Here is a 144179-nt window from a genome sequence, read left to right as displayed (position 1 = left end):
AAGCGACTCTCATCGCTGAAGACGACACGTCTCCATTCGTCCCTCCATTCACGCCTGTCGCGACACCACTGGAGGCGGGCTGCACGATGTTGGGGCGTGAGCGGAAGACGGCCTAACGGTGTGCGGGACCGTAGCCCAGCTTCATGGAGACGGTTGCGAATGGTCCTCGCCGATACCCCAGGAGCAACAGTGTCCCTAATTTGCTGGGAAGTGGCGGTGCGGTCCCCTACGGCACTGCGTAGGATCCTACGGTCTTGGCGTGCATCCGTGCGTCGCTGCGGTCCGGTCCCAGGTCGACGGGCACGTGCACCTTCCGCCGACCACTGGCGACAACATCGATGTACTGTGGAGACCTCACGCCCCACGTGTTGAGCAATTCGGCGGTACGTCCACCGGGCCTCCCGCATGCCCACTATACGCCCTCGCTCAAAGTCCGTCAACTGCACATACGGTTCACGTCCACGCTGTCGCGGCATGCTACCAGTGTTAAAGACTGCGATGGAGCTCCGTATGCCACGGCAAACTGGCTGACACTGACGGCGGCGGTGCACAAATGCTGCGCAGCTAGCGCCATTCGACGGCCAACACCGCGGTTCCTGGTGTGTCCGCTGTGCCGTGCGTGTGATCATTGCTTGTACAGCCCTCTCGCAGTGTCCGGAGCAAGTATGGTGGGTCTGACACACCGGTGTCAATGTGTTCTTTTTTCCATTTCCAGGAGTGTATATTATACTAGAACTGACATGTGATTACATTTTCACGCAAATTGGGTGCATAGATCCTGAGAAATCAGTACCCAGAACAACCACCTAGGGCCGTAATAACGGCCTTGATACGCCTGGGCATCGAGTCAAACCGAGCTTGGATGGCGTGTACAGGTACAGCTGCTCATGCAGCTTCAACACGATACCACAGTTCATCAAGAGTAGTGACTGGCGTATTGTGACAAGCCAGTTGCTCGGCCACCATTGACCAGACGTTTTCAATTGGTGAGAGATCTGGAGAATGTGCTGGCCAGGGTAGCAGTCGAACATTTTCTGTATCCATAAAGGCCTGTACAGGACCTGCAACATGCGGTCGTGCATTATCCTTCTGAAATGTAGAGTTTCGCAAGGACCGAATGGAGGGTAGAGCCACGGGTCGTAACACATCTGAAATGTAACGTCCACTGTTCAAAGTGCCGTCAATGCGAACAAGAGGTGACCGAGACGTGTAACCAATGGCACCCCATACCTTCACGCCGGGTGATACGCCAGTATGGCGATGGCGAATACACGATCCAATGTGCGTTCATCGCGATGTCGTCTTACACGGATGCGACCATCATGTAGTTGTAAACAGAACCAGGATTCAACAGAAAAAATGACGTTTTGCCATTCGTGCACACAGGTTCGCCGTTGAGTACATCATCGCAGGCGCTCCTGTCTGTGATGCAGCGTCGAGGGTAACTGCAGCCGTGGTCTCCGAGGTGATAGTCCATACTGCTGCAAACATCGTCGAACTGTTCGTGCAGATGGTTGTTGTCTTCCAAACGTCCCCATCTGTTGACTCAGGGATTGAGACGTGGCTGCACGATCGTTACAGCCATGTTGATTTATGTTCAAATATTGCATTTAACATGCAGAAACTTTCAGAAGTTGTAAAAGTGATGAATGTAAAGCCAACCAGTTAATGTCAATAGATGAGCTCCCTCAGCGCCAAAGGAAGTGGGCCTGTTATCTCGACTGCTAGTGATACGAGGCCGTTGGATCCCGCACGGCGTTCCGTATTACCCTTCTGAACCCACCGATTCCATATTCTGCTAACAGTCATTGGATCTCGACCAACGCGAGAAGCAATGTCGCGATGCGATAAACCGCAATTGCGATAGGCTACAATCAGATCTTTATCAAAGTCGGAAACGTGGTGGTACGCATTTCTCTTCTTTACACGAGGCATCACAGCAACGTTCACCAGGCAACGCCGGTCAACTGCTGTTTGTGTATGAGAAATCGGTTGGAAGCTTTCCTCATGTCAGCACGTTGTAGGTGTCGCCACCGGCGCCAGCCTTGTGTGAATTCTCTGAAAAGCATCTTCTTCCTGTCGGTTAAATTTCGCGTCCGTAGCATTTCATCTTCGTGGTGTAGCAATTTTAATGGCCAGTAGGGTATTATCCACAAGTCCTACTAATAAATACTAAGTAAACTAAGAAGTTAAATTTTCTATCAAATTCATGAACGTCCACTATTAACTGCGTCTAGATTTCCCAGTATGACCCGCTCCCAAGAGTCTCTTGCATTAACAAAAATGGCGTGTTTTTTTTTTTTTTTTAACTATGCCAAGGAAAACTGCTGCAGCGATACTCTCCTCCTGCCTTCAGACGAGCCAGTACATCGAATTGCATTGTATGATAATTTTGCAAACACTTGGCACACGCCTTATGAGTTAATAGTTATGTAGTGTACGTTCAGTTTTTCCCTTACAATAGTTCACCTTAAACCACGAAGTTCATTGTCTATACTCTTAAACTAAACGTTACTTTCGATGATCAACCCAGTGAACTACCCTTGTTTTCACAGATCAGCATGACTCCATTGAATCATCAGTCACTAATTTGTAAAGTAATATTACCAAATTCTCTTTTCCTGACAAATTCCTTGGGAAATATTTAATAGCAAATGGTCCCACTCAATTAATACCTCAGCCTCAGTATTCCTTTTTCTTTATCGGGTGGCACTTTAACTAATGCTTACTCAACTAATCATAATTTGCTATGGGTAACTCGGTCCACTGGTAGTTGAGTACTGAGCGTTCACAAGCTTGACGGTTTTCCGCCTAAAATAGATGCACAAAGTTGAATCAGAGCCACCAATGTTGCCCATGTTGTGACACTCATCGTCACGACTGTGCGACGACACTTATCACGGTACTACTACACGTTCTGGAGCATGCTACAAATTTGTCCAGGGATTGGATAAGGTTGAGTTCCAGGATATTGTTGAGATAAGTCAAGTTCTCGGCTGGGAGTACTTGCAGTGGTTTATCTGGCCAGTACGACGAAGACTGTGCCACATTCACAATGGTGGTCCCAATAACAGTAGCTGGAAGATGAAAAATTGGTCCCTAATGTCGCAAATTGTACTGTTAATCAAGAAACCGCTGCTTTGTAGCTGTGATCTCATCAAACTCCTAGGTCTACCCTGCTCATTGCTATTTACAACAATGACTTCAGACTCATAAATGGAATAAATCCAGCGTAGGTGTGGGGAACAGGATGTCCCATGGGCATCTTCCTTGGCGTGCTCTATCTAAAATCAACCGAACCTCCGCTGCATACTCATCAGCCTGGACTGCCTGGATTGGGGAAATCATGGCCCACTTCCTTTGACGCTGAAGGAGCTCATCTGTTGACATTAACTGGTTGGCTTTACATTCATCACTTTTACAACTTCTGAAAGTTTCCGCATGTTAAATGCAATCTTTGAACATAAATCAAAATCGTTTTCTTCCTTACAGTTAAAATATGGATACACATTATTACATCATCAGTTATAAGAATCAAAATTAGGGCAAAAAATAATTCAACGTTTTACAATGTTAATTTTTTGTGGATTCGAGTAACTTCGGCAATGACCTTCCATCTTTCTTGGAAATCATTTTCTCACTCATTATTATCTGCACTTACTTCTTCACAGCTTCCCCACCAGGTGTTGATGGATGGTGAATCGCTAATACTATGTATCGGCACTTTCCATTGCGAGTTGGACATAGAGTCATGCTCAGTCGGTGCCAGTCCCCACTGTCGTAACGTGATAGTATAGCAACAGGGTGCATTCACCCGTTGTGGTGACGAGTCCCAAGTGAGCTGGTAGTTTGTCCTGAACCTGCTGCAGGCACACCACCGATCACACACCTCAGTAATTTCGGTGTTAGCCCCTACAGCTTACATGTATTGTTCAGTACTGTATGCCCCAGGTTTGCCACCTGTGTAGTGCGTTATTCTGTTAAAACTTTGCCACTGTTTCTCTTATCCGCCCCGAAGTATTTTTCTTCTCTCAGATATTGTCGCTATTTGAGGTCCCAAATACCGTCTTTAGCAGCCTATCCCCTTCATCAAACCATCATATCTTATGTGGCTGCAACATTCGTGGCACCAAACCTAATGCTTGGCATAATTGCTCACGCAGCCATTCATAGGAAAAACGTAACCCCTGGTAATCCCCTCGCATTTCTCCCAACACTCCCTTCCTTTCTGCTTGAAGGTGCAGGTCTGAAAACGCCAAACGCCTGCTCTTGCCTCTGTGCTTCATTCCTTATTCCCCATAGCTTAACGTCCATAGATGACTGATGACAATGACATCCTCCTGTCTGGAGAAAAATACCCCTCCTTCCAGTTGTTGGTTCTGCTGCGAGAATACTGTCACTTTCCTGAAGAGGTGCAGTACTGCCATGACTGAGCCCCCTCTCAGCCATCTTTGGTGTTGAGCCACACTGAGGAAAGGAAACTGCAACCACTGTCTCTTCCCCTTTCAAAAGATCTGACGCCCATAAGCTGCTCTCACAGAGAAACCCTCAAATACGCCACCAATCCTTTCGCACTCAATAAATCACCGCAAAACAAATTACAAATCAGTAACGCTTAAAAACTATGTGACGTACAATCATTAGCAATCCTCCCTATCCACAAAAAATTAAACTTCTAAAGCGTTTCATTATTTTTTGCCCCAATTTTGATTCCCGTAAGTGATGCATAAAAACGAAAAACAATATTTTAACTGTAAAGAAGAACACGAATTTGATGTATGTTCAAAGATTGCATTTAACATGCAAAAACTTTCATAAGTCGTAAAAGTGATGAATGTAAGGTTATTGAGAATAAATGAAGAGCGCTCTTCCATTGTCTTCTTCTTGTGTTATCACCTTTTGTCGTTTGGAGCTTGAGCTGAGCAGATGTAAGTATAGTAGTTTTACTTATATTTTTCGATAAAGGTTATTTAACTCCATCTGTAGCGTCGGCTTCGTTATTAACTCAAGCCATCACATTGTCTTTTAATCATTTTCCGGATGTTACATCAAGAAAAACAGGCGAGGTTGCCGGCGGGTTGTTCAGGCACGAACGATCGGGCGTAATCAGTGTCCTTCCGTTCGTTACTTTTCGATTCTCGGACCCTTCTGAGACATTATGCGTCGGTATGCAATATTTTGGAATTAAAGCTGCGCTAATCTGTAGCGTTGTATTATAATATCTGAAAGACGACCCATGTAATGAAACATGTATTAAGTAAAATATATAAAGAAGAAATTTTACTGTATGGGTTTAGGAAGCAGGAACACATCACGGAAGAAAGGGGAAAAATTAATGGTAAGGAATATCCTTGTCTATTGCTTGCGTTTCGTGCGTCACTATCTTTTCCTTTCTCAAAATTTCTCATTGAGCTATTCATAGCCCAAGTCCTATGTTGATAGACACTCAGTTCTGTCAGTTGTGTTGTTGTAAAGCGTCATGATCAATAGGGCAGCATTTCGGCAGCGCACGGTTAAGATGAACCGTAGAAGACTTTGTGCTGTCTAAAAAGGGCAATTAGAAATAATTTTTGGTGCACGTAATCGTAATAATTGTAATATGTATTTTACCATAAGTCAGTCCGATATATTTTCGTAGAATGACCAAAATAGTGAAATACGTGACAGTGAATCCTAAAATCCAAAAGAATACTGAATCTAATGCCGATGCCGGCAACAGTACCCATCTGGCAACAGAAAAATGGCATCAAACCCACAAGCAGTATCGTGTGAGGAAATCCCTAAAACGAGTGAAAAGCAGGTCCAGGAAATGTCCACACGAACGAACGTAACGAAGATGTGACTATGCGAATTACCGCGCAAATACAGAAGACGGAAGAAACAGTTTTCCATGTGAATTAATAGCACTCTTGCATAACGCAACGGGGAACTGTTAATGCGAATGGACGAGCGTGACAAACAGTTTCCTCGCAGATTAATAGCACTCTTGTCGAATGTGACGATGAGATGACCACGCGAATTTCCGTTCAGATAAATATTGTTCTTCATGAGCGAGATAAGGAGTTATCGGCTCGCATTGACACCGATTTATCAGTCTTTTATACCGATATTTCGGAACTTAAAACAACTTACGAAGGCATAGAGGAGGCAGTAAAGTAGTTAACAAGCAGTGTACAGTCAATGCAGACAGCGCAGTATTTGCTGATGAAATATTCTCGGGCTTCCATCCGCGTAGTTGCGGATTTTCAACGCAGCTGCCCGGATGGAAGCCCCAGAAGATTCCATCAGCAGTATACACTGGGAAATCCTACATTCACATATGAAGCACCTCTATGGGGAGGAAGAGCTCTGCAGATTCAAACAGCTGCAGAAAGAATGTATCAGGAAGGCTAAGCTACTCAACACACTGGGTTTTCTCCAACGGTGGCGAGACAAGGGCGTCGTACCACGTTTTGCGGAATTGCGGCATCCAGCTAAATCGACGAAGACAGACTGGATTTTGCTACGAGCGAGTGACGCAATCGTCAGAGAATGCATTCGCTTCACGCGAAGGGAATTGGACAAGAATGCACGGACCCTACTCGCCTGCCACTTGCCTGGGAGTGGACAGATTGCAACTCATTTGCCGACTGCGAGGTAAAAAGCCGGCAAGCTAACGCAAGACAACACGGAAAATTTGAGAGACTGTCGGGAGCTCTGAGCAGAACACAGGGTGTCAATGAATGCAGAACAATTATCAACCTGACGCAGAAGGAACTTGACGCCGCTACAACTTCGGCCCTGCCCAAAGGGATGAATTTCGCTCTTGTTGCGAAGACAATAACGAAACAGGACATTATCGTCGGCATGGAAGAAGCTATCCGTGGCCTGCCTGTATTTGCAGGTGTGAAACATGCAGAATAATTGATAAACCCCGGCTTCCGAAACCGAATATGACGTTAGCAGAACGGAAAGCACTAATAGCACTAATAGATGATGAAAACACCATAGTCCTTTCTGCTGATGAAGGAAATGCTACAGTTCTATTGTCTGCTGACGACTATCACCAGAAGCGGATTTTCAGCGGATTTTCGACGCGGATGGAAGCCCGAGAAGATTTCATCAACAGTATACACCGGGAAATCCTACATTCACAAGCGCAGTATTTTATTTCCTATTTCCTATCTTACGCTCTATGTTTCTTTACTAAAGGTAACATGAAAATAATATGCTGAAAGATAACTTCCACTCCTACTGTTGTTGAATGTTTGTAGGGTGTAATGTTGACACGATAACTACAAGCATTCAAGGGGGCGCTAAAACGTTTCATTATATTTTTGTCCTAATTTTTATTCTCATAATTGGTAATGTAGCGATGTGTAATTAGAAAACCCTTTATCATTTGTAAAGAAGAACACGATTTTGATTTACGTTCAATATTGCGTTTAATGTGCCGAAACATCCAGAAGTTTTAAAAGTGGTGAATGCAAAGCCACTGAAAATAAATGAAAAAGCTCTGTTCTTTTATCTTCTTGTGTTATAAACTTTTTGTCGTCGGAACCTAGAGCTGAGCAGATGTAAGTCTCGACTTTGTAATTATATTTGTTCGACAAAAGTTATTGAAATCTATCTGTTCTGTCGGCTCCTTTCTTCATTCAAGCCACAGCTTCCCTCTTTATCATTTATGTTACGATTTCTGAATGTTACAGCAAGAGAAATATGCGAGGTTGGCTCACAAGAGCGAACGGGCATAATTAATGCCCTGTCGTTAATTACTTTTCAGTTAAGTGCCCGAACGCCCTGAGACAAGTATTTCGATCATTTCTCATCAATAAGCAAAATTATGAATTAAAACAGTGTAGGTGTGATCGATTCCTGTCTCTGATCGATGACGTCTTACAGCCTTATCAGTGGTCTAATACAAAGCAGATTGGTAAATTAACTGCAAGATGAAGGATTTTAATAAGATAAATTGTGCTATGAAAGAAGGGAACTTTCGTGTGACATTGTGCACTTCTTAGCAAAGTTATCCGCCCTCAGTGAGGGTTGCCTCCACGTCTCGGCTGTTCTATTGTTCTAAATTCTCCCATTTGTATAGAGTTAACTTCTTGCCGCATCTTTTAGGAACGCTTCAACTGGCTCTCATCAGAAGATGTGGAGCACCGTCTCATCTCACACTACTGTTTCTTTATCTAGTGTACTGAGCACATAAATGGGATACAATAATTATGCAGAGTTGAAGAGACGTCTGCTGGATAGTGCTTCATCAAACCATTCTGTTCATTGAAGGACACAAAAACATAATGTTTACTCTCTAATATAAATATTACATTTAGAACCTAAAGCAAGTATTTGCGTAGTTTCGCTTTCTGCCAACATATTATACGTTCTATCGATATTAAAAGATAAATTCTTGCAATATTAAATCTCAGTGTGAACTTATTACTTATAACCGAACCCCCCATGAACCACAAATCTTGCCGTCGATCGGGTGATAGAAATGGCCGTACCGTAGGTGCAACCACAACGGAGAGGTATATGTTGACAGGCCAGACAAACGTGTGGTACCTGAAGAGGAGCAGCAGCCGTTTCAGTGGTTGCAGGGGCAACAGTCTGGATGATCGGCTGATCTGCCCTTGTAACATTAACCAGGGCGGCATCGCTGTGCTGGTACTGCAAATGGCGGGAATCAAGGGGAAACTAAAGTTGTAATTTCTCCCGAGGGCATGCAGCTCTAATGTATAGTCAAATGATGATGGCGTCCTCTTGCGTAAAATATTCCGGAGGTAAAATAGTCCCACATTCCGATCTCCGAGCAGGAGGATGTCGTCATCAGGAGAAACAAAACTGGCGTTTGCGGAACGGAGCATGGAATTTTAGATCCCTTAATCGGGTAGTTAGGTCAGACAATTAAAAAGGGAAATGGACATGTTGAAGTTAGATATAATGGCAATTAGTGAAGTTCCGTGGCAGGAAGAACAGGACTTCTGGTCAGGTGAATACAGGGCAATAAGAACAAAGGCAACTAGGGGTAATGCAGGAGTGGATTTAAAATGAATAAGAAAATGGGAATACGCGTAGGCTACTATGAACTGCACAGTGAACGTGCTATCGTAGCTAAGATAGACACAAAGCCCAAGCCTACTAGAGTAGTACAAGTTTATATGCCAAATAGTTCCGCAGACGAAGAAGAAATTTAATAAATGTGTGATGAGATAAACGAAATTATTCTGATAGTTAAAGAAGACGAAAATTTAATTGTGATATAGGAAATGGAAGAGGACAAAAAAGTAGGTGAATATGGACTGGAGGAAAGAAATTAAAGAGGAAGCCGATTGGTATAAGTTTTGCACAAGGCATAACTTAATCATCGCTAGGCGTTGCTTTAAGAGTCATAAAAGATGGTTTTATACATGGCAGAGACCTATGGACACCCGAAGGTTTCATATTGATTATATAATGACTAGACAGAAATTTAGGAACCGGATTTTGAATTTAGTGACATTCCTAGAAACAGATGTGGACTCTAACAACAATTTATTGATTATAAACTGTAGATTAAAACTGAAGAAATTGGAAAAAGGTATTAAATTCAGGAGGTGGGACCTTTATAATTTGAAGTAATGAGGCGTTGTAGAGATTTTTGCAGGGAGCATTAGGGAATGGTTGACTAGAACGGGGGAAAGGAATACAGTAGAAGACGAGTGAGTAGCTTTGAGAGATGAAGTACAGGAGAGCAGAAGAGGTTAAAATAGGTAAACCACCAAGGCCTACTATAAATCCTTGAATAATGCATGAGATATTGAATTTCATTGATAAAAAGGATAAAATTTCAAAATGCAGCAAATGAAGCAAGCGAAAGGGAATACAAACGTTAAAAAAATTAGATTGACAGACAGTGCAAGATGGATAATCAGGAATGTCTAGAGGATCAATGTAGGAATTTAAAAGCATTTTTCACTAGGGGAAAGATAGGTAGCGCCTATAAAGGAGTTAAAGAGGTCTTTGGGAAAAAGAGAAGCAGCTGTATGAATATCAAGAGCCCAGATGGAAAACCAATCCTAAGTAAACAATGAATAGCTGAAAGGTGCTAGGAGTATCCAGAGAGTCTGCACAAGGGAGCTGAACTTGAAGGCAGTATTACAGAAAGGGTTCAGTTTGCTCTAAACACATTGGGACTTAACATCTGAGGTCATCAGTCCCCTAGACTTAGAACTACGTAAACCTAACTAACCTAAGGACATCACACATATCCATGCGCGAGGCTGGATTTGAACCTGCGACCGTAGCAGTCGCACGGTTCCGGACTGAAGCGCCTAGAACCGCTCGGCCACCGCGGCCGCCCTCGATACAAGGCCCTGGGAGTGGACGACATTGTGTCAGAGCTACTGATAGTCTCGGGGGAGCCAGCCTTAAGAGAACTCTTCCATCTGGTGTGTAGGATGTATGAGACAGGCGAAATTCCCACAGCCTTCAAGAGGAATGTTAGTAATTCTATTTCCCAAGAAAGCAGTTGCTGAGAGGTGTCAATATTGCCGAACTACCAGTTTAGCAAGTTATGGTTGCAAAATATTAACACGAATTCTTTACAGAAGAAAGCAGAAACTGATAGAAATCGGCCTCAGGGAAGATGACTTTGGATTCCGGAGAAATTTAGGAAGATGCGAGGCAATACCGACCCTATTAGTTAACTTAGCAGATAGGTTAAGCAAAGGCAAATCTACGTTTATAGCATTAGGCCTCGAGAAAGCTTTTAACAATGTTGACTCGAATACTCTCTTTGAAATTTTAAGTTAGGAGTGGTGAAATACAGGGACCGAAAGTCTATTTACAACCTGTACAGAAACCAGACGGCAGTTAGAAAAGTCGAAGAGTATGAAAGGGAAGCAGTGGTTGAGAAGGGAGCGAGAAGCATTTTAGTCTACCCGCCGATGTTATTCAATCTGCACATCGAACAAGGAATAACAGACACCAAAGAAGAATTTAGGGCATGAATTAAAGTTCAGGGACAAGAAATAAAAACTGTGAGGTTTTCCAATGAAATTGTTATTCTGTCAGGGACAGTAGTACGGTAACGGGCTCTGAGAGCAATTTTGATATCAAATTGATAGGCAAATCAATTAAACTGATGAATTAATTACTCCCACTCCATTCTCACCCACCTCCAATCGATTTTAACACACAAAATAGGGGAAACGGGATGATCATGAGTGGTCATGGTGGGTCTTTAAGTATATAAAAGGTGGTGTGATAGACGCAGCAGGATGCGTTGGTTTGTTGTTATCAGTGGAGAACTAGACAATATTGTCACGAAATATCGGTAACATAACTTGCGTTCAAGATGGTGCGCTCTTTCGCAGGATCAATTTAAATGTGCTTACTTCTGCTTCAGAATCGTTCTGTGAAGAGTTTTTCGCTATTTGCGGGGCTGTAGCACTGTTGAAAATAACGTACAGGTGGTTGAAATCGAGAATTTGGAATTGGTATTACGCATTCCTAGTGTCTATATGTTTGTGTGTAGAGCTGTCAGTGGCGGACGGTTGCGGTTCGAATGCATAACTTGCTAAGTGGTCATCCATAAATTACGATGCCGGGGACGTGCACTCTGTAGGTGTGAATAAGGGAAACTGTCACGTTCCAGGATGCTATGTGCAGTCGACACACTATCAACTAAGGAATAACTTATTACTAGGATAAAAAAATACCTGAAATCTACAGTTTGTAAATGTCTTGACAGGATTGTGGGAACTTATCAGAGTTTGAAGGTAAAAACGAAAGTAGCTGAGCTAATCTGGTAAGCAATAAGAGCATACACTTACGGTAAAGCTATCAGAGCAGCAACAGAAATCGACTCTGTACACATATCAACTCCATGTTGCAGAATCCTGCACAGTACATTAGAAGACAAATGAACATGTAGAACTGTGCCAGACTTCGGGCTTCCATCAGGTGCATCGCAACATAAGTCTGCCGACAATCTCGGTGATGTGACGTAGCAGTACACGGATTGGTCACCAGATTTGGAGTTTCCAGTCTGCACCACTCGTTGCGCCTCAGCTAGGTACGAGGCAAGTGTGTTACTATAACTTTCGTGATGTTACTATCCAAAATGCATGGATGTAGATCATCGGAAAGAGCGGAATTCTTAGCAATTTTTAGTTGGCTAGTGTATAGGAAATGCCAATATCATGGCATAAAATCGAACAACGCGTGGGTATGGCAGCTGTTTGGCCACACACGTACCGAAAACTATTGGAAAAATGTGAAAAAATTACATAAAATAGGTAAAAATCGAGGAAAACCTGGTATAACTACGAAAAATTTACGTAAAGTAAGTGAAATTGATGGAAATACGACTGAACATGTAAAATCGCGAATATCTTGTAGAATTATGTAAATTATGTAAAGAGTACCACGAAAGGCGGGGAATTGAGGTAGCTTCGCTGTACCGAGACACTCAAGACCGAGAAATACTTAAAAATTATGCTTTATCTACATTTAGTTTTAACCATCTCCCTCCCGGTGTGAACTACAAACATTTTTGTAACACTTACTTAAACAAAGGTGATAGAAGTATTACACAGCGGCGCTATATTAAAACAGGCGAACCATATTTAACCCAATCCAGAACTGTGTTCTCACACATGCAGTCGAACATAGTTATTACCGAATCACGACAGGTTCTAACAAGCAATGTTAATCCTCAAGTATTAAGGAGAAGCATCAATGCTTTTGTGAGACTAAAGTCATCTTCTAGAGTGTTCTGCAGAAGAGTGGACTGATGCTACATATATCTGCTTTAATAATCTGAGGACGGTGTATTCTAGAGATGTGGTGTTAGGACGAAATGGCTACATTATCCTACACATGACCAAAACCACCTAACGTGAGAACAGGACTGCTGCGTGCGAGAGCAATACTACCAGAGCCGTGGTGATGGTATTGTACACAACAATAAGACTGCTACATCTCCTTTGCCTACTGATCTTGGTGCTTACCCCCTCGTTAGAAGTAGCTGCTTCTTCGTGTGGATTTTCGTGCAGTCGGGCGTGGATGGTATTTCAATGCGTCATTTATCGAAAATATTCGTGTCGTTTGTTTTTTTCCCCCCCGCTGTATTTTCTAGTGCGGCGTAGCAGCATCTGTAGAAACTGCTACTACTGGTAATAATTAGCACAACTGACGCGGGAATTTTGATCGATGGTACGTGTGTTTCCTACTTAAAAGACATATAAAAATCTATTAAGTCCCTAAGAGATAGAACAGCAGAATCCTGACTTCCTTCTACTTGGTTTATAAGCAGCTCGAGCGGCGGATATACATACCAGAATAGTGAAGAAGGAAGTAGTTTTATCATTTTAAAGTTTGCCACCATAATAACTATGGTAGGAAACTTACAGGATGGCTGTATGTCTGATGTTGGACAAATATATCTTGCATTACAGTACTAAGAGAGTTGTATTCCGACGACTAAGACTTCAGAAGCCGTATGGCTTTAACAATATAGCATATTTACGTACAGAACCGCATACCCATAGGAGTTTGTTTTTATCCTTTGCAATCATTTCTCTCATGCCGGTACCTTCCTGGTATTGACTCCAAACACTCAAGTCATACGAGGTGCATTCAAGTTCTAAGGCCTCCGATTTTTTTTCTCCGGACTGGAAAGAGATAGAAACATGCGCATTGTTTTAAAATGAGGCGGCGTTCATTGTCAATACGTCCCAGAGATGGCAGCACCGTACGGCAGATGGAATTTTACCGCCAGCGGCGAGAATGATTACTGTTTTAAATACTTAAAATGGTGACTTTTCCTTACTTGAACAGCGTGCAATCATTCGTTTTCTGAATTGGCGTGGTGTGAAACCAATTGAAATTCATCGACAGTTGAAGAAGACATGTGGTGATGGAGTTATGGATGTGTCGAAAGTGCATTCGTGGGTACGACAGTGTAATGAAGGCAGAACATCGTGTGACAACAAACCGAAACAACCTCGGGCTCGCACAAGCCGGTCTGACGACATGATCGAGAAAGTGGAGAGAATTGTTTTGGGGGATCGCCGAATGACTGTTGAACAGATCGCCTCCAGAGTTGGCATTTCTGTGGGTTCTGTGCACACAGTCCTGCATGACGACCTGAAAATGCGAAAAGTGTCATCCAGGTGGGTGCCACGAATGCTGACGGACGACCACATGGCTGCCTGTGTGGTATGTTGCCAAGCAATGTTGACGCGCAACGACAGCATGAATGGGACTTTCTTTTCGTCGGTTGTGAAAATCGATGAGACGTGGATGCCATTTTTCAATCCAGAAACAATGCGCCAGTCAGCTAAATGGAAGCACACAGATTCACCGCCACCCAAAAAATTTCGGGTAACCGCCAGTGTTGAAAAAATTATGTTGTCCATGTTCTGGGACAGCGAGGGCGTAATCCTTACCCATTGCGTTCCAAAGGGCACTACGGTAACAGGCGCATCCTACGAAAATGTTTTGAAGAACAAATTCCTTCCTGCACTGCAACAAAAACGTCCGGGAAGGGCTGCGCGTGTGCTGTTTCACCAAGACAACGCACCAGCACATCGAGCTAACGTTACGCAACAGTTTCTTCGTGATAACAACTTTGAAGTGATTCCTCATGCTCCCTACTCACCTGACCTGGCTCCTAGTGACTTTTGTTTTTTTCCAACAATGAAAGACACTCTCCGTGGCCGCACATTCACCAGCCGTGCTGCTATTGCCTCAGCGATTTTCCAGTGGTCAAAACAGACTCCTAAAGAAGCCTTCGCCGCTGCCATGGAATCATGGCGTCAGCGTTGTGAAAAATGTGTACGTCTGCAGGGCGATTACGTCGAGAAGTAACGCCAGTTTCATCTATTTCGGGTGAGTAGTTAATTAGAAAAAAAATCGGAGACCTTAGAACTTGAATGCACCTCGTACTTCAAAATTGATAGCACAGTTGATCTTGGTGAAGTGTTTAAAACTCCATCTATCTGGAGCTCCATCATGTATAAATCACGCATCTCTTCTTAACCACCTATAATATCACTGCAACACTCTCATATCTACTATACACCGTTAATGGGTGCATCTGGAGAGATCTTGTATACTTGGCTGGGTGCCGTGGATAAGGTTAGTGCGGAGCAGGCTTCGACTAACTGCAGTTACAGCCACAGCTCGCTCTGTTTCTTCACAAGACGTGGAATGTAGTTGATATAGGACCCTCATACTCCTGGTCAGTTGAAGATTTAATTGGCACCCGTGTTGCATGGAGGACTGGTCAAGGACAATGTGGGAGGATTTGTAAATCTCCAACTTTATCCTACGAATGCGAGAATACTCTGTGACGCCTATCCACACAGGGAAAGATGGCCAGTCGTAATCGTTAATTCTGCACTAGTATCTATGTGCTTGAAATATGTAGATAATCTGACTGTAACGGTATAAGACGCTGTATAGTACACTTTGGTGTAGATGACCGAATGGACATACTGCATACAGTAATCCGTTTGCATTTGAAATCTAGTATACTATATTTGCAAAGTAGTGGAGGGGTGATTTAGCGGTTATAGAAAAACTGGAAAACATTCTGCTCTGTCATTGCGTGGCGTTGCAATTACGGAACATCTGATAAAATTGCTAAAATTGATCACGCTATCAACTGCAGTGCGTATTACAGTACATCGTCCCATATCAATGGGGTCTTTCCTATCCAATCAGTCCACTGGTATGCTGTTGATTACCACATAATGATTGACTGACACCACTTGGTTGATATGGAGAGAATCTAGGCGGAACACTGGATATTTGTTACCTGTCACTGTGGAACATTGGATTAAATGTAGAGGTCATCTGCTTCAGACAGTTGTTTGGAAGTGTTCCTCAATGCTGCAAACTCTTATTTGGATATGCTGCGATGCCCTCCACATTTTTTCCCCTCATCAATAAGATAACAGGACCTATTTCTACTCCTCGCGTATGTTGCGAACAGCATGTTCTGCCGATGGTCAACACCAGAACAATAATCATGTACACGACTACAAAATGAGGAAGCAATGCTCTCCGAACCGGAAAACTGACGCATCTGCTACCCCGTCTCTTTGAAAGAAGAGATTAACTGTATAGGTTACCTCCTTCAGATAGCTGTTTGGAAACGTTCTACAGTACCGCAAACTCTTCCAGTTTCCATATACTGCGATGTCTTCCACATATTTTTCAATGAGAAACATTGCCTCTGTGTTTTATTTCTACCACACTGTGTGTTGTGGGGGCTGCATAGGTTACATCACGTGATGTCCAGTGTTCCTCGAGGGGCAATGGATCAAAACGTGTTAATTACAGTTTCGCACCTGCACAGACATCGAAGTCGTGGAAGAAAAACGAAGTGAATGACGGTGTTCAGTGCTGTAGTCATGTACTGCTTGAATGCGTTAAAGCTGAAAAAACAATGTATAAAACTGTATATGAAAGAACAACACAGAAATTCTCTCTTGTGGTTGATAGTCTGTTGGATATGTTCTTCCTCCAGTACAGGAGACAAAAATTTACGCTGATCTGTGCAAGTGAATTTGACCACTGCCCACCTGCTGCAATAGAGCATGTACATGTAATATGCTCGATGTCGACATGCTGACATTTGTTTTTCGATATATCAGAAGAGAGAGATGCAGTAAAATCTTATAGGAGGTTCTATCACAAGGAGTGGTATAACAGGTTAAAGTTTGGATGCAGACAGTTCGTAGCTTTTTACCTACTCTGGATGTTACAAAATAACAATGAGGAGTGCTCTCGAAGTAATACTGGAGTTACTTCAAGTCCTGTGTTATTTCATACTTCATAACCTCTAATTATGAAGTAGATACCATTTGAATTATAGCTCATTGTGAAACATAGAAATGATAGTGTTTTCCGCAACATGTGAGTAGATTGAATGAAATTTGCTGTTCTGTCATGCTCAAACGGCTTATGAATCTGGAACGCAAGAATCTGCTACTATTGCGAATGGTTATCTGGTGGATGGCACAAACTTTACATGAAGATCGTTAAAGGCGAGTTATGGAGCAAAAGCAAATGTCAGATGTTGCAAAGTAATGGATGTGGGGCGGGGGGAGGGAGTGCGGGGGCCGGGGATGGGGGAAAGAGAGATGGGAACAATATCCTACAGTCGAACGTAAAAACTACACTGATTTTGCTCATAAAACTAAAAAAAGTGGACTGCTCGTATTTTCGTTCCTGTTGTCTTATCATTTTTTTAAATAGATGCTCCCTTATAGGAGGTGAGTTGATGATAAATAAAATCATTACAGTGAAATGTTTCACACTCAGAACGACGAGCAGTTGCGGGGGAGTTGTGGGGGATGGTCCAGTGTGTGTGTGTGTGTGTGTGTGTGTGTGTGTGTGTGGCGTTGCCCGACGCAGCTGTGTTCCGACTAGGGGCAGTTACATTTTATATGAACAAGCAAGCTGTGCTCATCATTTATCCTATTTTTAGTTTGCGTTACAGCCTTTTGTGTTAGTGAAGAGTCACCGCCTCAACCGCAGGACCACGTGCTCTGCCGGGGATGCACTGTACTGATGACTTTGCCACCAGATCGGCAGAAGGCTTCTCCGACCATAGCTGTCCGAAGACTGCTCCCAGATACGGCAGGTTCCGTAGCTAGCAGAGGGGTGGCAGCTGTCCATTTAAAAAATCCTGTATCCCCACCATAGATGAAGAGAGGAAGGGAGAGGGAGAGATAAGAGGAGGTGAAAGTGCCTCTAATTTCGCTAGTACCTGACCGCGTGGAGGAGAACACACATTCAACTGCCGCCTTGTTGCCATCTTTTGGGATGACCATTTTCCCTAGTCCCCAAAACATCTGTTATATTATGACAAATTGATTGCTAGTACTATTTTTGCACGACAATTTCGATGTGTAATTGGAAAATTGAGGCATTTTCCATCACTTGTGGTAATGTGTACTGGCTCCTATTACGTAGGCTACAGGGTGACTGTCGAGCATTGCAGAGTGAGGCGTCTGTAGCGAACATTGACGTCAAACAGCGATATATACAGTCCTCAGCTGTACGCTTACAGGTAACACATTTATTAAACTCCTCTGTCCAAGACCAGAGTCTCAACAATTCAACACAATTCCTGCCAAAAAAATAAAGATAGTACATTCCACTCCGGTCTTTTCCCGCGGGCTCGTAGGTGAAGGGTTGAGATTGAGTACATTTTCGAGCGGTATTGTTATATTTTTTCCCAGCAGGTGTGTTAGTTCTGTTGGTCAGTTTTGGAATAACCGTGCTGGTAGGCAGCCCAACACCTAACGTAAGGAGTATGAATCGCCATGTAATCTACGCAACGAGACATAATTACTACTTGCAGTACTGGAATTAAAGCATGAAATCTTGTTGAAACTAGATTTGGTGATATGAACAGTCTTCCTCGCAACATAGATTGAACTTAACATAGACATGGATGGACATGAGAAATGAAAGGTTGCAATAAATTTTTCATCTGTGATTATTACTTTATGTATGAAATATTCTGTTGCAGATTAATAAAAATGAATTTCTTTGAATATTCCAAAATTAATGATTCAAGTTTTACTTTTATTCAAATAATAGAGCTGTTTGTGCAAGAATGAAAATATTATTGTCCATCGCAATTAGCAAACATTTTCACGTTCTAGTGGATTTTTGTTTAACTGGATATACCCCGACTAGCTTTGAAGCATAAGACTACCTTTACTATATGAAAGTGTTTTCTTTTTTTATATTGCTAAGCTCCCATGAAAATGATCCACTTTTAAATACACTTTACGATATGTTCAGAATTTATCACTTTTTTGAATGAAAATTTACAAAAGCTGCAGCTTGCATCCACCTGTGAATGCACAAGATAAAATCTACTATCTCTTTTTATTCTGCGTCTGGAATGCTGTGAAAAGAAAGACTTCATTATTTTCATTCACCTCTACCTGTACCCTTTTTAGAATGTGGTCGTTATTGCGATCGTATATTTAAATCTGCCGGTGCTGCAGACTGCGCAGCTCCGCACCGCCAGCGATATCCAATAAATTGCTAAAATTTCTTAAATAAGATGGGTAATGTCCAGTGCGATCTTTGCAGTACTTGTGACAAACAGATTTTACTACGTAAATATATTTTAACAGAAGCAATTAAAATCTTTACACACCTTTTACAATCCCAGCTACAAATGGCGTCGATTATCGACTTATGACAAATGAAGACTACCTAGGAGCCTAATGCAACGTCACGGGTTCCTCTCCCATTCAGTCCGTCCATAAGACAAGCGATTCTATTACAATATATTGCCTATTTATATCTCAACTCATTCTTGAACAGTCTTTGTCATTTTTAATTACATATCGTTTCTTCTGTGGCGGTTTTCACATCCTCCTCCACAGATAGTATTTCACATTTTTTGAATAATCATTTATAATAGCAAAATTCATAATTATCTTTTTCCTCACAAAATTGTGTCCTTTTGAAATTCAATTAACAGAAATACATATAAATTATTTGTTACAGTGAGCATTATACATCGAAATGTTCTTTTAACATTCACTTTGGATGCGTGCTGCCAGAGAACGTTCACAATGTACCAATACTGAAGTCATACAAATCGTTATTTTGCTGCAAATTTCGTTCGACTGTTACACATTTATGTATATTTAACAGAAGTCACTACTAACCTAGGCTGATATTGTTTTACCTCTAATTTTTCTATGGTTGCCGATCATGCAATCCATCCATTAAATCTTGATGATTAGCGCACATATATACCGGGATATCAAAAAGTCTGTATAAATTTGAAAACTTAATAAACCACGGAATAATGTAGATAGAGAGGTAAAAATTGACACACATGCTTGGAATGACATGGGGTTTTATTAGAACCAAAAAAAAGAAAGTTCACAAAATGTCCAACAGATGACGCTGGACAGCAGGTAACTGCTACCGTGACGGGTGAGAGGTACTCCGATATGTTACAGAATCACAATCAGCTTGGCTGATAAACACCTGCTGGAACGTACGATGATTATGCAGGATGGCGCTCCACCCCATATTGCTAGACGCGTGAAAGATCTCTTGCGCGCGTCATTTGGTGATGATCGTGTGCTCAGCCGTCACTTTCGTCATGCTTGGCCTCCCATGTAACCAGACCTCAGTCCATGTGATTATTGGCTTTGGGGTTACCTGAAGTCGCAAGTGTATCGTGATCGACCGACATCTCTAGGAATGCTGAAAGACAACATCCGACGCCAGTGCCTCACCGTAACTCCGGACATGCTTTACAACATTATTCCTCGACTACAGCTATTGTTGAGGAATGATGATGGTCTATTAATCATTTCCTGTAAAGAACATCATCTTTGCTTTGTCTTACTTTGTTATGCTAATTATTGCTATTCTGATCAGATGAAGCGCCATCTGTCGGACATTTTTTGAACTTTTGAATTTTTTTGGTTCTAATAAAACCCATGTCATTCCAAGCGTGTGTGTCAATTTGTACCTCTCTATCTACATTATTCCGTGATTTATTCAGTTTTCAAATTTATACTGACTTTTTGATCATGTGTGTGTTGTTATGTATATCGCCGGCCGGTGTGGCCGAGCGGTTCACCGCTACGGTCGCAGATTCGAATCCTGCCTCAGGCATGGATGTGTGTGATGTCCTTAGGTTAGTTAGGTTTAAGTAGTTTTAAGTTCTAGGGGACTGATGACCTCAGATGTTAAGTCCCATAGTGCTCAGAGCCATTTTGTTACGTATATCACTTACTATACATATTGCTGATGCTCCAGTAAAATTGCACGTCCTCTTTGTTCGAGGTCTAAACAAGTACATTCAAACAAGATTGGAACGGAATTTGTTCAGAAACTGAATATTCTCCTGATATTTCTCTTTTGTTACAAAGATAATTTAAAAGAATATCTCTGCCGTCTTCTGCGGTGATGTACCAACTTCTTATTACTAATGAGGAAAGTAAAACATTCATATAAACATATTGCAAGGAAAAAATAAAAGGATATTACACACAGGATAACACCACTTGTTTAGTATCGTCAATTTTTGAGCTGTGTTGCGATTTTAGGCGCTCCTTATGTAGCGCTATGCATATAGTTGTGTAATTGGGAACGATCTTTTCTTCAGCTACTCAACTAAAATAAACTACACTAACCGGCCCTTCCTCTACTGCATCTGGACATTTTCCATGTGTTGTGGGGTGAAGTTGGGCTTTCCATACAGAATGAGCAGGGTTTGAGTCCCAGAAAGAGTACAGTCATTGTGAGTTTCCCACCATTCCCGGGTGGTGGGTAGGATGGGACGTCATCACAGCTCTGGGACAAAGAAATTGCAAGAAAAATACTAAATTCCCACCAAAATTCGGAATTCCTACCAAAATTCGAAATTCGCACCAATAGGGTGGGTGGGGAATGGGAAGTGGTGGGGAGGGGGAGGTGCAGGGTTCCCCATGAGGGCTGAGGAAAACACGTGACGTCATCTGGGGGTGGGGTGGGTGGTAATTAAGTAATCAATTTAATTAATTTGCTGATCAATCTGATACCACAATTGGGATTGGAGTCCTTGTATCCCCTTCCTAACGACTTGGAAGAGGTGTTGAACGGAATATGCAGAGCCTTGAAAAGCGGATATAAGATGAACATCAACAGAAGCAAAATAAACATAATAGAATGTAGTGAAATTAAATCGAGTTATGCTGATGGAACTAGGTTAGGAAACGACGAAGAAGTTAAAGCAGTAGGTGAGTTTCTTACTTGGGCAGCAAAATAGTTGATTATGGGCAAAGTATGGAGGATATGAAATGTAGATTGGCAATGGCAAGAAAATCATTTCTGAAGGAGAGAAATTTGTTAACATGTATCATACATTTAGGTGTTAGAAAGTCTTTTCTGAAGGCATTTGTCTGGAGTGTAGCTGCGTATGGAAGTGAAACATGGACGATAAACAGTTTAGACTAAATGCGAATACAAGCTTTTGAAATGTGGTACTACAGAAGAATGCTGAAGCTTAGATGGGGTTGATCACGTACCTAATGAAGAGGTACAGAACAGAATTGTGGAAACAAGGAATTTGTGGCACTACCTGACCAAAGGACGTGATTGGTTATTGGAACACGTTCTGAGATATCAAGGGATCATCAGTTTATGAGGGAGGCCAAGAGATTAATACAGAAGCAGAGTGAGAAGATTGTAGGCTGCTGTAGTTATTCAGAGATGAGTCTTGCATAGGTGGAGTAGCATGGAGAACTGCATCTGAGTAGTCTTCGAACTGAAGACCACAACTGCAACAACAACACCAGGTTTCTTTCTTACTAATGTCTTCCCCCTGCTAATCTTTGCTTTAAATTAGAATTGTATTCACAACATAGATATAAAATTCATCCAAATAAACAACGTTGGTACTGAAAATTGTAAGGTTATGTGTAGCTCACAAATTGTTAATATAATTTTGCGTCCGACAATGCTTCTATAGAAATACAGTAGTTTCAGTTCACTAAAGAAGAGAAAGAAGTCTTGAAGCTGTATCTCTGTTGGTAATATAAATCATGCTGCTTTACTCAAAACACGAACATAACACGTTTTATTTTACTCACCTCTGTTTAGTGTCAGTGTTTCCAGTGACACAATCCAGCCATCCTGATTTAGGTTTTCCGTGATCGTTTCAAGCAAATGGCGGGATGGTTCGTTTGAAAGGGCACGGCCGATTTCCTTCCCCATCCTTCCCTAACCCGAGCTTGCTCTCCGTCTCTAATGACCTCGTTGTCGACGGGACGTTAAACACTAACCTCCTCCTCCTCCTCCTCCTCCTCCAGTGACACAAAGATGTATGCAAAGATGCGTGTCCTAACTGATGACGTACGTAAATCACAAGTGATGTGATGGTGTCTGGCCCAGTTGTTTCAGATTGTACATCGCTTCTACCTGTATGCCGAATTTTCGTTCCTAAATTCCCATAATTTTGCGTTTATGTAGTTAATGACGGGAAAATGAGTATCTAATACAGAAATATATATAGAATAGCTCATGGAACGACGTTGTCTGTCTGGAAGTAAAATTCGGACAAACTCTAATTTCACTGGTACAGAATGCACATCCAGATTTCATTGGAATAGAATCAGAGTAAATTTAACATAGGTTTTTGGGTGGGATCCGCCTTTAGCAAAACACAGTTTTGTTTTTTGTCCCAGATATGTTTGACTGCTGTTGCAGAACGTCAGTGGGTTTTTTATTATTATGGCTGCTAAACATAAGGAATGTTCTTTACTGTTTAAATACAAATAAATATTAGTTTCTAAATCGTAATCACAGATTTTTGAAGAGCACATAAAATTGTGTAGTCATACCTTCTTACCACATGGTGTGGTTTTCCTGCTGCATTACGTTTTTAAAGTGTCTGTTTGTCTTTACAGTATGTCACCAGCAACTACATACAACTTAATGTAGGCAAAATAGTTACGCAAAAATTACGATTTCAGTACTGTTATGGCTATCCATGAGATTAATAATTTATGTGAATGTGAGTGTGTGTGTGTGTGTGTGTGTGTGTGTGTGTGTGTGTGTATCTATTCAAATTATGTTTCACTTACGCTCTCTTTTTTCGTCATCTTGTTCATTGTCAAGTTCTGGGTATTCACTTGTCACTGTCACTGTTTACCAGCTGTAATAACAAGATGGCGGACAGTGTAACAGTTGAAGATGTCACGGCAGTTCTTTTGAATTTCTCAGAGAGGTGTGTGTGTGTGTGTGTGTGTGTGTGTGTGTGTGTGTGTGTCAAGGATGTTTTTCTGTTTTAAGGCGAATTTTATTTTTGAGTGGACTTTGTTCATATCACTATGGAGTTATTGGATGCGACTGGGTATTTCATCTACAACACATTTGATGTGATCTACATAATGATACCAATATACTATCCGGTACTTTTTGGGTCCTACTATTATTTCAAATTTTTATTTGCGAAGTGATTAAGAAAAATGTTGGCTACAAGTTCACTGACTGGTGTCCCAATGGAAGTTCGTCGTCTTGTGAGTAGAACAGATTGTCGAATGTATGTAGATGACATACCTTCCTCATAACATAGGACATTCCTGTTATTATTTCTTTAGCTTTCTGACGCAGTTGTATTGACAGTTTGAGTTGATGATGGTGACTAATTTCGAACATGACAGTTCATTACTGAACCATTACACAGGTTAAGATTACAACATTAGTGGAAACTTAAAACATATTATTATGCTGGATAAGAATTTTCCAGCACTCTCTATGTTCAAATTACAATAGATCACTAGTACCTAAGTGATTCTGAAATAATTAATAAAATAACATTTAAACATTCTCAGCTATTCACAGGCTCTTTAACTAAAGACATTCTGTGTGTTTAATGTGTGTACTATACACTGAGTCACCACGAATGTGATAGGAGCATTTGACCGGTACCACCTGCATTTATTATTTTTGCACGCTGCCGTCTTAGCCAGCATTAGTGCGCTCCCATTAATTTTCAGCAGAACCCTTCTTCAGTGTAACATTCGGCGGTTAACAGTAACCTTTGTTGAGATATTTTATGTAGCCTACACAACAACTTTAAGTACTATGAAACTTGACATAATATTTTTGGCGTAGTATGCATTAAGTCCTTTTACAACTACTAAAATCAGTCTGAAATTCACAAAAGTGGGTTTAAAATCTGTTATAAAAGTTGGTTTTAAAATCCTTCTAATATTAATACCAATGGGTTCGAAATCTTTCTAAATTAATTGTTTTGTCAATATAGTTCGTTTGGAACACTGAGAATTACATTCATCATCACTACTTTGTACTGAATACAGCCGTAGACACTGTCGTGTTTGTTAACAGGCTGTGGTGCACTGTGCCGTGCAACAGCCTTCAGCGGGAAAGAACACACAAAAAATGTTGTGCGGAAGGCGAACCAAAGACAGCGTTTTATTGGCGTTGTCCGTCTTCTTTTGGAGTACTGCTGCGTGATCTGGGAGCCTTAGCAGATAGAATTAACGGAATGCATCGAGAAAGTTCAAATAAGAGGAGCACGTTTTGTATTATCAGGAAATAGAGGAGTGTGTGTCACTGAAACGATACAATATTTCAGACGGACACCATTAAAACAAAGGCGTTTTTCGTTGCGGCGGAATCTTCTCACGAAATTTCAATCACCAATTTCCTCTTCAGAATGCGAAAAATATTTTGTTGACGCCGATCTACATAGGGAGACACGAACATCACGATAAAATAATGGAAATCAGAACTTGCACGGAAAAGTATAGGTGTTCGTTTCTTCGTGAGAAAGAATGGAGCAATAGAGGATTGCTATGAAGGTTGTTCGATGAACACTCTGCCAGGCACTTAAGTGTTTTTTTGCAGAGTATCCATGTAGATGTAGATGTGGCCATTATATTGGCTTATTAATCTTTTTAAACAAAAAAAAATATTTCATTAAAATTCAGACTGCTCATACGTTAACGTATCGGGCTCCTTTGTCTCCATTTTAGACATTCTTGTCTTCTAGTGTCCCTTTTAATATTTTCTACCATTTCTTCTATGTTACAAATTATACTGACTGCTATCTCCTGGAGGACTGTACCTGCTGCTATACGTAGTGAAATTGTTACCTGGAAAGTTACTGTCTTCAAAGAACTGTGAAAATACCCTTATTCAACTTATTATTAGCTGTTGATAGATGTAATAGAGTCGTTAAAAAATAGGAAACGATCCTTATTTTCTTCAGTGTTTTTAGGTATCTAAAATTTCGACCAGTTAAGAGTCTGTCTGATATTGACCATGTAAACATGAGTCCATGAATTGTCGTGGTGTTAAGGATCCTCGAGAGAAAGTACTTACGTGAGCACTTACCTTTCTACAAACACGTTCAGTTGAACGCAAGGAATTAATCATTAGGTGCTTATGTGAATGATACACAAAAATATCTGAGGAATTAATTCTTTGTGTACATTTCATGCAAGTCTTACTGTGAATATTGTTATCAGCCATAGATGTATGCAGTGGAAGAATAAGTGTATGTTATAACCATTATTCTCTATAGTTTAAAATGATTTAATATTAAGAAAATGGACCGTTCCACTAAGTGATGAAGAATCAAACGTATACAATGCAGCATATCATTTGTTAATTACCAAAGGGGACCAGACCCAGTAACGTGCCACAAAATTTATATTCTGGCTGTTGCATTTCCTATGGCAGTAAACTGTGCCAGAAGTTCATGTAGGACTCAAATAATCTCATTCTTGGCTTCAGAGGAGCTGTTAGCTCCAAGTAGAAGGGTGACGATTCGTTGTAGGTTCCCCATTTTTCCGTCAGCAGTGAGTTCAGTTCTGGAGTGGGATTACTGCAAAGAAAAAGCAACATCATCAACGAATCGTGAAGTAATGTGTTCTATTAGATGTACATGGTCTATCCGATATAAACCGCCCGACAAAAAAGTGAAGTAAGACAAGAAATAATCTGACCTCAATGTAACTTAGCACCCGTTTACACCATCGTTAGGTATCTAAATGATTAAATTTGCAAGTCTTTGTCACAAGTAGAACGGCCACCAGTGTGCATTAGCGTTGATTGTGTTTAATGTTGCTACCAAGGCTGGCGGGGATACTCCGAGGTCACAAATGTCATGGAATAGCGATACGCACTTATACAGTTGGCAGTAATTACATAAGGTATAAAAGGGCAGTGCAATGGCGGAGCGGGAATTAACAGAATTTGAGCGCGGAATGGTAGTTGGAGCTATACGCTTGGGACATTCCAATTCGGAAATCATTGAGGAATTCAATATTCCGAGATTTTCATTGTCAGGAATGAGCCTAGAATACCATATTTCTGGCATTACCTCTCGCCACTGACAACGCAATGACCGATGGCCTCCACTTAACGATCGAGAGCAGCGACGTTTGCGTAGAGTTGTTAGTACTAACAGACAAGGAACACTGCATGAAACAACCGCATAAATCAATGTTGGACGTACGGTGAACGTCACACCGAGCGAGGTGGCGCAGTGGTTAGCACACTGGACTCGCATTCGGGAGGACGACGGTTCAATCCCGTCTCCACCCATCCTGATTTAGGTTTTCCGTGATTTCCCTAAATCGTTTCAGGCAAATGCCGGGATGGTTCCTTTCAAAGGGCACGGCCGATTTCCTTCCCAATCCTTCCCTAACCCGAGCTTGCGCTCCGTCTCTAATGACCTCGTTGTCGACGGGACGTTAAACACTAACCACCACCACCACCACGGTGAACGTATCCTTTACGACAATACGGCGAAATTTGCCGTTAATGGACTATGGCAGCAGGCGATCGTCGCCAGTGCCTTTGCTAACAGCACAACACAGCCTACAGCGCCTCTCGTGTGTTTGCGACCATATTGGTTGTATCCTAGACGACTGGAAGACCGTCGGCTGATAAGATGAGTCCCGATTTCGGTTGGAAAGAGCTCATGTTAGGGAGCTGCGCCGACCCTTCGAAGCCATGGACCCACGTTGTCAACAAGGCAGTGTGCAAGATGGTGGTGACTCCATAATGATGTGGACTGTGTTAACATGGAATAGACTGGGCCCTGCAACTCAACCGATTATTGGCTGGAGGTAGTTATGTTCGTCTACTTGGAGACTGTTTGCATTGATGGATTTCATTTTGCCAAACAGCGATTTACCCTGGTCACGACTGTTCGCCGGCATGTGTGGCCGAGCGGTTCTAGGCCCTTCAGTCTGCAACCGCGCGACCGCTACGGTCGCAGGTTCGAATCCTGCCTCGGGCATGGATGTGTGTGATGTCCTTAGGTTAGTTAGGTTTAAGTAGTTCTAAGTTCTAGGGGACTGATGATGTTAAGTCCCATAGTGCTCAGAGCCACAACTGCTCGCCATTGGTTTCATGAATATTCGGGGCGATTCGAGTGAATGATTTGGCCACCCATATCACCCGACGTGAATCCCATCGAATATTTATGGAACATAATCGGGAGGTTAGTTCATGCAAAAAAAAAAAAAAAAAAAAAAAAAAAAAGCTGCATGTGCAACCCCTTCATAATTATGGATGTCTACAAATGTTCAAATGTGTGTGAATTCCTAAGGGACCAAACTGCTGAGGTCATCGGTTCCTAGACTTACACATTGCTTAAACTAACTTATGCCATCCGTGACACGCCCCCCTAGGCCGCGCGGCCTCTCCGTGTGGCATGGATGTCTATAGAGGCAACATGGACTACCAACGACTTGTTGAGTCCATGTCACGTCCAGTTGCTACTCAGTGCCAGTACAAACGTCCTATATGATACAAGGAGGCATCACATGTCTTTTGTCAACTCAGTGTATGATGGGCGTTGAGTGATCACTGTGAAAGAGTCGGAGATGCGGCGTGCGGCGTACTCGAGCGAGACAGCAAAATCAGCAGCTGACAGAATCTGATAGGAGCTTCACTGTGGGTCAGCGTCTGGCCGGCTCGGCGAATCATCCGGTATCCAGATTAGAGGGGCACGCGGATGTAACAGTTGCCCGATGTTGGACTGCATAGGAGCATGGGGATAAGCAGACTCGCACCAAGATTCCATTCGACCATGTCGATCACCACCAAGATTCCATTCGACCATGTCGATCACCACAAGGGATTGTGCACCTAGGAAATTTTTACTCCTTTAAATCTGCTTCTTCCATTTGAGAACAAGTAATGGACTCCATGCAACATTCTGTGTTAATCCGTAACATTGCTCAAAACCTAAGACCGGCTGGACTAAGGAATTGCTGCCCCCATGTGTAGGATGCCGTTAAAGCCACAACACAAACGGCTACTTGAAATTTTAAACATTTGATTCGCTGTGATCTAGCAACCGTACGCTATTTAATTACAGGACATATACACAGCCACTTTGACTGCACAAAATTTTGTCTGTTGACCACTGTTTCGATTGAACTAGGGCAATCTTCATCAGAATAAAAAGTTACATGGAATACCTAAAATATAATGACATGGACTGAAATACACTTAATAGGATTACTTCCATAAGCCGACCTCGGTGCCCAAGCGCTTCTAGGCGCTACAGTCTGGAACCGCGCTGCTGCTACGGTCGCAGGTTCGAATCCTGCCTCGGGCATGCATGTGTGTGATGCCCTTAGGTTAGTTAGGTTTACGTAGTTCTAAGTTCCAGGGGACTGATGACCTCAGCTGTTAAGTTGTAAGTAGGCTGTTTAGGTCTTTATGTTGGTAACGCCATGTAGCGATCTGTATGAAAATCACTGACGGTGCTGTGTGCAATCTGTGGCTGGTTGGCATTGTTGGAATATTTGCTATTGTAGTGTTGGGCAGTTGGATGTGAACAGCGCGTAGCGTTGTACAGTTGGAGGTGAGCCAGCAGCAGTGGTGGATGTGGGGAGAGAGATGGCAGAATTTATGAATTACTGTGCTGATAAACCTCTTACGTTATTTGATTTTCAAACAGTTGAGCAAAACTGAACGTACTCAGACATTTCTCTCTTTACTTATTCTGATCATCACTAAACTGACACACAATATTTTTAGCGCAATGCAGTCTGACTTTCAATAATCCCTACAAAAGAATGGCCGTGACTAACAATAACCTATACCATTCATGAATTACTTACCTCATAAAAATCTTCGTTACTCGAACTACTGCAATACAGCGAGCGCCAATACTGCCAGCTAAATAAAAGATTTTAACTACTGAAGGCACTAACTACTGGTAGGCATTGTTAGCAAATGAAAGATGTTGGTATATATATATATATATATATATATATATATATATATATATATATATATATATATATATATATATATCAGTTCATGACATCCAGTCTTACAAATTTCGTTTTTCTGACGGACACACGTCCAGATCGTCCGCTCTCAAAATTCTACCATCTCTCTCCCCATATCCACCACTGCTGGTGGCTCACCTCCAACTGTACAACGCTACGCGCTGTTCACATCCAACTGCCCAACACTACAATAGCAAATATTCCAACAGTGCCAACCAGCCACAGATTGCACACAGCACAGTCGGTGATTTTCATACAGAGCACTACATGACGTTACCAACATAAAAACCTAAACAGCCTACTTACAAAGTCCCATAGTGCTCAGAGCCATTTGAACCCATTTTTGAACTTCCATAAATTACGTACAAACGGAATGTATTTACATGTAATCACACCATGGTTAAAAACGTCTGAGTAAAAATGCTCTCGTCAAACAGAAATGCCATAGGAATAAAAACTAAAATGTAACAGTACAACATGATTGTCAACCAGATAAAATATTCCATGGAATATAATGACAACCGTATGGTCGCTTAGGACCAAGAGCGGCATAACACAGTCCCTACCGTCATAATAAACGGCAAACTCACCGAGGCAGCCATGAGGTGTACAAGATAACAGATTCGCGCCATCTAACAGTAAGTAATCGAAATACAGATAACTTAAGAGCAAATGAGGCGTTGCAAGGACAATTTTAAATATTACTGGTAACAAACAGGAACCACTGTGTGGAAGTTACAACATAACGTAAGAGTCTTTTTTACAAAAGGAAATACAGTTCAGGTAATATATAGAGAAAATATAAGATTGGAAGGGAAAACGATGTTTGGGAGACTAAATTGAAAAGAGTATCGCGATTAAGACAAATTTAACAAATTTAATTAGCGGCTCTGTACCTTGAAAAAAATTTTTGTTGCGTAATCGCAGCTGTTCATTAAGAATGAGACCGTCCTTCAGAGATAGGTGTTTAAAAATTTCTAGCTCTTCTAAGATGGTAAGCCTAAAGCCTTTTTTCTCTGAGTGCAAGATCTTGACGTCTTTTACATCTTCAGGATTATGCCCTGTGATTAATATATGATCGGCAAAATATGAACTATGAACATTGGTCCCTTTTTTCCCTAGAAAGTACTCCTTGAGTCTTATAGAAATAGCTCGGCCAGTTTGCCCTATGTGCGTGCCATAATTACATCAGAAACGTTTTTGCACGAATCACTTGAGTACAAATGGCAGCTCCACCAACGCGCTGCCCTTTTATACTTTACGTACGCGAAACAACCGCCGTCTGTATATGTGCGTATCGTTATACTTTTGTCACCTCATTGTAGTTGTTCCGTGATAAACGTAAACCAGCGGTATATGTTCCTGAAACATGTATTCTGATCAAAAATGTCGTCAGTAGTATAGGATACGGTATCTGTGCCCTTCTGGAGCCTCTTTGCTAGGGTGTAGTGTGGAAGTTGTCCCTGTAGCTTGTTGATTATTTATGCTACTAGTATGTATTTGTTAACATCATATTTATAGTATTGCATCATGCTAAAGTAGACCAAAGAAAATTGTACTTACTCATACTTAGCAAAATTAGCCCACATAGCAGTCATCTGGTCCCTGAGTATAGCACCATATGATGTGGGATCAAGTGAAGTCGAAAAGAACATGTTTGTTAAGTCGGCGCCGTGGCCTGCACCTGGAGCATATTAAAATAAAACACAAATGTAACATAGATATATATCTATAACTCATCGTAACAACATCTATCGCGCGTTTGAAATTTCGTTTCAGATGATTACTGTAAACTGCATTCCTCAGATAAGAGATTCTACACAGAGATAGTTATGTTCTAACAGATGTAATATAACAGACAGGTGTCATTCGAAATTAATTATGCAAGTGTCTGGAAAGCTTCATGGTAATGAATTTATTTAGAAGTGTTAGATAGCTCGTGTATCAATAATTAGTGCGCGATGCATTATACTCATAGACATAATTGTCTAACGTAATTATGGATAACAAGTTAAGATTTCAAAATCTAACATTTACAGTTGTGAGGTAGAAATGATTGGAGCGCAGACGATACCAATAATATAGTTATTGTTTGGGATGAGGTGTTCGAGAATATGGTCGTTAGCTTCTTGCACTCACTGCAGTAATTCTGTGTAGTAATCCTGTTTCGAATCTATACTCACTTGAATATGGAGTGTGTAGCTAGTAAAATAAACATTTACCAGTGTTATAAGAAAATTTTGATGTGATTTAAGTGGTGCGTGAAAAAAGTAACGGTACGTGTTTTTTATCTACCAAAGCTTTTATTTTTTTCGAACAGCAATATTGACCCCTTTAAAGTCGTTCCCTTCGGCACATATATACCGGCGGAGTCGTTTTTTCCAGTGTTGGTAGGAGCACTGGAAGGCTTCAAATGGTAGGGCCTATAACATGTATGACACATTCCTTTTAAAATATTTTTCAATTCCTAGAAAAAAAGTCCCAAGGACTCATAACAGGTGGTTAGGGGGGGGGGGACTGTGGAACAGTAATGGTTTTTGACATAAAAAATTCGGTGAACGAAATGGCCCTGTGACATGACTCGATGTCATGATGCAGTGTCCACTTGTCTGCAGTGTCCTACCTTACTCGATTCGAGCCTTTGAGAGACATGCTTGTAAAGCACTTGGTTGACAGTTTGTCATAGAGCAACAAATTCCTTATGCACGATACCACTACTGTCAAAAAAGCAAATCGGAGTTGTTTTGATATTTGTGTTGCGGCCACATGTAGAAAGCATTGCTTCACGCAGTGGAGAATGGCAAAACAGAGGCATGCCGGCGACCGAGGCGTTGCAAAGTAGGCAAGCACAGATAGTCTTGCTGATAGCAGCAGTCTACCAACAGGCTCCACTATGGATTTGCGAAACGGTTATCACCAGATTGAAGTATGTCCGGAGGACAAGCCAAAAACAGCATTTACGACGCATTGCGGTCACTTCGAGTATAAAAGAATGCCGTTTTGACTAAAAAACGCTCCAGAAACATTTCAGAGGTTGTTGGATGGAGTCCTTCGCGGGTTGAAACCGAAAAAATGTATGGTGTATCTGGATGACATTATAGTTTTTTCAAGAGGTTAGAGCAGCATGTGGAATGGTTAGAGGAGGTGTTTGAAAGATTAGAGGCGGCACGGCAAACATTAAGTTTGGACAAATGCCATTTTGCGCAAGCGCAAGTAAATTATCTCGGGCATGTTATCAGTCAGGACGGGGTACGGACAGATGCTCGTCTCACTTCTGCAGTACGAGATTTTCCGGTTCCGCAAACGGTTAAACAACTGCAATCGTGTATTGGTCTTGCGAGCTATTATCGAAAATTCGTACAGGGGTTCGCAGAAATAACGAGGCCACTTACTAAGTTGCTATGAAAAGGATACTGACATGAGATCCAGTTTTGAAGTTTCCAGACTTTTCGAACGAGTTTATACGACAATGTGACTCGTCTAATCACGCTCTTGGGGTTGTACTCGGGCAAGAGATGGCAAAGAACATCTGATTGCGTTCGCGTCTCGTCAACTTAACAAGGCGGAACAAAATTACTCCACGACGGAGAAGGAATTGTTAGCGGTAATATACGGGATTCGCACTTTCGATGTTATCTGTATGGTAGAAGGTTTAAGGTTCTGACGGATCATTCAACTCTGGAATGGTTATTAGGTCTGAAAGACCCAGCGAGTAGGCTAGTGAGATGGGCGCTGAAACTCAGTGAGTTCGATAATGAGGTGATACACAAGCCAGGTGTGAAACATGCCAATGCTGACGCATTGAGCAGGAAAGTGGCAGTATTACAAGTAACAGGGGTGACTGAAGATGAGTGGAAAAGGGCACAAGCCGTGGATAGTGATTGCCAATTGTTCAAAAGCCACCGCAGTTCCTAGTACAGGACGGGTTACTTTGCAGGTCGATGAAATGCGGCCCGCGCGTCGTCGTACCAGCAGCGTTAAGATCTGAAGTTTTGCAACAGGCGCATGACCATTTTCTTTCAGGACATGGCAGGAGAAGAGCTACGGATAGGCGGATAGCGGAGAAGTTTTGGTGGAGGACACGACGTCATGCCGTGGACGGGTACGTCAGGAATTGTGTGCCATGCGCATAGCGTGCGGACTTGAGCCATCAAAAGATTCAGCTTCTAAGATTACCAGAGGCAGACAGACCTTTCCAAAAAATCTGAATTGATGTATTAGGCCCATTTAAAAGGAGTGCAGCAGGGAATAAGTATGTGTTAACAGTGACTGACCACTTTTCTAGGTATTTAGTCATGGTCGCATTACCAGACCAGAAAGCAAGTACGGTGGCACAAGCTTTAGTTAATAATTGGTTACTCAGGTATGGTATACCTCAGTCCTTAATCTCGGATCAAGGTACTAATTTCACGTCTGACCTGATGAAGCAACTGTGTAAGTTACTGAAGGAAAAGAAACTACGGACTAGTCCATTCCATCCGCAAGCAAACGGACGAACGGAGAGAGTGCATCACACGATCGCTGAGATGTTGAGTCACTATGTAAATAGTCAACACACCGACTGGAATGTGTACTTGCAATTCGTAACCAGTGCATATAATATTAAGATACATACGTCGACAGCATTGTCGCCGTACGAAGTGGTGTATGGGCGGAAGATGCCATCACCTTTTGACATGCTTCGTCCAAGGCTGGGAGCGAAGGGCGAGCATGTAAGGCAAGGCAATTTGCGAAAACCATTAAGGAAGTATGGCAGAGAGTTAGACGAGCTAACACGAAAGCGTTGGAACGACATGAACGGATGGGAGATACAACGAGGAAGTTGCCACAGTACAGAGTAGGCCAATGGGTGCTACTAGCTAATCCGTATGTTCCAAAAGGGAGCACCAAGAAGTTCACAAACAAGTTCCAGGGACCGTACCAGGTAGTGGAAATGACATCACCTGTCAATGTAAAATTACAATTGCCTACCAAGACAACGGTGGTTCACGTTAGTAGAGTTAAACCGTTCCAGGGAGTAGTAGATCCGTGTATATGTACTTCTCCTCCTGGCAGAAAGCGAAAAGAAGCCCCAGAAGCAGACAGGAAACCGGGTATTAAGTATAAGTTGCGTGCGAGGGGTGTGTAGTTAACAGTAATTATCATGTGTGTATTATTTTTGTGTACAGACTAGGGTTATTTTATTGGTATTAAGGGGCAGTGATGGGAGTTTTTTCCTTCTCTCTCCATTCTGTAGGTGACGCAGGATGGGGTACAAGTGGATAATATGGGGCGTAGTCCTCTGACAGCTGACACAAACTGGCCAGGTACAGGACATGCCATTGCGAAGTGGGGTGTTGTTCGGAAAACAACCGGATGTGGTCCTCACGAGTCACGAGTGAACGCTTCGGTTGGCACTCAAGTCGTGAGCATGATTCCAGGGATGAGAAAGAGAGTAAAGAGGGGTTGGTTGAATGCAGGTGGGAAGTTGCTGAAAACAATTTTTGGAACAGCAGATAGAGACGATATTGAGGGTTTGAACAATTCTTTAACAGTTATTCGCGACAGCATAGCATAGGGAAGTCAGTGGATATACACACAAAAGAGTTACAGGGATTAGGTACAGAGTTGTTGAATGTGACACGCATGGTGCGTGGGATGGCTACAGGGTTAGGAGCATATATAGAACAAACACAGAAACTATTGAAAACGGATCTGCAACAGGTACAAACGTGATTGGATATCATGGAAAGGAAGCTGGAAATGGCTAAATTGCTGCGGGAACTGGTTAACAGCATTGGTGATGCACGAGTGAGGATGGATGAATTGCAAGAGGCAGTACATCACGCATTGCACGGGCAGGTGAGTGTGACGTTGATGTCACCAGAAAAATTCAGATGGAGTCTGAAGCAGGCAGAGGGAGATTTTCCAGAGGGGTTAGACCACGTAGTGCCGATGTTTTGAATCAATCGTTTGTGTTCAGCTAAAAGGATCTTTTTGCCAGCTTATACCATTCGCACCATGTGGACTTAAAAAATCTCATAGCCTGTAACAATCGACAAAGACCTCGTCCGTCTAAAAATATCTCATCCATTAAGCGTAGTCACGGTTTTAAGTACTTCATCATACTCAATGATGAAAAGAAATAGGTCTGCCAGAAAGCATTTATAGCTTTCCATGGTCTTAAGAGTGACAGTAGACTCCGTCATCTAAGAGAATTGTTGATAGCTAGTAGGTCTCTACTTGGTTTAAGAGGAAAAAAATCCCACAGCAAATTCAAAGCCTGCCAAAATAAAGATGCTCATTCACTAACATATTCAGTCTTTTTCAAGAAAATAGGCTCACTATTCCTCCAAGGAGAAGAATTAGTTTCACGCAAAGTTAAATGTTAAAATCGTGTTTCAAATGTTTAAGGAAAAATATCCTGACGTAGAGATTACATATCACCACTATGCTAAATACTTCAAAGACCATTTTCACCCCAGTTTCAGAAGGCCTGCTGTACATGCGAAGTTCTAGAACAGAAACTGAAGTCCCGATTCCTTAACAGAAAGACAAAGAAGATTGCTGAAGCAGAATTAATGAACCATAAAATTAGATCTAACAATTTTACAATACTCTTCAAGCTTCAAAGAATTTGTGCAAAGAAAGGGAGGATCTTTCTGTTATAACACTGACTACATCATGAATATTTCACTACCTAATATTTCATTACACGAGTTGTTCTGTCTTCGACAGTTAGCCAGCCGTTGTGGCCGAGCGGTTCTAGGAGCTTTAGTCCGGGACCGCGCTGCTGCTACCGTCGCAGGTTCGTATCCTGCCTCGTGCATGGATGTGTGTGATGTCCTTCGGTTAGTTAGGTTTAAGTAGTTCTAAGTCTAGAGTCCCACAGTACTCAGAGCCATTTGAACCATTTTCGACAGTTAACTCTAAATGTTTTATAAATTCATTATGCAAAATCAGGATAATATCATTTTTACCTCCATGATGAAACCCAGGTTAACAAAGAAAGTAACTTCTATTCTTCTGCAATACATAGATAATTGCATTCCGAATGATGTGAAGGAATTGCTCTTCTTTGGTGATACCTGTGGTGGTCAGAACATAAATCATACTATAATAAAGCCTTTAATTTGTAGAAACAGAGCGTTTTGATAAAATTCATCACCTACTTCCACTGGGAGGACATCCTTTTCTCCCAACGACCGTGATTATTGGGTTCTGAAGAGGCTTTTGTCAAAGCACGAACGAATTTACCTTCCAATAAAAGTGTCTGAATAATAGTAAAGTCTAGACTTCGTGGGAAATTCATGGTTACTATGGTGGGCGTTGAAGATGTAATTAACTTCAGGGATTGGTTGCCTCCTCTATATAAGAAGATAGTAAATTCACTGGAAATCGAACGTCTTTCAAAGTACATTTCAAATACTCATCTCGGCATCCATAGGCAGTAGTTGCATCACCATTCATCAACACAGCAGTGGAGCGTACAATCATCCTGCGGGTTACTGTGAACCGAAATGTGTGTTTACCACAAACAAGGACATACAACTGATGGATGTCAAATTGGTTTCGAACATGACTGTTGATTACTGAACCATTACAAAAGTTAAGAGTACACCATTAGTGAAAACTTAAAATATAAATATTATCCTGGAAAAACAAAAAAGAAAAAATGGTTCAAATGGCTCTATGAACCATGAGACTTAACATCTGAGGTCATCAGTCCCCTAGACTTAGAACTACTTAAAGCTAACTAACCTAAGGACATCACACACATCCATGCCCGAGGCAGGATTCGAACCTGCGCCGTAGCAGCAGCGCAGTTCAGGACTGAAGCATCTAGAATCTCTCGGGCACAGCGGCCGGCCGATGTCAATCAATGAAGCTAAACATGAAGAAGATCTTGCAGTATATTACTGAAGAATATTAGTAATTTTACCTCGAAATTTTGGACAATATTTGATGATTTGAAGTAACTGTTTCCAGTCTTCCATTTGGATTGCCAAGAAAATTATAAGATTATTATTGTTGCGTAATTTAAAAACAAATATATGCCTGAAATTAATGTTAATATTAAAGGCAATATATTACTACTGTCATACATTTGTGTAAGTTTGCTGTATCTATCAGTTTTTATAGTTTCATAGCTTTTGAAAGTAAAATTATTATTAACCTAATTAGAATAACAGGTTTCAGTGATAAATTTTCGGAATCATTTGAGCCAGTTTTAGAAACAAAAACGGAACTCCCTTTACTTTGCTCTCTGTTTTTGCCAGGTCTACTATAGGAGCTGGACTTTATATAGTATGTTAAATTACCCACGTAACTATACTTTTTAAAAAGGACTTAGCAACTTTTGATATTTGTTGAATTTTCTTTTGAAAATAGTTTTTATGTTTCCTGAAAAACGTGCATTTATGGAGTTATGCTATTTCTAAAATGACCGATTCAGCAGGCGACACTGCTTCCCCTGCTGGATGGCGCGTCTTCGGTGTGTGGAGGCTAACGATGCTCTTACATGATGGTGCTCCAGATCTCTGCTTTCTTGGGTTTGGAGGTAACAGGCTAGTACAGACGGGACATGCCACTGGAGTGATGTGTTCCTCTACGTCTACAACTACATCTGCATACATATTCGACAAGCCACCGTACGGTGTGCGGTGGAGGGTACCAAGTACCACTACTAGTCACTTCTTTTCCCGTTCGATTTCTAAGTCGAGAGTCAAAAACGACTGTCCATAAGCCCCCATACGAGCCCTAATTTCTCTTACCTTATCATTGTGACCCATACGCCAAATGTACGTTGGCGGCAGCAGAATCGTTCTGCAATCAACTTGATACGCCGATTCTCTAAATGTTCTCTGTAGTGTTTCGCACAAAGAACGCCGTCTTTCCTTTAGGGATTCCAATATGAGTTCAAAACTCATATCTGTAATGCTCGGGTGTTGATGAAACCTACCGGTAACGAATCTAGGAGCCCACCTTTGAATTTATTCGAGGTATTCCTTTAATCCCAAACACTCGAGCAGTACTCAGGAATTGGTCGTAATGCCCTGTACGTGGTTTCCTTTACAGATAAATCAAACTTCCCGAAAACTCTCTCAATAAAACCGAAGCCGACCATTCGGCTTTCCTATTGCCATCCTTACGTGCTCGTTCCATTTCACGTCGCTTTGTAACGTTACTCCTAGGAACTCGTATTTAATCTGTCAACATGGGATTCTTTTTCCTACCCATCTGCATTGGGTTACACGTTTCTACATTTAGAACGAGCTTCCATTCACCACACCAATTATAAATTTTGTCCAAGCTACCTTGTATCCTCCTACAGTCATTGAACAATACCTTCCCGTGCACTGCAACGCCATCTGCCGGCAGCTGCAGATTGCTGTTCACGCTGTACGTCGTATCATTTGTGTACATACAAAAAAAATGGTTCAAATGGCTCTGAGCACTATGGGACTTAACATCTGAGGTCATCAGTTCCCTAGAACTTAGAACTACTTAAACCTAACTAACCTAAGGACATCACACACATCCATGCCCGAGGCAGGATTCGAACCTACGACCGAGCGGTCGCGCAGCTCCAGACTGAAGCGCCTAGAACCGCTCGGCCACCACGGCCGGCTGTGTACATACAAAACAAGAGCGGTCCCATCACATTTCCCTGAGACACTCCTGACGACACCCTTGTCTCTGATGAACACCCGCCCTCGAGGACAACGTACTGCGCTCTATTACGTGAAAAGTCTTCTAGCTACACACATATCTGAGAATCTGTTCAGTACGCACGTACCTTCGGTAAAGGTCTACAGTGGGGCACCGTGTCAGACGCTTTCCGGAAATATAGGAATGTGGAATCTGCGTGTTGCCCTTCATCCATGATTCGCAGGATATCGTGCGAGAAAAGGGTAAGCTGAGTTTCTCACGTGCTGGTTTGTAGGTGGAAGCTTTCCGTCTGAAGAAAATGCATTGCAGTTGAAATTGCAATATGTTCAGGAATTCTGCAGCATACCGAAGTTAAGGATATTGATCTCTAATTCTGCGGGTCGGTACCATTTTCATCTACAGGAGTCAGCTGCTGTTTTTTTACAGTCGCGTGGGACTTTGCTTTCAGTCGTTGAAACTTACACTGTCATCGATCTTTTACATCCACCGATCCCTGGAAAGCATTTCTGGTGACATGTCCATATGACCGCTTTCTCTCTCTATTTTCTCAGTGATCGTTTTCTGCATTTGTCTCGATTTAGCAAAACCACCATTTTTTAAATATGTACCGGAAGCCTGTAATCTTGTTAAAAATTTGGAGAGATGAGACGTAAGTCACACGTTTCATTAAAACTGTTCAGCAAAGTGGTTGAACCTTTCGAGAAAATCAGTGCCTGAAAACAAGTTAAATAAACACACACTTGTTAATTTCTAGAAATACACAATGCATCGGCTGTAGACTAGTTTAGTGCAGACCAAACTTCTTGATCAGCTCATATGATAGCTTCGCTCACTCTCTCTAATCTGGGTCTTTCAATGACACTACACAGGTTACTTCTTTTTAAATGCCACTTTAACAAGAAAAAATTGTTTATTTTATTATTTTCTTAAAATCTTTCATAATCAGAGATTGGAAAGAGCGACCTGTATTTACTTTCACAAGATCGCATTCAATAGTAATTATTACTGATAACCTTTTTCAACAGTTAAGACTGTCATCTTGTGATCCTCAAAAAACTTGATGTTACATGTCCTGTTCTGTTATGACTACCACACATACAATTTTAACTTCATAGTGGATACTATGTAGCACATTTCTCAGAGGTTTGTTAAAAATAAAATTTTTTGTCACAAATGAAATAGTATCAGTCAAGTTTTTGAAGGTCAGAAGACGACCGGGTTAACTGTTGAAACCCGTCATCAAGAATAATTGGTACTGAATGCGATCTTGGTTATTAGAAGTATCCTCAAAGTTAATATTTTGTCCTATTCTCGCCTTACGCCTTTACTTCCCATAGTTCAAAACTTTGTACGTAGAGGACCTAAGACCGAATTTAAACAGAGCGTTAGTGATATATATCATGGAAAATACGTTACTTCTTTCATATTTAATCGTATTCTGAACATTTCCGTAGTGCATTTGACATATTAAGTTGTTGTGGGACAAGTTTCGAGATTTTATGCTTCTTATTTTTAACAGAAATGCATCCTAAACAAACATTCACGAAGTTTATTTACTGTAAGAAGTATTTTTCATACCTTCAGGATATTGGTTGAGAACTCCGTCGTTGTAAGTATATTCGTAGTAGTATACCGGCTCTGAAGAATATCTGGCCATACTTCTCACGACAGCGTCAACTCCCTCCACGAAAAACAGATGAGAATCAAACTGAAAAGTACAATTAAAAATATGAAAATGTTAAAATTGGTTCTACTGCAAATATGAGTTCCTTGACACAAGAATTAAATACAAGAACAAACACTTTACCCATAATGATATTACGTATAATAATAAATAGAAAAACCGCGGGACTGCTACGGTAGCAGGTTCGAATCCTGCCTCGGGCATGGATGTGTGTGATGTCCTTAGGTTAGTTAGGTTTAAGTAGTTCTACGTTCTAGGGGACTGATGACCACAGATGTTAAGTCCCATAGTGCTCAGAGCCATTTGAACCATTTGAACCAATAAACAGAAAAACAAGTGTTAAGAAAATAATCGTCCGTGAGTTGTAAATTTTACACTGTAATCTTCAACAGTATCTCTACAAAATGAGTCGAATATCTAAACTGTGCAATAATGGAAAATGTTTCTACAGTTCTTCTATGATTGTGTAACACCTGTGAAGCATATTTTTCTGTTACATCTTTACATATAACGTCATAGTATGAATAGCTAGATATTGGGCGCTGTTTCCATTTGAATGTTCAGCTCACAGAAAATTCCACTTCAATTTTGAACAAATTTAAAACGTTTATTGTTATGGGAACTATCTGATTTGGACAGGTGTAGCCTGTAGATTTGCTTTAATAGGTTTATTTTCAGTGCTCTTCAGCCGTGTTCCATATTTTGTGAACATGAATGACCGACAAATCATACCGCTTTTAACCAGACCGAAGAACTCATTTCTCATCGCTAGTTGTCATGAATAACATCTGCGTACGCGATAAGGAGAACCCCTAGAATTCGTGGTGCCGTCGGTGTACAGAACTGTTTAATGATGTTGATGCCGCAGCCGGCGGTTATGCAACAAAAAATGGCTCTGAGCACTATGGGACTGTGCTCATCAGTCCCCTAGATCTTAGAACTACTTAAACCTAACTAACCTAAGGACATTACACACATCCATGCTCGAGGTAGGATTCGAGGTTATGCAACAAGAAGTGAGTGTCTATAATGTAACTAAAACATGGCTTAGCTAGCCTGTAAGATGGGCCTCAGAAAACCTCTGAAAAAACAGTGAGACACCTTAGCATTATGTTTCATTGCTACTGCTATTAATTTCAGTCAACTTTTGATATAGCAAGAGATAATAGAGAATACCTATAAGGGGCACGTGTTCCATTTAACACGAAATTTAATAATTACTTATCTACAATATCACAATTTATACACCAAATGTCAGTTTTGGGAGCTGTCATTGCTCCTGTAAGTAAGAACACCAGGAATATCAAGCAGTATCAGAAATGTTACTCTTGTTTTAATTATGTCAGTTTACTGCACTTTTATGCATATAACTAATTTCGATATTTTGAACCATTACCTGCGACCGATTTCACTAGATGTGCCCTATTGTGTATCCAGCACCTAGACCTTTAGCTAAATTTGGTATGTATCTCTTCTCTACGGCTTATATCTTGTCTACTTTGCCTTGAATATGTTGTCACTCAAATTGTGATTTTATCCATACAGTGAGGTGACACCTCATTCTGAGCATACATAAGTTTAAAGCTATTTACGCTTGCATATAACATCAAATAGAGTTAGGTTATCCATCCATTTACTCGTGCAATTATAACCAGTTACCACGCTGATTGTAATTGGCATCTAGACTTCGGGTTATAGTATTACTCGGTTTATTATTCAAGAGTATGGTTTTTGATCATTGGCACTGTACATACTTTTCTACATCGCAAATATTTATTGTTTTCACTTATGACAATTTTATTTTCTTCTTTTTAATATTTTATCGTCTTATTACTCAACGAAAAGCCTGTATGGTTACTACAGATTGTGGAAATGAAGCGCAGTTCCTTACATTTTAAATTACGCAAAACTAGTTGAAAGTTGGTTACGGTGCCACTTTGAATATTACAACAGAGGCACATATTTGTAAAATTTCGTTGGATAACGACGCCATCCCACACTGCTTTCGTCTTGCAATAATGCGGCGTGTGTGGCTAGTTCTCTGACAGCCGTCATGCAGCTACTTCCTTGTTCCTGTAGGATTAGCAGAGACAGACATGACTAGCGACAGATTTTATGTAACCGTGACAACTTATTTAGGTGAGATCACAGCTATAAACAACTAAGCAAATGTACTTTGCACTTTATTTTGTCACGATCTACATACAGTATTTTGGTTTGTACATGACAATAAGGGCGATTCATCTGAACAGGTTATGACGATGTATAATGCCTGGTGGCTGGTATACAAGGAATCAAGTAATAAAGGTTTTACCGGTATGTATCATACAAGAGAAGTTCAAATATACAATGTTTTAAACTATTTTTCCTTTTTGTTACGCAATTTTCTGTATTTTAGATATGAAGATGGCTCGTTAATGAGTAATCAAATATAGGAATTTTAGCGATCTTCACCTAGAATTTTATATTAATATATTTTAACACAACAGGCCGCACATCTTCCTATCTGTCGGTACAAATAACAACGTAAATTGTTAATATTTCATTTAACTTGGAAGAATTGGGGATTGACAAGCGGGTAAATAAACTTTTCAGAGGAGAGAGGGCAAGGATTGTTACGTAGCATCCCATTGGCAGCACTTCCTGTTTGGCCAACCGGTGTATTTGTGTCAGCTTCTCTGCGGAGAACTTGGGCGACTATCACTTGTGAGGCAATTCTGCTTCGAGTTCCGTTGAGAGTTATTGGTCTGACGTCTGCGGGCTGCTGCACGAGACTTCGACTTCGGCTTCTGAAGCCACTTAGGTCGCAGTCCACCAACTCGTAACGCAGTAAAATGGTGAGTTCACGTGGCTTAAGAGAAGGAGGGATGGGAGTGACGAGACGATGGGAGGCTTTCTTTAGAAATTTAAGGCCGGCCGGAGTGGCCGAGCGGTTAAAGGCGCTACAGTCTGGAACCGCACGACCGCTACGTCGCAGGTTCGAATCCTGCCTCGGGCATGGATGTGTGTGATGTCCTTAGGTTAGTTAGGTTTAAGTAGTTCTAAGTTCTAGGGGACTTATGACCACAGCAGTTGAGTCCCATAGTGCTCAGAGCGATTCGAACCATTTTTTTTTTTTTTTTTTTTTTTAGAAATTTAAGGCACCTCGAGAGGAATAACATTGCGTTCGATGGCTCGCTTATGATTCAGATATCGAAGGGTTCCTCCACGAGTTTTCCTTCACCCTCCAAAGATTGAGGCAATGATTATGTTCGAGACGGAATCGTGTGTTTGATTTATTTTGGTGAAGGGCGGGTTATTTACCATCTTCTTTCCCCTACAACCTTCCCGTGGACTTTGCCGCTCGGTAGTTGTTTTTAACTGCTTTCATTGTAAGGATTGCTGTGTTCGAACTTTCTATCTTTGTTTCATTTTGCATTTTTATAACAATGAACTACGGTCAAAGCTGATCTGTTTTTGGTTTCAGTAGAGAGTTGAGCCCCATAACTATTTAATACTGCTGATTTTGGCAAGGACCACATCCACGACTGAGCTGTCAGGGCTATTAATTTTCAAGTCGTTTCAGTTGTGCACAGTTACATCGCACTGGAGTCGGAGGGGCCGTTTTTGGATATTAGGAGAATTCATTCGATACAGATCAGAGGCCTTGTTTATATTTAGCTATAGCCCTGTGGTTGCTCTCAGTGTTTTGATATACTGCAGATTGATTTGAATAGCGTTTCTCACAAGTCATTACAAGGTTGTGTCGTAATGTCCGGCAGATTTTTAAGAATATTACCCATTTTCTTCTACTTTCGACTTGAAGAGCCACTTTGCACGACAAGCAGTGGCAGCGGGCAGCGGGTAGAGTTGAACAGGATTAAAAAAAGCGAGACGAAGGACCACCTATACCAGGAGCTGAAAGATTAGCGTTGCAAGAGTGAATCACCCGCATACAAACTGCCTCCCCCAATCCACAACGCAGTATCATGTGTTTGGCTAGGTACGAGCGTGAGCATCACGAATGATTGCAGAATCGTACGAGCCAAATCAGTGCCATTCCCTACTCTTTAATCAACTTTTTTTGTTACACACTTTCTCATCAGGCAGCAGAAGATTTACTTGTGTAAATGAACATGCCAGTGATTGGAATGTCATTACTTCCAGGTCGATTTTGTTTAATGGCATTCATACAATCAATATATCGTTCATAGAAACTGCTGGTAATATCTGTGTGGCTACTGAAAATCGAGACTTCTTGTCACGGTCCGCGCGGCTGCCCCCGTCGAAGGTTCGAGCCCTCTTTCGGGCATGTGTGTGTGTGTGTGTGTGTGTGTGTGTGTGTGTGTGTGTGTGTGTGGTGTCGTCCTTAGCGTAAGTTAGTTAATTAAAGTTAGATTAAATAGTGTGTAAGCTTAAGGACCGATGACCACAAATTTCCAGTTTACTGAAAATTGAACTTCACATAATTTAGATAGACTACATTAGTTTATCTGTGAGTAATATTAAGCCATTGTTAGAGCTATGTCTTTACACAGACATTCCATAGATCAGGAGCTGAGCCGAGTAACCTGCTACTTACCAGAGCAGTGGTGTAGTTGTCCTGCAGAGTGATCTCGCTGTCGTTGTAGTAAAACAGTCTCACTGAATGAGCGCCACTGAGCTGCTCCTCTCTGGTCGGGAGTCTCAGATCACACCCAACAATTTCCTCGAAGTTTGCGTTCAGGTTACTGATGTCTTCTTCTGTGGCCAGCGATCCAGTACCTGCAATGACAGTCAAACGCGATTCTTTTAAGGTAGTAAAATTAACTGTTCGTAAGGAAGAAAAAAGCGAACGGCCTTGCCGCAGTGGTAACACCGGTTTCCGTCAGAATACGAAAGTTAAGCGCTGTCGGGCTTGGATAGCACTTGGATTGGGGAGCGTCCTGTCTGCCGAAAGCTGTTGGCAAGCGAGGTGCACTCAGCCCCTCTGTGGCAAATTGAGGATCTACTTGACTGAGATGTAGTGGCTCCGGTCTCGTACACTGACAACAACCGGGAGAGCTCTTTGCTGACCACATGCCCCTCCCTATCCACATCTAGTGACGCCTTTGGGTTGAGGATGACACGGCGGTCGGTACTTTTGGGCCTTCGAAGTCTGTTCGGAGAGAGTTTAATAAGAAAAAGCAGGAACAAGATCCAGAAGTAATTGTTGTTACAAAAAGTAAATATACGTCAGTAGTAGCAGATTGTCTGGTAATAGCACCATTGTCTTGATAAAAACCATAACTGCTGTATATGGCTTTGACATTAAATGTTGCTATCCTCAACTGCACAACGTTAAAGCCTCTTTCAAATTCTACAGCAAATATTAATCCAAATATGAGGCATCGAACGCATCTCAAATGCGTGTAGGTTTGTATCAGGGTGGAATCAGTGACTCTTCTGGAAATTTGATTCACTCCGCTGTGTTTTTCATTCAGGTTCATTACAGATTTAGCACCAGAGCGAATTATTTTTCAGTGATTCAAGTTTAGCCTCGTGAGACATGCTGATATAACAACATGCATCGAGTTTGTAGTTGTTTCTCACTGTTGTAACCGCCAAGACACTAACGTTTTGCTTCTCACCTGTTAGAAGACTAGTTTCAAACATAATTTAGGAACAGTTTTAAACATGGGTGAAAGCAGCAACCTTAAGCAAATTTTAAACACATGAAGTATACAGCCAACCGGTTGCTGCATACGCCATATATTGATAATTTAGGGAAATATTGAGTTCAGATTGTTGCTGAGTGATGGGAGGTAGGGCGAAAAGTGGGAAAAAATCCTTTTTATGTGATTAATGATTTGTAGAAAATTTTTCACATATCGTCAAAAAAGAACTTCCGAGGCGCCATCCAGATTCGAACTCCGAAGAATGCAGTACTTGTAAAACTGACGTACACGCAATGAGGGTGTGAGAAAGGGACCAAACAGCACAGGGTAAAAATCGCGCTGTTTCCCTGCCAAAACAATACAATTTTTATAACTTTATCAATCAGTTTTGGCTTAGACTGACGTGTCTATATTTGCATCAGCCTAGAGCTACATCAATTATTATTAACATTGATGTAAAGATTGTTAAGGAGTTATGTCGAGGTGGAGTGCCTGAAATCCGGTTTGAATAATATACAATTTGGTGTTAATCCAGTAGTCAGTTATTTTCTGTACAAAGCGAACTGAATTGAACATATTCTAATTCTATTTCCTTTAATTGAGTGCAGTGTGCGTTTTTTTTTATTAATTGGTGCGTGAAATTCGAACAGTTGGTCATGCCTTCTTTTATGATTCAGTCTTCTTTCGAGCTTGGCGACTCCCGGAACAACGGACCATTATTAACAGTAGTGAGATGCGTTTTCCAGATCCCAGTCATGAGTTTATACTGATAAATTAATAGTCACGGTTAATTTTTGAGGTAAACTATAAAAACTTGAGAGCTCGGGAACAAATCCGTTAAATCCAGCTTTTTTCGAGAATGAAGCCACCACTGCATAAACCCAATGTTCTTACGAAGGAAGAGAAAGGGGCACCGCAATAAACAGTATTTTATTTGCGCTCAAATTTAGCTGTGTTAGCTGCCTTGCGTTTCATATCATGGCATAAGTGATAAAACATTATAGAAGCAGTCTCCTCAGTCTCTTACTAAGATTAAGTTAAATTAGTAAACATTAGTATAGGTCATTTTTATTCTGGTATTGTAATTATCGATGTTATCACTCTTTGTGGCCAGGAAAGGATAACTTGCAGCAATTATCAGATAACATATCTAATCTTTTATATCAGTACCACAATAATTTCTGATCGCAAATGTATGTTTACTCAGTTGCTGGTTTTAATCATTATTATCATCTTCAGATTGCTCTAAAACGAGAAAATGTGCATATTTATGAAAAAATTTAGCTAATAGTAGGCAGTCAACTATAACGTTACAAGTAGCATCCTAATACACATAGTATGGGAAGTTAGCAAACATAACTGTTTTCACGAACTTAACAGAGTAAGCAAATAAAATATATAGCCGTAAATGACATGGTCACATAGAGTAAAATCATGATAAAATGGTAAACATTCATGGCCCATTACGCCGGGTCACCGCTGGTGTACGGTGCTTACGACTACAGAGCTGAGGAGGTGTAGCTTAAGATGCCGCTGGGCGAAGGCAGTTTCCGATGTCGTGATACAATGTAACAAATACGCTCTTAGAAACTCTGCCCAAATCTAAATCGGACACATTAAAATGCACTTTAAGAAAGATATATAGTTTAAACATGGATCCAACGAGAAATATTAGCTTAAATTACAAAAGATGTCTACAAATAAGTGTCTGTTACATACGCAGTACAACAAAGTTAATCGACAGTAGCACGTCAAAGAATGATAAACTTACAGACACAGCGGACATCCAAGAACGGCTCTAAGAAATGGCCAAGTCATAATGCAAACGGACGGAATCAGAAATACAACTAACAAAAGCTCTAAAGCTCTATCGTAATGATAGATCATTTAAAATATGAAAGCTAGTTCCTAGTAGCTACCTGTGACGTAAGCAGTGCACAATAAACTGAACTGAAAGCAGCATATCTAAACACGATCGAAAGAGTGTGGGCATAGCAAGCTCGCAGTGTCCAAGACAAGGAAACGTGGATGGTACAGAGCCTGAAAGAGATGGCAAAAAAGGAAGGAGGGAGGTTAAAGTTTAATGTCCCGTCGACAGTGAGGTCGTTAGAGATTTAGCCCAGCCCAGGCTCTGATTATGAAAGAATGGGGAAGGAAATGGTTCGCACCCTTTCAAAGGAACCATCCTGTCATAAGCCTGAAGCAATGTAGAGAAATCACGAAAAACCTGAATCTGGATGGCCGGGCGCGCACTTTAACCGTCATCCTCGCGAATGCGAATCCACTTTGCTAACCACTGGGCCATCTCGCGCGGTCTTGAGGTGGCGTTAATATCATAGAAATGTGATGGTCGGTGAAATTGCTGCAATTATGCAACTCGATTGAACTCGATCTTTGTACAGTTTTGTTTACACTGATGTACGGAGTGGTCATAGTTAAACATTCCCTGTTTAACACGTCTTAACACAGAAACTAATTACCGTATGAGTACCAAATGTCCAGAGTATGGGGTGCACGATTTCCATGCATTACAGCGCCACCGTCCAGTTACAACTATGGCCACTAGGTACCCCGCGATCAGTCATCGTCATTCATAGTCTCACACACCTGACCAGCGCAGTGCGCTTGTTGAAGTGTAAACGTGAACTTGGACAAAAGGAGCAGGTCATTTTTGGTGGAGATCTATTATCAAAACAACAGTAATGCTGCAGTTTCACTTCGAGAATATCGCCGGATGAAAGGATTACGGAAGGGTCATCTCCCTCCACCTGCTGTGCGGAGCATGATGAAGAAGTTCGAATCGACTGGAGAACTGGGTGTCGCTCCGAGAAGAGGCCGACGACCGGATGCACCACAGGTGGTTGATAAAGTGGCGGACAACGCTGCTCGTAATTCCCGACCGTCAGGCAGTGCGCGTTCTGTATCACGACGGTTGAACATCCTGTGGTCCACTGTACAAAAGGTGCTTCGAACCATTCTCAAATGGTATCCGTACAGGATCCATATCGTACAGCAGCTTCCACCACAGGATGCACAACGACGTGTTGACTTCACTCTTCACTTTCTCGCAAGGATTGAAGTTGACGAGGGCTGTCCCTGGACCATCCTACCGACAGATGAAGCTCGTTTTTCTCTGACGGGTTATAGTGAACGTGGCGCCGTATGGTGTGGCTTCAAGGCTACGTTCATCATTGCCCCATGCTTTCTTGAACTGGTTGGCACTCAAGCACCAGAGACGTGCGTTGTGACTGGCCAGTGTTACTGCGACATGCTTCGCCAGCATGTCATATCTGTCCTATAGCAGAGACACATTGAACTCAAATAGTTTTCGTGCAAGATGGGGGCCCCACCCCACATCGATCTTGAATTTCACCTGCTTCTCGGAAACACATTTGGAAGCAATCGAATTACCAGCCGACCGTTTCCAAAGGCTTGGCCGGCATGACCACCTGATCTCACTACCTATGGTTTATGATTGTGGGGCTTCCTGAAGGACATGGTTTACCAGGGGAACATTCATACATGGCCGGCCGCGGTGGTCTAGCGGTTCTGGCGCTGCAGTCCGGAACCGCGGGACTGCTACGGTCGCAGGTTCGAATCCTGCCTCGGGCATGGGTGTGTGTGATGTCCTTAGGTTAGTTAGGTTTAAGTAGTTCTAAGTTCTAGGGGACTGATGACCATAGATGTTTAGTCCCATAGTGCTCAGAGCCATTTGAGCCTTTCATACATGTACTGATCCGAAGCGCACCATAACAAGAGAAATAGCCACCATACCTATGGACATGCTTCGTTCTGCTATGTACACTGCAATACTGCGCTTTCAGACTTTTCTGTGCGCTGACGATCGCCATATTGAGCCCCTTTTTTAGCGGTAATGGTACCGCTATGTAACGGTATGACGTTCCATTGCAGTAAATTAAAAGTTTTTCAGTTGAATCGGTTCTGCATTATTTCTCTTCCCCATGTCCTTGAAATTATTGCTACTTGAATTTGGTACGCCTACGGTAATTAGTTTTCGTGTTATAACGTGTTAAATAGGAAAAGTGTAATTATAACTATCCGGTACAACTAGGCGTATTGTGTACGCTTGGATCAAAAGGAAAAAATTAATGCTATTTCGTCGTTAAATTATTCGTTTTGGATGGTTTACAGCTAAGCAAAATATTGATCCAGAGTTACTGAAGGGGTGTAAGGAAGCTCATTCATTTTCACCGTTTTAGAAAAGGCCTACTGAACTCAAGCGTAGCCACATTTGTCTTGAATACGATTATAGTACAGGCAACCGGAATAGTGTAACCACAGAACAGTGAGGAAAAGCATCACATGGTGTCAGATGAAGCAAAGCTGTACCTGTCGCCTTGAGCGCATCAGGAAGAATGCCTTACACTGGCAAGAACTGTCAGAAAGTTTTCAGTGTTGACCAAACGCAAATGAGAAAATGCGTTTATTCTACCGCTTAGGAGCAAATAATTGATTTTGTGCACCTATTTGTAATGGCGAATGAGATATGGGTCGATAATTTCACGTCACAAACAGAATATTGATCGAAGTAGTCCGTGGAAACCCGGAGGCCGTTCTCATACAAAGACGACGTCAATTCCTTCTGGCAGAATCATGGCTACTATTTTCTAGCAAACCGCCATATTGTAAATTTGTAGAATATGAAATCACAACTGGCGAATATTATACAAGCTCCCGCCTTATGTGAACTAAAAAATAAATTGCTAATGAACTAAAAAATAAATTGCTACAGAAAAAAGTCTTTGGTAAGAACAGTGAGCTTGGGCACAAAGATTATTTTTCAGTGGAAAACAGACATATCTGAAATGCAAACTGTTCATTTATCCACGCTATTCACCAGTCTATGGCCATGTTTGTTTCACCTGTTCCCTCCTACAAAGAAATTTGTGGCTGGAAAACGTTTAGGGTCAATTGAAGGTTTTACTACTGTTAGCTAGAGTTATTTCTGGCACGTAGCATAGATTTCAGAGACACTATTTACAATTTCTTATGGTTTCAATAAGAACACTAATGCCATGAATTCTATATTATATATTAAATGAAAGTCTACATTAAATGAAAGTCATTGATACACCCTACTGTCCATATGCTGCCCACATAATACAAATTTTCTCCACCTCTCATAGTTCATCAGCTTAATTGAACTTTTTTATAGGAAGGCAACAAGCAACGCTAGGGCTGTAGAAAGTTTATTAAAACCACGACCGGTTTCACACCAGTATAGGCGCATCCTCAAGCGATCCAAACAGGGACTGCAAAGGAAATATTTTTCCGTTTTTTTTGCAAGTTTTCTTTTTACACAGGCTTAGTGAGTACTATTACATGGAATAGCGTAGACCCTCACATTAGGTACTTACATAATCGTGTCTGGAACATTTTTAACGCTTTTCTTCAAGCCTCTCCTCCTCCTTCCTGTCATCGATAAAACGCGCTAGAAGCGTTTGCCAAATAGATAAAATGGGATGTCAATAAAACAAAATAAGATGCGTATTAAGTGCGGTTGGAGTAAAAAAAAAAGCCATTCAAAGCGTGCGAAATTGTATATAAGTCCCTCCAGCTGATATTATGGCATGTTTTTTATTGGTGCTTATGTACAATTTCGCACGCTCTTAAGAGCTTGTTTTACTCTCTCCCCGCCAAAACACTCGTTTTATTTTGTTTTAAAGACACAACATTTTATCTATTTGACGAACGCTTCTTATGAATTTTAATTTTATCAGTGACGTGAAGGACGAAGACAGGCTTCAAGAAAAGCGGTAAATAATGTTGTAGACATAATTACGTGAATACCCAATGTGCAAGTTTATTCTGCTTCGTGTAACTGTGTCCTCTAAGCCTGTGTAAAACGAAAAATTGCAAAGAAAGACTTCCAAATTTTTCCTATTTAATTCCTGTTTAGATCACCTGAGGTTCGCCTAAATTGGCGTGAAACCGGTAGTGGTTTTATTAAACTTTCTACAGCCAGAGCAGTGTTTGTTGTCTTCATATAAACATGCGGACATTTGGCTGCGGTTGCCCGCAATTCAAGATAATATATAACTGGACGTGTGACATACTCTACGTGTGAACAGCACACTCCCAGATCGCAGCTGACATGTGTCTGCGATGCTTCTGATAGAGCGCACTGCGCCACTGGAGACATGACTCATGAGGTCAACAACGCGCCTACGTTCCCATACGAACACAGCGGTTAACGTTTAATGTTCAGTCTAAAAATTTGAATCATATTCTAATTAAAGACACTGATATCCTATTCTTTTCTGCAGATCTTTTATAATGACGATAATATATTTACTATGATAAACGAGTAATTATCTACAGGTGCAAACAGTTCAAATTAATTAACTTAATCTAAATAAATATAAATTTTAATGTTTTAGAAAACATGCTGAGACAGTTATAATCTGTCATTAATTAATAAACGCTGAAAACAATAAAAAAGTACTACATAATTAGTTAGATTGGTATCTGATATTGAAAACTAGTACCAGGACAGCATATAGTAACCGGTAAGGTAGGGCGCCGAAAAGAATGGCTTCTAGGCCGTTTGTGGTAAGCAGGGATACAGCCTTTCCCTCCTCACCCTTCAGCTACGCGGTCCCGACTGCTCTTAGAATGATTCAATACACTGAACAGGTTCGACGATGTAATTTATTTAAGTCACTCACGCCTCTTCAACTAAGGGCAAGTCACAGTGTACGAGATACTGAATCTGCCTGACGAAAGGAGAAAATATAAAACTTTAGTCAATGGAGCAGGTAAAATGGAACACAAATGCCTAAGAAATCAAATTTACAGGAAGATCAAAATGGCAAAGCACGAATCGTTCGAAAAAATGCAAGCATGTAGAAGCATGCATAACTAGAGGAGTCACAGGCACCACCTCCAGAAAAATTAGAGAGACCTTTCGAGAAATGAGGAGCGACTGTATGAACATACCTCAGATGGAAAACCAGTACTAACAAGGAACTCCTGAGAGCAAGGTCGCAAAAGGCGATGCCCCACGTATTTTCTGTCACGCATCCACAATATTGGCTGCTAATTCCGACAGGGAAGGACTAGAGGTACCCGATGGATGGCGAGTACGGTGGGAGGCTACGGGGAGTAGTTGAACTGCTTAGTCGACGGGTAACTCACGACATTGCTACACGGCTGGTGGTGTTAATACAAAGAAGAGCAACGGCAACGATAAACAAAGCAAACATTGCATTGTATCTTCAACAACAGTTGCCGAAGCTGACATTTCGTCAGAAAGGGAACCAAGTAACTTCGCAGAGTTAGAAAGAAGTGGCAAGTGAAATATTATCGTTTCTGCAATATGAGTTAGTGTAATGTGTGGTGTCGTATGTGCTCGACTGTGCGGACAGTGTACACGAGGAGTAAAATTATCACGATGCATGCTTAACAAGTGAAAGTGATATTTAAACATGTGTCGAGCCATGTAGTTCATATCCTCGTCGGACAGATCCCGTATGCAGCGAAAACCAGTGATGGGCTATCTCTGTCCAAGGAGCGTGTACTAAACGTAATTACATGCATGGGACACCATCCGTAGCATTGTAAAAAAAGAAAACAATCATGAACAGATTTCGGGTCCGCAGCAGTACAATTTACAGTATGTGATTAAATGAAACAACAGGTTACTGTTACAAGTCACTGTTTATTTATATCCACGACGCGTTTCAAAGGTTTAAACCTCCATCATCATGTGGATTTACATTTGTTAGTATAACATTTGTGCGTGTGTTGTGTTACGATTTTTTGGAGGAACTTGTGGCACTATCTAGTGGAGAAAACGAAATACTATTTCAGAACATGGTTTTGGGTTTCTTTTGACAAAAAATTAAACGCATATCTAACGGTAAACATAAAATAAGTAAAATAGAGTACCTACAGTGGTCACAGCTTCCTTTAGCTGCTGTAGCACATCAAATGTATACTGTCATACTTTGTAAAAAAATATGGCGTCTGGAAAGTATTGGGAGCAAGGATCGTATAGCAGGAGAGAAAACATTATCGCAAAGTACAAACAATATACATCGTAACAACATTACTACAGAATAATTTTTTTAAGGATTTGGAGGTGTTTGTTTTGAGGTGTCGAATACATGCGTTGGCATAAATACTTCAGGTGGTATATAAATCCGGTTTTGACAAGTTAAAATAGCTTAAACTTCATACTTGTTTATACAATAAGGTGAAATGTTAAAAACTTTAAGTACAATAATCATATTGGCTACAGTGGTAAAATTATACATAAATAACAATTTTGATTGGGATTAATATATAGATACGAAAGGCTGGAGGCAGAGAAAGCGAAAGAGAAAGAGCAAGTGAGAGGGAGAAAGAGGGTGGAAAGAGTGAGTATATGAGAGCAAACTTTGCGTGCCAAGGGGTCTTAAGATTACATCTGTTACATGTAATAACTGCCTAAAGGTTGGAGTAATAGACTGGTTAATGCTTTGAAATTTGTGCCAGTAGTTGATGTACATATAATTTCAAGCTGACAAGGGGTACAAGCTGGTGGTGTGATGATATATATGTAAACGAAGTCAATATCTTGAACTCTTGGCAGCTTCCATAGTAACGTAGCTAAATATTATGGTAGATGTGTGTGTGTGTGTGTGTGTGCGCGCGCGCGTGCCCAATTTTAATAATGTAGGCCGTTGCTGAAAACAGAGATAATACTATTGTAAATATTGTCATTTTTGCCATTTAATATGGATTCAGATTATTTTGTTTGGTGTTTGTATATTAGGGGTGTTTCAAGGATTTCTAGTTTTCTGCCTTTTGGCTGAATGTGTAGGATGCTGATACTTGTGTTGTTAACATGGTGTTTTGTTTCATGCACGAGGGTGGCTATTGCTGTTGTGTGGTATTTTTCGTTTCTTAGTGTTGCCATGTGTTCTTTGAATCTGATCTCAAATTATCTGCCTGTCTGATCTATGTAGAAGGAGTCACTGTCCAAACATTCAATTTCGTACACACCTGTGTGATTAAGTGGGTGTCGTGTGCTGATGTTGTGGGGTAGTTTCCGTCCAATCTTGTTGTCTGTGGTAAAAGTTATGCTTATGCCTTTTCGTTTGAAGACATTTGCAATCTGGTATGAAATGTTACCTAGAAAGGGGATTGTATGAAAGATGATACTTTCTTTTTGTTTTTTTGTGTTTTGATTGCTTTGCCATTACTGACTGTTGTGTGGTGTCTACTATGGAGCTGTTATAACGATTTGCAATAGCTGTTTTTTATTATTTCAATTTCTTGATCACATTTGTCTTCAGAGAGTGTTAGCTGGACAGCTCTATTGATCATGTTCCGGTAGCTGCCATTTTGTGAGATGTGGGGTAACAGGAGGAGTTGTGGATAGTAGTGTGACACCTCCAAATCCTTAAAAAAAATTCTGCAATAAAGTTGTTACGATGTATGTTCTCTGAACTTTGCGATAAAGTTTTCTCTCTTGCTATACGATCCTTGCACCCAATAGTTTCCAGACCCCATATTTGTTTACAAAGTATGACATTATACATTTGATGTGCTGCGGCAGCGAAAGGAACCTGTGACCACTGTAGGTACTCTATTTTACTTATTTTATGTTTACCGTTAGATATACGTTTAATTTTTTGTCAAAAGAAACCCAAAACCATGTTATGAAATAGTGTTTCGTTTTCTCCACTAGACAGTGCCACAATCTCCTCCAAGAAATCGTAAATCAACACACGCACAAATATCATACTAACAAATGTAAATCCACATGATGATGGAGGTTTAAACCTTTGAAACGTGTCGTGGAGATAAAGAAAAAGCGACTGGTAATAGTAAGCCTGATATTTCATTTAATGTCAGTTAACAGTCACGGTCAAGCCTAACCTAAAATGTTCACATTTAAAGTAACAGGATGTGAATGAAAATGACCTACGTTATCGACATCAAACTGTGCGCGACACAGATTACAGTGAATTAGAGGGAAGCAGTAGATGGTTGCATAACATGAAACACAGTGCTATAGAAATGGAACGCGCAAGATAACGAAATTTAAAACAAAGTGTCAATTTGATTATGCACAAAATACGGCGGAATCGGCCGGAAAATTTGTAGACGAGACGAACAAGCTTATCCCACCGTTCAGTAAGGAATTTGTTTTCAACCCCGAGCAATCGTGATTTGAAGAGGAAATGCATTTGAAAGGATTCCTGGAAATTAGATGTACGAAGAGAGCTGTGTCGAGATCAACTAATAGCAATGCCGTAACGCATTCGTATACAATTATGCCGAATGTTAATCTGGATGGTAAACTGGCTGGAAAGTTATTTATTGCGCTGCGAGAAGTTGGAGATGTTTTGCTGCATCCGGTTCTTTCTCGTGTGCATCATATTGCAAGTGCAGTAAGGAATATTTAAGTCACCGCAAGCAAGAGTGGGAATATGGGTGTAAGAGAACTGCAACTACGTTATGGGCACTGCTTTTGCCCAATAACTTGTCAAAATAACTTGATTTTGCATGATTTCGTGTCTGCGTACAGAAATCATACTGCTTTCGAGTAAATTATCCCTCCTGAAAATGGTGTGACATTGCAGTTCATACCACCTGGAATCACGAGAAAAATTCAGCCTCTGGATGTTTTTTTCCGTAACTATAAAACATATTATTGCACTATCTGCAGCCACGCTTTAAAGGATAGACAGTTTTAAGGTAAGCTCTATGGCAGACTGTCTTGCATCAGTAGAACAAAAAACCAGTCCAAGGTGTAAATTTTAGCTTTTTATTCATTCGATTACTAGTTTCGGGCCGAGAGCCATTTTTAAATCATCGTAACATAGTCTAAAATGGCATTTCCGAAGAAGTCAAAAATGTGCAATGACCATTTACAGTGTAGTTTTCTGTATGCACTGTAAATGTTCACTGCATTGCCATTTTGGACTATGTTATGACAATTGAAAATGGTTCTCCGCCCGAAATTATTCATCGGATGAATGAAAAGTAAAAATCTGCCATATCGATTGGTTTCTCGTTCTACTGATCAACAGAAGTTGCCGACCCAAGATACTCCAGCATGCCGGAAATTCGTGTTCTGCATTCCTTTGCATGCCACCGCATTCCATCAGTTCTCACCACCCCGTTACACCAAAATGATTTTATATGCATTCTTTAAGAGCGGGTGCGTAAGTAAGCGTCCAAAGTGCGAACCTTTGTGATCGCTGTGGCGATCCATTTTTCATTCGCTGTTCATGGTGCTAGTCAAAACATTTCTTGAATGTCGACGATGTCCATTTCGTGAAGTGTAATACGTACATCTCATATAAGGTTGATCTCTGTATCTCCCGGACACTCATTTTCTATCGTCGTCCTGATGCACATGGTGAATCATTAGCAGTTAATATTTTTCCTGTCATAATTGTTAACACACTTTCAAATGAGCCTTACAAAAGACTAAACTTGCAACCTCGCACTCAAGGGGTTCCTTGTAAGCAATAAGGGAACATGGGAAGGTGACTGGAATATATAGAAGTGCTACTCAAGGACAAAAAACGTGAAGGTAATGTCATAGACAGATAAGACGAAGTAGATGAAAGTGAGTTGGGAGATGTGATTTTGCGAAAAGAATTTGACAGAGCGCTGAGAGACTTAAGTCAAAACTAGGGCCCTGGAATAGGCAACATATTCTCAGAATTATTGAGCCAGACATGACAAAACTATTCTACCTAGTGTGCAAGCTGTATAGGACATGTGAAATACGTTCAAACGTAAAGAACAGTGAAATAATTCCAATTCCAAAGGAGGTGATTCGCTGGAAGTGTGAATATTACCCAGCTATCAGTTAAATAAGTCATGGTTGGATAATACTGAAATGAATTGTGTACAGGAGAATGGAAAAATCTGGCATTAGTCAAACTTACGTAAAAGATCAGTTTGGGTTCCAAAGGAATGTTGAAACATGCCTACGAAACCTATGGTAAGGCAGATCTACAGTTATGTCATTTAGACATTTACAGAAATCTGTTGAGAGTGTAAACTGGCACACACTCATTATAATTCTAAAGGTAGCAGCAATAAGGTACAGGAAACGAAAGGTTACCCATAACTTCTACCGGAACCAGACTGCAGTTGCAAGTCGAAGGAGATGAGAGAGAAGGAGGGGTTCAGGAGGGATGCGAGAGGGTTGTCGCCTAACGCCAGTATTATTCAAGCTGTACGTTGACTAAGCTGTAGAGAAAACAATGAGAAATTAGGAGAGAGAATTGAAGTTCAGGGACAAGAAATAAAACCTTACAGGGATGCCAATGACGTCGTAATTCTGCCAGAGACAGCAAAGAATTAGGAAGAAGAGAGTGTATCAGATAAACACAAAATCAAAACAAGTAAAGGGAATGCAGACGAATTAAATCAATTGATGGTGAAGGAATTAGATAAGGAAATGGGGCAGTAAAAGTAGTAGATGAGATTTGCTATTTAGACAGCAAAATAACGTATGATGTCTGAAGTGGAGAGGACTTACAATGTCGACTGACTAAAGCGGGGAAGGGATTTCTGAGAAAGAGAAGTTAGTTAACATCTAATTTAAATTTAATGGTTAGGGCGTCTTTTCTGAATGTATTTGTCACGAATGAAGACTTGTATGTAAGTGAAACTTGACGTTAAACAGTTCTGACAAGAAGAGAATGAAATGTTTTGAAGCGTGATGCTAAAAAAGAAAGTATTAGCTGGGCAGATCGAGTAACTAATGAGCAGGAAATGGAAAAAGCAATTCATACCACAGCTTGAGTAAATGAAGGGATTAGTTGGCAGGACGTAACCTGAGGCATGAAGGAGTCGTCGATATGGTTAACAGAGGGAAATTTGGGGGGGGGGTTAATAATTGGAGAGAGAGACCAAATGATGAATACAGTAAGGAGGTTGAAATAGATGTGTGTTGAAGCTGTTATTCGGAGATAAAGAGGCTTGCACAGGATAGAGTAGCGTGGAGAGCTCCATCAAACCGGTCGTCGGACTGCAGACCACATCATCAAAAATGTTTACAGTTTGAAGTATTGGGTGTTGTCATCTAAAAGGAGTATGTGAATACTTACCAAACGAACCGTGAATTTGGGCAACTAGTTCGAGGTCCGTAACTCCCGACATGTACGGGACGTGATTGTAGCGACCTTCAGCCACCAGCCGCCATGGTTCCTCTGTGAGAAAGGCTGCTTCGTGATCCGGTTCGACACTGGGTGCCCAAACGCATGTAAATAAACTCAGGCTGTCCTGTCATTGAGGAAAGATAAATTATTTTCATGCCCATATGTACAATTTCAAAGTAAATTTAACACGTTACACAAAAAATTAAACAACGGAGGTATTATAAAGAGGTTAAGCATCATCATCATCATCATCATCATTTAAGACTGATTATGCCTTTCAGCGTTCAGTCTGGAGCATAGTCCCCCTTATAAAATTCCTCCATGATCCCCTATTCAGTGCTAACATTGGTGCCTCTTCTGATGCTAAGCTTATTACTTCAAAATCATCCTTAACCGCATCCAGGTACCTTCTCCTTGGTCTGCCCCGACTCCTTCTACCCTTTACTGCTGAACCAATGAGTCTCTTGGGTAACCTAGCTTCTCCCATGCGTGTAACATGACCCCACCATCTAAGCCCGTTCGCCCTGACTGCTACATCTATAGAGTTCATTCCCAGTTTTTCTTTGATTTCCTCATTGTAGACACCCTCCTCCCATTGTTCCCATCTACTAGTACCTGCAATCATCCTAGCTACTTTCATATCCGTAACCTCAACCTTGTTGATAAGGTAACCTGAATCCACCCAGCTTTCGCTCCCATACAACAAAGTTGGTCGAAAGATTGAACGGTGCACAGATAATTTAGTCTTGGTACGGACTTCCTTCTTGCAGAAGAGAGTAGATCGTAGCTGAGCGCTCACTGCATTAGCTTTGCTACACCTCGCTTCCAGTTCTTTCACTATGTTGGCATCCTGTGAGAATATGCATCCTAAGTACTTGAAACCGTCCACCTGTTCTAACTTTGTTCCTCGTATTTGGCACTCAATCCGTTTATATCTCTTTCCCACTGACTTTACTTTCGTTTTGGAGATGCTAATCTTCATACCATAGTCCTTACATTTCTGATCTAGCTCTGAAATATTACTTTGCAAACTTTCAATCGAATCTGCCATCACAACTAAGTCATCCGCATACGCAAGACTGCTTATTTTGTGTTCACATATCTTAATCTCACCCAGCCAGTCTATTGTTTTCAACATATGATCCATAAATAAATGAACAACAGTGGAGACAGGTTGCAGCCTTGTCTTACCCCTGAAACTACTCTGAACCATGAACTCAATTTACCGTTAACTCTAACTGCTGCCTGACTATCCATGTAAAGACCTTTAATTGCTTGCAAAAGTTTGCCTCCTATTCCATAATCTCGTAGAACAGACAATAACTTCCTCCTAGGAACCCGCTCATATGCCTTTTCGAGATCTATAAGGCATAGATACAATTCCCTGTTCCACTCATAACACTTCTCCATTATTTGCCGTAAGCTAAAGATCTCGTCCTGACAACCTCTAACAGGCCTAAACCCACACTGATTTTCATCCAATTGGTCCTCAACTAATAACCGCACTTTACTATCAACAATACCTGAGAAGATTTTACCCACAATGCTGATTAAAGAGATACCTCTGTAGTTGTTACAATCTTTTCTGCTTCCATGTTTAAAGATTGGTGTGATTACTGCTTTTGTCCAGTCTGATGGAACCTGTCCCGACTCCCAGGCCATTTCAATTATCCTGTGTAGCGAAACTTCCTGGCAGATTAAAACTGTGTGCCGGACCGAGACGCGGACTCGGGACCTTTGCCTTTCGCGGGCAAGTGCTCTACCATCTGAGCTACCCAAGCACGACTGACGCCCCGTCGTCACAGCTTTACTTCTGCCAGTACCTCGTCTCCTACCTTCCAAACTTTACAGAAGTTCTCCTGCGAACCTAGCAGAACTAGCACTCCTGAAAGAAAGGATATTGCGCAGACATGGCTTAGCCACAGCCTGGGGGATGTTTCCAGAATGAGATTTTCACTGTGCAGCGGAGTGTGCGCTGATATGAAACTTCCTGGCAGATTAAAACTGTGTGCCCGACCGAGACTCCAACTCGGGACCTTTGCCTTTCGCGGGCAAGTGCTCTACCATCTGAGCTACCGAAGCACGACTCACGCCCGGTACTCACAGCTTTACTTCTGCCAGTACCTCGTCTCCTACCTTCCAAACTTTACAGAAGCTCTCCTGCGAGCCTTGGAGAACTAGCACTCCTGAAAGGAAGGATATTGCGGAGACATGGCTTAGCCACAGCCTGGGGGATGTTTCCAGAATGAGATTTTCACTCTGCAGTGGAGTGTGCGCTGATATGAAACTTCCTGGCACATCCCCCAGGCTGTGGCTAAGCCATGTCTCCGCATTATCCTTTCTTTCAGGAGTGCTAGTTCTGCTAGGTTCGCAGGACAGCTTCTGTAAAGTTTGGACTGTAGGAGACGAGGTACTGGCAGAAGTCAAGCTGTGAGGACAGGGCGTCAGTCGTGCTTGGGTAGCGCAGTTGGTAGAGCACTTGCCCGCGAAAGGCAAAGGTCCCGAGTTCGAGTCTCGGTCCGGTACACAGTTTCAATCTGCCAGGAAGTTTCATATCAGCGCACACTCCGCTGCAGAGTGAAAATCTCATTCTGGAAACATCCTGTGTAGCCATTTAAGACCTGACATTCCACTGTATTTTATGAGTTCTGACTTAATTTCATCCACCCCAGCTGCTTTATTGCACTGCAGTCTATTAACCATTTTCTCCACTTCCTCAAATGTGATCCTCTTTCCATCATCATTCCTATCCCATTGTACATCGAAATCTGAAACATTACCGATCGTATTTTCACCTACATGGAGCAACTCTTCAAAATATTCCCTCCATCTTCCCAAGGAATCCACAGGATTCACCAGCAGTTTTCCTGACCTATCCAAAATACTTGTCATTTCCTTCTTACCTCCCTTTAGAAGACTGCTATTAAAATCCAGAATGGTTTTCCAGCAGCTTGACCCAAAGTCTCCAACCTGTTTCCAAAGTCTTCCCAAGATTTCTTCTTTGATGCTGCAATTATCTGTTTGGCTTTGTTTCTTTCTTCAACGTAACTTTCTCTGTCTACCTGAGTTCTAGTATGTAGCCATTTTTGATACGCCTTCTTTTTCCTTTTACAGGCTGCCTTGACTGTGTCATTCCACCAAGCTGTTTGCTTCATCCTACCTTTGCACACTACTGTTCCAAGACATTCTTTAGCCACTTCCAGTACTGTGTCCCTGTACCTTGTACATTCCTTTTCCAATGACTGTAATTGACTACATTCAACTAACTGGTACCTTTCTGAGATCACTGTTATGTACTTGTGCCTGAAGTTTCTCCACTCTTATCGTCCTACATATGGACCTGACCTCCTGCACTTTCGGCCTCACAATACCAATTGCACTGCAGATTAAATAATGATCAGTGTCATCAAAGAATGCCCTGAATATATGTGTGTCCCTCACAGCCTTCCTGAATTCCTGATCTGTTATTACATAGTCAATGACAGATCTGGTTCCCCTGGCTTCCCAAGTATACCGGTGAATGTTCTTATGTTTAAAAAAGGAGTTTGTGATTACTAAGCCCATACTGGCACAGAAATCCAAGAGTTGTTTCCCGTTCTTGTTGGCCTCCATATCCTCTCCAAATTTACCCATAACCTTTTCATACCCTTCTGTTCGATTTCCAATCCTGGCGTTAAAATCACCCATGAGCAGAACACTGTCCTTGTTCTTTACTCTAACAACTACATCACTGAGTGCCTCATAAAAACTATCCATCTTATCTTGATCTGTCCCTTCACAATGTGAAATACTGACACAATCCTAATTTTCTTGCTAGACACTGTCAAATCTACCCACATCAGTCGTTCGTTTACATACCTTATTGAAACTACGCTGGGATCCATTTCTTTCCTGATGTAAACCCCTACACCCCATTGTGCTATTCCTGCTTTGACTCCTGACAGGTAGACCTTGTATTCTCCCACTTCCTCTTCTTTCTCACCCCTTACCCGAATGTCACTAACAGCTGAAACGTCCAGCCCCATCTTACTTGCAGCCTCTGCCAGCTCTACCTTCTTCCCAGAGTAGCCCCCATTGATATTAATAGCTCCCCATCTCATTGCCATTTGTTTGCCAAGTCGTGTCTTAGGAGTCCATGGTTTGTTAGTTAGAGGTGGGACTCCGTCACCTCCAAAGGTCCGAGGCATTTTGCTCTGATTGTTGCAAGCATCATATTTAAAGCAAGCAACATTATAAGAGAAATTATGTTCCAAAATTCTTCACTTCAAGGCGTCACATGTCAAAAATTATGTGCAACGTGCAGCTTATTACATGAAACACTTCTATAAATGATACACTTCTACTGCTGTAAAACTATTCACTGCTTGTAATTAACATTTTTATATGCGCACATTACATCTTCTAAAGTTGCATCGAGTATATTAATAGGATCACATTTTTATAATCGGTACTACTATGTTTAATAACACTTGTATATTACTTCACTTGTGTACTATCTGAAATGTTGATTGCAGCGAGTCCTGCAGAAAGGATTTGCTGGAATGTGTATGATAGGAGCTGTGCTTTCAGTTCTCCCAGTTGAAATAAATCCATAAAGAAATGAACGAAATGATACAGGAGATCATTTCCCTCTGCTTGATATATCAATGTTATACTGAACGCTCGACCCCACACTTCAAGATTTCCAGCTGGCCTCATTTAGACGTCCCACTAGAATGCCGTAGATTAATGGTTGGGCTCTTTTGTCACGTTCTGTGAGGTCACTTACGTGTCACGCCAAATCAGCTCTTTGTATATTACGTCCCAGCTACCATTTCCGTTGCAGATCTCCTAGAAAGTGGGAGACAGATGTTCCTTAGGGAACACTCAAGGTCATCTCCTTATCTGTGGGGTCAATGTCCACGAGGGTCAATGTTATGAGGCAGTTTTCCTCCTTGCGTTCAAGGTGATGGTTCAATGTCCTTTCTGAGAAATTGTCCATTGTTCCCTACACGTCAGCCACTTTGCTACTTTGCTTCATTGTTCTTATTAATGATGTATCATAATTTATTTTCTAATTTTTGTACGTAATGACAAATCACTTTTCACTATTATTAATGACCTGTCACTTTCACCACGATTATAAAGGATCGCCATTATTGATAACCCAATATAATGATTCATCACTCAAAAACAATTTTCCCCAACAGCCCAAAAAATTCCATCATGCTCCGGGTCTTACTAACCATCAGACTGACTAATGACATGTTCTGTGTTTACAATAAATTAAAGTCAGTTCTTCGAATATTATCTGCGTCGAACATTGTTTCCATATGCTATGTGTTTTAGTATATAAATACACACACACGAGGAAGAGCTTGTACTCGTATCTCTGGTCACTACAATAGTATGGTGCTGGCAGTATTAGGTGGTAACCGCACATTGTTAGCAGTGTGACAGACTAACTCGAATCATAAGTTTCGTAGTTAGTAGTTGTGGTCAGCTTTAATAGGAAGGATGTAACTGCTGCTCTCCCGATATAGATGGTCTGTCTGTTAGGGAGGTTTAGCTGAAAGGCTGACTCCCTCGCGACGGCAGCGCGTGTTGCTGTGTTGCGGCTTGTAGCTGTGGACCATAGAAGGCGGTGGTAGCTGGGACGTGGCTCTGGTAACTTCATACCTGGTTCAGCTGGGAAACAGAGATGACAATGGCTCCGGGCGGGCAACACCGAGGTTGTAAGCATTAACAGCGAAAGTCCCGGAAGAAATTGTTTGCATGTTTTTTAAATAAAATGTGTGCCTCCTAATCTGTTCCTGTCTTAGTGGTAGAGCGAGAACACTTCAGCAACGTGTTGTTTATGGTCTGTAAAGTGTCACATGTCTGCAGAAAAACTGGTAATTACAACCGTTATTTTGTAAATACACAGTAATGTCCTGGTTACAGACTCCTCTTAGATGACTTTATTGTGTCCAGACCATTGTTTTAGCACACTTAAGCATCGGATTAGTATACATCAAATCGATATTAAATATTAATTTCTAGGACCAACAGTAGACTGTCATTTGTTTAAACGTAGGATATTTGTATAAATTGTGTAAGTAATGCACTACGATATCTGTTACACGCTTAGAGTTTCGTATTTAAGACTCTGAAAAGTGAATGTTTTGGAAAATCAACTAAATTGTAACAGATAACCCTAAATTGGTAGATAAAAATGGAAGAAGACGGTGATACTTTGCAGAAATGTCTCTGGGCTTCATAAAAAAAATGTAAATGTCGTGTGACTATGGCCTCCCGTCAGGTGCAAATCTTTCGATTTGACGCCACTTCGGCGACTTGCGCGTCGATGAGGATGATGATAAAGACAACACAACACCCAGTTCCTGAGCGGAGAAAATCTCCAACCCAGCTGGGAATCGAACCCGGGCCATTAGGATTGACAGTCTTCCGCGCTGACCACATTTTTTAAAATTATTTTATTTTATTTTATTGATCTCATTTTGTTATATATTGTTCGTTGAATTTGTTCGGGGCAGACGTCCAATGACACCCGTTTAGGTTCTTCGTTGATCCGTTCACTCAGTTTTTTATTACAGAGAGTAGCTAACCCTCTGACCGAACACGCCAAGTTACTATGCCGGCATCACTCAGCTACCGGGGGCGGACTCTGCGGTTAATAATGAACTGCAAGCAATTGCATTAAAGGGTGAGACACATGACAGAACACGAGTGAGGTTACTGACTGATGGTTAGTAATGAGCCTACCACTACGGTGAATAGAACACAAGTGGTCAGTCATTCTGATGGCTGGTAAGCCCAGGAGAATGGTAGGGCTCTTTCTGGGCTGGTAGAGAAAATCATTGTTTTGGGTAATAAATCACTATAATTGGGTTATAAATAATGTCGATAAAGTGACAGGTCATTAATAATGGTGATAAAAGTCATATGCCAATAATTATACTAATTGGACAGTAAATTATGACAGGTCATTAAGGCTAAGAGGCCAACTAGTAGGGACATTGAAGATAAGAAGTCTGAATCAGAGGTTGAGACGGTTCTGCGACGGTGTGGGCTGGAGATTCCTCGACTTGCGCCATAGGGTGATGGGGTTTCGGGTTTCGCTGGATAAGTCAGGAGTCCACTACACGCAGCAAGCGGCTACACGGGTAGCAGGGGTTGTGTGGCGTGGGCTGGGCGGTTTTTTAGGTTAGATGGCCTTAGGCAAGTACAGAAAGGGCAACAGCCTCGAAGGGTGCGGGGAAAAGTCAGGAGATACGGGGACCAAGCAGCAATCGGTATTGTAATTGTAAACTGTCGAAGCTGCGTTGGTAAAGTACCGGAACTTCAAGCGCTGATAGAAAGCACCGAAGCTGAAATCGTTATAGGTACAGAAATCTGGCTGAAGCCAGAGGTAAATTCTGCCGAAATTTTTACGAAGGTACAGACGGTGTTTAGAAAAGATAGATTGCATGCAACCGGTGGTGGAGTGTTCGTCGCTGTTAGTAGTAGTTTATCCTGTAGTGAAGTAGAAGTGGATAGTTCCTGTGAATTATTATGGATGGAGGTTACACTCAACAACCGGGATAGGTTAATAATTGGCTCCTTTTACCGACCTCCCGACTCAGCAGCATTAGTGGCATAACAACTGAGAGAAAATTTGGAATACATTTCACATAAATTTTCTCAGAATGTTATAGTCTTAGGTGGAGATTTCAATTTACCAGATATAGACTGGGACACTCAGATGTTTAGGACGGGTGGTAGGGACAGAGCATCGAGTGACATTATACTGAGTGCCCTATCCGAAAATTACCTCGAGCAATTAAACAAAGAACCGACTCGTGGAGATAACATCTTGGACCTACTGATAACAAACAGACCCGAACTTTTCGACTCTGTATGTGCAGAACAGGGAATCAGTGATCATAAGGCCGTTGCAGCATCCCTGAATATGGAAGTTAATAGGAATATAAAAAAAGGAAGGAAGGTTTATCTGTTTAGCAAGAGTAATAGAAGGCAGATTTCAGACTACCTAACAGATCAAAGCGAAAATTTATGTTCCGGCACTGACAATGTTGAGTGTTTATGGAAAAAGTTCAAGGCAATCGTAAAATGCGTTTTAGACAGGTACCTGCCGAGTAAAACTGTGAGGGACGGGAAAAGCCCACCGTGGTACAACAACAAAGTTAGGAAACTACTGCGAAAGCAAAGAGAGCTTCACTCCAAGTTTAAACGCAGCCAAAACCTCTCAGACAAACAGAAGCTAAACGATGTCAAAGTTAGCGTAAGGAGGGCTATGCCTGAAGCGTTCAGTGAATTCGAAAGTAAAATTCTATGTACCGACTTGACAGAAAATCCTAGGAAGTTCTGGTCTTACGTTAAATCAGTAAGTGGCTCGAAACAGCATATCCAGACATTCCGGGATGATGAAGTCATTGAAACAGAGGATGACACGCGTAAAGCTGAAATACTAAACACCTTTTTCCAAAGCTGTTTCACAGAGGAAGACCGCACCGCAGTTCCTTCTCTAAATCGTCGCACAAACGAAAAAATGGCTGACATCGAAATAAGTGTCCAAGGAATAGAAAAGCAACTGGAATCACTCAACAGAGGAAAGTCCACTGGACCTGATGGGATACCAATTCGATTCTACACAGAGTACGCGAAAGAACTTGCCCCCCTTCTAACAGCCATGTACCGCAAGTCTCTAGAGGAACGGAAGGTTCCAAATGATTGGAAAAGAGCACAGGTAGTCCCAGTCTTCAAGAAGGGTCGTCGAGCAGATGCGCAAAACTATAGACCTATATCTCTGACGTCGATCTGTTGTAGAATTTTAGAACATGTTTTTTGCTCGAGTATCATGTCGTTTTTGGAAACCCAGAATCTACTATGTAGGAATCAACATGGATTCCGGAAACAGCGATCGTGTGAGACCCAACTCGCTTTATTTGTTCATGAGACCCAGAAAATATTAGATACAGTCTCCCAGGTAGATGCTACTTTTCTTGACTTCCGGAAGGCTTTCGATACAGTTCCGCACTGTCGCCTGATAAACAAAATAAGAGCCTACGGAATATCTGACCAGCTGTGTGGCTGGATTGAAGAGTTTTTAGCAAACAGAACACAGCATGTTGTTATCAATGGAGAGACATCTACAGACGTTAAAGTAACCTCTGGCGTGCCACAGGGGAGTGTTATGGTACCATTGCTTTTCACAATATATATAAATGACCTAGTAGATAGTGTCGGAAGTTCCATGCGGCTTTTCGCGGATGATGCTGTAGTATACAGAGAAGTTGCAGCATTAGAAAATTGTAGCGAAATGCAGGAGGATATGCAGCGGATAGGCACTTGGTGCAGGGAGTGGCAACTGACCCTTAACATAGACAAATGTAATGTATTGCGAATACATAGAAAGAAGGATCCTTTATTGTATGATTATATGATAGCGGAACAAACACTGGTAGCAGTTACTTCTGTAAAATATCTGGGAGTATGCGTGCGGAACGATTTGAAGTGGAATGATCATATAAAATTAATTGTTGGTAAGGCGGGTGCCAGGTTGAGATTCATTGGGAGAGTCCTTAGAAAATGTAGTCCATCAACAAAGGAGGTGGCTTACAAAACACTCGTTCGACCTATACTTGAGTATTGCTCATCAGTGTGGGATCCGTACCAGATCGGGTTGACGGAGGAGATAGAGAAGATCCAAAGAAGAGCAGCGCGTTTCGTCACAGGGTTATTTGGTAACCGTGATAGCGTTACGGAGATGTTTAACAAACTCAAGTGGCAGACTCTGCAAGAGAGGCGCTCTGCATCGCGGTTAGCTTGCTCGCCAGGTTTCGAGAGGGTGCGTTTCTGGATGAGGTATCGAATATATTGCTTCCCCCTACTTATACCTCCCGAGGAGATCACGAATGTAAAATTAGAGAGATTAGAGCGCGCACGGAGGCTTTCAGACAGTCGTTCTTCCCGCGAACCATACGCGACTGGAACAGGAAAGGGAGGTAATGACAGTGGCACGTAAAGTGCACTCCGCCACACACCGTTGGGTGGCTTGCGGAGTATAAATGTAGATGTAGATGTAGAATTACCTCTGGACATTGACTCCAGAGATAAGGAGGTTATATTGATTTTAGATGATCTTGGCTGTTTCCAGACGAACATTGGTTCCCTACTCCCGAGTCTGTGTTACAAGACTCTCTTCATCTATCTTGTAACTCCTGCTGTCGCTACAGCTTCACTTACATCGCCATAACGTGAAGGCACCATGCATCTAACAGATGGTTATAAATTTCTGTACCACTGCATCACGTTTAAAATTCTTAGGAAAAATTTCATGCGCTTTTTTCTTTCCTTAGGAACTGTAAAGAATCGTACACACTAGTACAACAAACGACAGCCAGTGGATTCAGCCGAAAGTTGGTCGTCAATACACTGACGTTCAGCCTCTCATCCACACCAAACCAAGGGATCGATTCCAAGGGTTTCGGCCGTGTGGAATCGCAGTTGGCTCTAACAACTTCTCGAGGTTGCTCCCCATTTTCCTGTTGCTTTAAAGTAGCATTTCAGTCACAATTTAAGCGCCAGATTTTATGAGGGAAGGAGAGGTTTTAGCAATCGTCGCACGTATAGCATTTATTTTACTGCAAGAAGCCGATCATGAGAAAGAGGAGCAGAGGGAACGAGCCTGGTGGTCGACCTGTCCTTTACTGGAAAAAAAATTAATGTCTAACCCTAAAAATCAGTGTGAATATGGGCTATTTCATATTTTTCCCAAATAAAAGCTGGAGATTTCTTATTATTGATTTGTATAGCTCCTAAAATTTGCAAAGATGACGACTCTGTTAAGAGAGATGTACCTACAGCAGAAAGACTAATAGTCAGTTTGAGGTGTTTAGCTACTGAGGATTCAGACGTCAGCTTAATGTACACCTTTAAAATATCAAAACAGCTCATCTCTAAGACTGTACGTGAGGTTTGTTCAGGCATCACTCAAAATCTACCAGAATATATTATAGTAAGCTCACAGAGAACAGATGTCAATAAAGACTCCACTTCCTTTTTCGCATCATGCACGTTACTAACAACCCACTTATTTCTCTCGAATAGTCTAATCTTTCCAATTTGTTTTATCATCGCAGTCCGTAAGGTCCCATAGACGTTCCCCTTCACGATGTCTGTTTTCCACTCCATACTCCAGTGCTTTTAAGCACCATAAATACAGACCCGTTCAACAAGCACAAAAAAACGCTACTGTACGCAGAAACATTCGACGTGGCGTTCACACTAGGAAAGGCGTCCCCAGGTCAACTCACCGACAACACTTTGACATTACCGGCGGCTCTCCGAGCCGCAACCAGGGCCAACCGTTTCGTTGGCTCCGATCTGCCGCCTGTACATACCAAGTAAATCTCGGCGAACGAAGCGGTTGGTTGTTGTTCGTTGGTCTTCAGTTGACTAGTTCGTACACGCAACATAGCTACAACGAAAGGTAAAAGTAATCACACTGCACTATATATTCTGAACGGCAGTGGATATCGATAGTCTGATACACAATTCCTTAGTGCCTGCACCGAACACACAGAGGCGTAATGGGGTATGTAATTTCTCAGAGGGGTAAGTTTTGATTAGTATGCAATGAAATCAAAACACTACGAAAGCGGGAAACGTATCTTGCGACTAGTGTTCGTAACTCTATTCATATGCCGGCTTGCACCGGGAGTAAATGTCGTTTGCTGCAGACACAGTAGCTGAAAGATCTCACAGTGAGTCAGTGAGGTGTTACAAGGAAAAACTACAATCGGAAGGACGCTATTCATAGTGTGCTTCATAAGAAAAAGTAAACGTTTCAGCTGCTGGCAGTATGGCTATTAGAATTAAACATTCTGTACAACAAGTGTTCAATTTTTTTTTGTTACAGCTCATGACAGAAATAAGTTTTCATTTTGCGTGTTGGTACTCCAGTCCTTATTGGTTTATTTTCCGATTGCCATTTTTTGTTTTGAAGTTCATGTTGTGAAGTTGAATCTACGTAATTGAATTTTTGAGCTGTGTTGTGAATGTGAGTTGTTGACTAACTCTACTGTATCATTTAAACATAGTGCATATATTTACAAATGCAGAGTATGCGGATGCAGGAGTTGTACGTGTTCTGAAAATAGAAACGCTACTGCTGTTTGTACATTACGGTAGACGGTTGCCTAACTGCGGAATACCGGATTCTAAAGCGTTTTCACTATAACGTTTGGGACTGGTTCTGAGCCCAGCAATCACATCTCATCTAAAAGTACAGATTGAACAGAGGGTGAATGATGTAGACGACATTATTCAGCTGCGAGAACGTAGTACACCTAGACTTTCTAGGTGCATCGGAGTGTCACACACAAGAATGTGACGGATATTACACACGCACAGCCGCTATCCTTATTATTTACAGCCGATTCAACACCTTCGAAAAGCAGATGAAGGTAGATGTTGGAATTGTGTCGTTGGCTAATACAAAGTGTACAGTAATCCCGCTAATACTGCTGACTAATGAAGCAGCTTACACCACTGTCAGTTCAGTAACACTCGTGATTCAATTCGGTGATCCAATGATCGTGATTCAATTCGGTGGTCCAATGAAACGCCTCACATTCTTGTGGAGATACACTTTGCTGAACGCTTCTCTGCAAATGTATTTAGCGGTATGATATGTGACTGGGCGAGTTATGTTATCGCATCGTCTTACATGATGATGTTATCTCGACTTTCTTGAAAACAAGTTTCCATCACGGCTGGAAGAGGTTTCTATGGCTGCTAAGATGCATATGTTCTTCAAGCATGACAGGGTCCCTGCACATTCAGGTCGCCAGGTGACACCTCATGTAAACGTAACATTCCTCGGAAGGTCGATGGGCAGAAATAGTCTCCTTTGTTGGCCACCAAGGTCGCCGAACCAAACCGTTTTAGATTTTTGCCTGTGAGTATGGTTGAAATTGGATGCCTGCAAAGAACACGTTAACACAAGAGACGAATTGATATTTCGGAATATGAATGACAATAGCCTCATGGAACAACGTCAAGACGTCCTCAGAAATCAGGGGAATTCGAAAGTGCACTGAAGTCGGATGAATTTTATACATCAGTTTTCATCTTAATCACTTACCTTTCCTTAACACCTTATGCGAGTATTTGTTTGAACTACATTCTAACAGATGTATCTCTGTATCAAATAAAAACTGAACACTTGTTGTATGGAATGTTTTATTTGAATTAATCTAAAATATTTACTATTCCTCCTGAAACATTCTGTATATGTTAAGCTACAGGAAATCTGGAGACCAAGATAGTACTTTGGTACCTTAATCAAGTTCCTCCGGTCATTTTCGAACGCTGCTATATGACCGGAGAATTATCGTGCAGTATGATCCAATGATACTTAGGGTAGACCGTCATATAGGACCAAGAGGGAGACGTCAGAGCATGGACTCCTGTGCAGGTGATTGAAGAGTGTGTTCTGCGTGGGTTAGTGAACACAAAGATCGCCATGATATAACTTTACAAACCATAACCTTCGCAGCAGTATCTCGTATTCTTCGAGTAGGGGTTTTTGAGTGAATTTTCTAGAAGTTACGGCCAACGTCCAGTGCAATAGGAAACATGACTCTACCGTCAACATAGATGTCAACTAGCAACAGCCGCTTTATTTCGATGCTGATTTGCAAATTAAAGACTTCGGAGCGCCATGCACAGCATATTCACTGTATTATTGTGGTTGGCACGAATGTGGTTGCCCCTACTAACTCAGTCAATTGTTCCGCTATTTATATCCCTACGAGCCGTTTCTAGTTGATGTGCATTTCCGCTGTCAACAACGATCACCTAAAGTGCTGTCACTAGTCCAGTCACGTTACGATTTCATCACAGACTTGCAAAAAGAACACAATCACCGCCATTTAATAAATATCGCCTATGCCCCCTCAGCCCTATGTTCAACGACTTGTCGCTTATATCGACAATGACAACAGAGGGTACTATGCGCGTGGAAAACCTGTAGATCTTCTTACACAACTGTTCCACTTGAACACCTCACCTGATGCAAGCCTTGAACTTAGCGGTGATCAAACATAGGGGATAAACTATCCGCTCGATAGTGTATTACCTATTGTTACAACCTGTTCAGCCAATGTTAATAATAGGAATACCTTCTCCTTGCGATTACACTCAGCGCTAAATAAATATGTTCCTTTTTGACGTAAGCTCATTTAACTGACTATAAGTACATACCTCCTCTGACAGAGCTTTGTCACTGTCTTGGGCTAGGGTGCGTCCATCCACGGTTTTGAGAAAGTCTACGAGATCTGAGGAGTTCTGCCCCGAATATCCCAAGTAGTTCGCGAAGCGTATTGCTCTGTCTGTTGCGTTTTTGGAGAAAGCCCAGGGGTTCAGCGCTGACCCACTCATTGCTATGGCGTTCTTAAAGAGACCTGGGAAGTAACATTGGTGTGGATTAGTCATAGTGCAAACTTAACATTGAAGTATAAATACCTCTAGACTAACATAAATGAAATTTATATTATTACGATTCTAAAGGAATGGCATTATATGCATTCTCCAGGAATTCCGTACTTCATATACAGTAGAATGGCAAATTGCTTGAGCTGAAGACAGCAAATGAACTGTGTGCTCTTAATATACTGTCAACTTTCACAGTTTCGTTCTTTGGTTAAAGCGGCTTATGGAGTAAATCAAATTATCTCGGTGAACGTATATATCAATATACTGCATGTATCGAAAACCGAGAGAACCTTAACTTCTTTCAGTGAATTAAACACATATCATACTAAGTATTTTTATGGAGCAAGAAGTGTGTATAATGCAAGATAGAAAGTCTGGGATGTGTTTCAAGCATTTATTATACATTAGTACTTCGTCAAATTTCAGACGCTGTCTGTGACATTAAATTGAAACATCATGAAGGCGTATTGAAACAAAGGCCAAACTGGAAATCCAAATGATTAGCACGTCAACGAATTTGCACAAAGTAATTTAACGTTATCTACATTTACTACATGTTTTTATATTATTTATTTCAACTTGCTTCATTACAGTATTTGTAATACTACATGTTTAGGTTTAATTTTCATACAAAATACATATGAATCAAGTCTAATTATAACGAATTACAATAGCAAGAGTGAAAAGTATACCATTAATTATAAACACAATAGTAAATTTCTGTGTTTTAAGCTTTTCAGGTAGAGCAATATTTAACATCAAGGAACATTGTTATTCATAAGCCGGGAAAGGTAGTTGCACTACAAAATTTAAGTATTTGAGGTACAGCTTTAGAAGAGCTGCTCCATATACGGGATTGGTGAATCCCTTCTACGTAGTATTCTTCCTTAGTACGTGTCTCTCATCATTCAGTTCACTGCACACTCGTAAAACATGATCGACTGTTTGACCAATTAATTTTCCATGTCTTGTTACCATTTTTGTAAGATTAGATGACTACGATAACTTAATAGTATGACGATCTCGAACAATCGGTAAAGAGCTTTTGCAATCGCCTCTTTTGTAGTTTCAACCATCCTATTTCCCGCTTTTCTTTTGTTGTTCATATTATTCGCTTTTGATCACAAATGGAGGAATTCTATTGTAGAGATGTGTCGCGTTTCCTCGAGCTGCTTGTTTGGCAAGTGCGCCAACCAGTTCATTCTCAGGAGTTCATATACGGGGCTCTGTCCATTCGACGTTAATACACCATTTCGTCTGATGCAATACTCTAATTTTGGTTTTGATCTCTTCTGTCAAAAACACTCCTGTTCAGAAAAATCTGAATACCTTGAACGATTAGACATAGGACGTCCACATTTACAGGATATGAACATTAGTATGTTCTGCAAAAATGATTAGCAAATGAAATGCAAATTGATTAAATTTATCAATTAATCACCCCCTCCCTCGACCACCCCCACCCCCAACCACGCCCACCCCCGCCCCTAACCAATTCCCCCCCCCCCCCCCGCACTCCCGTATGAATCACTATTTTTCTCAGCCTGCACGTAAGTCCCACCTCCTCCCCCCCTCTTCACCCTCTCCATCCCCCAGCCTACCCGATTGGCGGGAATTTCGAGTTTAAGGGAGAACTTCGAATTTTGGCGGGAATTTCTTTCTCCCAGGGCTGTGCTGACGTCCAACCCCACCCGCCACCCGGGAATTGGCGGGAAATTAAAATTGGTGACAGTCTTTCTGGGACTTGAACCCTGGTCCTCCTAGACTGAAAGCCCAATTGCATCCCCCCCTCCCCCGTAACGCTATCATACCACTAGAGGCACTTGGAATTGACGGGAAATTAAAAATGGCGCTGCCTTTTCCGGGACTCTAAGCCTGATTATACTGGATGGAAAGCCCAGGTGCACCTCGCCCTACACATGGAAACTGTCCAGATGCAGGAGAGGAAGGTTAGATTCGTGTACTTCGTTTTGATCGGGTAACTGACGCAAGGATCGGGCCTAATTACGCAATTAATGATAAAGATCAGACCTAATTACACAACTCAATACATAGCGCTACACAAGGACGGCATAAAAGTGCAGTACAACTCAAAAATTGACGATACCATGCAACTGGTGTTATTCTGATGGGAAAAAAATTCGCAGTGCCACTCGAAACTGACAGATATTCAAACTTTACCCTTCACCTACAAGCTGGCGGGAAAAAGGCAGGGGTGTAAGGTATTAATCTTTTTGGCAAAAAATACGTTTCACTGACGAGATGTTGCTGTTGGACAGACAGGAGTTTAAAAAGTGTGTTGCCTGTAAGCATACAGTATCTATCGCTTTTTGACATCAGAGTTGGCAACAGACACCTGCACAAAAACCAGCCTGCAGCATAGGTAATCGAAGCCAATACACAATATCGCAACTGATGAAGAAAAATGCGGCGCTGCTCTAATCACACTTCGAAATTGTCGCGAAAAAACCAGCACTCATAATGAATGGGTCCCAGTGCAGCACATGCACTGGGGAAAATCGTCGTCCTGAAAGACTGGAAGGGCGAGGGGTAGTTGAACGTGCATTCTCCTCGATGTACAAAACTGCCAAAAACTGAAGCCCTCTCACCTCCCCTCGCGCCTACCCCGCTTCCTCCGTCCCTCCATCCACCTAGGGGGAGAACACATGCTTCTTCAAACGGCCAAATGCTCCGCAGAGCGTCTTGCGCTCCCGCTGCCACCCCCTCTGCAGCTGCTGGCCACATTCGGCCGTCCGTGGATGCGTGTGAAACGTGGCCTGTCTTGAGGCGGAGCTACTAGCACGAAAGGGAAATTTACCAGTACACCCTGCCCATCCAGAGACCACTCCAAACGCCTATTTCTAAAGTCGGTTGTTTACGAAACAGGAAGCCCCTTCTGCTTAAAGCGAGTGCAGCCTCACACCACAGTGCCTTCGGTACAAAGCGCGACGCTGGCATCCCTCAGAACGAAACCGTGGTAAATGACTGCTATCCCGACCGAGCATTGTTTGTCTAAAGAGAGAGCTGTGGTCTCTTAAGGAACTCGCCCGCAGCAGCCCGACGTTCTGCGCTGGACTGTTGAACGTCAACATGACTCCTACAATAAAGCAACTATTAAAAAAGGAAAGCAGAATCACGACAACAATAAATGTCCTCTTTCCACAAAAATAGGCAAAGTAAATTTTCTTTTACTTTTATGAGCAAAATCGGTATAGTTTTTATTTTCGACTGCAAGATATAATTCGCATCTCATTATTTTGCAACGTCTAATGAAGTGCACCGCCACCGATCACACATTATCACCAGAGATATGTCCACCATGTGTTAAATCAGGGAAAAAACTTCGACTGTTTTCTGCGAATATTACCGAACACCGCAGAATGCCCTCGTTATCCCGAAACCGTCATCAGAGTAAAGAAAAAGAGCGAGAATTTAAATTCCGAAGAAAAAACATCTATATTCAGCTTGTTGAACAAATTACACAACCTGAGAGCTTCTCTCGCGTTCAGTGTCTGTAAATAAATGTCATACACATGTGTCTTACAAACACTTCAGACAATCTTCCACACCATTGGCTTACATGTCGGGAAAAGAACACATTCGACAACAAGAAGCTATAATTCAAGAGGATGTAGCTGTTTTGTACACTGTGGAAGGTCCTATTTTACCAACGCATTGTATTGTATTGCATATAGCTGAGGACCTAAAAAGGACGGAGAGGCTTCGTCCTCGCCATAGCCCTCAGTGGTTCACAACCCCACAACACGCTACAGCAGTCCACTCACCCCACCGCCTCCCAACACCGATTCCAGTGTTATTGTGCGGTTCGACACACAGTGGACTCCCCAGGGAACGTCTCATACCAGACGAGTGCAACGCCAATGTTTGCGTGTTAGAGTAATTATGGTGCACGCATACGTGGAAAAAGTGTTTGTGCATCAATCGCCGACATAGTGTAACTGAGGCGGATTGAGGGGAACCAGCCCGCATTCGCCGAGGCAGATCGAAAACCGCCTTAAAGACCATCCACAGACTGGCCGGCACATCGGACCTCGACACTAATCCGCCTGGTGGATTCGTGCCGGGGACCAGCATGCCTTCCGGCCTGGAAAGCAGTGCGTTAGACCACAGGGCTAACTGGGCGGTCTTGCTATATCATAGTAGCATTTACGAAACAAATTGTGAGAGCCTGTCTCGCCCTGTGTAGGTGAGATATTGAAATTTCGTTAAAATATATCGCCGCAACGATAAAAAGTAAAAAAGAAACACTTGTCAAAAATCATTCCATGATGGGCTAGACATGTCTTCCACCCGCCAGGCCGCAAGTAATTAATATCAGTTAGACAGGCTAATTAATTAAATTGATCATGAGTCACTTTGCATGGCAAGCAAATTTTTTTTTTTCAAGAGTCGGATTACACTCACCAGGTAGTTCAAATGTGAATCCGTGGAGGGAAGATGATGTTTTTTTCAACGAACACTATTGAGAAACGACATTTGAAGCTGACCGCAGAGGGATTCTACAGCGCTATTAAAAATACAATCGTAGCGACTATATTACTGTCACCCCGGATAAAAAGCTGTCTTGAGTCTAGAGGCACACACGTATCGCTAATAGCATTATGCTTTTGGGTAAAATGCTGTGTGCGATTTGGAATCAAGTTTATCCATTCTACCACATACTTGCGTTGGTTTCCGTAGAGATGTCTTAATAATTACATACACTAGTGAATCATATTCCTGCCACTCTCATATCCCGAAATGAATGACCTTTTTCGAACCTATCTTCTAAAGATGCCATACAGTAAAATTCCAGCGCTATAGACAGTCCCTCTGCATCTTGGTCGTGATCGACATCGCTTCCAGACATCGCGTGACAAACTGTACAGCTACCACAACACATGCTGGTAGAAATAAAACACAGAGGCGATGTTTCTCAATGACAAAAATGTGGAAGACATCGGAACATATGGAATCGTACAGCGCTTCCAACAGCTATTCGAAGGTGACGACCTGTGCAGTTAATCTCATATTCCCTATCGACAAGGTAGTGGATGTCTCGGTACTCCATTTCGAAAAGCAATGTTCTTTCATTTTGCTCTCCGGTACATGATTTCTTTTTCAGTGTTGACCATCGCTGGGAAGTGCTGTTCACAACACACAAGACGTAGCACAAATAAAAAGAGTTACTGTTGTATTATTGGCGAAAAAAATAAAAACATGTGGAAGCCATCGTAGATATGGAAATAGGACGAGCCTGTAGCAATGAGGAACGCTTCCAAACAACTGTATTAGGGTGATGACCTATACATTTAATCCCATGTTCCACAGCGACAAATAGCAGATAGCTGGGGTTCCACTAAGACTCCCTCCATTATGCGGTAGTCAACAGCATACTCAATGGAAGGTCTGGAAGAGAAAGACGCCACTTATATCGCGCAATGTACTGTAATACACACCACAGTTGATAGCGAGAGCAATTTTAGCAATTTTACCCAGAATTTGGAGAGAGAAATACCACCACATTCTGCAACCTGTGTAGAAACAGAGTGAGATGAGTTAATGCTACAGGAGCATGTTTTGACCACTCGTTGGAAATGGGAACTTGTTATCGTAGCTCCAGCAACCATGTACGATGTGTAAGGTCAGCACCAAACGAAACCTGCTCTTGCAACACGACATCGTATTAAAGACAGTACGAACAGTTATGGTACTGTTTCTTATTGGGAAAATTAGGAAGGCTCAACATCATACAGGATCTGCAGTCCGAAGCAGATCCGCGTTCCTCAGGGTCCTTGTAGGTGTACCACCCAAACATCCTATAATCGTTATTCTGCACCATCCAGCAGAGAAAAATTATGAACAATAGAAGCTCTGCTAATTTCATCTGATAGATTTTTACTGTATCTCTCTCTTCTGATATATCGAAAACAAATACCGTCTACATGCTGGCATCGAGCATATGTGGCGATCCTATTAAATATACAGGTATTGATCCATTGGAGCAGGTGGCCAGTGATCGTCGCTTGCACAGACTGGTGTAAAGTTTCATCGCCTATACTGTACGAGGTCCATATCCCACACATTATCAGCCACAGGAGAGGGCCCCTGTTTCGTTGTTTGATACACCACTTTTTCTGCTATAACACGCTTTGTACACTGTCATACGACGTCTGTGTCAGGTTCTAAACTGACGTTAATACATTTTGTCCATTCGCACGCCCCCCCCCCCCCCCTAAAAAAAACATCATCGCACGGTGTAAATCACGTTGTTGCTGCTGATCCCACAACACACCCACACACTTGGTGACTGAAATAAAAGACAGTTATATCATAAGGACATTGGAAGAGTTCTGAGGTATTGTGGAGTGTTTCCAATCTGCTGTCTGAATGTGATTGATGTGATTGACGACCTCTACATTTAAACTCATCATTCACTGTGGTGGGAAAACCAATTGGTGCTGTGTTCCGCTTGATTGATTCATCATATTGCTGCCATGTACGCATTAGCCATCCTGTGAAGGTGTTGCCCCCTCCACCAAGATTCTTTCTCTATCTCAAACGAGTGATGTCGGTCAATCGTTATGTGGTAATCAAAAGCATACGAGTGAACGGTTGGGATGCAAAAGACACCGCCAATGTACTGTAATAATAAGCATGATAGTCGATAGCGCGATCAATTTTAGCAATTTTATCGTAATTTCAACACCGACCAATGACACGGCAGGATGCTTACCAATATCTGTATCATCGCTAAACAGCCCCTCCCCTACTTTACGAGTACCATCGCGAATGTAAATAAATGATTGTGCAGAATGTCCATTCATTGTTTATATTGTTTATTCTCAAACATCTACATCATCAATGTATACCAGACAGCGATCTGCATATTTCTAGCACCTCAATCATAGTCATAATTTATGCTCTTTCTCTATGCGGATGGGAGTCACAGGGTATTCTCGGATTCTTAGGATAAAGCTAGAGACCGAAAGATCTCCTCGCGTTATCTTTGACCAACACTCCCTGCAGCTGACCAGAAGCAGACCGCTACATTTCACATTTCGTGCAGGAACAGTGCGAACCAAGGCTGTAACTGCTGTCCCGCACCCATCCAAGAGCACAAGAGTTCTGCAGATGCTCGAATGTCGAGGAGGTTAGCACCCCTTATCGGCGTACAGTAGATATGAAACGTAGAATGTTGCCTCGACGGAAAATAGAAGACTGTTTCCCCCGTTCCCGGTGTTTCCATCTCAACGTTTTCTCGTATTCCTCTTGCTACTGTATACTCATTCCTATGTACAAGAATTGTTCTGCACTAATCACAAGACATACAAGTACTCTATCAATTTCCCCGCATTTCGGCGTATTTTCTCTCAATCTATACGTGTTTCCGTCATTTCATCGAATTTATGTCATTTCTACCCATGCGATCATGACATCACTTCTCGTTCTGTGTTCTAAAATCGCTTGTAAATGTAGTACAGCTGCCAACACCTAGCGAAAATGCAATATTTTTCTGATTGGGTGGCACAGTATATCCAGGATTCCAACAAGTCATATTATTCGCCTCAGTTTAGACTCCAAAAGCATATTTTTCAGCACAATCTCCGCTCAATGCGACGGCCTTATCCCTCATTACTAGGAGTGCCTGTATGCCCACATGGTACCACTCTACTGGTCGACGTCAGAGGCAACGTCTAGCTACATCAACAGTTTCCCCATTATCCACATACCACTTGGCGCAGAGATCTGGGTTGAACGGTGTATGAGGAAGAACAGTCCATTGTAGTTTTTTGAGCTTCTCTCTGGATAGCAGACTTGTGTGAGGCCTTTCATTATCTTGGATAAGGATAAATTCGTTTGCATCCACTGACCACGTCGAATAAGTGTTTTCGCACGTTCCAGCATAGCACGAGTCAGAGCTGTGCGGTGATTGGCCAGCACATGGGAGATCGGATAGGTTTGTACAACCTTGTTGCAATGTCAGACGTCGCGCTCAGCGACTCACCGTGCTTTTGTTCACTGGCAAATCCGCTACCTACCGGAACTTCACGAAAGCATAGTGGCTGAAGCGAGAATATTCCACGAGGTCCCACAACAAGTTCTGTACTTTTTCATCCAAAATTACTTATTGAATGCGTTACTTATTGAATACCCCTGTCTATAAGCAAAGCAAATATAGTTTAGTTGTTTGCTGTTCTTGTTGTTGCAATTTTAACGATCAGCACTGAATTAAGATTGAGTCAGCTGTCCATGGCCAATAAGGCACGGCCTTCTGGGATTATAGACGATTTAAAAGTAGCACGATATTAGTTGCTGTAGATGTAACTGGTTCTGCTTTATGTGTTCTTGCCAGCAATGTTTTGTATAGTTCAACATTGTGCACTGTGCCTGTACTGACTTTTACGATGAATGACCAGTAAGTGAAGTACCTACTGTTTACTAGTAACGACTAAAAGCCGTTACAGTTTACTACATATACCGCAGCAGCATGTGGTACTGAACTGATTATGGAAGACGAAGTGGATTCTGTCTGGTGTGATGATTCAGCTTGTTTCATTACACCTTACAGTTTTTAAGAATACGGCATTTCCTGATTAATATGGTAAATCGATATACACAACACGTCTATAATGACGTGGTACTTTCGGTACTATCATCATAGGTTTCCGTTCCAGTCGTGAATGATGTACATAAATTCTGCTAACGCTGACACCTTGGCATGAGTTGCAGTACCTTGATCTTACCGTCATGATCATTTCGCGAGACATGTTGAATGAATCAGTTTGTAGCTCAGATTTTTTGAAACTTTTTTCTGGGAAATATTAGTGTAATCCAGAATGCATCTCCTGTATCTGTCGTTGATGTTGTTATGCGCGTCCGCTCTTGCTAAAGAAACTGGGACTAAAGGCACTGGTCCCTCTATCTCCTTTAGCATCCGTTCTTTATAAAGGTCTCAAACTATCAAGCAATTTTAAATAATCGATCGAATGAGGGCTTCTGCATTCACTAAAGCTGTTATGTGGTGTCACAGTCTCTCAATGAGGCTTGTGTGGTATCATGTATCGATACAAACCCACGGGCGTAGCAGTTGGAAACGTAATTGCACGTTTCCGTAAGAAGCCGATAGCGATCGTGCAGGAACCAGCGGACCCAATGGTGCATGCCTGCTGAGCCACAACTCCAGTAATTCTGGACTGAGTCACCTGGCGGCGCAATATAGGGCGGCCAGAGGGAGCCACTCAGTCCCAGCTGTGCTTGAAGCCTCTTCGCTCCTCGATGCTACGCAGACGCAGCCTAGTCACGGCTGTGGCACCATCGTTCAATCTGTAGTGCAGGGACCACCTCCTGGTTGGCACTGAGAACTGGACTTATTTCATGCTGCATTATTTCTAATGAGTCTTCGTACACTTGGACAAATACATGTTAAATAAATCTTCTGTTTACTGTGTTAACTTGTTGGCTAATCGTCTCTGCTCCGGTCCAGCTTTCCTGCAACGACAGTTGCCATGCCTCTCTTTAGTCCACCTCTCCTTACTGTGGTATACAAAGTCGTACACACCTCGGAAGTCAATTATGCAAAGGAGTTCTGTACGATTCTTAAGCTCCAGGAGCTACAGCGCTTTACTACCGATGAAAATCATGCCTCACGGTAGCACCTATTGAAGGAAGAAAACAAAAAGCGTTTTCTTGCTGTGGTGCCGAAATCTCGATTCGGAGCACATAGTGTATTAAACAACCATAGCTAACTGCTTCTGGGAAGCTACTGTTGGCTACCAACTGAAACAGCGGAAAAGGTATGACTTAAGAACTTCGAGTCTAAACTCTGTGAAGGAGGTTAATAACGCATCTTAAAAGTTAATGCTAATTTACCTTTGCTAAGTGGAGATAGGACATGGTAGTGAATGGAAGCTCCTCCTGCGCTTTGGCCTAAGATAGTCACTCTCTCTGGATCGCCGCCAAACGCCGCTATGTTCCTCTGCACCCACCTCAGAGCCTCCACTTGATCCTTGAGGCCCATGTTTCCAGGGACGACTTCATCTCCCGTGCTGAGGAAACCTATCCAGAGAACAAATAATTAATCCGTTTGCCGTCAACATAAGGTAACATATAGATCGATACATTTAATATAACCTGTTAACTGAACTCACTGAGATCTGGCATTAGAATAAAGTATTTAGAAGATACGAGTCTTGTGACTTATGTAAGATCCTATTTTCTTTCCTTCTATCAGTATAGCCTTGTTTCTACACCAAAAATTTCCACTGATAACTTGCAGTGCCAAAAGATTATTTCCGATTGTGAGTATTAAATTCTGACCAACATTGTTTTTCTTTTTCCCGTCAGTGTGAGTTGTATGAAGTAAACGAAAAGCTACTTTGTCTTGTTTCACAAAACTTCACATCCGTACGAACCTAGTTTTCAGGTTGTAATCACATTTTCAAGTACAGAAATGATTACAAACATGGACCTAAGCAGAGACGAATACACATCAACTTCTTCAACCAATCGCTGCAAAACAAAAAACTACCCAAGTTATGTCTTTCCACTGCTAACCCCATATTGTAAAATCGTAAAATAAATTGTCTCCGTCAGTAACAAGTAATAATGGAAATGTTTAGAGTTTTCGCCATAATCGGCTGCCTTAAGCGAATCCTTTTGAGAACCCTGCTTATCTGGCGTAGCAAACTAACATCTCTTAGTTACTACAAAAGCATTCCTTGGGCTCGATATAAGATTTAGCAAAGTTTCCTTTCAGATCCTGCGGAACCACTGCCGGTGCACTTCTCTGTGAGAAAATTCGTTGGAAACAGAGGAAATACCAACATAAATATCTAACGGACATTGTAATCAGCTTACGATACAGAGGCACATTCACAAAACCATAAAGAGAACTTCAACGAATCAAGAGAATGAAAAAATAAATCGTCTTCGTCAGAAACAAATAAGAAAGATGTAAATACTCATGAATATTACCTAGCAGTCCCAGGCGGTAATTTATAGTGATAAATAGAACATCGTTGTCGACGAAGTAGTGAGGCAGACTCAAAGAGCCACTTCCTAGAGTGAAACATCCACCGTGGATGTAAACCACGACAGCTTTCAGTGCTTCGTTCTGCGATGGGCTCTGCATAGGAATTGAGAATAATAGTGGAGAGAACGCAAAAATCTTAAATACGACGGTAATAGTAACAATAACAGTACAAATATCTACTTGTAATTATTTCAAGGTCCTGGTCTTGTTCAGCATGAAACTGCCAGGAAAGTATCACTGTAATGTATTAACTAAAAGGAGTTATGCTTCTACTGAGACTGCGCTTCTTTGAATAAAATGATTTTTCACGACTGCTGGGCAATTTCAGTTTATTGATCATACTAAAGCGTACGTATACGTACGATCATGCGTTACTAGCCGATCATACATAAGAAACAGAAAATGACTAGACCTTTTTCCAAATATAAAGTCCATCGAATTTAATGCACTCGTACATTACATAGCAGAAAATAACACCAAGTAACTGTACTCGTATTTATTGCCAAATTATTTGTACAGCAAAAATGCGTTATCCTATACTTGTGTGAGCTTAGACTGTTGACGGCTAATCGTCACATTGTGGACAGAGTCAACGTTTTTTACATTCTGTAGTCTGATGTTATTTATTTCTATCAAACAGGATCTACGGTGTATTTGGACCCTACCTCGACATTTTCTCATTGTTTTTAACTTCACGTACGATCAGTCAACAATTTACGTACGCTCATATTGGATGTGCAGTTGAAAATGACCTTGACATTGACCAACAGTGTGAATGAATCATCTTATTTAAATAATAAACAGTTTCAGTGACTCATAAATTTTTAATCGATATCTGTTGGCTGTGAATCCCAGAATAGAGAAATATTTAATACTATTAATTAATTACTTAAAACACAAAGCCTTATTACTGGTGTAGACATACTATCGGGGAATACACATTGAGATACAAGCAGTCCTCTTCGCCAAACAAAGACTGAGCGCAGGGAGATCCCAACTGGAGAGCATCTCGTACTCCTGTCCAAGCAGCTTTCCTCACGGGTGGCTGTGGAAAATAAATATTTCACTTCAGACAGCAATCCAGGCGATGTCATACATTTACTAAGTTAACACTGTGTACTGTTTAGCAACCTTTGCTGTATTTTAAATCTGAAGATGACTCAGTTGGGCCGAAACTGGGCATTTCTCTCTCTAAGACAGGGGCTTACGAAATGAAATACTAAGAGACATTTTAAAACGCAAGTAAATATTATTTTTTACATAAACTGACTTTTTTAAATGGACACCCAGTATTACTTGATACGCAATCAATAACACGAGAAACGCAAAAAGTACAGCGTTGGTCATATTGCCTTACATCAATTACATCACGAGAAATTGCGAAGCGAAACTGACTATTGAAATAACCGAAACGCGACGTTATTGCGCATCCTGAGACGCAATCGCTCGTCATTCGATGTTATTCAGGAACTACGATGGGGCAGGCGCTGTGCTTATTGGTATTTACACTGCTGTTAAGTGGACTGGAAACAATGCAGATGTTCAAACACACACAACGAAAAATAAGGAAAGTGTTTATTCTGCGCATTCGTGCTTCATTGATCTTTATTACCGTATTAGAATAGACGAGAAACAGAATTTCACTGGCGAGGGTAAACATAATTAATGGCTGATCATGGCTCTAATAGAGGGATAAATGGTAATTGTATGAAGTTGTGTTGTACGTAATTCTGTGACTGGACATCTGTACTGTTTCCAGTCAATTTAAAAACTGTGTAAATAGTAATAACTACAGTGATAGTTGCATTGTAGTACGTCAATCACATCCTGATTATGAGAGAAGTGGGATTGACACGTTTCGTATATTCGAAGAGTCAACTTCAATTTGCAGTTTCTCGGGATGTAATTGAAATATTGCGATGCAAACAACGTCATTCTTTTTGTGATTTGTCCTGTTATTGATTGTGTAAGAGATAATACAGGGTTGTCAATTTAAAAAAAATAATTTTTGTTTATATTTTAGATTGTGTCATAGTATTTAGTTTCATGAACCACGTCTTACATTCATACCAGTGAAAGTCAGTTTTCAATACCTATTGTTGTCCCAAAGACATGTGCACTGAAACCTTCAAGGGGACCTACCTGTTTATATATGAAGAATCTAAAGTACCCAAACACCCATACATTATGCGCAATTCAGCACTAGATCTCGCGAGAGGCCGACCCGCCGTTATAACATACGGCGACGAATAACTACGTTGCCAGCAGGGAACAGTAAGAGCAGAATGGGTCGGTGAGGATAGGTCAGCGACTTCGACTAGTATTTGGGTCTCATGTGGGTAACAGATGCAGCAAGGATATTTCAACCCTTCTAAAGCTGCCTGCCTAAGCCGACTGTTGGTGACGTGGCGGTGAAACGTAAATGCGAAAGAACAACCACAGCGTAAGTGCGACGAGCCAGACCTCATGTACTAAAGGACAGTTGCCGTCGTGAAATGTTGAGGGCTATTACAAAAAATAGCATGAAATCAGCAGAAGGCTGCATACCTGACTGCTGGCAGTAATCCAGCTGGCACAGTTAAGAACACGGGGTACAATGGTCGAGCAGCCCCTCATTCTATGCGACACTTCAGGTGATGTAAAGAGTGACGCAACTGGACAGTGGATGACTGGAAGCGAGTGATTTGGAGTGAAGAATCAGTCTGTAGACAGAGGCAATCCGACGGTAAGGTCTGAATTTGGCGAATGCCTGAAGAACGTAGCCTGCCTTCCCTTGCGGTGCCAACAGGTATGCACGAAGAGGTGGTGTTATGGCACGGGACAAATTTCGTGGTTACGATGTGGTCCAATTATGGGCTTAAGGAAACGATAAATTTGGAAGTGTCTGAACATATTTCATCGCGTTGTGTAGTGTGTACAGGAAAGGAGCTCTTCGGAGACCATGACTGCTTGAAACAGCCTGACAATGCGCCCTGCCATAAAACAACATCCGTCAGACAGTTGTTTATGTACAGTGACACTCCTTAAATTTAATGGCCTGCTCAGAGTGTGGATCTGAATCAAATGGAACAAATCTGGGATGCGCAGGAACTTCGACTTTGCTCCAGACCCCTAGCAGCCAACATCACTACTTCTTCTGCTTTCGGCTCTTTGGAAATAATGATCTGCCATTCCTCCAAAGACTCACAAACTCCGCATTGGAAGTTTCCCCATCATAATTCAAGCCATCACAAAGGCAAAGGGGGGACAAAGACCATATAACGGTCACTAATAAGAGTTTAGATACACGACAGTGAAGTGTCACTTTTATCTTCTGAGGACATAATATCGTCTTCCTACGTTTCAGTAATTGTGTCTGTGTTATGACACCCGTGTGAAAACCAAATCACACTAATGAAGTACTCCAGATAATGTTAAAAAATTAAGCTATAAGGTAAAGCAAATGACAGGCTTTGTTTGTCAGTAGAACACTAAGGAACGTGTGGTTGTCTAATAATGTAAATGCTTGAAAAAAAAACACAATTCATGACAGAGTACTGCTTTAATGCTTTAATGTGTGAGATTTGTTTCAAAACTAACAGTCTATACAAGGAATAGTTTTCACGGCTGACGTTTTGTTCAGTTCAAACATCTAGGTTGAGAGGTCTTAGTGGTTCATCGGTCACGGCCTCTCAGCCAGGAAATTTTAACTCAAAAAGAAAGGTTTGCTTACCTCGCGAGGGAGTGTAACGTAAATGCTGTTAATATCTTAGTTGCTAGCACGTTGTACATCGCAAAACATCAGACTTATAAAGTATCAAAAGACGTTTGCAGGCTCGTATTTTGGACACATTTCACCCTCTCGTATCCCACAGAAACATTAACCATAAATAAATGGGCCAAGGGCGAGTAGGACTCCGTACAAACATAATTATGCGTACCCTCTGAGGCGACAAAAGTCATGGGACACCTCCTGATATCGTGTCAGCTCTCCAACTGCCCGGCACAGTGCATCAACGCGACGTGGCATCGGCTCGACAAGTAATTGGAAGTCCCCTGCAAAAATATTGAGCCATGCTGCCTCTATAGCTTTCCATTACTGCGAAAGTGGTACCGGTGAAGGGTTTTGTGCACGAACTGACCTCGATTACGTACCACGACATTAGCTACGCAATATTAGATGAACTTCGAGAATCCATCGTACATTCATGTGCAAATATCCAACTGAACACGTTGCAGTCAGTAGTTCGTGCTGCAGTTCGGTGGCATAGTTTGTCTGTGGATGTTAATGGTGATCATTTCGAACACCTACGGTGATATTTTTTAAGTTGTACTTTAAGCTACACTTTCATCAAAAATGAGACAGCTCCGTCAATTAGTTTGCAAGTTATGGATTTTTAAACAGTGGATACATTTTTTGGACCCCTCTGTATATCGCTAACCCATCAATTTTTGCATATAATGTATATAGTTCATCCATCCTGGGAATCGAGAATTTCAATGACTTTTTTCTATTATCGATACCGATGCTGTCAATATATTTGTCACAGGAATTCCAAAAACGTATAGAGATCTCTACAATATTCCCCCAGAGTATGGCGGAAGCAAGAAAGGGATTCAGTCCATGTAGGGAGAGAAGATTTAATAAAACATTTTTATTTACTTACTAAAACGTGATTAAAATTTACGTTTTATGTTCGGATGCATTAATATTCTTCTATTATGCTTTAGACGTTTGATGAATGCAGGGTATGTTCAATGGCAAAAGCTATTTTTGTGTAATGAACTTACAGTTTAACAAGTTTCAGGTATTTTACTTTATTTCTAATGTGAAGCCTTGCTTAATGCAGAATTTTATGATTCTAGATCGATGGGAGATATCCTATGGGATTCGATGAGTGAGTCTCTATCAGAATATGACACATAAATGGTCGTATGTTTTAACTGAAGTGACTTGAAGCTTAAAATTTTTACACCGCCAGGCGACTACATTCCTTAACATGTGACATCAAGTAGAAACTGTCCGCCCCCGGTAGCTGAGAGGTAAGCGCGACAGAATGTCAATCCTAACGGCCCGTGTTCGATTCCCGGCTAGGTCGGAGATTTTCTCCGCTCATTGACTGGGTGTTGTGTTATCCCAATGATCATCATTTCATCCCAATCGACCCGCAAGTCAGCAAAGTGGCGTTAAATCGAAAGACTTGCACCCGGCGAACTAGAAACTTGACACGTCCACCTGTTCCTGAGAAGAAGAGTTATTAACAGTCAGACAGACAGAAAGACTGACAACAAAGAGATCCTATAAGAGTTCCGTTTTTACTGACTGAGGCACTTACATCAACAACATGACGCACAGTGGCAAATAAGTACCATCCTTCCCACAAACAGTTAATAGGGCCCACCAAACTGCGATATATATTTAAAAAAAGCAACTTATCGGCTACACAGGGTACACCGGGAAAAGACGGCCACAACGTGCTGACATGAGGAACGTTTACAACCGATTTCTCATACACAAAGAGCAGTTGACCGGCGTTGCCTGATGAAACGTTGTTGTGATGCCTCGTGTAAGGAGCAGAAATGCGTACCATCACGTTTCCGACTTTGACAAAGGTCGGATTGTGGCCTATCGCGATTGCTGTTTATCGTATCGCGACACTGCTGCTCGCGTTGGTCGAGATCCAATGACTCTTAGCAGAATATGGACTCGGTGGGTTCAGGAGGGTAATACGTACGCCGTGCTGGATCCCAACGGCCTCGTATCACTAGCATTCGAGATGACAGGCATCTTATCCGCATGGCTGTAACGTGCAGCCACGTCTCGATCCCTGAGTCAACAGATGGGGACGTTTGCAAGACAACAACATCTGCACGAACAGTTCGACGAGGTTTGCAGCCGCATGGACTATCAGCTCGGAGACCATGGCTGCGGTTACCCTTGACGCTGCATCACAGACAGGAGCGCCTGCGATGGTGTACTCAATGACGAACCTGGGTGCACGAATGGCAAAACGTCATTTTTTCGGATGAATCCAGGTTCTGTTTACAGCATCATGATGGTCGCATCCGTGTTTGGCGACATCGCGGTGAACGGACATTGGAAGCATGTATTCGTCATCGCCATACTGGCGTATCACCCGGCGTGATAGTATGGGGTGCCATTGGTTACACGTCTCGATCACCTCTTGTTCGCATTGACGACACTTTGAACAGTGGACGTTACATTTCAGGTGTGTTACGACCCGTGGCTCTACCCTTCATTCGATGCCTGCGAAACCCTACATCTCAGCTGGATAATGCACGACCGCGTGTTGCAGGTCTTGTACGTGCCTTTCTGGAAACACAAAATGTTCGACTGCTGCCCTGGCCAGCACATTCTCCAAATCTCTCACCAATTGAAAACGTCTGGTCAATGGTGGCCGAGCAACTGGCTCGACACAATACGCCAGTCACTACTCTTGATGAACTGTGGTATCGTGTTGAAGCTGCATGGGCAGCTGTACCTGTACACACCATCCAAGATCTGTTTGACTCAATGACCAGGCGTATCAAGGCCGTTCTTATGGCCAGAGGTGGTTGTTCTGGGTACTGATTTTTCAGGATCTATGCACCCAAATTGCGTGAAAATGTAATAACATGTCAGTTCTACAATAGTATATTTGTCCAATGAATATCCGTTTATCATCTGCATTTCTTCTTGGTGTAGCAATTTTAATGGCCAGTAGTGGACTTAGTAACGTGAGTGATTGCTGCTTCTCCAAATGACTCTTTATTTCAACTAAAGGTAAGTAATTTCCATGATACCATGATACCAGTATACCATGAAATTATGTAGTATGTCATAACCTTTCAATTTAAACATAACTTAGGTTGTGAGTAGCGACGAAAAATTTGGTTTTGAAGTTGTTTGGCTCTGACTGCGTACCGGTACAATAGATTTTGTTTGACTTTGCGTCCACCATGTTTGATGACGCGCTATGACCGTCTCTCCCAGGTGATCGGGATAGATGGTCATACCGTAAACATGTTATATATTAAATTTTGATGCCGTCGTTATTTTTTTACAGCTGCCAAATAAGTATTTCCAAAAGCAGGCTTTTATACGAGATCATGGAAGGAAGAAGACTTTAAAAATGCCATTGACGAATAAACGGCGATGGTTATTCTGTGAGAAAAGCTTCCATGGAGTCTAATATTTCCAGGAAAACACTTGCAAGAAAATTAACATTGGCTGTTATTCCAAAATGTCAATGGTTCCTAGTTCTTGTTTGGATTCAGTTAATGAGTCACGACATGTCCATCACGTAAAATAAATGCAGACCCATGGATTTCCCTCACCAAGGGACTGTGTACGGAGTCTACCTTATGATTTTGCTGCGCAGCTTGGCCTAAAACATGAATCTAATAACGAAAAAGGTAAAGCAGATTCCGTCTGTCTACAACTGTTCTTATCTCGACATCCAGATCTAAGTGTGCGAAAATCTGAAGCCGTATATATGGCCAGAGTCAAGGAAATGAATCGTGATGAAGTCCAGGATTCAATAAAACGCGTTTAAAGTGTTATAAGCTTTTAAAATTTTTTCTTTCATTTTAAAGTGTTTTTTTTTTCTGTGGCCATCTATCCCTTACGTGTCTGGCCACCTGACCCTGATTTTCGGGTAAGATGGCCAAGTGCTACACATTTTTTGAAAGAATTTTAGTTATATGATATTCGGTATATTTTTGAAAAGGAAGTCGTCTTTTCTTTTTATGGACTAAAGAAGCAGTTTGCAGAAAGTTTCAGGTTGTTCTTCTATATTAGGTTGTGAAACTGACCATTGAAAAAATCATAGCCATCCGTCCCGGATTTATCCCACTATTGTACATGTAAACCTGGGAAGTATTACAACTTAAATACTAATTGTGCTGCTTTCAGTTCTGTAAGTTGAGTTGTTTTTCATAATGTATGCACATTCATCTTGTTATAAAAAACCTGAGTGCTGTTTCCTACGTACTGCTGGTTCGTTTCAGTCTGCATGATGAGTCAGTGTGCAGTGGAAACATCGTTACTCAGTTTCAACAGACTGTACGTATTAAGCCACTCGCGCCCTTAAACCACTGTTAAAAAGTATTAACTGCGTTGCAACATGCTACGTAAGGATACCAATTTCCGTAGAATAGCGGTAGGAAGCGGTGGAAGTGGGTGAGTGAAGTATTTGGGAAAGGCACGGTGGCAGGGGAGCGGAGGGTTGGTGGAGAGTTGGTGGTAGTGTGGTTAAAGGCGAGATGAGATGTAGGTATAGCGAGGAACTAATCCCGTTCGATAAAAATCAAAACGATATTTTTCCACGGTCTCAATATTTTTTCGACTGCGCTGACAAACTATAACAGTGCGCTGATTTGCAATAATGATTTTCGTCTGCAGTGGGTGCTCTATCGTACGCACTGAACAGAGCATCAGTTCGCGATCATGGTCTTGAAGGTGACTCCCAGTTATGTTTACAAAATAATCGTATACATTCCTTTGGTGTGAAGCCACAAAACCCTTCAGCAATCGGTTCTTGAAAAAGAACCCTTCGGAAGTGTGTGTGTGTGTGTGTGTTGGGGTGAAGGTGGGGGGGGGGGGAGGGGGATGTTCAGTGAGGCTAGAGACACAACAGTCCTACTCCTGAAGACTGTTCATATTTAGACTCGTTGAGAAACGCACAGAGTGATTATAATCAAACTTTCGCTACCTGAGTCCGTGTAAACAGAAAACCACTTACCGTATGAGTACCCAACATTGCATGAGAGATGTTCAGACCGTACTCCGTCGGGTTTGCGTTGTTATAGGCGTAGCGTTATGATTTGCCGTTAGGTTTCGATACTGGTACGGCGACGTAGGGTTGAAACACAAGCATCAGAGCGTTTCACCACATGACATTTCATTTACAGTTCCAGACAGTCGACATGGGTCCGGACAAAGTGCGAGGACTCTACCCGTTAGGCAGTCCACAAGCTGTGTCACGACAGCTGAATGTTCCACCATCCACAGTCCGAAAAATACTACTAACAGTTCTAAAATAATATCTATATTGCGGTTCTAGGTTTCGTGGATGCAGATTGTCATCACAATGAGCAAAGTTTGTACCTGGGACGTAAATATAGTCCACAATGAACAAATGTTACTCTCTTACGTGGAAATTGAAATGTTTTTCTTTCAATGGTGAATTCGTTATTTCTGTTCCGTGCATCTTCACAAACGTTTCCACAAAGCTTCATTGTCTTACGATCACGCGTTGTTCACGGGGGTCCTCTGAAGTAGCGAGAGCTTAATTACAACCACCAAGTACATGTGCTGTACTTCCGTGATTATTCTGTCGTTATACAAGATATGCGAACATTTAAGAAAACTCTGGTTCATATGCAGGCAGGGATGTTTAAAAATCGCCAGCTCGATGTCCGTACACCCTCACGCCCTCCTTTAGATTCTTCGGGTAACACCAGTGCGACATTAATTGTTTCCTCGTCTACTGTTTTACTCCCTCTATCTAGTTCTCATCAAAAAACGAATATGTTAGAAGTAACCATAGTTTCCAGTCAGAATAAATCTCTGAGAAAATCACAGTGTCATTCGTGTTCCTTTTTTTCTTTTATTTTTTCTGGTAACAAGCATTATCGCTAAGCAACGGGAAAAGAGCATAATACGCATTATAGCTGAGTGACTTGCCTGGAATCTGAGGTCACCAACTGGAGACTCTGCATAGGGGATGCCTTTGAAACTGTACATCGTATTATTGGTGTACGTTGTTTCGATTTGACCTCTCAGATCTCCTTCTTGTGTACTGACTGTCACATATTCCAGTGCCTGTAAGAAACGTGTTAGACATTTCATTCATTAGAGTTTAAAATTTACGAAAAAGAAATTATATATTACATCTAGAAATGTGAATGTAATATATAGATGAAAGACAGAAATTCAGCATATCATTTTGCTCGACTAAAAAATTTTATGACAGAAACTTTATTCCATAGCTTAGTGTAGATGTTTTACAAGTCTACAGAGATTGGCATTCTTAGATAGAAACGGACGTAAACCACTCAGTGAATACAAATTAAATGTACATTCTTTCTGTATAGTTACATAAATTATGCATACAATTGAGGTATAATATACTGTTTGTGTCTGGTTTATTTATAAAGACTCGTTCTAATGCTACACAATGCAAACATAATACCTAATAATTATATGCAATTTTCGAACGTTCTTTCTTTGTGGGAGAAAATACAGAATGTGGTTCTCTTTCGCAACTATGCATTTCTGTGTCTGCATCGGGTGACCACTACGGAATATGCAAACTGACCCAAGTGCCTGCGTCTGGGAACAAGTATTCACCTCTTTCTTCCAGAACGTGATGATATGTATTACCCAGTCGAGAAGTTCAATTCGAGTACACTCAGACCTTCAAAATGTATTCTGACAATTTACCTTGCCCTGAGTTTTTCAAGTAAAAAGTGCATTTGCTGTAACTTACAGAGGTTTTATCTGGATAGATAGACTGAGCTTTGAGGATTTATAGATGAAGATGACTTAAATCACACTCCACCACAAATAAAATAGAGAGTACGTATCTAATTTTTTAATTCACTTACATCGGTCCTGTTGACATTTTCGTGATACAGACTTACGCACCGGTCCTTTGTCTGACTTTTTTTCAAGATGATATTAAATATGTCTTATAGAGCAAGGAGTTTGGGTCTTATAATTCCCACCGAATGAGATGCGGCAGTAGTAACGCACGGGAATCGCCTTGAGGAGGAGGACGGTTCATATCCCTGTCGAGGCAATCCAAATTTGGGTTTCTCGTGGCTTCCTGATTCGCATTAGGCAAAAGTCAGGATGGCTCCGCTGATAAGAACACAGCAGGAATCCGAACTCATCCTTCCCCATTCCTACAACGTTGTCCTACTCTAATGACCTCGTCATCGACGGGGTGTGAAACCCTCTAGTATTCACCAAGAGATAACTCGCGTCAGACACTTAAACTCAGTTGTTTGCGTATTACATTTTCTCTCGCAGAGCGTGAAGTCTGAGAAAAAAAGTAATAACCTTAAATAACTCATGCAAATGTAATCTGTTTATTGAGAATTCTTGAAAATCTACGCAGCCAAAACGTAGAACGAGAGACAATTTGCCTTCGCACTCTCTGTCGGTTGATAAGATTTTCTTTTCGAATGAATAGGTCTTGTTTTCAATAGGTTAATGAAATCATACTGCCTCACTCATGAAATGCAATAGGATTCCTCATCCGACAATATCGACGCTTTCTACAAACGACTAACAGGCATTCATTTTTTGGGTTCTTCATCTATTGTAAGAAATAAACTCATTTCACATATTTTGCAGTGACTGGCGTGGTAACTATAACACTTAATTATTCGGCTCATAAATGTGCTTATTATATATCATTAATGGGTAATATGGAAAGTTTGTCAAGGATATGGTTTTATTTTAAGAATTTGTGCTGGCAATCACTTGAGAAGCTTTACAGAAACCACAAAAAAACACCAATTGGCGTGCGAATACTGGGATTTGATCACTATTTCTCCAGAACGCCTCAACCAAATCAACACGATCTTCGGTGCTAAAGGGTAATAGGGCTACTACAGTCTATTGATGTTTGTTGTTTGCGTTTAAAAGGAATTCTGCAGTAGCCCTCTTTGTAACCAAAATGGAGACGCCGCGTTTTCACATGTTTCTTACATTCTTCCAATATGTGTTGCTGAGTCATTCAACTGAAAAGCAGCTGGTACGAATTTCGTGGTGGAAGAAATTTCGATTGTCACACTGAACCGTCAGCAAGAGAAACGGCAAAAATAAACGGAGTCTGTTTATTTGCGTCAGCTTCTTCATACAGTTTAATGTAGCATTTGCCTCTTTAGATATCATATATTATCTTCAAAAATTTGTTTTGTTGCAACTAGCGTCTTTCAAAACTGTTATCCCTTCTAAAGGTATCCTCTTTCTGCGACCACAATTTCCCAGTGAAACAGCAAACGCAGTACAAGATTCCACTTAGTTTGTACTATAGTTAGTGTCCTCTATAAAACTAGTAAAACTAGGAGAGTTACAGAAATGACAGTACTCTGTGAAACAAGGAAACTTACGTTTATGAAGCACGGTGAAAGGCAATAATGCAGTATTACGCTGACAAATACCAATGTGAGGCAGTTCATGTCGCTTCTGAGATGGTCGCGTTTCAGTTTAGTTATGGATATCTGTTCTTATATACCACTTATCTACACAGAATACTCAACCTTATCGGGAAACTCTTGATTACGCCGTATGTCACTTAATGTAGTATCTCCGGTGGGACTCACACGAAACGACTTTGTGTGCCATACTACTGCGATCGTTCTGTGACTGACTCATTGTCGTTCAATTACCAGATCATTGTCTAAAGTTCTGCTAGCCCCAAATATTAAGAATGAAGATGATGAGTAGATAAACTGTCCCTTACTCTGACCTATCTGTGACTGCTCGATATTTGGCATTTATGGTGTAATTTAGTTCGCTCTCCAGCTTTCAATTTCCTGGTGTCTTGGAAGTACACGAACTGTGGGAAACGGTAAAAGTGTGGCTGCTCCATGGTTTCTGAAAACGGTGACATATTCTGTAATGTTAGTGCGGGTTGTGGGTCACGTAATAATGTAAAATGTTCAGTCAAAGCGTTCTGGTCGCTATTACAAGGGGTCTGCATTAGTATGAGAAATACAGTTAGGACAATGCAAATAATTCTCGCAGACGTTTCGTCTTCACGCCTGCCCCCGTTAGTTCCATAACGGAACGTAAATGAAGTTGCTTATAGAATAGTATGTCTAGGGTGGGGAACGAAAACGCCCATGTTATAGATTGACAGTGATTTAGGATTCATTTTTTAGCTCACACTGGTATCACAGAAGGGAGCTGCTTTTGTGACGTGTGTTGTTACCGCGGTAAGGATGAGAAAGTATCTTGGGTAATTTTAGCGGAAGTATTTACGGCCAAGCGTGGCGGAACTGGGGGAGTACAGTCCTCCCGTATGCTAGCTAGTAGCCACTGCTGGCAGCCAAGACAAAGGATGGTTCTACCAAACCCTGCGTTTCATGTTGCTGGGCTGTTTGCCCACCTCGATGCCCTCTCGTATCTACCTTCTGAAGATAAATGGCTGCCTAAAGAGCAGGCCGCTCACTTTGAACCATGCGTTTGCCGCATGCTTTTTGAACTGCTAGAGCAGTCTTATCATGGTATAAGAGTGGTATGTGATCTTCGTGCTCCTGATAGGACTCTCCGACGCATCCATGTAAACTAATCCAAAGGCACAGCTACGTTTTTGAACCCCAGGCATGTGGAGAGCAACGACGGCATTGGTGGTGGACCTCGGCTGGTCTCTACTTCTGATGTCGCTCCAGTACATGCGTTAATGCCCACTTAGCATTCTACTAAATTATACCATATGAAGACCACGTCTGTTCGGTGCATACCTCCAAAGCGCGTTCCTCCACAGCGACAGTCAGGTGCATATGTCCAGTTTTGAGATGTGCCGTGTCGTCCAGAAGATATGGGACACAGCCTACATAGGAGAGCTCCGCGCTGACTACGACTCGGGAGCAACATCGTTTAGGCTCACTCGAGAAGAGGGTGCTCACACTCGACGACTATGTTACGTTTCTACCTGACGTTGCACGACTACGCTGACAGAAACAAATCGCAGCACCAAAAATTAATGTAGAGCAGTGAAACTTTGGGAATACATTTGTCTAGGTAAAAATCACAGGTTAATTTAAGCGCTACAGAAACCATTGCAAATGTGAAATGCAGCCACATTAATAACCGGTGTAACGGCCAGAATGTGGAATGCAAGCATGCAGACGTGCATGCATTGTGTTGTACAGGTGCGGGATGTCAGTTTGTGGGACGGAGTTCCGTGCCTTTGGTACTTGGTCCGTCAATAAAGGGACGGTTAATTCTGTTTTTGGATGAATCTTTCGTCCGATGATGTCTCATATTTGCTCGATTGGAGGCAGATTTGCTGATCCAGCAGGCCAACGCAGCATGTCGGCAGATACTCTGTAGGGCATGTTGTGTTACAACAGCGATATGTGGGCGAGCGTTACGTTTTTGCTAAAACCTCCCTGAATACTGTTCATGAACGGCAGTAAAACAGTTCGAATCATTACATTGACGAAAAAAACTCAGTCACGGTAAGGGATAACCACGAGAGTGCTGCTGTTGCCATACGAAATCGCACCCCGGACCATAACTCCAGGTATAGGTCCAGTCTCTCTAGCATGTGGACAGGTAGTTTTCAGGCCTACTCCTAATCATCTCATGGCCGTCACTGGCACCAAGGCAGAAACAGCTCACGTCAGAAAACGTAACAGACCTTCTCTCCGCCCTCCAATGAGCTCTCTCTTGACACGACTGTAGTCACAAATGGCAGTGGTTTGATGTCAGTGGAATGAACGCTACACAGCGTCTGGTTCGGAGCTATCCTTGAAGTAACCGATTTCTAACGGTTCGTTGTGTCACTGTGGTGCCAACTTCTGTTCATATTGTTGCTGCAGATGGAGTACGATGCGCTAAAGCCGTACGCCATGCGCCGAACACGATTGTCTTCCCTTTCAGTGGTGACACGTGGCCGTCCGGATTCTGATGTTCTTGCGACCGAACATTCTTGTGACCATCGCTGACAGTAGTCATGTACAGTGGCTACATTTCTGACAAGCTTTACTGCAGAGTAACAGAAGGAACATCCAACTTTTCGTAGCGCTGTTACACGACCTCCTTCAAACTCACTGAGGTCCTAATAATGGCGCCTTTATCTCCTTAAAGGCATTCTTGACAACACCAGCTCACCACGTCCAGTCTCATAGGTAACGAACCCTCTCGACCGTTACAGCGTGCATTTAAAGCAAACCTGATTTGCACCCTCATATTGGTCACTCTGGTGTGACTGACGCGAAATTTGAATAGACGTCATTTTTCAAATGTAGTAACATGCCTACCACCTTTTGTTTATGTAGCACAACTCCTTCTTCGTGTTGTGATATTTTTTCCGTCAGTGTAGTTTCTAAGTGGACAAGTGGACATCCGTTTGCCAAAAATGAATATAAGCACAGACATCTCTCAACTTTTTGAGTTAGTTCACAGTAACTCCGGACAGTATCAGGTTTCTTTTAGAGTCACCCCCAGAAGGGACAACTGGATACTAGACAAGTGATGTTACTCATCCTTCTTTCTTATTTTTCTTGTGCGTAACTACAGTCAGATAAGTGGTGTAGCGATAGGGCGTGGGCAGTGTCTCTGCTCTGCAGAGCCGCCATGAAAGGCGACTAGAGAGCTTCCTGTGGCCTGTACTAGAGTCTCGCATTGGTAGTACCCTACACGGTGCGCGAATATTTGGAGAGTTCCAATGTGCTGTGTGGCTCGAACGCCATATATGAGAGTCACTCGAGGTACATGGAATGTGATATGCGCGTACCCAGCGATAGTAAGCAGCTAAGGATATTGTACCTGATGTATTCCTTGGCTATACGTCGAGTAAATTATCTCGCCACGGTACGATGTTCCGTAATGAGTAGACCAAGGCGTTTTAGGTGCCGCACCAGTAACATTTTTCTTCTTGAATGGTTGAAAATAAGTTCTGATGTAAAGAAAACATGAGCACTTCTAGTAATAATTTTTTTTCACATTACCTTAAAAGCGGACCATCAGACATTTTAATCAAGGATTATGACGATGTGGGAAATTTGCTGCTTTCGACACATATAACATTGACTGATTTGGTGGAGAGTGAACGCACGCTGGCTTTCGGTGCTCAGCACAAATACCGCTTCCTACATCAACGTCAGGTCTGAATCGCCCGGGTCGCCCATTGCCTTTGTCAGTTATCTTGCAACCTCTTGTCACTATTCTTTGTGTAATATTTTACGGTAATATGTTATTATTTAAATAAACAATTACGCTCTACCTATAAAGTAGCGTGGGTGTCTTTAAAGTGAATTCTTTGTGTAATATTTTACGGTAATATGTTATTATTTAAATAAACAATTACGCTCTACCTATCAAGTAGTGTGGGTGTCTTTAAAGTGAATTTCCTCCATTGGTATGCGTTTTGTGTAATGTCATGCATACAGAACATAAATTCGCATCCACCCTACCCCAGGCCTCATTTAAACACTTCGAAGTTATGTCCAAAACTGCTCTCGTCTGGAGTCTTTACTCATATCTTTTTATTATCAGCCGGCCGGTGTGGCCGAGCGGTTCTAGGCGCTTCAGTCTGCAAGCGCGCGACCGCTACGGTCGCAGGTTCGAATCCTGCCTCGGGCATGGATGTGTGTGATGTCCTTAGGTTAGTCAGGTTTAAGTGGTTCTACGTTCTAGGGGACTGATGATCTCAGATGTTAAGTCCCATAGTGCTCAGAGCCATTTGAACCATTCTTTTTTATTATCAATAACAGACCGTCTGACGTGTGCGGTCTAATGAACAATGTTATGCACCTGTTTGTATTTAATCAATTACAAAAGCTCGTGACTGTGTGAATGTACAGAACCATTTATAATTCGCCCTTGCAGAGTGCTATACGTGTCAGAGGCGGGAGCGTTTCGATACAGCATCGCTCCTTTATCACCCGATAACAGCAGCAGGTCGTAGACGATAGCGACTGCCAAATACTACTGGGCATTGTGCAAGGCCCTCGGTGGCGGATTAAAATGTTCCGTTATTATTATTACTACTGCTGAAGCGGTGTGTAGCGGGCGCCGAGTGACGCCTATTGCTTACATCACGTTTGCATGCGTGCGTTATTAAGAAATACACTCCTGGAAATTGAAATAAGAACACCGTGAATTCATTGTCCAAGGAAGGGGAAACTTTATTGACACATTCCTGGGGTCAGATACATCACATGATCACACTGACAGAACCACAGGCACATAGACACAGGCAACAGAGCATGCACAATGTCGGCACTAGTACAGTGTATATCCACCTTTCGCAGCAATGCAGGCTGCTATTCTCCCATGGAGACGATCGTAGAGATGCTGGATGTAGTCCTGTGGAACGGCTTGCCATGCCATTTCCACCTGGCGCCTCAGTTGGACCAGCGTTCGTGCTGGACGTGCAGACCGCGTGAGACGACGCTTCATCCAGTCCCAAACATGCTCAATGGGGGACAGATCCGGAGATCTTGCTGGCCAGGGTAGTTGACTTACACCTTCTAGAGCACGTTGGGTGGCACGGGATACATGCGGACGTGCATTGTCCTGTTGGAACAGCAAGTTCCCTTGCCGGTCTAGGAATGGTAGAACGATGGGTTCGATGACGGTTTGGATGTACCGTGCACTATTCAGTGTCCCCTCGACGATCACCAGTGGTGTACGGCCAGTGTAGGAGATCGCTCCCCACACCATGATGCCGGATGTTGGCCCTGTGTGCCTCGGTCGTATGCAGTCCTGATTGTGGCGCTCACCTGCACGGCGCCAAACACGCATACGACCATCATTGGCACCAAGGCAGAAGCGACTCTCATCGCTGAAGACGACACGTCTCCATTCGTCCCTCCATTCACGCCTGTCGCGACACCACTGGAGGCGGGCTGCACGATGTTGGGGCGTGAGCGGAAGACGGCCTAACGGTGTGCGGGACCGTAGCCCAGCTTCATGGAGACGGTTGCGAATGGTCCTCGCCGACACCCCAGGAGCAACAGTGTCCCTAATTTGCTGGGAAGTGGCGGTGCGGTCCCCTACGGCACTGCGTAGGATCCTACGGTCTTGGCGTGCATCCGTGCGTCGCTGCGGTCCGGTCCCAGGTCGACGGGCACGTGCACCTTCCGCCGACCACTGGCGACAACATCGATGTACTGTGGAGACCTCACGCCCCACGTGTTGAGCAACTCGGCGGTACGTCCACCCGGCCTCCCGCATGCCCACTATACGCCCTCGCTCAAAGTCCGTCAACTGCACATACGGTTCACGTCCACGCTGTCGCGGCATGCTACCAGTGTAAAGACTGCGATGGAGCTCCGTATGCCACGGCAAACTGGCTGACACTCACGGCGGCGGTGCACAAATGCCGCGCAGCTAGCGCCATTCGACGGCCAACACCGCGGTTCCTGGTGTGTCCGCTGTGCCGTGCGTGTGATCATTGCTTATACCCCCTTCTCGCAGTGTCCGGAGTAAGTATGGTGGGTCTGACACACCGGTGTCAATGTGTTCTTTTTTCCATTTCCAGGAGTGTACGTATCATATGCTTTGACAGTTGCGTCTGAGGTGTTGGGTAGTGTGCTGCAGACACCGCTCATGGTACACAGGGTTCTCAAAGTTGATAAATTTTTAATATTCTTTGAACAGCAGATGTGGATGCCACATGATGGACCAGTGCGCACACCTGCACTGAACTATTAGCCTATACTTAAAACACCAGCGGAAGCGCCGTGCGCCGGCGGTGTGGCCGAGCGGTTCTAGGCGCTTCAGGTTCGAATCCTGCTTCGGGAATGGCTGTCTGTGATGTCCTTAGGTTAGTTAGGTTTAAATAGTTCTAAGTTCTAGGGGACTGATGACCTCAGATATTAAGTCCCGTAGTGCTCAGAGCCATTTGAAGCGCCGTGTCATATGAGCTCCCACTCATAACTGAAAGCAGGCTCTTCATTCCTAAAACCACGTGAGTAGAGAAACGAATACTCGTTTCTCACTGTCTGAAATAAGCAAAATAATGTGTCCTTCAACTTCATCCACATCTACATCATACTCCACAAGCCTCCTAATGGTATTTGGTGGAGGGTACTTTCGGTCCACTATCTGATCCCTCCAAACCTGTTCCACTCGCGAATACTGCGTCGGAAAAATCATTCTCGGTAAGCCTCTGTATTGGCTCTAATTTCTCGAATTTTCTCCTCATGGTCAATACGCGATGTGTACAGTCGTGGACAAAACGAGCGAGACCCCTCGCCTTTTCGTTATGCTGATCCGCACGGCTTTAAAGTCTGTTACACAGCATAACAGGCAAGGCGACGAAGTGCTACCAACATACTACGCACTTGCGTGAAATTGACAAACTATCTGAACTTTTTTAGGCTGTTTTCAATAATTTGTAAGACTATATTAATGCTGATTTGTGTGTTAAATACAACACGTAAATATAAGACAGAATGAAGGAAGAAACGCTAATTGGTATGAACTGTACCAATAAAAATGAATTTCAACTTATCGAGATAACATAACTGTTTTAGTAAGACAAAGAACGCCGGATCGTTACGAATTAGCAAAATATTATCCGCTTTCGGCCGCGAAACGGTCTGTGTCAACGTTCAGACCAGTCCTACTGGATTACCGTAGCTGACCTACCATGAAAGTGTGCAAATTTAGCAATGCGTGAAGATTCATAACGAAATTCAGTTAAAAATCATTCAGTGCCACACTTAAGTCAATTCCATTATTGACAGAAGCGGAAAAAGTAGGCAGTAACATGTATGAAATTCTACAAGAGTGTCATATTGACATGCACAGGGCGGCAGTACAGAATAAAGGTAGCGATAAAAAGTATTGAGGGCGCGAGAGTTTCTTAAAATTGCTTTACTGATATTCTACCTGCCTCCATCGAGATTAGAACCGAAAACAAACCAGACCTTCCTTTCACTACGCTAGCAGACAACCCAGGCAAACAGCCCTCTATTATTACCCCAGACATGAATAAGCCGGCAATTTCGCAATGAAAATGGTAAAATGATCTACAGATTCTGTTCCATAGAGCTTTTTGGGCTCAAAAACATGAATTTTCTTCCTTTATGTCACCGCTTATGTGATAATCATTCGGGATGTTTATCGAAATAACAAAATACTCTTATTAGAGGGTAAATATAGTGGGATAATTCTGCACCACCTCAGGAAATAAACGGCTACATAGCTGCCAAACATATTCTACACTGTTTCGAATTCTCCACTAGACTCCCCACAGCCAGAAAACGTTCATTAGCCTAAGTGTTTCTTAAGCTACCTAGCAATGGGAATGTTCGCACTTCTAAAACACGGTAGCATTAATACTGGGATGTGAATTACAACGTGTATAGGCAAATGGATTCTATTTGCATTCCTGTAAACGTGATTTGGATCGAAAGCGTAGCTACGATTAATATGCTGATGTATCGACTACAACTAGAACATTTCGAATAAAGAGTAGTGGGTGTTATTTATGCGGTCCTCATCTTCAGTAGCTGTCGTAGCTGTTTTCGTTGTTAGGATTTCGTCACCTAAACCGGTAAAAACGGAACCCTACTAGTCTCACTTTCTTGACCGCCTATCGGTCTACCCAACCTTTCAAACCCGTTGACCTCCAGAACGGGTAGACATAATAAGCGGAAATGTATCGCACTTCTTGCGGTAACCGGTCCCTTGGTGGTGTAAAAAAGTGAGCTTCTATGTCAACGCAATCTAAAGATACGGCCGTTTATGTAAAGAAAATTTACGCGAAAGATCAAAAAATGGCTTCAAGAACTATGCGACCAAACTGCTTATGTCATCAGCCCCTAGACCTAGAACTACTTAAACCTAGGACATCACAGTCCGTATCGACTACTCAGTTTGTATATTTTGCTTTTTTTTTCATAGTTCCACACAACTTCTTCCTGTTTTCTCGATTGATCTGTGTTCAGTTTTACAAGGCCTATCCACTGCGCCAACTTATAGGGATGTTCCCTTGTTAGCTATGAAACAACTGTAGCGAAACGGAGCATCCTCGTTATCCATGTGATGGATAAGACGACTAATTCGCAACATAAATGTCAGTGTAAGCATCAATTTATGTTGGAACGTGCTTCCTGGACCAAATAACATACGTTTCCTACGTCTTCAATACGAATCATGAAGCAAATGTAATTTAAAGGACATAAAAATATCGAGTGATTTTACTAACATAATTATAAACCACCCACGAACATAAATCGATAATCACATAGTTGTAAAAAAGTAGTCTACAGTATTGCCATTGTCCATTAGACTAGCAGCAGGAAGAAAACGTACGCTCAGCTGTGATGAGATATCTAGCACTGACGAAGCTCGCGCTTCGAAGACACCACAGCATCGTCTGCCACCATTTCATGGGAAACGAAATATCTCAAGTGTACAGCCTTAGACATAAAAACACCGCCGGCGCAAGCACCGTGCGATCCGCGATATGACGCCGTTGCTGCCGGAAAGCTGTTAATATCATCTGATGTTGCTAACAAGTTATTTACTTCTGGTGAATGATTTTCTGCGCAGTTCATTTAAGATAGAATAACTAAAATATATTTGATGTTACGGAAGAAGAAGGGTGCCTAATTCATTTCCCTCTCTTTACTTATTATGTTACATTCGCAATCTGAGCATACGTATTATCCATAACCACACTTTAGCGCCACACAGATACGTGAATGAAACACATTGGAGTACAGTTTTAGACATAAAAACTGACCGCCGGCCGCCTGCCACAGAGACTAAGTCCGAGTCTATTCACTTAACGTAGCCAATAAAACTGACCGGCCATCTGCACAATATGGCAACACTGTAAGATGCGAAAGCGTTAGGAGGAAGTGTTGTCTACTTCCGAGTTGTTCTCGGATTGTGTGAGCCCGTGGTCTAGTGCTAGCCGGCACGGTAGCTCAGCATGTTCGGTCAGAGAGCCGGTTGGCCTCTGTAATAAAAAAACTGAGTGGAAGGATCAACCACCGAACTTGAACAGGATGTCCTGCGACGTCCACAATGACCAAACACAACGATCGATAATGAACAATAAAAAAAAAAAAAAGAAAAGAAAAAATGGTAATCGTCATGCATTCTAAGCTTATGGTCTCCTGTTCGTGTCCAACATTTTTTTTTTCCACATTTCGGTCTAAAGTTATGATTCTGATTGAGCATCGAAGATAATTCGCTTAACATTCTACCCACCAGCAGTGACAAGTATTCCAGAAACAACTCCGCAGGACAGCTCGTGGCTGCGCCGCGATCATAACAGCTTACGCTCGAGCGTTTCCTCACAATGCAGCGGCTACCGGCCACCGGCCAGACGCCAACCGCCGCCTGAAATCCGGCGCCGCCCATGTGAACGCGGCGCCGCGTTGTCAGTGTATGTATCAACCGTCATTTTCGAATTTGAAGTTCTAGTTATCATCTTGCAGTTAAGCACTGGATTTTGCATACTTGAAAATCATGAACTACAGTTAAGCGTTGTAAAATTGAGTCGCAAGTGGAAAAAGGTGTAACATCTGCAACACAACGTTTACTTTTGGTATAACAGAGGGGTTTCAACAAAGATCGTTCTGGCATGAATGATTTTCCACATTAAGGAAGTCTCGACTACTGATAGATGTGATAGATTACTATTTAACCATCATGCGATGTTTGCATTCAACAGGCAAAGTTCAGAAGTCTGGTGTAGGAGTACTGCATGCTCTAATTCGAAACAACAAAAATCAATGGAGTGACTATTATTGAACGTCATCAGGTCACTCATCGACCATTCATATGCAGTACTGTTACTAGTGACGTATTTTGTTACCTTTATTGTCAACTTCCTAAGAGGAAATAAAGGCTGTGCCCCACCAAAAGACGTAAACTCGAGGAAAGAGTAACGTGAACATGATATTTTACATCTGATAATTCCAAAAGTGTGTTTTGGGCTACGAATTCTGCCCCCAGGGTGTGTGCAACACAGCTGGCATTTGTTGCCACAACTGAGACACCTTTCTTTCGCAGTGTAAGAAAATCGAGCAACAAAACTACATCACCTGTGCTACTGTATGATAACGCACTATGTTGATTTGAGAAACAAAACAATCCAGGAGATTGATAGAAAAGTCGTCTGTCAGGCACTTGTATTGATAGGGAAGTCCTCTCTCAAGCACTTGTCCCTCTCGTCATATATTTGTAAAATCTTACCTTTCCCGCTCTTGATCGATCAACCGTCAAGGCAATTCATTTCTAGACGGAAATACTCTTAAAACTACTCTGGTTTAATGACATCGTTAGAACCAGTAGGTTTCTACAGGCGTAGAATTTGTAAACAACTTTAGCATTGTCAGATCGTTTTAGATATCGTGAAAGAAAATTCTGCTGCTGATTAATTTCTCTTTGATAATTACTGTTGCGTTTAGTAAACTAATGGAAAATGCAATTAAAATATTCACTGTACTAATACAAATTAAATTCAGCTTCCTACAGAAACATCACGACGGCAGTCTATCTTAATAAAGCATTAAGTGTCTGTGAGACGATTGAACCTATTTTAACACGAATTAGTAGGATATTACCAACTTTTGACTTCGAAAAGATCTGTATTTATTTCATTTCCTGTACCATTCGCAAGTATTATGAAAATGTGACATTTCATAGGTAAAATTATGTATTCACAACAACAAAAAATATGTCGGTAGAAAACAAAAGTGGCATTATGAATTTGGCAGTACCGTAAGGTTTTCGCTCTGACACTAAGAGTTACTGAAAGTAGCAAGACGAATTTTGCTCGAGCGTTGTCTTACGATTCCCTTATTGAGTTTTTATCAGCCTGCTTGTAGCTGTGCTACAAAAGAATTAAAAATCTGGATTTCAGCGAGTCGCGAATGGCGAACGAAAGCAGCTTGCACCTGTTAGCTAAGCATGTTACCTGAGAACTGGTTTTTTCCTAAACTGGGAAGACGTCCATTTGTGGTTAAATGGTTGGCAAATGTCAGTCAGACGTGTGCCGTTGGTCTAAGCGTTTCGGTGTGTTGAATTTGTACCAAAGATTTTTCTACAGGTTTTTTCTGCCCAAATAGAGAGTTGAAGTTTCCCATTAGTATTTTCACGTCATCCTGGTGAATTTTGCTCATAGTATTTTCGACTTGGTTCCAGAATTTTTCCCATGCACTTCTAAGCGCTATAGTGTGGAACCGTGCGACCGCTACGGTCGCAGGTTCGAATCCTGCCTCGGGTATGGATGACTGTGATGTCCTTAGGTTAGTTAGGTTTAATTAGTTCTAAGTTCTAGGCGACTGATGACCTCAGAAGTTAAGTCGCATAGTGCTCAGAGCCATTTGAACCATTTTGAACATAATTTTTCGACATTTTCGGTGTTTTTATTATTTTCGATGTTGGTGGGGACACGTGCATTGATGAGTGTATATTTTTACTGGGGCTCTGAAGGAGCATAGTACCTAAGCTTACACACTACTTAACCTAAATTATCCTAAGTACAAACACACAAACTCATGCCTGAGGGAGGACTCGAACCTCCGCCGGGATCAGCCACACAGCCCATGACTGGAGTGTCCCAGACCGCTCGGCTAATCCCGCGCGGCTACTAAAAGTATACTCGTCCACAAAACCCATGTGGACAATTATCTGATAATCGGTCAGGCTTCGCTTTGTCGCAGCTCTTTAGCATACAAGTCCATTTACTTTCAGGCTCCTCCTTACAATTCTTGCAATGCAAGGTAATTGAAAAATCCCATCCACTCGACGCCAACTGAGGAACTGACTGGTGCATGTGTTGTTCAACACACAGTGGTTGTCAGCCTCACTAGAATCAATGACTGTGTGTGTGTGAGTGTGTGTGTGTGTGTGTGTGTGTGTGGGTGTGGGTGTTTTCGTTTTCATGCACAATCTGAATCAATACTATTAACATTAGAGAGAAAACCAACAATAAATAATTCATCAAATATGACTGTAGAGTATTTTAATGCGATGGGAAGTTACTAACTGAATTTTCACCCAACCCACGTCCAGCATATTACGTTAAGTAAGATGTATTAACTCCATAGTATCGTTAGCAGAGACAGTGCGCTCTTGTTGTCGAAGCTCGCGACAAGCGCAGCGATCAGCAGTGCCCAATGCCGCCGCGATTTGTTTATGTTGGCTGAGCGTGGACACTGCAGCAGACGCTTCGCCATAAACAGAAAGAAATCACCTTGTCTCTGACCGCAGTGAGCGGATATCACTGCCTGCGTGTTCTTATAGTAACCAACGTGAGACTCTACTCACAGGAGCCATGGAGCAATTGCAATGGGTATCATGTCATTAGTCATCAGAATATTAACCAGTGATGAAATGTCCACTCTATATGAATCCCAAGAAAATAGGAACCTTCTCACAAAGGAATGTGAGGTGATATCAAAATTTATCCAACATACAAAAATTAACTGCAGGGCTTTCATGTATGCAGTAGTAGCACACAAGGAAATATTATGTCTTGGAAGCGTATATTTCATTTCCTCTTCTCATTTTAACGCCCTTGTTTTAGTATGAAGTGGGAAAATAAACACGAAAAACTCAAGTTCCTGAGAAGCATATAAGTCATTTCCTCTTCTCATATCATAACTTTTGTTTTAGTATGAGGTAAAAAAATAAACAGTTTAGGGTTCTGAAACATAATGTGACACCAGATTCTTATCGTAGGCGCTATCGGAAACGCAAAAAGTCTGTTTCCTTTCATGCATTACTCACGTTAGGAGATTCTTATTTAAGGACTTGTGGGCATCAAGTTCTTCAGCAGAACAAGCCTTATGTTATTGTGCTAATTACGGTATGGAAAAAATGCAACAAAGACGAGTTCCCCTGGAGCACATGTGTGTATTCAGCAATGACCGCCAGCTGCCACAACGCTTCACAGAATCCTTGCGGCGGGCAACACAACTGTGCGTGCACTTCAGACTTCATTCAGTAAGACGTCAGGAGATGGATGGAAACGTCAAATTAACGTTTCTTTCCGAGTCGTATTCAACCCAGAATGAGGTGTTATTAAGGTAGTTGAACGTTCTAGCAATTACACTTATATAATTCCAATATGAGTATTCAGATAGCCAAAAGAACCCGTTAGTGCGAAACCATCTGGAACTGCATTAACATCAAACTGCAAGAACTTGAGACAATACGTGGACTCTTCTCTTCGCTAGGTGACCTATTACTGATATTTAGGATTCTCACCTGCCTAGGCGTAATGGAAACGGAACTTCAGAGGCGCTTTCCGCTATTCTTGACAAACATGAGAAACTTGTAATCACTGCGAGTTACAACTGCGTGATGATAATGGTTCAGGTTGTCAGTAGTTGTGGTGGTGTTATGCTGTCAAACTGCTTACGGCAACGTTAATGGTGGCGCACATAATTTAGCGCTGACTACCTACCTAAGTAAAGATAGTGTGGTGGCGTCGTCGCTTGTCTTTATTTGGCCTCAGCTTGAGTAATCCGATTTAACGAACATAGTACTACATTCGCGGGCTGCTAATGATACAGTATGACTACAGAGATCATCGTGCGGGTATTAATTAATTCTGCAATGAATTGCTTAAAAAATGTTACCCTCAGCTATGCAGCTGGAATGACTCATTACACAGGTACTCTATGTTGCACTTGGTTAAGTGATCAGTTCGCTGCAATCCTGCTTCTTCTGTTTGTAAATGCTTGTATACGTCAAAAATGGTTCAAATGGTTCTGAGTGCTATGGGACTTAACATCTGAGGTGGTCAGTCCGCTAGAACTTAGAACTACTTAAACCTAACTAACCTAAGGACATCAGACACATCCATGTCGGAGACTGGAGTCGAACCTGAGACAGTAGCTCTCGCGCGGTTCCAGACTGTAGCGCCTAGAACCGCTCGGCCACCCTGGCCGGCATACTTGTATACTGACCATTCGTTATTTGACTAAATATGAACTACAATCTAATTCGCATGTATATGGCATGGGTTAGCTCCGGCACGAAGGTATGACTAAGGATTGGTTTCCGTTGGAGTCCCGTTATTTTGATGGCAAGACTAATGTTCGCAAATCACCTCTATTGCCTCAAAAAACAATTGCATCTTAAATATCGAAGGACCGACGTCCGCACTGTCACAGCGCGTTGAAATACAGCAACGACAGCAGATGAAAATTTGTGACCGACTGAGCTTCGAACCTAGACCTGCTGCTTACTTGACAGACGTTCTGACCACTGCACTATTACTTTTTTTTAAAGTTTGAGAAGAATTTCAGCACCAGGTAGGCGGAGGCAAAGAGGGCAGGGGTCGAAAATCCGAGGCCTGGCCACAGTGCCTCCCCCATACCTGTCACTGAGCAGCTGCATTATTCACATGTATTCCATGTTTGCACTCATATATTCCTTTAAATTGTTGAACAACATTGAAGTAGTAATTAAGGTAAAATAAATTACAGATTGTCGCCTCCAATCGTGTGCGATCCTTGTGGAACATAACTTATAACAGTGAACAGGGTGACGGAAAAATAAATAACAAACATTCATTCAGAAATATATTCACAATTTAAGTTATTATGCATTGGATGCATATGAAGTCTGTAAGGAAGCCATATATTTTTCAACAAATGGAAGAAGTTTCGGAGCCGGAGGGGGTTTGCCAAATTAGAACAGTTGTGATTTAAGAACCGATGTAAAAGAATATTCCAGGAATAAAAAAAAGTGAAAGAATAGTATTCTGCTTCTAATCAATAAAACTGTCCATCTCTTTGTAGCCCACATAAAGCAATAGATAAAAAATTTTAAAACATTCCTTATATTTGTTATTCTTCTTCAGCTTAAAATGTTCTTCTGCAATATAAAACATGCACTCTTCTAAGTTCTAAGTTTTGTTTATTACGACGTACAACACAAACTGTCCCAGAAACCACGAATAACTGTTATTCTTTGCGGACGGGTAACATTTCCAGTCAGGTTTAAAGCTTCAGTTATCGGTACATGACCTTCTGCGGTTCTGTGGATAGTGCTAATTTCTTCCTAGAACAGAAAACTTTAGATGAGCCGCGGAGACCCAAATAATTATACAAGAAGTTTCAGGAGGAATAATAAATATTGTAGGAGGTGTTAGTATAGACAAGTTGCAGAAAAAATGCCATATTACATGTGTCCAATTTTTATTTCGTACATACAGCTGGGTTCAATGCATTTATGTTTCGTATGTTGGTCCTTACAGGACCCAGTTGTCTACATTTCCCTGAAAATGACTTCCAGCGTTATTGGAAGAGGTTTATTTGGCTACAGGAATGCCTATGTTCCTCCAGCATGACGGGGCTCCTGCAAATTCTAGGCGTCAGGTGACACATTATCCAAACCTAACATTTTCTGGAAGATGGATCATTAGATATGGGCACTTTTCTTGGCCTTCAAGGTCCCTGGACGTTCTCTCTTTGGATTTTTGCCTGTGGGGATGGTTAAAGGCGAAGTCTACAAAGAAAAAGTAAACCCAAGAGCCGATTTGATCGTTCGGATTATGAATAGTGCAGCCCTCATAAAAGAACGCAAAGACGACCTCAGAAGATCTAGACGTGGTGTTATCAAGAGAAGTCAAATGTGCATTGAAGTTGGTGGGGAAATTTTTGAAAATCAACTTTGAACGTCCTCATTTGCCTTTGATTTGAGTTTGTTAGGGTTACGTACACTCTTTGCCATAAAACTCGATCGGCGGCCGGCCGCTTCAGAGGCTAAGTCCGCGCCGATCGCGACATGGGACAAAAAAACTGGCCAACTCGCTAATTCTCTAAGTCCGGTTATCTGCACAATCTGGCAACACTGTAGACTGCGGCACTTCCTGGAGGAAAACTTGTGCCAAGATAGAGAGACTGTAAGCTAATTACGCCTGTGGTCTAGCGGTAGCGTGCGTTGTTTCTGTTAATAATGTCAGTGGATCGAGAGCAGCTGGCATAAAATATTTTTATAGCCTCTTCTGTCTGAATGCTGAAGACGTGAATGTAATGGTAGCGCAGATTCAATCTATTTCGCTTTATGACACACCGATATCAAAATTTTACCTAGTAACGATTTTGCGGCAGATTTCCTGCAGACTGTCCTCCTCTGGACGCCGTATGCGGCAAAGCTCCGGGATCCATTTGCTGGCTACTGGCAGCGGCCGTGGCGACAGCAGCGGCGCTGCACTCCCCCGTTCTTTATCGAAAGCGCCTGCTACCGCTCATCGCTTTTGATGATTTAAAACGCTTTATTATTAAATGTTGCTCCACAGAAAATTTCTACAATTTCCATTCACGCTCAAAAGCAACGGAGACAGACGCCCTGATTAGTAGGCGGGTAATCGGCAAGAGCTGAGTATGGCCCGAAATTAATTTTATAGACTGGGACGAAATTAAACTACCTCACCACATTCGATGAATTTATAAATGCTTCATACCTCTTTCTTTTCCTTTCAAACTTAATTGTTTGTGCAACTTTTGGTCAATGTTTGGATGTTTTCGTCAAGCCAGAGTGAGTGTCTGTGGTGTAAAGTGTATTACAGTTCTTGTTTCATTCCTTATGGTAAGTCTATGCGATAAACTGTGTGAATACCTTGCAATGCATGCTCTGTAGCAGTGCAGGCACACTGCACATTTGGAGTTCCATGTACGGGTTCATGAAGTATTTATTGTTGATCGGAAGTGATAGTTAAGGTCATCAGATTTCAACCAGAAAAATTTGTCGTTTTGAAGGTTTCAGAGAACGGAAAGGAATTGCTAACGCCGGTGTTAGAAAACGTCTACAGTTAAATGCTATTGCAAAAATTTAGAAGATGGGAACTATATTAATGAACAGGTGCACTTCATAAACAACCTTCCGACATGTTAGACCTATATGACGAACAAAGCTCAAATTTATATCGTTGACAGTCGGTTTGAATCTTTTCAGGACCTATTTTACAGTGAAGCACCTTGGAATTTGCAAAGCAGAAATCCATGATATTAACTTAATTTACTAAGTCGAAATCGGACGAAGATTGATGTTTAAAGGCATTCTTCAGATTTCGCATAAGAAATTTTTACTAGCAGTTTGCAACTCCATTAATTAAAATGGAAAATAAAAGGTTGTAGTCAGCGGCTTCTACCGTGATTCGAACTTATAGTACAAGCACTGCAACGCACAAGGGAACCTCTGAGCTAACGACACACTGGCGGCCAGAGGCGGACTATAGTCACTGCGATGTTGCCTGAGCCTCAAAACGCAACCTTAAACACACAAACAGAGGAGGTGGAGATTACTGTTTTAACATCCCGTCGACCACGATGTCATTAGAGACGGAGCACAAGCTCGGATTAGGGAAGGATGGGGAAGGAAATCGGCCGTGCCCTTCCTAAGGAACCATCCCGGCATTTTCCTGAAGCGATTTGGGGAAATCATTGAAAACCTAAATCAGGATGGCCGGGCGCGGGATTGCACCGTCGTCCTCCCGAATGCACACACAAACAGGTGTTACTTATGTGAAGAACGCCGTTCTTGGAGTCCAGAAATTAAATATACTTTCTAATTGTGTCATCTTGCAGTGGATTATATCGTACGAGTCTTCGATGTGGAAAACGAATGTCAAGTGAATTTAGCGAGGTAACGCCGACCTACACCCGGAAGTAAATGCACTATCAGAGTGTTGACAAATACTTCCTACGACGCTGCCATTTCTCGGCTCTCTGACGAGGCAGCTCTTCAGCGAAATGCTTGCCGTGATTCTCCGATACGGTTCTTCAGAGTGGAGACGCGCGCGCACGTTTGGTTTTTATGCGGCGTTCTCCCCTGATGGTTTCTGACGTCGCCTTGTGGGCTATGTATACATATGAGACATTCAATTATCATTAATCCAGAATGATACAAGTTTCAGCTTCCGGCGTGGAAGAAGGCTGTTGACGCCGACATTATATCATTTCAACGTAGGGAAAGCAAAACGGATCATTCAATGTTTCTCATTCAACATAAAGCATGTGAGATAAATTTCCGTAACGTTCATAATCATCTAAAAATACAAACGAAGTAAAAATACACCGGAAGCTTATTCGAATTGAATATAATGTAAGATACCAAACGCTTTGCACCTCGATGTCGAATTTGTCCACTTGCAATCGTTTGCAGCATGCACATAGAATGTCATCATTACCACGAGAATGAAGAAATATGTTGGTAAGGATGGAAGCAAGAAGAGACGCAGTCAACAAATATTCTATTCCTCATGGCATTCATTTCATTTGACACGTAAGAAGAGGTAAAGCGGGAATTTACTTTCGTTAACACGAAAGATATGCCGCACACATTGATAACGAGGAAGTCTGCGTCTTCATACGTTTCCTCCTTGAAATCTGTATGCTCTATTATATACTAAGTAGCCCGATCATTGTTTCAGTAATGTTACCCTCTTGTTTGACCCCGTAACGATGAACAGATTCCAAATGCATGTCTCTGCGTGAAAGTAGCTGTTCGAACCCTTCCTGGGTTGTTTTTTGTGTTTTATTGCTTGGAATTCCTGAAGCAGACCACTGTGCCTTCCCCCCTCGTGGGTTAGGTCTCAAAACTAAACCGCTTTGTATCCAATGGCATAATTTATTCATACAGCATCAGCATAAGACTCTTCCGAGTGAGAGAATGACAATAACAATCGTAACAAGAACAAGCAAATAATGAATGATGTTTATTCCAACGCAGAACGAGAATGGCTTTAAATATAAAAATCTATATCTATATCCATATCTATTGATCTTTGAGTTGGCACAATGCAAATATATTCTTAGCATTTAGTTACTGAATTTAGTTCTGGATGTTTGCAGAGAAAAGGAAAAGTCGGTACTTCTCGCTAGTGTAATATAATGTGAACACGACTCAAGCAGGTCCTCAAGCAGGCACTGCTGCATTCTGTTCCCTGACATTGCTCTGATGACGGTTAATGCAGATAGTTCCGATTATGAAACACAAAACGTATTGTAGGTTAGTTCCTAGGATAGTAACATTGAATTTGCGTTGTAGATGGCACATGAACGTGATGACTATCCATATTACTCATCAATATAAAAATACAATATTTTGGGAATTTAGTAGGATTACTCAAAATGAATTCTGAAATTGGGTGACTGACCGCACAGGTGCTAAACGTCGTCAAGAGTATACGATGTCCTAATCGCATTAGGAATATGAAGATCGTCTTCGACAGCTCGCCACTTTCACATTGCTATCTCCACCCTACTCCAGACAGCTCTCGGTGGAGTTGCACTACGTTGCCGATGTTATGGAAGGCCTTCAAACCGACAACAGACCACATATTGAAAAATACAAGCGAATTCTCTTGCAGCGTAAGCTTATTGTAACTAATCTAAAAATTATTGGAGAGGAACATTGTCCTATTCAAAAAAAGTAAAATGTTACACACTGTTGACGTCAAACGGACATTATCTATGTCCTGTCTTGTGTCCTACTCATCTATAATATCAAGTGTACTATGAAAATGATTATATATAATGGATTATAAGGTAATGCATTGATACCAGATGGTGGGGGCCGGCCGATGTGGCCGTGCGGTTCTAGGCGCTTTAGTCTGGAACCGCGTGACCGCTACGGTCGCAGGTTCGAATCCTGCCTCGGGCATGGATGTGAGTGATGTCCTTAGGTTAGTTAGGTTTAAGTAGTTCTAAGTTCTAGGGGACTGATGACCTTAGAAGTTAAGTCCCATAGTGCTCAGAGCCACTTGAACCATTTGAACCATTTGAACTATTTAACACAAAATGACATTAAAAATTTAAGTTATTCACGAGTAGCTAGTTGAGAATATGTATGAACATTAAATGACACGACGAACCGTCTTGTTCTGCATATGGATTCAAACCCAGCTTATGCAGACTAAGCAAAGATTTCGTGACTGACGGAAACTAACAGTCATTCCTGATTAGGCATACAGAGAGTGATATACCTCGATTTTAGACAGTATCAGTTAGCAAATATCAACTTTAAATTGCATAACGCAAACACTTTTAACAGACGCGAATTCCTACCCAGCATCTATTGTCACTGTTAACGAACTACGAGAGATGTTAAATATTGCTTCTTCACAAGTAACTTACTTGAAATGCCGTGAGGTAAAGCTGTGTGTTGGACACGGATTCGAACCCGGAACCTAATCGGATTGCCATCGAAGCACAGTCAAATGTGACATATCGGAATTTCGCGGCAGTAACTAGATGTTTTAACTGAAATGACGAGACGAAACATTAATTTTTTCCTTCCCAGGACTCCAACCCGGCACCTATCGCTGTTATATTCTAGAGAAAACTAACGTTAAATATGGGTTTGTTGCACCAGCAGTGACATGTGAGCATGTTTGAACTGAAATAATATGACGAAGAGTTCAGCGCTCACTGGGAATAGAGCCCCACACATATCATTGTTGACTACACACAAAGAGACGTCAGCTACCGAATTTTTCTCCACCAGCTGCTCAGAATAGCATCTTGAACTTACAGTCATCTCGCAAATAGTTCTGTGTCTCACTGGGAGTTAAAAACGTCGGATATCGTTAGTGTTGACAGCGAATGAAAATACATTAAAAATCAAAATTATTATCCACCAGCAGATAGGTGTTCTCATGCTAGAGCTTGATAATACATAATTAAATCTGTAGTGCCGGGCCAGGATTCGATCCCATTCACGCATAATATGTGAAGGTGTTGAGGAATCTGCAGTTTTGAACAAACAACAAATTGTAGTCGAGCTGTATTGCCACGGAGGGATCAAATTCCGCGTTAAGGGCGGTCTGAGTTGCATTCCCAGTTCAGAACCAATTTTATCGACATACAGAAGCCCAAATAAAAGATGGAATATGTGTCCTGTGACCATACATAGCGTTTGTGCCGTCATTTGAAATAAATAACTAGTATAAGAAAGGTTACTGGTGATAGAGTTCCTACATGTCGCCACTCCAGACTTTATTGTAGTTCAACCTACCGTCTACTTGGTAAAGAAGGAATATCATCTTTAATGTGAATTTTCAGACCACGCAGCCATTATATCTCCTTCACTTGGTGTAGCCAGGAGAGAATGGAATCGAACCCAGACCATAGGTATAACAACCTACCTTCCGTCCAACAGACCACGAAATCCTCTTCTCTGCGAGTCATTTTTCTATCGTAACGCAGTTGCGCCACACTGGATGAGAATTCTGACACACAGGCTCCCTGTAGTAATTTGCAGCATGTTCAGTAAATTCATTTACTTGGTTGACCGAATCACCATGAACTAGCTGCCTCGGCTACCCAGTGCATACATTCGACTATTTTGTAATCACAGAAATAAAATCACGTTACTGCCACCTACACACAACTGCCAACATTGTAGGATGCAGAAGTTTAAATAGGAAGTGTTCCTTTCCACTTGAGCTATTCTATTGCGCTATCTGTTACTAGAAAACGTCGTTCAGTCCAAAAGAAAAGCTGTAACTGTTTGTATCTCAGAAGTCAAGACCTGGCCATATGCATAATCTCACAGTGCTGTGGAATCCAAAAGTTCTGGAGGAATAGTTGCCGAGCTCTGGAGCTGTTGTAGCTACGTGTCAGCTTGTAGCATAGATAAGATGTCGCGAGTTCGAATACATTCAGTGCTACATTTTTTAAAACGCAATTCTGCTCTCTGCTGAAGTTATCAATCTAATGGAACTTTGAACATAATTCCCTTCACTTCTCAACCCAAAGTAGTCGCATGTGGAAAAAGGACTAACTACTGTGACATTTTGTTCTATTCAGGTTTAATAGACAGCAGGCAGCAGATGCATCTCGAAGATGTGCAGGGAGAGCGCATCGTGCCATAATATGTCAGAAAAGTATTTTCTTCATTAGCCGTCGTGTGGTAGTGATATTTGATTCTTCTTCAAACTTTGATTGACAGCTTTAACTCAGAACAAATTTTCTACATGCATGTAATCAATAAACTGCATGTGCATTGTCAGACTGTCATAGGTAACATCAGAGAATTCGCATATATCGTTGATGATTAATTTCTCTCTCATATTTACTATTGTTTTAACAACACTAAAGGAAACCTTACGAAAATTATGCACTGTATTATAAGAAATGAAATAAAACTAACCATGATAACCTTACGACGAAAGTATCTGTACACAAGCATGCCTCTATCGACACGAATTAATAAAATTCTACTCACTTAGATTTTGATTGGGTCTGTGTTTAATTGGTATGCTGTGTCATACTCAAGAGGTATGCAAATGTGGCATTTCATAAATATAGTTACGTATTCCTAGAAACCCAAAATTCGCTTGTCAGCAGCGGAAAGAGGCGTTACCTGTTGTGCAGCATTGTAAGTTTTTCAACATTGCACTATGAGCTGAAAGCATTTTCTTGCGATTTCCTTATTGATGTTTGATCTGACTGCTTGTAGCTCTTTCACAGAAGGGATAAAAACGGTTCAGTCAGTGAGACTGGAACTGCGAACCGTAACAGACGCTGTTTCACAGGTCAGCACGTTACCACAGAGCTGGCGAGGAGGTATGGGTCTCAGCTTCCTATTACGACGGCAATAGTAACTAGAACTCGTAAACCGCTATTTAAAGGTCGAGATTAGTTGCGATTTCCACCTGCAACGACTTTCCTGGGCTGAAAACCGTAAATTTTCAATCTTTTGTTACCCTTCAAGCTATAATAACTCAGATTATTCAATGGAAATGACAGGTAAAATCAAGTGAACTTTGAGGCTTAATTCCGTGCACACCAGGAAGTAACTCGTCGATCACAGAGTTGCCAAACATACGTTGCCTTGTTGCCAAATCTCAGTTACAGTACCAGCAGGAAGAAGACGAACCGATGTGATCCTACAGCGGTCTGGGAAGTGACCATAGCTGGTGTCTCCAAGTCGCGGCTGCTACGGCCTGGAATACGTAATGCGTCTGATTCGCTTTCTGTAACTAGGTTTAGGGACTGGAGCGTAGTTACTAATAATACTCAGAACTGACTGCAAACTGAGCATCATAAATCAGTAACTCTCATTATTGTTTTTATATTTCTTTCGTAAGTGCACTCAAAACTAAGAAAGTCATTCACAGGCGTTTTCGTGCCTCGCCGATAGTCGAGCACAACATACAAATAAAAATAAAAAAGAATGTGTGTGTGTGTGTGTGTGAGAGAGAGAGAGAGAGAGAGAGAGAGAGAGAGAGAGAGAGAGAGAGAGAGAGTGAGAGAGAGAGAAATAAAAAGCAATGAGAGAGAGTGTAAAAAATTGTTGTAAAGAAATTGAATCATGGTATTTAAAGAAATCTTTCATTAAAATGACACGTTCCACATCATTACGAAATGTCGTATTCATGATCTATGGAACAAGAGTTAATCTAATGTAATCTAATCTAATCTAATCACATCATATTGATGATTAGCCATGAAGAGTCATGAATTACCGAAAGTTTTGCCAATACCAGTAACCAAATCTAAACTTGAAAATAAAAGACACCATTTTTGTAATAAACCGTGACTCCTATCAAGACCCTTTCATCCCTGTTATCTAACCACGAAAGATGTCTGATATACCTCCATTCTGAAGTAACAAAGTGTGCATGCATTTAAAGATGAAGTGCATGATGTGAAGTTCTGTGACGGAGATACGAACCCAACACGTAATCCGATTGTTAACTAAGAAAAATCAAATGTTACGCATCGGTTTTTCTTACGAGCCGCTAGGTGTCTGAATCTAAAATAAGGATACAAACTTTTGTGCCTAAGCGACAATCGAACTGCACACCTACCGTGCATCCACGAATATAGCTTAAGTATCAGTTGCTTACTCATGAACAGTAAGATGTGTGCGTGTTTTACCAGAAATAACGACACCTGTTGCGATTGTTGGCAACACATGAACAGACATTGAAATTGCGCGTTAATTTTCACTAGCAGGTGGGTGTGCACTTGATAAAGCTAGAAATGAAATTATGAATATTTTTGTACTGGATCAGGTTTCAGACCCACATACTTACCTTTGGAGGAGACCTAGAGAAGATTGCAGTCTTGGGAAAAGGAACGAAATGACTGAACTATACTGTTCCGAGAGATTCAGATCCTCGAAAGAGGAGATACGAATTCGAATCACAGTCCAGCACCAAATTTTTAAACGTCTCTAGTTCAATCAAGTACAAGTAAAATAAGAGCCCTGTCCCTTTAAATGGCTATCGGTTCATCAAATAAAATAAAATTTTCTAATGTAAGTAAGCTTACTGGCGACTGTATTTCTTTTTACCATGACTTCCGCTGTGTCATTTCCCAACGTAAACCGGCTCTGCCCAGTTGGTAATGAAGGAACGTGATGTTTAATGCGGATTCTGGATTATAACGTCTTTCTCTTGAGGTTACCAGAGGTAAAATAAATCTGTTTGTGCCTCTTAAAAGTAAATGCCTGAACCCACGCATTGCACCTGTGATAGCTCGTTCCACCAGACCATTGTGGCCACATTACCCAGCCCCAGGAGTGTGCTGTAACGGATGATGTGCTTAGCTTACAAAATTAGTCACGGTGGAAAAAATGCGAGTCTATTAAATGGTCAAGTAGAAGCAAGCTTCTGACGCAGAGATTATGCTATTCTCATGTCAGCAGGATGTAAAGACTCTTCTAGGCATCATAGGCTGGATGTGAAGCTATTTTGATTTTTCACAAATTCAGCATATTTCTTAGTTCGAGAAAATCCACTGTGAAGTGTGAAGTTGCCGGATAATTCGATTATTACTGTTATTATTAATATCATTTTATTCATACCGCTGATGGAACACGACCGTAGTCGTGAGGTAAAACGCGAGACCAGCTAATATGATGTCTGGCGACCGAAAGCACATCTCGACAACTTTTTTATCGCCCCTTTCCTCTCGGTGCTGAAGCTATGAGTTTAATTCAAGCGAATCTACAATATCATATTAGCTGGTCTCGCGTTTAACCTCAAGACTACGGTCGTAGTCAAGAGTAATGTACTAAGACTGGAGTCAAGACTTCCTCTGGGAAGTGCCGTAGTCTACATGTTGCTAGATCGAGAATATTGCCAGACATAGAATTCTGAGAGGAGCATGACTGTATTGTCCACCTTACGTGAACGACTCGGCGGTCAATTCTTTGGTCTGAGACTGTATCTACAACACATATTGCACGCTTAAGACCCAGAAGAATTTTAAAAAAAAGTGGTTTATGGGAGAAACGTTAACCATAGCGTTCGAAGTATTCATAGTATTGTATACGTGTGTGTAAACGCCTTCCAATGACCACTCAAGAAAGACAAGGATACACAGTCTAGCTTCAATATTATAAATACGCCTCAGTTTGTGGATGAACTCAGACTTAGGTTGATAATAATTTTGAAAATATAGCAGCACTGTACCCATTGGTGTTAAACTCGTTTTCAACCAATGATTCCCACAGCTACAGGGATACTACTTGTGATACCTCCTAGACAAAATACTTAAGCAGTGTTATCAGACGAAAAGATCAACCTGACACAAACTGTGGGAAGTTTGTTTTACAACCTTCGTACCTGGATATTCAGCTTTTTCCTATTTGAGATATCTGTGAACGTTGTTGCTTAAGACGATTTAAGCATAAACTAGTTTCCCTCAGTTTCGAAAATGTTTAAAGAAATCGTCTTATCGGCACTAAATCGTGGTTTGTGAATTGTTTACCGGCCGTACTCTTCCGTATTTTGTCGGTTGGAAGGCGAAAGCTTACTGACAAATTTCACACAGAAATTACTGTTACAGTGTACTTATGGAGCCAAATGAGTCAATTGCGTATTTTCCGGTGAGAAAGAGCACTGGCAAACAGTCTTCGCTACATTAGGTTATTTAAGCTGGTGTCACTCTAAGCTAGAATTTATGGTCAGCGACTAAGTGTAAGGTCAACGTTTCGAATGCGAGTTTTGCGACTGTGAAATACTTTTATACATTATAGAAGCGAATATTAAATTTGCACTAATATTGCGAAAATTTTGTACTTGGACAGCTTAGAATGAAAATACTTCTGTTTATTGCAAAGGGAAACAATAGATTTTCTAAAACACTGTCTGTCATACACTACTTGAAACAGGTCATGTCGACCAAATCATGTGGAAGAAATAACAGCAACGTATATCGGAAGGCAGTAAGATCTCTTGCCTTTTGGTTTGTCAGTACTCGATAGCCATTTCTAGGCGAAAGTAAATGAAAAAAGGTAGTGCGTTTTTTTTACCAAGTAACGTCTTCATCAATTACTTTAGTTTTAATGTAATCTACGAGTAATTGCTGGTGTTTGATATTAACATGAAAAGGATTCCGTAGACAGGGAAAGAACCTGTACTTGGGAAACTACTTCTATAGTGACCAAAAGGCACTAAATGATGTTCAAGCACTTGTGTTTTAGCAGCAGTATGAATAAAATGATATTAATAATAACAGTAATAATCGAATTATCCGGCAACTTCACACTTCACAGTGGATTTTCTCGAACTAAGAAATATGCTGAATTTGTGAAAAATCAAAATAGCTTCACATCCAGCCTATGATGCCTAGAAGAGTCTTTACATCCTGCTGACATGAGAATAGCATAATCTCTGCGTCAGAAGCTTGCTTCTACTTGACCATTTAATAGACTCGCATTTTTTCCACCGTGACTAATTTTGTAAGCTAAGCACATCATCCGTTACAGCACACTCCTGGGGCTGGGTAATGTGGCCACAATGGTCTGGTGGAACGAGCTATCACAGGTGCAATGCGTGGGTTCAGGCATTTACTTTTAAGAGGCACAAACAGATTTATTTTACCTCTGGTAACCTCAAGAGAAAGACGTTATAATCCAGAATCCGCATTAAACATCACGTTCCTTCATTACCAACTGGGCAGAGCCGGTTTACGTTGGGAAATGACACAGCGGAAGTCATGGTAAAAAGAAATACAGTCGCCAGTAAGCTTACTTACATTAGAAAATTTTATTTTATTTGATGAACCGATAGCCATTTAAAGGGACAGGGCTCTTATTTTACTTGTACTTGATTGAACTAGAGACGTTTAAAAATTTGGTGCTGGACTGTGATTCGAATTCGTATCTCCTCTTTCGAGGATCTGAATCTCTCGGAACAGTATAGTTCAGTCATTTCGTTCCTTTTCCCAAGACTGCAATCTTCTCTAGGTCTCCTCCAAAGGTAAGTATGTGGGTCTGAAACCTGATCCAGTACAAAAATATTCATAATTTCATTTCTAGCTTTATCAAGTGCACACCCACCTGCTAGTGAAAATTAACGCGCAATTTCAATGTCTGTTCATGTGTTGCCAACAATCGCAACAGGTGTCGTTATTTCTGGTAAAACACGCACACATCTTACTGTTCATGAGTAAGCAACTGATACTTAAGCTATATTCGTGGATGCACGGTAGGTGTGCAGTTCGATTGTCGCTTAGGCACAAAAGTTTGTATCCTTATTTTAGATTCAGACACCTAGCGGCTCGTAAGAAAAACCGATGCGTAACATTTGATTTTTCTTAGTTAACAATCGGATTACGTGTTGGGTTCGTATCTCCGTCACAGAACTTCACATCATGCACTTCATCTTTAAATGCATGCACACTTTGTTACTTCAGAATGGAGGTATATCAGACATCTTTCGTGGTTAGATAACAGGGATGAAAGGGTCTTGATAGGAGTCACGGTTTATTACAAAAATGGTGTCTTTTATTTTCAAGTTTAGATTTGGTTACTGGTATTGGCAAAACTTTCGGTAATTCATGACTCTTCATGGCTAATCATCAATATGATGTGATTAGATTAGATTAGATTACATTAGATTAACTCTTGTTCCATAGATCATGAATACGACATTTCGTAATGATGTGGAACGTGTCATTTTAATGAAAGATTTCTTTAAATACCATGATTCAATTTCTTTACAACAATTTTTTACACTCTCTCTCATTGCTTTTTATTTCTCTCTCTCTCACTCTCTCTCTCTCTCTCTCTCTCTCTCTCTCTCTCACACACACACACACACACACATTCTTTTTTATTTTTATTTGTATGTTGTGCTCGACTATCGGCGAGGCACGAAAACGCCTGTGAATGACTTTCTTAGTTTTGAGTGCACTTACGAAAGAAATATAAAAACAATAATGAGAGTTACTGATTTATGATGCTCAGTTTGCAGTCAGTTCTGAGTATTATTAGTAACTACGCTCCAGTCCCTAAACCTAGTTACAGAAAGCGAATCAGACGCATTACGTATTCCAGGCCGTAGCAGCCGCGACTTGGAGACACCAGCTATGGTCACTTCCCAGACCGCTGTAGGATCACATCGGTTCGTCTTCTTCCTGCTGGTACTGTAACTGAGATTTGGCAACAAGGCAACGTATGTTTGGCAACTCTGTGATCGACGAGTTACTTCCTGGTGTGCACGGAATTAAGCCTCAAAGTTCACTTGATTTTACCTGTCATTTCCATTGAATAATCTGAGTTATTATAGCTTGAAGGGTAACAAAAGATTGAAAATTTACGGTTTTCAGCCCAGGAAAGTCGTTGCAGGTGGAAATCGCAACTAATCTCGACCTTTAAATAGCGGTTTACGAGTTCTAGTTACTATTGCCGTCGTAATAGGAAGCTGAGACCCATACCTCCTCGCCAGCTCTGTGGTAACGTGCTGACCTGTGAAACAGCGTCTGTTACGGTTCGCAGTTCCAGTCTCACTGACTGAACCGTTTTTATCCCTTCTGTGAAAGAGCTACAAGCAGTCAGATCAAACATCAATAAGGAAATCGCAAGAAAATGCTTTCAGCTCATAGTGCAATGTTGAAAAACTTACAATGCTGCACAACAGGTAACGCCTCTTTCCGCTGCTGACAAGCGAATTTTGGGTTTCTAGGAATACGTAACTATATTTATGAAATGCCACATTTGCATACCTCTTGAGTATGACACAGCATACCAATTAAACACAGACCCAATCAAAATCTAAGTGAGTAGAATTTTATTAATTCGTGTCGATAGAGGCATGCTTGTGTACAGATACTTTCGTCGTAAGGTTATCATGGTTAGTTTTATTTCATTTCTTATAATACAGTGCATAATTTTCGTAAGGTTTCCTTTAGTGTTGTTAAAACAATAGTAAATATGAGAGAGAAATTAATCATCAACGATATATGCGAATTCTCTGATGTTACCTATGACAGTCTGACAATGCACATGCAGTTTATTGATTACATGCATGTAGAAAATTTGTTCTGAGTTAAAGCTGTCAATCAAAGTTTGAAGAAGAATCAAATATCACTACCACACGACGGCTAATGAAGAAAATACTTTTCTGACATATTATGGCACGATGCGCTCTCCCTGCACATCTTCGAGATGCATCTGCTGCCTGCTGTCTATTAAACCTGAATAGAACAAAATGTCACAGTAGTTAGTCCTTTTTCCACATGCGACTACTTTGGGTTGAGAAGTGAAGGGAATTATGTTCAAAGTTCCATTAGATTGATAACTTCAGCAGAGAGCAGAATTGCGTTTTAAAAAATGTAGCACTGAATGTATTCGAACTCGCGACATCTTATCTATGCTACAAGCTGACACGTAGCTACAACAGCTCCAGAGCTCGGCAACTATTCCTCCAGAACTTTTGGATTCCACAGCACTGTGAGATTATGCATATGGCCAGGTCTTGACTTCTGAGATACAAACAGTTACAGCTTTTCTTTTGGACTGAACGACGTTTTCTAGTAACAGATAGCGCAATAGAATAGCTCAAGTGGAAAGAAACACTTCCTATTTAAACTTCTGCATCCTACAATGTTGGCAGTTGTGTGTAGGTGGCAGTAACGTGATTTTATTTCTGTGATTACAAAATAGTCGAATGTATGCACTGGGTAGCCGAGGCAGCTAGTTCATGGTGATTCGGTCAACCAAGTAAATGAATTTACTGAACATGCTGCAAATTACTACAGGGAGCCTGTGTGTCAGAATTCTCATCCAGTGTGGCGCAACTGCGTTACGATAGAAAAATGACTCGCAGAGAAGAGGATTTCGTGGTCTGTTGGACGGATGGTAGGTTGTTATACCTATGGTCTGGGTTCGATTCCCACTTCTGTCAATGATTTTAGATAGGGAGAGACAGATTCCATTCTCTCCTGGCTACACCAAGTGAAGGAGATATAATGGCTGCGTGGTCTGAAAATTCACGTTAAAGATGATATTACTTCTTTACCAAGTAGACGGTAGGTTGAACTACAATAAAGTGTGGAGTGGCGACATGTAGGAACTCTATCACCAGTAACCTTTCTTATACTAGTTATTTATTTCAAATGACGGCACAAACGCTATGTATGGTCACAGGACACATATTCCATCTTTTATTTGGGCTTCTGTATGTCGATAAAATTGGTTCTGAACTGGGAATGCAACTCAGACCGCCCTTAACGCGGAATTTGATCCCTCCGTGGCAATACAGCTCGACTACAATTTGTTGTTTGTTCAAAACTGCAGATTCGTCAACACCTTCACATATTATGCGTGAATGGGATCGAATCCTGGCCCGGCACTACAGATTTAATTATGTATTATCAAGCTCTAGCATGAGAACACCTATCTGCTGGTGGATAATAATTTTGATTTTTAATGTATTTTCATTCGCTGTCAACACTAACGATATCCGACGTTTTTAACTCCCAGTGAGACACAGAACTATTTGCGAGATGACTGTAAGTTCAAGATGCTATTCTGAGCAGCTGGTGGAGAAAAATTCGGTAGCTGACGTCTCTTTGTGTGTAGTCAACAATGATATGTGTGGGGCTCTATTCCCAGTGAGCGCTGAACTCTTCGTCATATTATTTCAGTTCAAACATGCTCACATGTCACTGCTGGTGCAACAAACCCATATTTAACGTTAGTTTTCTCTAGAATATAACAGCGATAGGTGCCGGGTTGGAGTCCTGGGAAGGAAAAAATTAATGTTTCGTCTCGTCATTTCAGTTAAAACATCTAGTTACTGCCGCGAAATTCCGATATGTCACATTTGACTGTGCTTCGATGGCAATCCGATTAGGTTCCGGGTTCGAATCCGTGTCCAACACACAGCTTTACCTCACGGCATTTCAAGTAAGTTACTTGTGAAGAAGCAATATTTAACATCTCTCGTAGTTCGTTAACAGGGACAATAGATGCTGGGTAGGAATTCGCGTCTGTTAAAAGTGTTTGCGTTATGCAATTTAAAGTTGATATTTGCTAACTGATACTGTCTAAAATCGAGGTATATTACTCTCTGTATGCCTAATCAGGAATGACTGTTAGTTTCCGTCAGTCACGAAATCTTTGCTTAGTCTGCATAAGCTGGGTTTGAATCCATATGCAGAACAAGACGGTTCGTCGTGTCATTTAATGTTCATACATATTCTCAACTAGCTGCTCGTGAATAACTTAAATTTTTAATGTCATTTTGTGTTAAATAGTTCAAATGGTTCAAATGGTTCAAATGGCTCTGAGCACTATGGGACTTAACTTCTAAGGTCATCAGTCCCCTAGAACTTAGAACTACTTAAACCTAACTAACCTAAGGACATCACACACATCCATGCCCGAGGCAGGATTCGAACCTGCGACCGTAGCGGTCACGCGGTTACAGACTGAAGCGCCTAGAACCGCACGGCCACATCGGCCGGCCCCCACCATCTGGTATCAATGCATTACCTTATAATCCATTATATATAATCATTTTCATAGTACACTTGATATTATAGATGAGTAGGACACAAGACAGGACATAGATAATGTCCGTTTGACGTCAACAGTGTGTAACATTTTACTTTTTTTGAATAGGACAATGTTCCTCTCCAATAATTTTTAGATTAGTTACAATAAGCTTACGCTGCAAGAGAATTCGCTTGTATTTTTCAATATGTGGTCTGTTGTCGGTTTGAAGGCCTTCCATAACATCGGCAACGTAGTGCAACTCCACCGAGAGCTGTCTGGAGTAGGGTGGAGATAGCAATGTGAAAGTGGCGAGCTGTCGAAGACGATCTTCATATTCCTAATGCGATTAGGACATCGTATACTCTTGACGACGTTTAGCACCTGTGCGGTCAGTCACCCAATTTCAGAATTCATTTTGAGTAATCCTACTAAATTCCCAAAATATTGTATTTTTATATTGATGAGTAATATGGATAGTCATCACGTTCATGTGCCATCTACAACGCAAATTCAATGTTACTATCCTAGGAACTAACCTACAATACGTTTTGTGTTTCATAATCGGAACTATCTGCATTAACCGTCATCAGAGCAATGTCAGGGAACAGAATGCAGCAGTGCCTGCTTGAGGACCTGCTTGAGTCGTGTTCACATTATATTACACTAGCGAGAAGTACCGACTTTTCCTTTTCTCTGCAAACATCCAGAACTAAATTCAGTAACTAAATGCTAAGAATATATTTGCATTGTGCCAACTCAAAGATCAATAGATATGGATATAGATATAGATTTTTATATTTAAAGCCATTCTCGTTCTGCGTTGGAATAAACATCATTCATTATTTGCTTGTTCTTGTTACGATTGTTATTGTCATTCTCTCACTCGGAAGAGTCTTATGCTGATGCTGTATGAATAAATTATGCCATTGGATACAAAGCGGTTTAGTTTTGAGACCTAACCCACGAGGGGGGAAGGCACAGTGGTCTGCTTCAGGAATTCCAAGCAATAAAACAAAAAAACAACCCAGGAAGGGTTCGAACAGCTACTTTCACGCAGAGACATGCATTTGGAATCTGTTCATCGTTACGGGGTCAAACAAGAGGGTAACATTACTGAAACAATGATCGGGCTACTTATTATATAAGAGAGCATACAGATTTCAAGGAGGAAACGTATGAAGACGCAGACTTCCTCGTTATCAATATGTGCGGCATATCTTTCGTGTTAACGAAAGTAAATTCCCGCTTTACCTCTTCTTACGTGTCAAATGAAATGAATGCCATGAGGAATAGAATATTTGTTGACTGCGTCTCTTCTTGCTTCCATCCTTACCAACATATTTCTTCATTCTCGTGGTAATCATGACATTCTATGTGCATGCTGCAAACGATTGCAAGTGGACAAATTCGACATCGAGGTGCAAAGCGTTTGGTATCTTACAATATATTCAATTCGAATAAGCTTCCGGTGTATTTTTACTTCGTTTGTATTTTTAGATGATTATGAACGTTACGGAAATTTATCTCACATGCTTTATGTTGAATGAGAAACATTGAATGATCCGTTTTGCTTTCCCTACGTTGAAATGATATAATGTCGGCGTCAACAGCCTTCTTCCACGCCGGAAGCTGAAACTTGTATCATTCTGGATTAATGATAATTGAATGTCTCATATGTATACATAGCCCACAAGGCGACGTCAGAAACCATCAGGGGAGAACGCCGCATAAAAACCAAACGTGCGCGCGCGTCTCCACTCTGAAGAACCGTATCGGAGAATCACGGCAAGCATTTCGCTGAAGAGCTGCCTCGTCAGAGAGCCGAGAAATGGCAGCGTCGTAGGAAGTATTTGTCAACACTCTGATAGTGCATTTACTTCCGGGTGTAGGTCGGCGTTACCTCGCTAAATTCACTTGACATTCGTTTTCCACATCGAAGACTCGTACGATATAATCCACTGCAAGATGACACAATTAGAAAGTATATTTAATTTCTGGACTCCAAGAACGGCGTTCTTCACATAAGTAACACCAGTTTGTGTGTGCATTCGGGAGGACGACGGTGCAATCCCGCGCCCGGCCATCCTGATTTAGGTTTTCAATGATTTCCCCAAATCGCTTCAGGAAAATGCCGGGATGGTTCCTTAGGAAGGGCACGGCCGATTTCCTTCCCCATCCTTCCCTAATCCGAGCTTGTGCTCCGTCTCTAATGACATCGTGGTCGACGGGATGTTAAAACAGTAATCTCCACCTCCTCTGTTTGTGTGTTTAAGGTTGCGTTTTGAGGCTCAGGCAACATCGCAGTGACTATAGTCCGCCTCTGGCCGCCAGTGTGTCGTTAGCGCAGAGGTTCCCTTGTGCGTTGCAGTGCTTGTACTATAAGTTCGAATCACTGTAGAAGCCGCTGACTACAACCTTTTATTTTTCATTTTAATTAATGGAGTTGCAAACTGCTAGTAAAAATTTCTTATGCGAAATCTAAAGAATGCCTTTAAACATCAGTCTTCGTCCGATTTCGACTTAGTAAATTAAGTTAATATCATGGATTTCTGCTTTGCAAATTCCAAGGTGCTTCACTGTAAAATAGGTCCTGAAAAGATTCAAACCGACTGTCAACGATATAAATTTGAGCTTTGTTCGTCATATAGGTCTAACATGTCGGAAGGTTGTTTATGAAGTGCACCTGTTCATTAATATAGTTCCCATCTTCTAAATTTTTGCAATAGCATTTAACTGTAGACGTTTTCTAACACCGGCGTTAGCAATTCCTTTCCGTTCTCTGAAACCTTCAAAACGACAAATTTTTCTGGTTGAAATCTGATGACCTTAACTATCACTTCCGATCAACAATAAATACTTCATGAACCCGTACATGGAACTCCAAATGTGCAGTGTGCCTGCACTGCTACAGAGCATGCATTGCAAGGTATTCACACAGTTTATCGCATAGACTTACCATAAGGAATGAAACAAGAACTGTAATACACTTTACACCACAGACACTCACTCTGGCTTGACGAAAACATCCAAACATTGACCAAAAGTTGCACAAACAATTAAGTTTGAAAGGAAAAGAAAGAGGTATGAAGCATTTATAAATTCATCGAATGTGGTGAGGTGGTTTAATTTCGTCCCAGTCTATAAAATTAATTTTGGGCCATACTCAGCTCTTGCCGATTACCCGCCTACTAATCAGGGCGTCTGTCTCCGTTGCTTTTGAGCGTGAATGGAAATTGTAGAAATTTTCTGTGGAGCAACATTTAATAATAAAGCGTTTTAAATCATCAAAAGCGATGAGCGGTAGCAGGCGCTTTCGATAAAGAACGGGGGAGTGCAGCGCCGCTGCTGTCGCCACGGCCGCTGCCAGTAGCCAGCAAATGGATCCCGGAGCTTTGCCGCATACGGCGTCCAGAGGAGGACAGTCTGCAGGAAATCTGCCGCAAAATCGTTACTAGATAAAATTTTGATATCGGTGTGTCATAAAGCGAAATAGATTGAATCTGCGCTACCATTACATTCACGTCTTCAGCATTCAGACAGAAGAGGCTATAAAAATATTTTATGCCATCTGCTCTCGATCCACTGACATTATTAACAGAAACAACGCACGCTACCGCAAGACCACAGGCGTAATCAGCTTTGAGTCTCTCTATCTTGGGACAAGTTTTCCTCCAGGAAGTGCCGCAGTCTACAGTGTTGCCAGATTGTGCAGATAACCGGACTTAGAGAATTAGCGAGTTGGCCAGTTTTTTTGTCCCATGTCGCGATCGGCGCGGACTTAGCCTCTGAAGCGGCCGGCCGCCGGTCGAGTTTTATGTCAAAGAGTGTACTAACAGCTGTATCTCTGTCCTCAATAAAAAGTGGACGCATTTATATGGAAGTTTTTTATGCATTTCATCTGTACTACCACCTGCTAAAATATCTACTATTCCTCCTGAAACACCCTGTATATGGATATATGTGTGATGTCTGTTCTTTCGGACACGTCCGAAAGAAAATGTTTCATGGCATTCTGCAACGTCCTTCGATCTAGTTGTACGGGCTGATAGAGATTTCAGAGCTGCTTGGCTGTCTGAATAAAAGTGGATGCTACGATTTTTGTAGGGTCTACTCTAATTCTCCTCCGTGCACTTTCTGATAGAAGATGTCATGTAATACTGTGGCCATCTTCCCTAAAGAGATTCTAGGCAGTACACCACACCCGGTACATTCATCTGTTCTCGACCTCTCAGCAAACCACTATATTATGTCTCCTGCACGGTTTAGTGGTTCGTTCTTCCACTGCTCCCTGCCTCCAACTGTTACATGGCAGAGTTTATTGAAACAGCTACAAGTTATTGTATAGTTAGTCGGCATTTCCCGAGCCAGCGCCAAACTAATTTGGGATTCCGTATATTCTAACTATATCCAGCTATTTCCAATTTTTAGCCTTTATGTCCCTGCCGCTGTCTCCATTTTAAGCCACAGGTGTAAGGCTGGCATGTCTAGCGTAATATCAATCCCAAGAGTGGATGTCCTGCTAATTCCATCTGTTTGTGAAAGCAGATCAGTCTCTGCACTTTGCCAGACTCCCTAGCAGCCACCTTCTGTTCGACTTTGTTCATATTATAGGCCTATAAATTACCAATGGTCTTTTTACAGAGGTGTATATCCAGTAAGTACTGGGTTTAGACCCAATTTTACCCTACAGCAGCTTCTAGTGCATATAAGATTGTCTTTCGCAGTGGAACAAATTATTTATGTGAGGTGTTCATAGTATTTTTCCATCTAGGGCTACCTCTAGATACATTACAACCCAGCTATATGTATGTTCAATAAAAATTGGACACATGTTATATGTCATTGTTTCTGCAAATTGTCTATACTACCATCTCCTACAATAATTACTATTTCTCCTGAAACATCCTGTATAATTATTTGGGTCTCGACGGGTCATCTAAAGTTTTCAGTGCTAGACGCACGGCATCGTCCGAACCCTGACGCACGACATCGTCCGAACCCTCGCGGGAATACAGTGTGGCCGCGAGCGAGTGGAACAATGGTCGGCGAGGAGGGGGGAGGGAGGGAGGGGGGAGTACCGCGCATGTGGTATACGGCAAAGATGGGAATTCGCGTCTGATGAGGAGCGTGTGTAGATATGTGCTGCAGAGAGGTTGGTTGCTGTGTCCCGACAGTGCCCACCGTCGGAGCTTCGAGTCCTCCCTCCGGCATTGTCCATAGTTTAAGTTAGATTAAGTAGTGTGTAAGCTTACTTGGTCCCATACGTTCTCACCACAAATTTACAAAATTTTAAATCCAAAATACTGCATCTCGGTTCCTACAATAGTGCAATAAGTGTGCACTGGTTAGATGTAACTGAAGTGAGTCTCCATCTCGGATTGTGGTTAAGGGCGAACCCCAAGCGAATGGCCACGAACAGTTGGGAGCGGAAACTTAATGTCATCGGAACCGTATTGAAGGACCATGATATGCGATCGTTAGAGTGACTGCAGAAAGTTCAGTTTATAAATACATACATACGTAGCAAAATTTATCATGTCACAGCTGTCTTACCGATACTGCAGGTCACTGCACATAAAATATTAGCTGTAGCCTCTTGGTATGTGTGGAAACAAAATATCTTCAAAGTACCCTTCCACACGGCGACTTTGCACAGGCAAAACAGAGGACTTGGAATTAAAGACGTGCCTTTAAACTAATACATGCCACTAAGACAAGCTTCACGAAACTTCTGTTCCTCTCGCTAGATCCTGGAGATAGGAACGCTCCTGTTAATGTAGCACGCCAGCCTAGATTACGTCCGAAAGTACTATGGCGATTGGAGCTGTATAAGACCTCCACCAGCACAAACCAACACTAGAACCGTCTGTGATTATATTACCAGACATCGTCTACACAAACCAATTCCGGTGAATTAACCTACAAAAAACTGGAGAAACGTCTGGAAAAATATCAACAATAAAATTATACCAACTAGAGTCAGTGCCGTATGGTGCGACGTTGTAAACGAAACCATACCCTCAGCGGAACGATTATGAAAAATCAAATTGAGACCATCTTCATACTGCGACAAATGTGGGCTTCTAGAAACTGTAGCGCACATCTTCTTATGTGAAAATAGAATCAGAATTTGGAACTGAACTACGAAGAAATTAGCACTATCCACAGAACCGCAGAAAGTCATATACCGATAACTGAAGCTTTAAACCTGACTGGAAATGTTACCCGTCCGCAAAGAATAACAGTTATTCGTGGCTTCTGGGACAGTCTGTGTTGTACGTCGTAATAAACAAAACTTAGAACTTAGAAGAGTGCATGTTTTATATTGCAGAAGAACATTTTAAGCTGAAGAAGAATAACAAATATAAGGAATGTTTTAAAAAATTTTTATCTATTGCTTTATGTGGGCTACAAAGAGATGGACAGTTTTATTGATTAGAAGCAGAATACTATTCTTTCACTTTTTTTATTCCTGGAATATTCTTTTACATCGGTTCTTAAATCACAACTGTTCTAATTTGGCAAACCCCCTCCGGCTCCGAAACTTCTTCCATTTGTTGAAAAATATATGGCTTCCTTACAGACTTCATATGCATCCAGTGCATAATAACTTAAATTGTGAATATATTTCTGAATGAATGTTTGTTATTTATTTTTCCGTCACCCTGTTCACTGTTATAAGTTATGTTCCACAAGGATCGCACACGATTGGAGGCGACAATCTGTAATTTATTTTACCTTAATTACTACTTCAATGTTGTTCAACAATTTAAAGGAATATATGAGTGCAAACATGGAATACATGTGAATAATGCAGCTGCTCAGTGACAGGTATGGGGGAGGCACTGTGGCCAGGCCTCGGATTTTCGACCCCTGCCCTCTTTGCCTCCGCCTACCTGGTGCTGAAATTCTTCTCAAACTTTAAAAAAAAAGTAATAGTGCAGTGGTCAGAACGTCTGTCAAGTAAGCAGCAGGTCTAGGTTCGAAGCTCAGTCGGTCACAAATTTTCATCTGCTGTCGTTGCTGTATTTCAACGCGCTGTGACAGTGCGGACGTCGGTCCTTCGATATTTAAGATGCAATTGTTTTTTGAGGCAATAGAGGTGATTTGCGAACATTAGTCTTGCCATCAAAATAACGGGACTCCAACGGAAACCAATCCTTAGTCATACCTTCGTGCCGGAGCTAACCCATGCCATATACATGCGAATTAGATTGTAGTTCATATTTAGTCAAATAACGAATGGTCAGTATACAAGTATGCCGGCCAGGGTGGCCGAGCGGTTCTAGGCGCTACAGTCTGGAACCGCGCGAGAGCTACTGTCTCAGGTTCGACTCCAGTCTCCGACATGGATGTGTCTGATGTCCTTAGGTTAGTTAGGTTTAAGTAGTTCTAAGTTCTAGCGGACTGACCACCTCAGATGTTAAGTCCCATAGCACTCAGAACCATTTGAACCATTTTTGACGTATACAAGCATTTACAAACAGAAGAAGCAGGATTGCAGCGAACTGATCACTTAACCAAGTGCAACATAGAGTACCTGTGTAATGAGTCATTCCAGCTGCATAGCTGAGGGTAACATTTTTTAAGCAATTCATTGCAGAATTAATTAATACCCGCACGATGATCTCTGTAGTCATACTGTATCATTAGCAGCCCGCGAATGTAGTACTATGTTCGTTAAATCGGATTACTCAAGCTGAGGCCAAATAAAGACAAGCGACGACGCCACCACACTATCTTTACTTAGGTAGGTAGTCAGCGCTAAATTATGTGCGCCACCATTAACGTTGCCGTAAGCAGTTTGACAGCATAACACCACCACAACTACTGACAACCTGAACCATTATCATCACGCAGTTGTAACTCGCAGTGATTACAAGTTTCTCATGTTTGTCAAGAATAGCGGAAAGCGCCTCTGAAGTTCCGTTTCCATTACGCCTAGGCAGGTGAGAATCCTAAATATCAGTAATAGGTCACCTAGCGAAGAGAAGAGTCCACGTATTGTCTCAAGTTCTTGCAGTTTGATGTTAATGCAGTTCCAGATGGTTTCGCACTAACGGGTTCTTTTGGCTATCTGAATACTCATATTGGAATTATATAAGTGTAATTGCTAGAACGTTCAACTACCTTAATAACACCTCATTCTGGGTTGAATACGACTCGGAAAGAAACGTTAATTTGACGTTTCCATCCATCTCCTGACGTCTTACTGAATGAAGTCTGAAGTGCACGCACAGTTGTGTTGCCCGCCGCAAGGATTCTGTGAAGTGTTGTGGCAGCTGGCGGTCATTGCTGAATACACACATGTGCTCCAGGGGAACTCGTCTTTGTTGCATTTTTTCCATACCGTAATTAGCACAATAACATAAGGCTTGTTCTGCTGAAGAACTTGATGCCCACAAGTCCTTAAATAAGAATCTCCTAACGTGAGTAATGCATGAAAGGAAACAGACTTTTGGACAAAACAATGGACAGCTCCCTGCTTTTTGCGTTTCCGATAGCGCCTACGATAAGAATCTGGTGTCATATTATGTTTCAGAACCCTAAACTGTTTATTTTTTTACCTCATACTAAAACAAAAGTTATGATATGAGAAGAGGAAATGACTTATATGCTTCTCAGGAACTTGAGTTTTTCGTGTTTATTTTCCCACTTCATACTAAAACAAGGGCGTTAAAATGAGAAGAGGAAATGAAATATACGCTTCCAAGACATAATATTTCTTTGTGTGCTACTACTGCATACATGAAAGCCCTGCAGTTAATTTTTGTATGTTGGATAAATTCTGATATCACCTCACATTCCTTTGTGAGAAGGTTCCTATTTTCTTGGGATTCATATAGAGTGGACATTTCATCACTGGTTAATATTCTGATGACTAATGACATGATACCCATTGCAATTGCTCCATGGCTCCTGTGAGTAGAGTCTCACGTTGGTTACTATAAGAACACGCAGGCAGTGATATCCGCTCACTGCGGTCAGAGACAAGGTGATTTCTTTCTGTTTATGGCGAAGCGTCTGCTGCAGTGTCCACGCTCAGCCAACATAAACAAATCGCGGCGGCATTGGGCACTGCTGATCGCTGCGCTTGTCGCGAGCCTCGACAACAAGAGCACACTGTCTCTGCTAACGATACTACGGAGTTAATACATCTTACTTAACGTAATATGCAGGACGTGGGTTGGGTGAAAATTCAGTTAGTAACTTCCCATCGCATTAAAATACTTTACAGTCATATTTGATGAATTATTTATTGTTGGTTGTCTCTCTAATGTTAATAGTATTGATTCAGATTGTGCATGAACACGAAAGCACACACTCACACACACACACACACACACACACACACACACACACACACACACACACACAGACACACAGTCATTGATTCTAGTGAGGCTGACAACTGCTGTGTGTTGAACAACACATGCACCAGTCAGTTCCTCAGTTGGCGTCGAGTGGATGAGTTTTTTCAATTACCTTGCACTGCAAGAATTGTAAGGAGGAGCCTGAAAGTAAATGGTCTTGTATGGTAAAGAGCTGCCACAAAGCAAATCTTGACCGATTATCAGATAATTGTCCACATGGGTTTTGTGGACGAGTATACTTTAAGTAGCCGCGCGGTGTTAGCCGAGCGGTCTAGGGCGCTGCAGTCATGGGCTGCGTGGCTGATCCCGGCGGAGGTTCGAGACCTCCCTCGGGCATGAGTGTGTGTGTTTGTCCTTAGGATAATTTAGGTTAAGTAGTGTGTAAGCTTAGGTACTGATGACCTTAGCAGTTGAGTCCCATAAGACTTCACACACATTTGAACATTTTTTTATACTTTTAGTAACCAACCCACCCACGATCATTACGTAAGATTTCTGGAAGGCTTAGGGAATTGATTTCATTAAGTCGTCGACAGTGTAGCGTGATGGTTTACTTCCCAACATATGTTTTCTATATTTGTCCAAAGGTCGCTTGCTTTTGTAGATCCACGTGGCAATGGCCTTGTTACCTCTGCCCACATATTCTCTATCTGGTTGTTGTTTGGTGATCGTGGGACAAACGGCAACAGCTTTATCCTCTCTTGGGCCTGAAACCAATCACGCACTGCTCTGCTATGATGGATGGGGCTCTGCTCCTGTAAATAAACTATTATCTCGTTAGTCCATGTATTTATATTTAAATAACGTATTTGTAATAAGCACATTGGATTATTATTTTCCACAGTGTTTAAGAATTCAGGCCCTATCAGAGATAAGTGATCTATATTCAACAGTCCGATTAAGAATGTGATTTGCCCAGTCTATCACATGATGAGAGTCGTAGTCAGATATCCACATTAAGACTGCCTAGCTGAATGCGATTAGAACTATCTGGTATCGAAGCGAAATTACAGAAATCGGATAATTTGAACGTCTGTATTGCAACAATGCTGCGCACATAAATTCCTATGATGGAGTAACAGGTAGCAACTGGCTAAGAAAAAGTGCGAAAAATGTCTTCTAGCAGCAATGTAACGTAATTATAACCCACATTTATGTGATGGAAATACTGAATCGAACAATACACATCTATTTCAGTGGTGGGAAGATACACCATATCGGATTTGCTGATGACATAATGACAATAATAATAATAATAATAATCGCGTGTGGCGGATAGGGGATACCCTCCCCCATATGGGTGGTACCGAGGAAATCAAATACTAGGGGTGAACCAAATACTAACACAATCCTGAACGGCTACCAAATCCGTTGAACCCAAAATCCAGACACGTCTGAGTGAAATTCACCGCTACTCTGGTCACCGTCTCTTAGCTCAATGAGCTTGGCTGAAAATATTTGCTTTCAAAGGCTTCAACACCCTCTGGTCCTGTCCGGTCCTCGTATCACCCAAGCCAAACCAATGAAACACAAGCAAGCATGAACTATGCAAGCAAAGTCAACTTTACCCCAGGTGGTACACAACCCGGCTGTCGACAGGCGGCAGTTGGATTTTCGGATTCTGGGGAGTCCAGGTTAGCACGGCAGAGAATATCGAAGATCTCTGGTAAATTTCCCTACAAGGAAGAAACATACATTTAAAAGTAAACATCGATACAATGATCCAAACACGAAAACTAAATAATCTCACAAAAGAAATCCACCGACAAAAAATTCTCATCCTTGCTCTTCAAGAACCACGACTAACTGACAATGAAACCTTGCATTAGGGAAACCATTGCGTCTTCAAAAGCAAAATACAACAAAAGGTAGCGAAAGGCGTACCAATCTTCGGCATTGCATTTCTCGAACACAGATCTATCATCAACTCTGTCAAAGAAATCACACCCATCAACAATGAAAAGGTTCAAATGAGTCTGAGCACTATGGGACTTAACACCGGAAGTCATCAGTCCCCTGGAACTTAGAACTAATTAAACCTAACTTAACCTAAGGACATCACACACTTCCATGCCCGAAGCTGGATTCGAACCATCGACCGTAGCAGTCGCGCGGTTCCGAACTGAAGCGCCTAGAACCGTTCGGCCACCGTGGCCGGCCCATCAACAAGCGACTTATGACTATGCTCATTCAGAGCCACAGTAAAAAATATACACTCATCAATGCACGTGTCCCCACCAACATCGAAAATAAGAAAAACTCCGAAAACTTTTGGAACACACTCGAAAATACTATGAGCAAAATTCATCAGGATGACGTGAAAATACTAGTGGGATACTTCAACTCTCTGTTTGGGACAGAAGAAACCTGTAGAAAAATCATTGGCACAAATTCAACACACCGTAACACTTAGACCAACGGCACACGTCTGACTGACATTTGCCAACAATTCAACCACAAAAGGACGTCTTCCCAGTTTAGGAAAAAACCAGTTCCCAGGTAACATGCTTAGCTAACAGGTGCAAGCTGCTTTCGTTCGCCATTCGCGACTTGCTGAAAGCCAGATTTTTAATTCTTTTGTAGCACAGCTACAAGCAGGCTGATAAAATCTCAATAAGGGAATCGTAAGACAACGCTCGAGCAAAATTCGTCTTGCTACTTTCAGTAACTCTTAGTGTCAGAGCGAAAACCTTACGGTACTGCCAAATTCATAATGCCACTTTTGTTTTCTGCCGACATATTTTTTGTTGTTGTGAATACATAATTTTATCTATGAAATGTCACATTTTCATAATACTTGCGAATGGTTCAGTAAATGAAATAAATACAGATCTTTTCGAAGTCAAAAGTTGGTAATATCCTACTAATTCGTGTTAAAATAGGTTCAATCGTCTCACAGACACTTAATGCTTTATTAAGATAGACTGCCGTCGTGATGTTTCTGTAGGAAGCTGAATTTAATTTGTATTAGTACAGAGAATATTTTAATTGCATTTTCCATTAGTTTACTAAACGCAACAGTAATTACCAAAGAGAAATTAATCAGCAGCAGAATTTTCTTTCACGATATCTAAAACGATCTGATAATGCTAAAGTTGTTTACAAATTCTACGCCTGTAGAAGCCTACTGGTTCTAACGATGTCATTAAACCAGAGTAGTTTTAAGAGTATTTCCGTCTAGAAATGAATTGCCTTGACGGTTGATCGATCAAGAGCGGGAAAGGTAAAATTTTACAAATATATGACGAGAGGGACAAGTGCTTGAGAGAGGACTTCCCTATCAATACAAGTGCCTGACAGACGACTTTTCTATCAATCTCCTGGATTGTTTTGTTTCTCAAATCAACATAGTGCGTTATCATACAGTAGCACAGGTGATGTAGGTTTGTTGCTCGATTTTCTTACACTCCGACCGAAAGGAATGCTCGATGAGTGACCTGATGACGTTCAATAATAGTCACTCCGTTGATTTTTGTTGTTTCGAATTAGAGCATGCAGTACTCCTACACCAGACTTCTGAACTTTGCCTGTTGAATGCAAATGTCGCATGATGGTTAAATGGTAATCTATCACATATATCAGTATTCGAGACTTCCTTAATGTGGAAAATCATTCATGCCAGAACGATCTTTGTTGAAACACGAATATCTTTTTCTGGCGTATTTTTCCAAAAGCACCCGCTCTAAACATAGTTCAAATCTTTCTAGCTGCCTCCTCTGCATTCACCCCTCTGTTATACCAAAAATAAACGTTGTGTTTCAGGTGTTACACCTTTTTCCACTTGCGACTCAATTTTACAATGCTTAACTGTAGTTCGTGATTTTCAAGTATGCAAAATCGAATGTTTAACTGCAAGATGATAACTAGAACTTCAAATTCGAAAATGACAGTTGATACATACACTGACAGCGTGGCGCCGCGTTCACATGGGCGGCGCCGGATTTCAGGCGGCGGGTGGCGTCTGGCCGGTGGCCGGTAGCCGCTACATTGTGAGGAAACGCTCCAGCGTAAGCTGTTATGATCGCGGCGCAGCCACGAGCTGTCCTGCGGAGTTGTTTCTGGAATACTTGTCATTGCTGGTGGGTAGAATGTTAAGCGAATTATCTTCGATGCTCAATCAGAATCATAACTTTAGACCGAAATGTGGAAAAAAAAAATTGTTGGACCGAACAGGAGACCATAAGCTTAGAATGCATGACGATTACCATTTTTTCTTTTCTTTTTTTTTTATTGTTCATTATCGATCGTTGTGTTTGGTCATTGCGGACGTCGCAGGACATCCTGTTCAAGTTCGGTGGTTGATCCTTCCACTCAGTTTTTTTATTACAGAGGCCAACCGGCTCTGTGACCGAACACGCTGAGCTACCGTGCCGGCTAGCACTAGACCACGGGCTCACACAATCCGAGAACATCTCGGAAGTAGACAACACTTCCTCCTAACGCTTCCGCATCTTACAGTGTTGCCAGATTGTGCAGAAGGCCGGTCAGTTTTATTGGCTACGTTAAGTGAATAGTCTCTGTGGCAGGCGGCCAGCGGTCAGTTTTTATGTCTAAAACTGTACTCCAATGTGTTTCATTCACGTATCTGTGTGGCGCTAAAGTGTGGTTATGGATAATACGTATGCTCAGATTGCGAATGTAACATAATAAGTAAAGAGAGGGAAATGAATTAGGCACCCTTCTTCTTCCGTAACATCAAATATATTTTAGTTATTCTATCTTAAATGAACTGCGCAGAAAATCATTCACCAGAAGTAAATAACTTGTTAGCAACATCAGATGATATTAACAGCTTTCCGGCGCGGGTTAGCCGTGCTTTCAACGGCGTCATATCGCGGATCGCACGTCTGCTTGCGCCGTCAGTTCGAATCCTTCCCCGGGCGTGGATGTGTGTTAAGTTAGGTTGGTTTAAGTAGTTATAGGGCTAGGGACTGATGACGTAAGCAGTTTGGTCGCATAGTTCTTGGAGCCATTTTTTGACCTTTCACGTAAATTTTTTTTCAT

General features: G+C 41.7%; 1 protein-coding gene across 1 annotated transcript; it reads right to left on the bottom strand.

Annotated features, from left to right (window-relative positions):
• Positions 1-26080: 26080 nt before the first annotated feature.
• LOC126147211 (esterase FE4-like) lies at positions 26081-97592 on the bottom strand. The gene is made up of 11 exons (XM_049915676.1): positions 97509-97592; positions 95071-95208; positions 86329-86448; positions 85346-85496; positions 84242-84427; positions 74138-74337; positions 59837-60011; positions 45698-45879; positions 41031-41160; positions 31365-31485; positions 26081-26368 (listed from the first exon to the last, which is right to left on the bottom strand). Exons 1-11 carry the CDS (start codon positions 97575-97577, stop codon positions 26215-26217), a joined length of 1626 nt encoding a protein of 541 aa, XP_049771633.1. The 5' UTR covers positions 97578-97592; the 3' UTR covers positions 26081-26214.
• Between the last annotated feature and the right edge of the window lie 46587 nt (positions 97593-144179).

Source organism: Schistocerca cancellata, chromosome 2 (assembly GCF_023864275.1).
Source record: "Schistocerca cancellata isolate TAMUIC-IGC-003103 chromosome 2, iqSchCanc2.1, whole genome shotgun sequence".
In the NCBI taxonomy this organism is placed as follows: Eukaryota; Metazoa; Arthropoda; class Insecta; order Orthoptera; family Acrididae; genus Schistocerca; species Schistocerca cancellata.
Note: the sequence above shows the minus strand (reverse complement) of the source record. Positions and strands in the feature narration are given on the sequence as shown.

What these genes read in the sequence shown, in the direction of transcription:
- LOC126147211 (XM_049915676.1), bottom strand. Translation starts at nt 97,577, where the DNA reads ATGAACTGCCTCACATTGGTATTTGTCAGCGTAATACTGCATTATTGC. An exon ending in TTACCGCCTGGGACTGCTAG is followed by an intron (nt 84,428 to 85,345) that starts GTAATATTCATG and finishes TTCTCTGGATAG; the next exon opens with GTTTCCTCAGCACGGGAGAT. An exon ending in ACAACTACACCACTGCTCTG is followed by an intron (nt 41,161 to 45,697) that starts GTAAGTAGCAGG and finishes TGTACTTTTCAG; the next exon opens with TTTGATTCTCATCTGTTTTT.